Source organism: Homo sapiens, chromosome 2 (genome assembly GCF_000001405.40).
Source record: "Homo sapiens chromosome 2, GRCh38.p14 Primary Assembly".
NCBI lineage: Eukaryota > Metazoa > Chordata > Mammalia > Primates > Hominidae > Homo > Homo sapiens.
Window position 1 is genome coordinate 38654340 of NC_000002.12, and position 140260 is coordinate 38794599.

The 140260-nt window shown below is 45.0% G+C and overlaps 3 protein-coding genes, 1 long non-coding RNA gene and 2 pseudogenes across 13 annotated transcripts, besides 14 other annotated features; 4 read left to right on the forward strand and 2 right to left on the reverse strand.

The window, feature by feature from the left end:
• Positions 1 to 477: part of a transcriptional cis regulatory region, noted in NCBI's record as "candidate enhancer chr2.1528 targeted for multiplex CRISPR interference", that runs on past the window's edge. NCBI's record gives its function as "positively regulates GALM gene expression with high confidence in K562 cells {active_cell/tissue: K562}" and the evidence as "EXISTENCE:mutant phenotype evidence [ECO:0000015][PMID:30612741]".
• Positions 11527 to 12039: an enhancer, noted in NCBI's record as "H3K27ac-H3K4me1 hESC enhancer chr2:38893008-38893520 (GRCh37/hg19 assembly coordinates)". NCBI's record gives its function as "activates a minimal SCP1, AML or CMV promoter by ChIP-STARR-seq in naive H9 embryonic stem cells {active_cell/tissue: H9 hESC(naive)}" and the evidence as "EXISTENCE:reporter gene assay evidence [ECO:0000049][PMID:30033119]".
• GALM (galactose mutarotase) lies at positions 11775 to 80426 on the forward strand. Of its 3 annotated transcripts, NM_138801.3 has the most exons (7): positions 11775 to 12012; positions 21573 to 21727; positions 26941 to 27147; positions 35474 to 35555; positions 75217 to 75358; positions 77396 to 77570; positions 79149 to 80426. In NM_138801.3, exons 1-7 carry the CDS (start codon positions 11823 to 11825, stop codon positions 79224 to 79226), a joined length of 1029 nt encoding a protein of 342 aa, NP_620156.1. In that variant the 5' UTR covers positions 11775 to 11822; the 3' UTR covers positions 79227 to 80426. The 3 variants fall into 3 exon arrangements, with proteins under 3 accessions (NP_620156.1, XP_047299375.1, XP_011530842.1); XM_047443419.1 differs by lacking the exons at positions 77396 to 77570; positions 79149 to 80426 and adding an exon at positions 44027 to 44097 and having other exon boundaries at positions 75217 to 75299; XM_011532540.3 differs by lacking the exons at positions 75217 to 75358; positions 77396 to 77570; positions 79149 to 80426 and adding exons at positions 44027 to 44097; positions 45198 to 47966.
• Positions 12040 to 12552: an enhancer, noted in NCBI's record as "H3K27ac-H3K4me1 hESC enhancer chr2:38893521-38894033 (GRCh37/hg19 assembly coordinates)". NCBI's record gives its function as "activates a minimal SCP1, AML or CMV promoter by ChIP-STARR-seq in naive H9 embryonic stem cells {active_cell/tissue: H9 hESC(naive)}" and the evidence as "EXISTENCE:reporter gene assay evidence [ECO:0000049][PMID:30033119]".
• LOC124905993 (uncharacterized) lies at positions 29544 to 79211 on the reverse strand. Of its 2 annotated transcripts, none has more exons than XR_007086292.1 (3): positions 79127 to 79211; positions 42898 to 43031; positions 29544 to 31335 (listed from the first exon to the last, which is right to left on the reverse strand). It is a non-coding gene; the product is annotated as an uncharacterized LOC124905993 (long non-coding RNA). The 2 variants fall into 2 exon arrangements; XR_007086291.1 differs by lacking the exon at positions 29544 to 31335 and adding an exon at positions 40614 to 40753.
• Positions 38388 to 38682: a silencer, noted in NCBI's record as "tiled region #4561; K562 Repressive DNase matched - State 5:Enh". NCBI's record gives its function as "represses a minimal TATA promoter and a strong SV40 promoter by Sharpr-MPRA in K562 cells {active_cell/tissue: K562}" and the evidence as "EXISTENCE:reporter gene assay evidence [ECO:0000049][PMID:27701403]".
• Positions 55475 to 55675: a silencer, noted in NCBI's record as "peak3666 fragment used in MPRA reporter construct". NCBI's record gives its function as "represses an SCP1 promoter by STARR-seq MPRAs in K562 erythroleukemia cells {active_cell/tissue: K562}" and the evidence as "EXISTENCE:reporter gene assay evidence [ECO:0000049][PMID:32103011]".
• Positions 67885 to 67944: a silencer, noted in NCBI's record as "silent region_11379". NCBI's record gives its function as "represses an Ori minimal core promoter by ATAC-STARR-seq in GM12878 lymphoblastoid cells {active_cell/tissue: GM12878}" and the evidence as "EXISTENCE:reporter gene assay evidence [ECO:0000049][PMID:35858748]".
• Positions 68735 to 68784: an enhancer, noted in NCBI's record as "active region_15609". NCBI's record gives its function as "activates an Ori minimal core promoter by ATAC-STARR-seq in GM12878 lymphoblastoid cells {active_cell/tissue: GM12878}" and the evidence as "EXISTENCE:reporter gene assay evidence [ECO:0000049][PMID:35858748]".
• Positions 86499 to 86671: a silencer, noted in NCBI's record as "fragment chr2:38967980-38968152 (GRCh37/hg19 assembly coordinates)". NCBI's record gives its function as "represses an EF-1alpha promoter that drives an FKBP-Casp9 reporter gene in an ReSE screen in HepG2 liver carcinoma cells {active_cell/tissue: HepG2}" and the evidence as "EXISTENCE:reporter gene assay evidence [ECO:0000049][PMID:32094911]".
• SRSF7 (serine and arginine rich splicing factor 7) lies at positions 89260 to 97155 on the reverse strand. Of its 7 annotated transcripts, none has more exons than NM_001363802.1 (8): positions 96890 to 97155; positions 95675 to 95855; positions 95190 to 95366; positions 94240 to 94314; positions 93717 to 93818; positions 92355 to 92408; positions 91805 to 91840; positions 89260 to 90848 (listed from the first exon to the last, which is right to left on the reverse strand). In NM_001363802.1, the coding sequence occupies exons 1-8, from the start codon at positions 96915 to 96917 to the stop codon at positions 90794 to 90796; spliced, it is 708 nt and encodes a 235-aa protein (NP_001350731.1). In that variant the 5' UTR covers positions 96918 to 97155; the 3' UTR covers positions 89260 to 90793. The 7 variants fall into 7 exon arrangements, 5 of the variants coding, with proteins under 5 accessions (NP_001350731.1, NP_001026854.1, XP_005264542.1 ...); NM_001031684.3 differs by having other exon boundaries at positions 93708 to 93818; positions 96890 to 97022; XM_005264485.3 differs by lacking the exon at positions 91805 to 91840.
• Positions 96107 to 96296: a silencer, noted in NCBI's record as "silent region_11380". NCBI's record gives its function as "represses an Ori minimal core promoter by ATAC-STARR-seq in GM12878 lymphoblastoid cells {active_cell/tissue: GM12878}" and the evidence as "EXISTENCE:reporter gene assay evidence [ECO:0000049][PMID:35858748]".
• Positions 96507 to 96606: a silencer, noted in NCBI's record as "silent region_11381". NCBI's record gives its function as "represses an Ori minimal core promoter by ATAC-STARR-seq in GM12878 lymphoblastoid cells {active_cell/tissue: GM12878}" and the evidence as "EXISTENCE:reporter gene assay evidence [ECO:0000049][PMID:35858748]".
• Positions 97467 to 97526: an enhancer, noted in NCBI's record as "active region_15610". NCBI's record gives its function as "activates an Ori minimal core promoter by ATAC-STARR-seq in GM12878 lymphoblastoid cells {active_cell/tissue: GM12878}" and the evidence as "EXISTENCE:reporter gene assay evidence [ECO:0000049][PMID:35858748]".
• Positions 100870 to 101621: an enhancer, noted in NCBI's record as "NANOG-H3K27ac hESC enhancer chr2:38982351-38983102 (GRCh37/hg19 assembly coordinates)". NCBI's record gives its function as "activates a minimal SCP1, AML or CMV promoter by ChIP-STARR-seq in naive H9 embryonic stem cells {active_cell/tissue: H9 hESC(naive)}" and the evidence as "EXISTENCE:reporter gene assay evidence [ECO:0000049][PMID:30033119]".
• On the forward strand, positions 109246 to 110861 carry TTC39DP (tetratricopeptide repeat domain 39D, pseudogene; annotated as a pseudogene).
• Positions 114927 to 116078, forward strand: NPLP1 (NPL pseudogene 1; annotated as a pseudogene).
• Positions 123871 to 130663, forward strand: GEMIN6 (gem nuclear organelle associated protein 6). Its single transcript, NM_024775.10, has 3 exons — positions 123871 to 123942; positions 124633 to 124779; positions 127178 to 130663. The coding sequence occupies exons 2-3, from the start codon at positions 124652 to 124654 to the stop codon at positions 127551 to 127553; spliced, it is 504 nt and encodes a 167-aa protein (NP_079051.9). The 5' UTR covers positions 123871 to 123942; positions 124633 to 124651; the 3' UTR covers positions 127554 to 130663.
• Positions 134740 to 135240: an enhancer, noted in NCBI's record as "H3K27ac hESC enhancer chr2:39016221-39016721 (GRCh37/hg19 assembly coordinates)". NCBI's record gives its function as "activates a minimal SCP1, AML or CMV promoter by ChIP-STARR-seq in naive H9 embryonic stem cells {active_cell/tissue: H9 hESC(naive)}" and the evidence as "EXISTENCE:reporter gene assay evidence [ECO:0000049][PMID:30033119]".
• Positions 137535 to 137735: a silencer, noted in NCBI's record as "peak3667 fragment used in MPRA reporter construct". NCBI's record gives its function as "represses an SCP1 promoter by STARR-seq MPRAs in K562 erythroleukemia cells {active_cell/tissue: K562}" and the evidence as "EXISTENCE:reporter gene assay evidence [ECO:0000049][PMID:32103011]".

Here is a 140260-nt window from a genome sequence, read left to right on the forward strand (position 1 = left end):
CTTACATTTCTCTGTTCAAGCCTGCCCAAGGCAGGGCTGGATTAGCCTGCGGGCCTCTGACCTTCTGACTACAGTCCACACTGCACCCAGTGGGCTGTTCCAACAGACCACGGAGCACAGGGCCTCTGCTCTAGAACAGGGCGGAACACACTTGCTGGCCATCTAATGGACTCACCGCCAGCCCTGACTGTGGAGGGACCCTGTCTTGTAAGCCTGGCCATATGGGGTCTGCCTGGCCACATGAGGTCTGCCAGAGCCGTCCTATCTGGCTAGATTCTTTGCTCTAGTTCCTCTCGGCTTTTTATCAGTAGTTCAGCTTTTCCTAGGGCCGCACAGTTGCTGAAATAAACTTACTCAGCCATTTCCACTTGCACGTGCCCCAGGAGCCCAGGAAAAGGCTCTGCTGAAAAGACTTCCCTCTTGCCCCGAGGTCACAGCCATACTTCTGTCCCAGTGTGTGGTTAAACGCCATCTCCCCTCCTTGCCTTTCCCTCTCTCTCTCTCCTTCTGGAGAAGCCACACAGTTTCATCAATCAATGCCACCTATCTTAGTCCGTTTGTACTGCTGTAACAAAACTACCTGAGACTGGATAATTTATCAACAGCAGAAATTGATTTCTCACAGTCCTGGACGCTGGGAAGTCGAAGATGAAGGTGCCGGAGGGCTTGGTGCCTGGTTAGGGCCAGGTCTCTCCTTCTAAGATGGTGCCTTGAAGGCTGTGTCCTCACGTAGTGGGAGGGAAGGAAGGGCAAAAGCATCTAAGCTGGTTCTCTCCAGCCTCTTATAAGCCACTAATCCATTCATGAGGGCAGAACCTTCATGACGTCATCACTTCCCAAAAGACCTCACTTCTTAATACTACCACAATGGGGATTAAGTTTCAACATGAATTTTAGAGGGGATACATTCAAACCACAGCACCACTCGTCTTGGTGTACCTACTGGCATACTTGAAACCATTCAAAAGGGCTTCATTCTCAGTTTGTTTTTGTTTTGTTTTTTTCAAAAATGTGGCATTTCTTGACAGGAACTGCCTCTGCTACGACCCCATTCAGAACAAAGTTAATCTGGTCAATGAGTGTCTCCCCCACCTGTAAGGAAGAATTTGCTAAGAGATGGCACAAAATCAAGGGACATGACTGAGGCTCAAAGAGCTGTAGAACTCCAAGTGGAATTTGCTGGCCAAGCTTCTACTTTGAGCAGAGGCTGAAGTCATCCATAGAGAGGCTTTCCTGGAACTACAGGGATACACTGCAGAGCTCTCCCATTAATTAGTGGAAACTCCTACCAGCTGCAAAGCCATCCCTGGGGACCTCATCTGGCTATGACTCGGGATAGTGCCCCAGGTAGCTCCCAGTCATTGGTCCAAGGAAATTCCTTACTGTAACTACACTGGGTCAGTGTTGACTCCTGGAAACCTCTCCTTCCAACTGTCAGTCTCCTGTGACTTGGAGTTCTCCATGTCTTTCATGGGAGCCAGCTCTGCAAGGGTTGGGGGAAACCCTGCATGGCTTGAGCGCTTCTGTTGACAACCCATTGCCATCAAAATGGTTCTTACTCTGTACCACCGCCCTCTGGGCATAATGAACATCTCTGTCTAGAGCTCTTTCGGACCTTCCCACTGCGATCCTCAGGGTCCCTAACTCCACACTCATAAGTGCACCATCGTCTGGAATAAAATTTCTGTGTTCTCCTAGATCCCAGGAAATCATCTGACTCCTCTGTTTTCTCACCTTGGGTCATGCCTGAAGTGTATCTGACACCCCCGGTGTGTACTCATAAACACCTAGCGACCAGTACACACCCAAGACACAGGCTCAGATTCTCAATGTATATGAAGGATGGGAGGAAAGAGGATGCACTGCCAACCCTCCAAGGTCCTAGGAAAGTATATATTTAAATACCATCAACTATTAATAAAGAATGCGGCAGAGTTCTAGTTATTCCCCCAATGTCTTCTCCTTTTTGCTACATTAACAGAATGCCTAGATTAATGATTATACATTTCCAAACCTACCCTGCAGTTTGATATGATTATTTGAATATAAGTTCTGGCCAATGGAATGTGAGGGGAAGTGATGTATGGAACTTTCAGGATATGTCCTTAAAGAAAGGGGCTGGCCAGGCGCGGTGGCTCACACTTGTAATCCCAGCACTTTGGGAGGCCAAGATGGGAGGATCACTTGCAGTCAGGAGTTTGAGACCAGCCTGACCAACATGGTGAAACCTCGTCTCTTCTAAAAATACAAAAATTTGCCAGGCATGGTGGCACATGCCTGTAATCCCAGCTACTCAGGAGGCTGAGGCAGGAGAATCACTTGAATCTGGGAGGCAGAGGTTGCAGTGAGCTGAGATGGCACCAATGCACTTCAGCCTGGGCAACAAGAGCGTGGCTCTGTATAAAAAAACAACAACAACAACAAAAAAAAAAAACAAAGAGGGGCCATGCCACTTCTCCAATATGCCCTCCCCTGTCCCCTTTCTTATCCTGCTGTGGACATGGTGGCATCCTTGGCCAAGTGGACTTCAAGCCATACCCCACACCCTAGGGATGGTGAGACAACTAGTTAGAAGAGGACTAGGTCCCAGATTACCATAGTGAGCACAGCTACCATACTAATCAGCCAGGGCCCTGATCATCACTGAACATCCTTTTTGGATATGCCAAAGAGGCAAAAAGAAATGGCCTGACCGCTCTTTAGTTGGCCATTTCCCAGGGTTACGTTTCCATGAGTAGCCTTGAGGGATGAGGTAACATCTCCCAGACAGAAAGCAGGCTTGCTTGCCACTCTGTAAAAATGGTAGATTTCAGCTGCAACGTGAGTCCACTATGTGTACAGTGTTCACCTGGTTCCCTCTGTGTTGTCTTCTTGGGTCTTGGAGGACATGGGGAACTAGCCCCAAAATGATGAGTATGCTACTTGTTGTGCAGTGAGTAATAAAATCCTTTGTCTCACCCTGCCCGGCCTGTTTTGCAATTTTTAATATTATATAAATGATAAATATGTATCCTTTTGTCACTGCTTTTTTTGCCCCCCCTCCCCCACTTAACATTGTAGTTATGAAGTTCATGTCTGAGGCTCTGTGGAGTCCTAGCACAATCATTTTCCTGTTTTCTCATCTGCCATTGCATGGATATACCACAATTTGCTTATCTGCTCTTCAACTGAAGAACCTGAAGTTGTTTCCACATTTTTATTCTTATACATAATATGGCTATAAATATTCTTACACGCATACGCAAGAGATCATCCAGAGTATATTATAGGGAATGAAAATGCTGGGTATTCATGGGGTGTTGCTGGTTTATGTGCAATTTGACTTTATTATATATCAACAATTTGTCCTCCAGAGTGGTTTTACCAACTAAGACATCCACCAGCTGTGTATAAGAGATGCTTCACATTCTCTCCAGCATTCAATCATTCATTCAACACATATTTACTAGTGATCTACTAGTTTGTTCTACTTATGGGTATGCAGTAGTGATAGTTCCCACTCTCTTGGAGCTTCCATTCTCTTGGCATGAGATATCCAATAACAAATAAGCAAATTAATACATAATACATCTGGAGGTGATAAGTCCCTTTTTTTTTTTTTTTTTTTTTTGAGACAAAGTCTCACTCTGTTGCCCAGGCTGGAGTACAGTGGCGTGATCTTGGCTCACTGCAACCTCTGCCTCCCGGGTTCAAGTGATTCTCCCGAGTAGCTGGGATTACAGGCGTGTACCGCCATGCCTAATTTTTTTTTTTTTTTTTTTTTGAGATGGAGTCTCTCTCTGTCGCCAGGCTGGAGTGCAGTGGCACGATCCCAGCTCACTGTAACCTCTGACTCCCCGGTTCTTCTCCTGCCTCAGCCTCCCGAGTAGCTAGGATTACAGGCATGCACCACCACGTCCAGCTAATTTTTGTATTTTTAGTAGAGCCGGGGTTTCACCATGTTGGTCAGGATGGTCTCAATCTCCTGACCTCAGGTGATCTGCCTGCTTGGTCTCCCAAAGTGCTGGGATTACAGGCGTGAGCCACAGCTCCCTAATTTTTGTGTTTTTAGTAGAGACAGGGTTTCACCATGTTGGCCAGGCTGGTCTTGAACTCCTGACAAATGATCCACATTCTTCAGCCTCCCAAAGTACTGGGATTACAGGCGTGAGCCACCGCGCCCAGCTGAGTGCTTTGTTTCTAGGCTCTATGGCTACAAAGGAGTAGCCTTTCTTCCTGGGGCCTTTACAGTAAGTGAATGCAACGCCCTCATGAGCCCAACATGACCTAATTTAAGAAAACAACATTTTAAAACTTGTAATTACTATAAAATTAGAAGATGAACATTTTACATTCCGTAATGTGTTAAAATAGACAGTATTTTGGAATGCATGTTCTCAGATGACCTATATAATACCAGGCAGCATATGAGGAAGTGGTGAAGTATTCCCATCTTTGCAGTCATGCTGCCCAGAATCAAATCTTGGTTTCCTGACTTACCAACCTTGTGACCTTGAACTCTGTAAATTTAACCTCTCTAAGTCTCAGTTTCCATATCAGATAATAGTGCCTGAGTCATACGGGTGTTTATCATGGTGCACAATAAGTTTTTAGCATGGTGTCCAGTACATTTTACTACCAGTCAATTAATAATAATTGAATAGGCCAACCATGTGACATTATTCCTCTTTTACAGATGAGGAAACTGAGGTTCTCAGTAGCTGAACAAATTGTCCAGCCAGGAAGTACTGGTACCTCTTTAACCCAGGTCTTCTGATACCAGAGCCAGTTCTCTACTACAACATTGCTTGTATATATGAATGTATCAGGATTCACCCAATAATTATTTGTTGAACATCTACTATGTGATAGTTACTTGGTGCTTGGTGCTAGGAAATTCTAAAATAATCCTAACAGGGCTAGTCATCTTTGAGCAACCCTGAAATTACACATATCCTGAGACAGGTTTCATCCAGCATTGGCTGTTAATGAAGTGTGAAGCTTTTATTTTCACTTTTATGGGGGACGGAGATGAGGATTGTATCACATTTGACTGTAAGCTCCTTGAAGACAAAGACCAACTTTTACTTATCAGTGTACAACCACTACTTAGCACAGTGTCTAGCACATACTCATTGAGTATTTGATGAATGAGCAACACGCCATACAGTCAAATTTAATCCATTTTCCTAAATAACTTCTCACATGCAGCAAACCATGCAGTCAAATTTAATCCATCTTCCTAAATAACTTCTCACATGCCCCCCATAATGCCTTCCCCAGCAGTTGCTCCAAAATCATTGATGCAATTGAGTAGAATTAAACTATGAAGGCTTGGTGCAGTGGCTCACAGCTGTAATCCCAGCACTTTGGGAGGCCAAGGCAGGCGGATCACTTGAGGTCAGGAGTTTGAGACCAGCCTGGCCAACATGGCAAAACCTGTCTCTACTAAAAATACAAAAATTAGCCGTGCGTGGTGACGTACACCTGTAGTCCCAGCTACTTGGGAGACCGAGGCAGGAGAATAGCGTGAACCTGGGAGGCAGAGGTTACAGTGAGCCCAGACTGTGCCACTGCACTCCAGCCTGGGTGACAGAGGAAGACTCTGTCTCAAAAAAAATAAAATAAAATAAATTGAACTGTGAATAATTCTACCTCTTGTAAACTTGATGAGATTCTCTCAGATTCCTAGCTTCCAGTACAGGTAGTTTTTGTTGTTGTTGTTGCTGTTGTTTTTGAGACAGGGTCTCACTGTGTCACCCAGACTGGAGTGCAATGGTGCAAATTTGACTCACCAAAACCTCCGCCTTCCAGGCTCAAGTGATTCTCCTGCCTCAGCCTCCCAAGTAGCTGGGATTACAGGCATGCGCCACCATGCTCGGCTCATTTTTGAATTTTTAGTAGAGATGGGGTTTCACCATGTTGGCCAGGCTGGTCTCAAACTCCTGACCTCAAATCATTCACCCGCCTCAGCCCTCCAAAGTGCTGGGATTGCAGGCGTGAGCCACCAAGTCCAGCATGTACAGGTAGTTTTTATCTGAAATCAAGTATAGTGAGTTTGATTTGCAAAAATATATAAGTTGGGCTGGATGTGGTGGCTTGTGCCTGTAATCTCAGCATTTTGGGAGGCTGAATCAGGAGGAAGGCTTGAGGTCAGGAGATTTTAACTAGCCTGGGCAACATAGCAAGACCCCATCTCTTAAAAAATTTTAAAAATGAGCCAGGTGTGGTGGCACATACCCATGGTCCCAGCTACTTGGGAGGCTGAGGCAGGAGGATTACTTGAGCCCAGGAGGTTGAGGATGCAGTGAGCCATGTTTGTGCCACTGAACACCAGCCTGGCTTACGGAGAAAGACCCTGTCTCAAAAAATAAAGTAATTAAAATAAATTAAAAATGGGGCCAGGCGCGGGGGCTCACGTCTGTAATCCCAGCACTTTGGGAGGCCGAGGCAGGCGGATCAAGAGGTCAGGAGTTCGAGACCAACCTGGCCAACACGGTGCAACTCGTCTCTACTAAAAATATAAAAAATCAGCCAGGAGTGGTGGCACGTGCCTGTAATCCCAGCTACTCGGGAGGCTGAGGCAGGAGAATCACTTGAACCCAGGAGGCGGAGGTTGCAGTAAGTGGAGATCGCACCATCGCACTCCAGTCTGGGTGACAGATCAAGACTCCGTCTCCAAAAAATAATTAATTAATTAAAAATATGTAAGTCTGGCCAAGCACGGTGGCTCATGCCTGTAATTCCAGCACTTTGGGAGGCCAAGGTGGGTGGATCACCTCAGGTCAGGAGTACGAGACCGGCCTGGCCAACATGGTGAAACCCCATCTCTACTAAAAATACAAAAATTAGCTGGGCATGGTGGCACATGCCTGTAGTCCCAGCTACTTGAGTGGCTGAGGCAGGAGAATCACTTGAACCTGGGAGGTGGAGGTTGCAGTGAACCAAGATCATGCCACTGCACTCCAGCCAGGGCACAGAGTGAGACTCTCAAAAAAATATATATCTATATATACGTAAGTCAAACTATTGAGTCAGGAAGCCGATAGTTGAGTAAGCAACAATAACAAAAATATACTCATGGAAACATAAGGAATGATTTGAGACAGTGGCTACTGAGTGCCCATTAAGAAGAACTGACAATAAACAATGTTGGAGTTCAGAGAACTGACAAAGAGAACAGGAGTGTGGTAATGGACCAACGTGACTGGAGAGAATCTTTTCCAGGTCTTTTTATAGACAAACTGTGACTCAGTTTTGTTATTATAACTCAGAGAATTTTCTCTGCATAGCAGCTTGTCAATAGCTTAAAACTTTGTGTTGTTTTTATTTTTATTTTATTTTTTGAAACAGGGTCTTGCTCTGTCACCTCAGCTGGAGTGCAGTGGTGTGATCATGGCTCACTACAACTTCAACCTCCCAGGCTCAAGCAGTTCTCCAGCCTCAGCCTCCCAAGTAGTTGGGACCAGAGAAGCCCACTACTAAACCCAGCTAATTTTTTTTTGAGACGGAGTTTCATTCTTGTTGCCCAGGCTGGAGTACAATGGCGCGATCTCCACTCACTGCAACCTCCGCCTCCTAGGTTCAAGCGATTCTCCTGCCTCAGCCTCCCGAGTAGCTGGGATTACAGGTGACTGCCACCATGCCCGGCTAATTTTTGTATTTTTAGTAGAGACAGGGTTTTACCATGTTGGTCAGGCTGGTCTCGAACTCCTGACTTCACGATCCGCCCGCATCAGCCTCCCAAAGTGCTGGGCTTACAGGCATGAGCCACCGTGCCCAGCCTAATTTTTTTTACTTTTAGCAGAGATGAGGTCTCGCTATGTTGCCCAGGCTGGTCTCAAACTCCTGGGCTCAAGTGATCCTCCTGCCTTGGCCTCCCAAAGTGCTGGGATTACAGGCATGAGCCACTGCGTCCGGCCTAGAGTGATTTTATGAAAGCAGGGTCTGACCCCTCCCAGGAACAACACACCTTGCCATTTCTATGTTGAATGAGGAGGTGGTGGCAGCCTCCAAGAGCTCAGATTTCCTCACGCCTGGCTTCCCAAGCACTCAGTTTTGGGGACTTACCTCTATCTGATAAGAGACAGACCTTGGCTGGGCACAATGGCTCACGCCTGTAATCCCAACACTTTGGGAGGCCGAGGTGGGTGGATTACCTGAGGTCAGGAGTTCGAGACCAGCCTGACCAATATGGTGAAACCCTGTCTCTACTAAAAATACAAAAATTAGCAGGGCATGGTGGCATGCACCTGTTAGTCCCAGCTACCCAGGAGGCTGAGACAAGAGAATTGCTTGAACCCGGGAGGCGGAGGTTGCAGTGGGCCGAGATCACGCCACTGCACTCCAGCCTGGGCAACAGAGTGAGACTCCCTCTCAAAAAACAAACAAACAAAAAACACACAAAAAAACCAGACCTTATTCTTCACCTGGCCACCCTGACACCTCCCCTTCTAGTTAGAGGAAATGCTATCTACTTCAAGTAATTCTCCTTTTTTTTTTTTGAGACAGAGTCTCTCTCTGTTGCCCAGGCTGGAATGCAGTGGTGTGATCTTGGCTCACTGGAAGCTCCGCCTCCCAGGTTCACACCATTCTCCTGCCTCAGCCTCCCGAGTAGCTGGGACTACAGGTGCCCGCCACCATGCCCAGCTAATTTTTTGTATTTTTAGTAGAGACGGGGTTTCACCATGTTAGCCAAGATGGTCTCAATCTTCTGACCTTGTGATCCGCCTGCCTCGGCCTCCCAAAGTGCTGGGATTACAGGCATGAGCCACCGCGCCTGGCCAGTAATTTTCCTTTTACATAAATGCCATAATCCCTTTTCCCTTTACCTTATAATCTCATCCTCAGGCCCTTACCCCAAAATAAAAATAAATACCTCCTGAAATTTGACAGTGCTTCATTTTCTAGATTACTACCTTGCATCTGACTTCCCTGCAGATGGAGAATTGCCCCTAGATTTAGGGGTTTTGTTTGTTTGTTTTTAAGTGCACAGATATTCCTTTAGAGTTTCACTGTGGGATAAAAATAGGATATTAGGGTGAGAAAAATCAAGGTTTGTGCCTGACAGTTGATTCAAGCACAAGGTAATGCTATTTGCGACAATATGTTAGTTAAACCCTTCAAAGGAAAATGAAATCAAGAAGTGTACTCCTTACATTTTTTTTTTTGAGACAGAGTCTCACTCTGTCACCCAGGCTGGAGGCAGTGGTGCAACGTCAGCTCACTGCAACTTCCGCCTCCCTGGTTCAAGCAACTCTCCTGTCTCAGCCTCCAGAGTAGCTGGGACTACAGGCACATACCACCATGCCTGGCTAGTTTTTTTTTATTTTTATTTTTAGTAGAGATGGCGTTTCACCATATTGATCAAGCTGGTCTCGAACTCCTGACCTCAGGTGATCCACCCGCTTCTGCCTCCCAAAGTGCTGGGATTACAGGCATGAGCCACCGCGCCCAGGCCTCTTTACATTTTAGGGAGACATCATGGTACATTCATTTTCTACCAAATGGAGTAAAAAGAGCTTCCGTAGAGACATTTAGCATTGGGCAGGCAAATACATTTATTTCCTTCTGTAACAGCATGTGCTTGGCAGAACACTGAGAACTGGAGGTTGAGAAAAAAAAAAGTGGTCTTCCTGCTCACTTTTCTAAGACATCCTTGCTAACACAGCATTGCCAAAGGGCTTGCGTGTGAATCACCACAAAGTTAAGTGGCTGATGAAACTGAGAGTTTATGAGAATTTCTGATGAAGCAGCACATAGGAGTGCCTGTCGGTTATTGTATGAGTGTGATGCAGTCTATAATTTGACTTGTTTGGGTCTTTTTATTATTATACGTTGAGCTTCACTGAAGCCTGTTGCAAGCTTTTTTATTTTTCCTTTGCTATCAGAATTCTTCTGCTTCATGATGGAGAATTGAGGCTTTATGGCAAGAATGCTAAATATACCTTAAATTACAGACAGAAGAAGCTGAGAGATAGTTATTATGTTTTATTAGCATCTGATTCCAGGCACATAATCCCAATTCTCATAATTTCCTAATCAAAGATGCATTTCATTTCTGCACTCACCCCAGTCTAGTTGGATACCCTCTGAAGTACCCAGGAACCAAGCCAAGAGCAGTATCAAGAAAAGATAGATGATTATGCAGATGGCTTGAGTAAAACTTGTCTTTAGGCTCCCAGCATCCTCCCACTTCCTAGGCTCAGTACTCCTCTAAAGTTGCCAGACTTAGCAAGGAAGTACATAGGTGCCTGTATGTTATCTCATTAAGGCCCTTAATAGCTTTATCTTAATCCTTCTGCCATCAGAGCCTATTTTTTTGGGGAAAAAAATTCAGATTACTCATCAAGCCTTAGAGCAATATTTCTCTAAATCTGGTCCCAGATAATCTGCAGAAGAATAACTTGGGAACATGAAAAATGCAGATTCCTGAGTTTCACCCTAGACTTCCAGAATTAGAAATTCCAGAGGTGGGGACTGGGAATATGCATTTTAAATGTCCTCAGCAAATTCTGAGACACAATCAAGCAAGACAATTATTTAATAACCTTAGTGTCTTTCCTCTCCAACTGTACATACCTGAAGACTCCATCCTACTTGTAGAAAAGGAGATAACAAAGGTTCAGTACCTGGCATTTACAAGGACCTCAATCAATACTTGTTCCCTGAATCCCTTCTTAAAGGAACTGTGGACTTCAGGAGCCAGAAGACACCAGAGGTCCCTTTCCAGTCCCTTGAAGTAAAATAAGTCTGAGGCTGTCTCTAATCACCTCCGCACACCGAGGGCCTAATCCATCTACCTGACCCTGTCTGGTCCAAGCTCCTCGAGGCTGGCACAGCTTTGGCCGTCAGGAGAGCCTTCTGGGCAGTGGCTCTAACAGAACCATGTCCAGGACTTCATCCGTGGGACAAAAAGAGTGAATCTTCAGTAAGTCTGTGTGCAGAGAAGCCTGAGATGATTTACCTCATTTCTAAGCTACTACTGTACTTTGTTGTTGTTGTTGTTGTTGTTTTGAGACGGAGTCTCGCTCTGTCACTCAGGCTGGAGTGCAGTGGCGTGATCTCGGCTCACTGCAAGCTCCGCCTCACGGGTTCACGCCATTCTCCTGCCTCAGCCTCCCGAGTAGCTGGGACTACAGGCCCCCACCACCACTCCCAGCTAATTTTTTTTTTTTTTTTTTTTTTTTTTTTTTTTTGTATTTTTAGTAGAGGCGGGGTTTCACCGTGTTAGCCAGGAAGGTCTCAATCTCCTGACCTCGTGATCCGCCTGCCTCGGTCTCCCAAAGTGCTGGGATTACAGGCGTGAGCCACCGAGCCGGCCAACTACTGCTGTACTTCTTACCCCCTGTATCAAAGAGTTAAAATCTAATTTTTTCCCAAGATCGGTCTCACTGTAAGTCTGCTATCTGTATTTTCCCATTCTTCGTCTGATAGCCACCGACATTAATGACCAGCTCATTACATGTTGAGGTGTGGGGAGATGGGGGTAGAACCCCGTCAACCCAGGATTCGAGTTTAGAAAGACTACAAGCCCCAAAATGCAATTTCACCTCCCAAAAACTACCATTCCCAACATGCAATGCAACCAGGACGAGCCAAGGAAAAAAAGTACAAGTGTGGCTGCAAAGTTTGCCCCTCTTGTTACCCTCAGGCAAATGATTGATTTAGAAAGGCCCCAGGGGCTATTTTTTGCAGGAACGGTCACTCCCTAAATCCAGGCAGGGAAAGGGAGGAGTCTGAGCCGAGTCACGCCCCTTCTCCTGTAAACTTGGGTCGCCTCTAGCTTAGCGAGCGCTGGAGTTTGAAGAGCGGGCAGTGGCTGCACACGCCAAACTTTCCCTATGGCTTCGGTGACCAGGGCCGTGTTTGGAGAGCTGCCCTCGGGAGGAGGGACAGTGGAGAAGTTCCAGCTGCAGTCAGACCTCTTGAGAGTGGACATCATCTCCTGGGGCTGCACGATCACAGCCCTAGAGGTCAAAGACAGGCAGGGGAGAGCCTCGGACGTGGTGCTTGGCTTCGCCGAGTTGGAAGGTGGGTTGAACTGTGCCCTGGGCTGCGAGCAGGCCCCAGGCCCACGCTACATACCTCCCGGATCTAGCGGGCCACTTGCAATGCGAGGGACCAAGGGGGAAAGTCGCCTAGCTTGGGACCGTCTGACTTGCAAGCGCATGCATCATAGAGGGCCGTGTGGCCATCCAGCATTTGGGAAAAACTGTAATAAATAAACTATGGCAGTTGGCCTCTGGTTATCCGTTCAGGCTTTGCCCCAGTTAACGTAAAAGGTCAGCTGATGGTATGATACACTTCAGCGATCCTGGAGCGATCTTTGAACTGCCTAATCTTTGAACTGCCTGATACCTGGAGAAGGCTGGAGAGGAAAGAGCAGGCAAGAGGGGGTGTGGCTCCCACTTCTTCCCTTCTGAAGAAGGAAATTCAAATACTTGCCTCTTCTACTTCCTTCTTCCTTGATCAGATTCTCTTTGAGGCCTGGTTGTCTCAGAAATGCTCCACTAAGCTCAGTGGTTGCCTAGTACACCAGCTACCCAATAACCATTTAGGAACAAAATAGAGAAGACCAACTCAGTGTCTTCTCAGAGATCAGGTCTCCTACCAACTAGGATGGACTTTTATCCCAGAATCCATGGGCAATTAGGATCAGGCATTAATTAATACATTTGACAACTCTATTAATCCGATGACCTCATTAAACAGGACAGACAAGGTCCCCACTCTTGCGGTTTGGCTGGGGAGATAGACTTTAACTCAGTAATTGCATAAATAAAGAATGACAATTGCAGCTTGATTGCAGCAAAGGAAAATGTACATCATGCTCTCTTAGCACCATGGTGTAACTAGACAGAAAATGAGGTGTGAAATAAAGCTGGCAAAGGGAAACTGAGAGTTAATACTCTCTGCTCAGTGGTTGGGGCGTAGACAAATTCTGCTGGAGAGGAGGTTTGAGGTTTTCCTTTTGGTGTGTCATTCTGTCTGTTTGGTTCTTCCGATACGTAAGATATGTAACTTGGCTCATGGTTACATGTTGGCCAGACCAGCCTGGCCAGCATGGTGAAACCCTGTCTCTACTAAAAATACAAAAAAATTAGCTGAGCATGGTGGCACGTGCCTGTAATCCCAGCTAGTCAGGAGGCTGAGGCAGGAGAATAGCTTGAACCCAGGAGGCGGAGGTTGCAGTGAGCCAAGATTGCGCCACTGCACTCCAGCGTGGGTGGCAGAGCGAAACTCTATCTTAAAAAACAGAGAGCAAATTTCAATTCCTCAGGGAAAAAAACAAAACTCAGCTTTCTGTTGAACACCACCATGCCCGGCTAATTTTTTTGTGTTTTTGGTAGAGATGGGGTTTCACCATGTTGGCCAGGCTGCTGGCGGGCACCTGTAATCCCAGCTACTTGGGAGGCTGAGGCAGGAGAATCACTTGAATCTGGGAGGCGGAAGTTGCAGTGAGCCGAGATTGCGCCACTGCACTCCAGCCTGGGCGACAGAGTGAGACCCCATCTCAAAAAAATAAAAATATACTCTAACCTTTCCCTCTGCCTTTCTGTGTAACAGCTGACCATAAAGAAATTAAGACCCTCATTCCAGAGGGGTCCTGCCCCATACCCGGAGGAAGAAATGCTGCATGGGGAGGCCAAGAAAAATCTGAACACAGGCCTTGCCGAGTTTCCCCACTCACTCTATTAGCAACAGATCTTACCCTTTTGGTCCAATCATATTTCTACATGGCTGTCCATGTTCCATTGGACCTAAGCATAGAAATGGATTGTTTTCCTTGTATCTGTCGGTCTTCATTCTGAAAGCTCCCGTGTCACATAAAACTATAATCAAATAAATTTGTTTGGCTTTTTTATGTATTTTTTATTTTTTAGAGGTGGAGTCTCGCTCTGTCACCCAGGCTAGAGTGGAGTAGTGCAATTATAGCTGACTTGCAGCCTCGAACTACTGGCCTCAAGCAATCCTCCCACTTCAGCCTCCCAAAGTGCTGGGATTACAGACATGAGCCACTGTGCCCAGCTGTTTTGCTTTTCTCTTGTTACCCTGTGTTTGTTGTAGAGGTGTGGGCTGTGACTCTTACAGGGGAGATATACAACACTCTGTTACTATTTTGATGGTGCTCTGATACTACATTTCTAGTGCATTAAAACCTATGTTAACAATAAACTGGTAACAGTGGTTGTTAAGAAAGGATCCTGGGTGCCCAGGGTGCAGAGGATGGGAAGGAGACTTAATTTTCACTGCATATTCTTTTAAACCATCAGAGTATGTAAGTATATATAAACAAACAGAGGTAAATAATTTAAAGTAATAAGACTTGACAGAGGCCGGCATGGTGGCTCACACCTGTAATCCTAGGAGTCCAAAGTGGGAGGATCGCTTGAGGCCAGGAGTTTGAGACCAGCCTGAGCAACATAGTGAGACCCTGTCTCTAAAATAAATAAAAATAAATAAATAAATAAATAAATTTAAATTTAAAAAAAATTTTTTTAAATACTTGACAGAATAAGGGGTTATCTTGACATTACCATATCCCAAAAATGGTTTTGAGCCATGCGGAAGATCTGAGCGTGGATAATTCCATGAGACATGGTCCTTTTGTAACTGCAGAGTTAGATATGAACAATCTTCAATTTCCCAGACAGGTTATATAAACTGTTTGGATGACAGCCATAACCAGAGGTCAGAATGGTTCAGTTTCTCCCTGGGAAAATGGGATTTTTTTCTTTCATAGAATTCTAAAGAAGAAAATTATATAAATTTTTAGTTACAGTAAGAGAGGAGACCACCCCTCATATTGCCTTATGCCCAATTTCTGCCTCCAAAGAAAGAAGTAAAAACTAAAAGGCAGAAACGAAATCCACAGGCAGACAGCCCGGCACTACGCCATGGGCCTGGTAGTTAAAGATCGACCCCTGACCTAACCAGTTATGTTATCTATAGATTCCAGACATTTTATAGAAAAGCAGTGTGAAAATCCCTGTCCTGTTGTGTTCTGTTCTGATTACCGGTGCATGCAGCCCCCAGTCAGGTACCCCTGGCTTGCTCAATCGATCACGACCCTCTCACGCAGACCCCCTTAGAGTCGTAAGCCCTTAAAAGGGACGGGAATTGCTCACGCGGTGAGCTCGGCTTTTGAGACGCAAGTCTGCCTTCTTCAATCCGGTGTCTAAGGAGTTTTGTCTGCGGCTCGTCCTGCTACAACAGCCTAGAAAAATCAGTAATGCCTCCTATGAGTTTTTCAACCTTTTTTTGTATTTAAAAATGTTTTTTGCCGGGCACGGTGGCTCACGCCTGTAATCCCAGCACTCTGGGTGGGTGGATCACAAGGTCAAGAGACAGTGACCATCCTGGCCGACATGGTGAAACCCATCTCTACTAAAAATACAAAAATTAGCTGGGCATGGTGGCGCATGCCTGTAATCCCAGCTATTCAGGAGGCTGAGGCAGGAGAATCACTTAAACCTGGGTGGTGGAGGTTGCAGTGAGCCGAGATTGTGCTACTGCACTCCAGCCTGGTGACAAAGCAAGACTTCATCTCAAAAGAAGAAAAAAAAAGTTTTTCTTTTTTTTTTTTTTTTTAGTGCAGTGGCGCTATCTCGGCTCACTGCAGCCTCCACCTCCTGGGTTCAAGCGATTCTCATGCCTTAACCTCCCAAGTAGCTGGAATTACAGGTGGGCACCACCACACCCGGCTAATTTTTGTATTTTTAGTAGAGACGGGGTTTCACCATATTGGTCAGGGCTGGTCTCAAACTCCTGACCTCAAGTGATCCACCTACCTCAGCCTCCTAAAGTGCTGGGATTACAGGTGTGAGCCACCACGCCCAGCCTAAAAATATTTTTCATCGGCATGTCCCACCTACAGTCATTATGATTTCTTTCAAAGCCTGTGCTGAAAATATTTGCTTATAAGCCACAGGTATAAACAACCTACCCATACAATCATTGAAACGCCTTCCTTTTCATGTTTCCCCCAGTTGCCACCAAAGACCTGGCTATTAACTGCCATGAGAGGCATTAAGGAAAAAATAGAAAAAGTAAATTTAGTGCCTTTAGAAAACCTGGGTTCAGAAGCAGGGATGAGGAAAAAAAAGGATCAGGTTAGAGGCTGCAGTTTATTGTCGCTCACGCCCAGGAGCACCCTGGTGGGAGCATTGAAAATTCCTGGTTTAAAGTTCTGCTTCCTTCCTTAAAGCTGTGCGACCCCGGGCAATTTACTTAAACTCTCCAGACCTATTTTCTCACGTGAAACAAATGGATTGTGATGATTTAATGAGCCATGGGCTGTGATATGTGTCTAACCATATCTGACCACATATTTGATACGTCTCTGATCAGAGGGAGCAACTAATCATTTTTATCCCCTTTCTTTCCTTTGCCCCCAAATACCATCTCTGACTCTACTAGAACTTTTTATTTCACTTAATTAACACTGCAAAAAATGGCATGGAGATTCAACTAGGACAGCAAGCAGCCACTAAAAAGTATATAAATTATCTGAGATTACTAAAGTGCTTATTAATTAAATTGTTTTCTTCATATAACCAAAGGATAAGTCATTCTGTGAATGGGGGTTTTGATTGAGAGTGGTGAGTAATTTTATTTCAGACTTTAGTGCACTCTGGCTAATTTTGGGCTGTCCAAATTGGGTGTCACAGTGTGGTCCTTGGGTTGTTAGAGGAGTGGAAAGGGCCATATCCCATGATTAAGCATTTATTAATTTATTCTCGCCAGTGCCTTGCCCAGGAAAGGGGGAAGCGTTTCCTCTACTCTAAGCTCAGCAATTGACTTGGTTAAATCAATATTCATGGCTTGACCTAGGAACTTTGAACATTTTCATGAAAAATAGTATTTTCTGCATTTCAAAACAAATTTTTAGCCATGCCTTATTCGGGATTTGGGGATTGTCACTTTTGTAATTCCGATTTGATGTGAAAGCTTAGTAACTATTAGTCCACTGCTATAGAAGAACTGCCTGAGACTGGGTAATTTATAAAGAAAATAGGTTTAGTTGACTCACAGTTCCTCATGGATGGGGAGGCCTCAGGAAACTTACAATCATGGCAGGAGGCGAGGAGGAAGCTAGACAGATCTTACACGGCAGTAGGAGAGAGACAGAAAGGAGGGGAAATTGCCACTTTTAAATCATCAGCTCTCGTGAGAACTCACTGACTATCACAAGAACAGCATGGGGGAACCGCCCCCCTGATCCAATTACCTCCACCAGGTGGGATTACAATTCGAGATGAGATTTGGGTGGGAGCACAAAGCCAAAGCGTATCAGTAACATTTGAAGGTAGTATAAAATTTATTTGTTCTAAAGGGTTTTTCAGAGACAGGATTTCTGCTGTGCTTAAATTCTTAAAAACTATTCCTCCAGGGGCACAGTGGCTCTCACCTGTAATCCCAGCACTTTGAGAAGCCTAGGTGGGAGGATCACTTGAGCTCAGGAGTTCAAGACCAGCCTGGGCAACACAGGGACACTCTGTCTCTAGAAAAAATACAAAAAGTATCCAGGTGTGGTGGCGCATGCCTGTAGTCCCAGCTATTTGGGAGGCTGAGGTGGGGACCTGAGCCTGGAGGTCAAGGCTGCAATGAGCCGTGATGGCACCACTGCACTCCAGCCTAGGTGACAGAGAAAGACCCTGTCTCAAAAAAACAAAAACAAAAACAAAAAAAACCCTGATAATTATGGGGAAAAAAAAAAACAACAAAAAAACCCTATTCCTCCAAACCAAGGAACTGGCCTGGCAAGTGCTTCTTATCTTCATGACGTGATTGGTTTTGGGTAGTGGTCACTTGTAAGGGAATTCTTGCAAGCCCATGTGGTAGGAGCCCTGCTGTTGGCTTTGTGGTTGTCTCCAACACCCAGTGTGCCTCTGGCAGAGAGCGGGAGCTCAGTGTTCACTTGTTGAATGAATCAAAGTAGGACTCAAAAATCTCTACAGTCAAACATCTTGTTTTTTAGAAAAAAAATTCTGCTTTTCTATAATTTTTGAGCTTCTGAAAAGCGGATGAAACAAAACCAAGGAAAGATTGTTTGGCTCTTTGGGACTCCTTTTGGTTAACCAGTGTATGGGCTTTTAAAGCTATTTTCAGAAAGAGAAGAAGGTGGGGAGAGGTGGGAATAGGAGAGAGAGAGATCAGCCTGGCCTGTGCCTAGGGATGGAGGTAAGGTTAATAACCAGAAAGCCTGCGCTTTTCACATAATTTGATACTGAAGAACATGGACTCATGAGCTAGACTGTCTGGATTCAAGTCTTGGTTCTGCCACTACTTAGCTGTGTGTTTTGGGGCAAGTTATTTAACTTTTCTGTCCTCAGTTTCCACATCTGTAAATTGGGATAGTAATAGTGTCTACATCATAGAAACGTTCTGAGTATGAAATGAAGTAAATGTAGAGCACTTAGAAAGTGGCTGGGACACACTTTGGGAGGCCAAGGCAGGTGGATCACCTGAGGTCAGGAGTTTGAGACCAGCCTGGCCAACATGGTGAAAACCCATCTCTATTAAAAAAAAAAAAAAATTTAGCTGGGCTTGGTGGCGGGCACCTGTAATCCCAGCTACTTGGAAGGCTGAGGCAGGAGAACTGCTTGAATCCAGGAGGCGGACGTTGCAGTGAGCCAAGACCGCACACTGCACTCCAGCCCAGGCTATAAGAGCAAAACTCCGTCTCAAAAAAAACACAACACTCAGTAAGTGTTAGCTATTATGATAGTCAATGGGCAACACTCTGATGCACCTGCAGATTAGCAAAGAAGCAAACCAGGAAAGGCCTGGAAGAGAAGGATTAATGTTTAATTTGTACCCAACCAGTTGGGTAATGGAAACCTGTGACCTGTAACTGGCCTAATCAGCTCAGGGTCTGTATCCTGAGAGCCTCTCCATCCCTTGAAAAAATAGTTCATATGCTTGAATTGCATTCTCTGCTGATCTGAAGTAGACATGACAGATACAGAGTACCACGGGAAAAGGGAATGGAATTCAGAGGACATCTAAGTGAAAACTAGAGTGGAAAGTAATCTTGGTAATAATACAGAAAACAATCTCCAGACCTTAATCTTTTCCATCGTAAAGTAAGCACAGAGGAATTTAAAGAGAAGAAAAGTACCATAATATGCCCACGCCCAAAGTTGTAAGTATGAGGACGCTACTTTGCTTTTTACAGCCCCTCCCCTAAAAAGGCCCCAAACAGTTTATGCTGATTATTATACCATGTAGCCATCAAAAGTAATATGGGGCCGGGGCGGGTGGATTACAAGGTCAGGAGATCGAGACCATCCTGGCTAACACGGTGAAACCCCGTCTCTACTAAAAATACAAAAAATAAGCCGGGCATGGTGGCGGGTGCCTGTAGTCCCAGCTACTCGGGAGGCTGAGGCAGGAGAATGGCGTGAACCTGGGAGGCGGAGCTTACAGTGAGTTGAGATCGTGCCACTGTACTCCAGCCTGGGCGACAGAGCGAGACTCCGTCTCAAAAAAAAAAAAAAAGGGAACTCAAAAAAAAATAAAAAGGAATATGGTAGATATGTCATGACATGGAGCAATCTGAAGATATTTGATAAATGAAAAGTTGCAGAACAATGTACGATTATAGTGTGATACTCTATGTAGTATGATTCTCTTTATATGGAATATGTGTGTTTGTGTATTTATATATTTGCTAATATGTAGTTAATTCAAATTTTTAAATGAAGTGTACGTGCCAGACTGTTAATAGTGGTTACCATTGGAAAGGAGGGGAGTGGAGAGGTGAAGGAAGGCTTTTGTGTTTTAGTCCTTGTTTAGGTTGCTAGACTTCACAAATAAAAGTACAGGATGCCTGGTTAAATGTGGATTTCAAATAAACAGCTTATACTTTTTTTTTTTTTTTTTTTGAGACAGTCTCGCTCTGTCGCCAGGCTGGAGTGCAATGGCATGATCTTGGCTCACTGCAACCTCTGCCTCCTGGGTTCAAGCGATTCTCCTGCCTCAGCCTCCCAAGTAGCTGGGACTACAGGCACAGGCCACGACACCCAGCTAATTTTTGTATTTTTAGTGGAGACGGGGTTTCACCGTGTTGGCCAGGATGGTCTCAATCTCTTGACCTCGTGATCCACCCTTCTCAGCCTGCCAAAGTGCTGGGATTACAGGCGTGAGCCACCGCGCCTGGACACAACTTTTAAAGTATAAGTATGTCCCATGTATAATAATAACATGAACAAACTTATACTAAGCAATTATTTGTTGTTTATTTGAAACTCACATTTAACCAAGCATTCTATATTTCCTCTGGCAAACCTACTCTATATCCTTGTGTATTACCTAACTCTCTCTAAAGGATATTTTAATGTACTAATTATGTGATTTAAAAAAATAAGAAGAGAAAGAATAAGATCGCTTCCCCTCAAGACCACACGAAAGTATAACTTTGGCCTAGAGAAAAGGAGATTACAAAGCAGTGTTATACAGTCCCCCTTCAACCATAGTTTTGCTTCCTGCAGTTTCAGTTACTCAGAGTCAACTTTGGATTGAAAATAGGTGCATACAGTACAATAAGATGTTTTGAAAGAGAGAAAAGCCTGGGCACAGTAACTCATGGCTGTAATCCCAGCACTTTGGGAGGCCGAGTTGGGCAGATCACCTGAGGTCAGGAGTTCGAGACCAGCCTGGCCAACATGGTGAAACCCCGTCTCTACTAAAAATACAAAAATTAGCTTGGTGTGGTGGTGCATGCCTCTACTCCCAGCTACTCAGGAGGCTGAGGCAAGAAAACCACTTGAACCTGGGGGATGGAGTTTGCAGTTAGCCGAGATGGGGCCACTGCACTCCAGCCTGGGCAACAGAGTGAGACTCTGTCTTAACAACCACCACCACAACAAATAGTTTTATAAAAAGAAAGAAAAAAGCACACAGATGCATATACTAAAAGATGGAAGAGTGTGTGCACATAAGAATATTAGCAGTGGCTCTCTCGAGTGATGAGATGAAGGATAATTTCAGTTTTTTCTTTGTGCTGTATAAAATTCTTTACAATTTTGTATAATGAATATTAATTACTTTTGGAAAAGGAAAGGATCGTATGTAATGAAAGCCATTTTCTGTGATTCAGTGAGGACTTTGACATGCCCAAGATGTTACCATGTGCAGCATTCGTCTGAAGAAGGTGAGGGACAGTGGCATGCAACACACCTTTGGATTGAGGGTTTTTTTGTTTTTTTTTTTTTTTTTTGTGTGTGTGTGTGTGTGTGTGTGTGTGTGTGTGTGTGTGTGTGTGATGGAGTCTCGCTCTGTCGCCCAGGCTGGAATGCAGTGGCGCGGTCTCGGCTCACTGCAAGCTCCACCTCCCAGGTTCATGCCATTCTCCTGCCTCAGCCTCCCGAGTAGCTGGGACTACAGGCGCCGGCCACCACGCCCAGCTAATTTTTTTGTATTTTTAGTAGAGACAGGGTTTCACCGTGTTAGCCAGGATGGTCTCGATCTCCTGACCTTGTGATCCGCCTGCCTCGGCCTCCCATAGTGCTGGGATTACAGGTGTGAGCCACCGTGCCCAGCCTGAATTGAAGTTTTAAAAGTGCTGTCATCCCTTGTCCTTGCAGGATACCTCCAAAAGCAGCCATACTTTGGAGCAGTTATTGGGAGGGTGGCCAACCGAATCGCCAAAGGAACCTTCAAGGTGGATGGGAAGGAGTATCACCTGGCCATTAACAAGGAACCCAACAGTCTGCATGGAGGAGTCAGAGGGTTTGATAAAGTAAGTACGGCACATGTGACTGAGTTCCCTTTAGGCTCACTTTACGCATACCTTCTGCTTGCCAGGCACAGTCATAGGCCCTAGAGCACATGAGTGGTGAGATGCAGGAAAGAGGCCCCTTCCATGGTTCAGGGCAGCAGGTGCAATGGGCATGTGCTAGGACCCATCCTTCTCTAGTTCATCTGTTGGAACAGACAGGGGAGCCCCAAGAGAAAGGATGTCAACCTTTGACTTAGGAAAAATGAGAAACAACTTTCTCACAGTGTTGAGATCAGGGAGTCGGGTTGAAGAGATGTGGATTGATAACAGTATCTTCCACTTATTGGACAAGACATTGACATATATTATCTCTTACTCTTACTAAAACTCTGTGTTATCACTAAATGGGAAAACCGAGGCACTGAAAGGCCACATGGCCAGGCACAGTGGCTCACGCCTGTAATCCCAGCACTCTGGGAGGCCGAGGTGGGCAGGTCACCTGAGGTCAGGAGTTTAAGACCAGCCTGGCCAACATGGTAAAACCCCGTCTCTACGAAAAATACAAAACTTAGCTGGGTGTGGTGGCGGCCACCTGTAATCCCAGCTACTCTGGAGGCTGAGGCAAGAGAATCGCTTGAATGTGGGAGGTGGAAGTTACAGTGAGCTGAGATCACGCCACTGCACTCCAGCCTGGGCAACAGAGCCAGAGTCCGTCTCAAAAAAATAAAAAATAAATAATAAATAAAGGGCCACATGACTCCTAAGTGGGACAACCAGGGCTGCCTGGCCCAAAACACTCATTCTTACACCATAGCTGCTGGTGTCCACCCAGGCTGCATGGGTGCCCCCGTCCAACATGCTTCCCTGTACCTGTCATTAAGCCCCCCGCCCCATGCAGCATGGCGCTGCACCAAGGCCTGCCCTTCCACTGAAGTGCCTCATGCCTCAAAATCATATCAGATTCTCCCCAGTTCCTCCTCTCCACATGAAAACGACCATTCTTTAAGCAGATCCCTAGAAAACAAGGTCAGGAAAGCAAATTGATCGAACAGCTTCTCCCTGGGGTGGGAGTGCTTGGCCTCCTGCTTCCTAGCCCCATGGGAGTCTATGGGTTAACCCCAGTGATTGCTCTCTTACTAGTCTAATTTCAGGCTGTGCAGGAGTAAATTTCAGTAGTTAACTTTCTTTTAAATTATACCACCCAGGTTATTTGCTAGAGAAGAGCCAGAGAAGAGCCAGAGAAGACAGGAACATGTATGGCCACTAATGGCCACAGTTTCTTCTCTTCTGCCTCTAACCACCACTTGTCCTGCAGAAGGAGGCTTCCCCGCCTCCATGAGCTTCCTGCTGGTGGCCTGGAACTAGACTGACTGCCCCATGGGTTTCCCTTTCCTCAGTGATGGGATTCTTCATGCCAGGGAGGCAGAGGGCAGCATGTGCTCTGCCAGTATTAGGGCAGAGTCTCTAGAACATGCCAGGATCATGAGCAAACCCCAACCAGAGAAAGTAAGGCCCAGCCTGGCTTCAGACAGGGATCTTCAGAGGAGCCTTAGGACAGCACCTCGTTCTAGCTTGCCCCTGCTCCCCCTGTTCACTGTGGCATTTTCCGTGGTGTTGCTTAACTTATATTCCCTTCAAGAACACAGCAAAATCGTGAGTGTACCTAGCCTTCAGTGCAGTGTGCCCTTGAGCCCCTTCTGTGAAGCAGGGGGCACAGTAGGCCAAGGACTCCTGAGGCTCACAGTATAAAGAGGGAGATGGACTCTTACATGATAACTGTTAAAGGCGAATGGCCACAAGCACCATAACAAGCCAGAGAAGACAGGAACATGTGTGAACAAATGAAATAGCAGCCTAGGAGATAGGATTGGAACTGGCCTTGAAGAGCCAATAGCATTTCATTCAATACATGGATATGGGAGAGAATGACTGCACAGTGGCCCTGAGAGGGGTGGGGAAAGACTTTGAACTCTTTTTTTTTTTTTTTTGAGGCAGAGTTTTGCTTTCATTTTCCAGGCTGGAGTGCAATGGCGCCATCTCAGCTCACCACAACCTCCACCTCCTGGGTTCAAGCAATTCTCCTGCCTCAGCCTCCCAAGTAGCTGGGATTACAGGCATTCGCCACCATGCCTGGCTAATTTTGTATTTTTAGTAGAGACAGGGTTTGTTGGTCAGGCTGGTCTCAAACTCCCGACCTCAGGTGATTCACCCACCTCGGCCTCCCAAAGTGCTGGGATTACAGGCATGATCCATCGCACCCGGCCACCAACACATTTTTTTTTAAGATGACAGTTGAATAGGATTTGAAATGGTATAAGAAGATCTAGAGCTGCAGAGTTTCTGGAAATTTGGAAACTACAGGCTCAGGGAAATCCTTCCATAAATAGGAATTATGCTTAACCAATCATATTGGTTTACACAAAAATCTTTCCATTGTGTCCTTTCTCTACAAAAGAAAAACTAGGTAGCAAGTTAAGATTTCATTTCAATTATTTAATTCCTGAAATGTTCCATTTGGGATATTCTATTTCTTTTTTAATTACACATATAACAGGCTTCATATTTTGAGTGTCTTGAAAGTTCAACCTTTCTGGGAGCTAACTAGGGTGTAAAATGAATTTTTCACTAAGCTCAGTGAAAGTATTTCACATACCAGCTGCCTTCACTGTAGGTGAAGGCAGAGACCTCCGTTCCTGCTGGGTTCTCCTTCCTGGCAAATGCCACGTCTGTGAGAGCAAAGTGGACAGATCCTGGGCTCAGAGACCACTCCTGTGGCCCACAGAGGCTATTATCTTTCAAGTCCATAGAGTTTGGCCTCAACTCTTCTGTTGAAAAGGAAGATTCAGACAAAAACTTCACTGAGACTAAGATGTGGAATAGAGGAGACAGCCAGTCCTGAGTTTGAACCCCAGCTCTGTCACAAATAACATGTATAACTTTATTTATTTATTTATTTTTTGACACGGAGTCTCACTCTGTTGCCCAGGCTGGAGTGCAGTGGCGCAATCTTGGCTCACTACAACCTCCACTTCCCAGGTTCAAGTGGTTCTCCTGCCTCAACCTCCCGAGTAGCTGGGATTACAGGCATGAGCCACCATACGTGGCTAATTTTTGTATTTTTAGTAGAGACGAAGTTTCACCATGTTGGCCAGGCTTGTCTCGAACTCTTGACCTCAAGTGATCTGCCCGCCTTGGCCTCCCAAAGTGCTGTGATTACAAGTGTGAGCCACTGCACCCGGCCACATGTGTGACTTTAAACAAGATTTTTTTTTCCTTCTAAACAATGGACAGGTAGTATGAAACTCCCCACCGCCCCCGACACACACTAGGAATGTAGAAGGTAGATGTGGGTATAAGTTAACTCCACTGAACTCAATTTGCTCATCTGTAAAATGGAGGTAAATAATATTTGTTGAAGCCACATGAAATTGCCAGTGTTCAACTGTTTTGACCTACAATGATGGTCATTTCATTTGGGCAACCAAATCTTTACCTTGCAAGATGATTTATGTAAAGCACCAGGTCATTGACTATTGAGCACTCAACAAGTTGGAGGTCTCATGCCTGCAACAGGCCCCTTCTTTAGTGATCCCAGAGCTCTCTAAAGGCACTGGGAATCTCTGGCCAACTCATCCCCTGATAGTATAGAGTAAGGGAACAGTCTCAGGATCCAGTCCAATGCCACACACTAGCTGTGTGGCCTGGGGCAAGCGGTTTATCCTCACTGAGCCTCCATTCTTTCATTATTCAATGAGGATGATGTTACCTACTTTAAGTCTGCTTTGAGACAGATAGACAGTGTCTGTGAAGTTTGTAGCAAAGAGTCTTGACTCATAATGGGCACCCGATAAGTGTTCGTTTTCCCTTCCCTATAAGTGTAATCTTGGAGCCTCTAGGACAAAGTTGAGAACAGCCACTATGTTAATCCAAGATTCCAATTCCTATTTCCAAAAGCAAAATGCCTTTTATTTATTTATTTACTTTTTTGAGACAATGTCTTACTCTGTCACCCAGATTGGAGTGCAATGGTGTGTGCGATCTCGGCTCACTGCAGCCTCAACCTCCTGGGCTCAAGCGATCCTCCCTTCTCAGCCTCCCGAGTAGCTAGGACTACAGGTATGCACCACCATACCTCGCTAATTTTTTTAAACTTTTTCATAGAGATGACATCTCACTATGTTGCCCAGGCTGGTCTTGAATTCCTGAGCTCAAGCGATCCTCCTGCCTCAGCCTCCCAAAGTGTTGGGATTACAGGCATGAGCTATTGCACCTGACCACAAAAAAAAACTTTAAAAATAAACTCTTCTTCATACTTTTTTTTGCCAGTCTTAGAATCATATTTTCTGGAACAAGAAGAAACTTCGAGATAATTTCTTCAACCCCTTTATTTTATGAAAGAGATTAATGCCTAGAGTCACACAATGAGCTAGGGACAAATGAGGCCCCTCAAATCAGGACTCTTGACTTGTAGGCTACAACTCTTCTTAATGGCACAAATGCCTTATTTGTTTTGAACTCTGCCTAGGGAACACAGAGAGCCTTGTAGGGATTTTAATAAATATTTGTATATATACCCCTAGGAGACAGGGGCTGATTTATTAAAGTTTTTTTTAATACTCTCAGCAGATATTGCTATATGGCGTTTAGCAGAGTGGGGCTACAAGATTAAAAAAAAAAATCAAAGAAAAATCATCAAAGAAGAGGAGAGGAAAATATTGTAGACACACATCGTACAAAGTTAGAGAAAAGAGAATGGGGAGTGTGAGAAGGTAGAGAAAAACAAACATTTGTAATAATTAAAATCCAGGGACCAGGTGCGGTGGCTCATGCCTGTAATCTCAGCACCTTGGGAGGCCGAGGCAGGTGGATCACTTGAGGTCAGGAGTTCGAGACCAGCCTGGTCATCATGGCAAAACCCCGTCTCTACGAAAAATGCAAAAATTAGCCAGGTACAGTGGCTCATGCCTGTAATCATACTCGGGAGGCTGAGGCTTGAGAATTGCTTGAACCTGGGAGGTGGAGGTTGCAGAGCCAAGACTGTATCACTGCACTGCAGCCTGGACAACATAGTGAGACCCTGTCTCAAAAAAAAAAAAAATCCAGGCTATCATTAAAAAGTCTTAATTGATTGTATAACCATTTTCCTTGTGAAATCAGTTGTCTTTAAATATTGAAATATGGCATTTAGCTTGAGGATGGAGCAACTACACAACTTTGAAAACACTTTTTTCCAGGTGCTCTGGACCCCTCGGGTGCTGTCAAATGGCGTCCAGTTCTCGCGCATCAGTCCAGATGGTGAAGAAGGCTACCCCGGAGAGTTAAAAGTCTGGGTGACATACACCCTGGATGGCGGAGAGCTCATAGTCAACTACAGAGCACAAGCCAGTCAGGCCACACCAGTCAACCTGACCAACCATTCTTACTTCAACCTGGCAGGCCAGGTAAGTGAACTTGTTTCTTCTTTCCTGCTTCGTGCTTTGTGGAATGTCCTGGGCTGTGGCTAGAGAGATCAGAGTAGTGTGGAATTGCTGTGGCAGTGAGGTCACCCTCATGATGATGAAAAGGGCCCAGCAGAGGGCTTATAGTAGGTGCTCAATAATTGAAAATTATAGAGAAAGACAGAATGATTACATTGTACTGCCAAGAGAAGTACCTGTTTCCCGTTTGCTTCAGACAAGTAACTAGCTGTTTCAAGAACTCCCTCTCAGAATCTAATTGTAACATGTGCTTATATTTGCTTCCCTTATTCCACGTCTACTCCCTGCAAATTTGTTCCAATTAAGGTGCCTTCCACCCTTGGAGCTTTGGAAATGGGCATGGTCCAGCTCCTTTAGATATGCTGCCAATATGTGTGTGCTTCCCCTGTGAGCCTGCCAGCTCCTCCCAGGGGTTTGGGTGGGCCAGTCCTGCCCTGCGCAGTACCGTGGAAAGAGCACTGGACTTGGATTTAGAAGACCTGGTTTTTTTAGCTTAATAAAGGCATATTCTCAATTTCATAGTAATAACACTACCTACTATTTGTCAGCTGCTGTTAGAAGCCCTTTATGAAGTTGTTGGTTAAGACACTAAAATCAACCCAGCAGAGGGATAAACCCCAGTGGGGGACCACTTGAACTGCCCACATAAGAGTGGTGTAGAGCTGCTGACAACCCCCCTTAAGTGATCCCTTCTGAACTACCTCATTCCCTCCTAAAGGTAACAGTTTAGCTCATTGAGGAGGATATCATATCAGACAGAATAAAAAGCTTAGCTAAACTCTGTAGATTATATCTATTACTTCCTCTTTATCTGAAGAACTCATCATTGTCTACTATACTTGACTCACTTTGGCCTGATTTTCTACCGCAAGATGGTGTTCACAGTCAGCTAGTAATATCTCACCTTTTTATACTGTTTCAGGAGTTTGCTGATGATCTGCTGGATTCTGTTTTCTAGAATTTTCCCAAATTGCAGAGTTAATTGGTTCTTGTAAAATTTCCAAAGTTCTCCCTTTAAAAAAGTTGACCCTTCACTTGCGGGTTCCTTATCCTCAGGAACTTTCACCATCCTTCTTGAAATCTTAAAAACAAGGCCAGGTGCTGTGGCTCATGCCTGTAATCCCGGCACTTTGGGAGGCCGAGATGAGTGAATCACCTGAGGTTAGGAGTTTGAGACCAGCCTGACCAACATAGTGAAACCCCGTCTCTACTAAAAATACAACATAAGCTGGGCATGGTAGCGTGGGCCTGTAATCCCAGCTATTCGGGAGGCTGAGACAGGAGAATCACTTGAACCTGGAAGGCGGAGGTTGCAGTGAGCTGAGACTGCGCCATTGCACTCCAGCCTGAGCAACAAGAGTGAAACTCCGTCTTTAAAAAAAAAAAAAAAATCTTAAAAACGAAACAAAAGACAAAAACAAAACAAAAACCCTCAGACCTAAGAGGATCTACTTCTTAAAATAAGTTCAGAAACAAACGACAGAAATAGAAGAAAGTATTGTTTTATGTAGGTAAAAAACTCGGTGATAATTCTGTTTTTTACATTTTTTGCATACTTAGGACATCCTATTTAATAATAGGGAGGGGAGATCTAAAGGAATAGATTAGAAATAAAAAGAGAAATTATGCATGCAGTATTCCATCTGCCAGTGTGTTCCAATGAAGGAGACAATATGGGAATGTTAGGTTTACTAAGGCTTTTTACGACTCTTCCAATCCTGCAGGGACTTGGAGTGACGGGTATTTCTGAATCTCTTTTCAGAGGCTGAATAGTTTCCTAGATCATAGACCCCACCCAAAAGCGCGGTCAATGAACTTCCTTCCGTATACCACAGATTGAATATCCCTTATCCAAAATACTTGAGGCCAGAAATGTTTTGGATTTTGGAGATTTTCAGATTTTGGAATATTTGCGTTATATATACTTATTTGTTCAGCATTCCTAATCTGAAAACTCGAAATCTGGAATGCTCCAGTGACTACTTCTGAGCGTCATGTTGGCACTCAAAAAGCTCAGATTTTGGAGCATTTCAGATTTTAGATTGTCCTCTTTTTTTTTTTGAGGTGGAGTTTCACTCTTGTTGCCCAGGCTGGAATGCAGTGGCACGATCTCGGCTCACTGCAACCTCCACCTTCTGGGTTCAAGCAATTCTCCTGCCTCAGCTTCCCTAGTAGCTGGGATTACAGGCGCCCACGACCACGCCCAGCTAATTTTTGTATTTTTGGTAGAGATGGGGTTTCACCATGTTGCCCAAGCTGGTCTCGAACTCCTGACCTCGGGTGATCCACCCGCTTCAGCCTCCCAAAGTGCTAGGATTACAGGCGTGAGCCACCGCACCTGGCCCCAGATTTTAGATTTTCAGATTAGGGATTTTCAACCTCTATCTTAGTAAGCGTAGCTTGAATCCACAGCCACTAACTTCAGGTTTGAAGGTGGATGGGGGCACCAGCCTTCCAAGGCACTCCGGTAGGAGTGGATGATCACCAAGCCAGACCTGGAGTCAAGGGCCTCTGCATCTTCAGAATATCTCTTGCCATACCTTGAGAAGCATTATCATATATCTCAAACCCTCCCCAGGCACATAGCTCAAAACCTGATATTTAAATTAGTCAGCTCATCTTATATATTTTTGTTTGTTTTTTAAATTTAATAAGTGGTATTTTTGTTCTATTTGGGCCCAAGTATTGCTCATCACTTCTAAGTTTGAGGGTTGGAGACCTGGGGAGGAGGGGAGAACTGGCTTTGTCAAAGAATATAAAAGGTATGTAGGTTGCAGGTCGTTTTTTGTTTTATTTTATTTTTCTGTTCCTTCCTGTGCCTAACACAAAACTGGGATAACTTTTTTTTTATTGAAACTTTACCTAAAGACCTGGGTGTGGTGGCTCATGCCTGTAATCCCAGCACTTTGGAAGGCCAAGGTGGGAGCATCACTGGAGCCCAGGAGTTCAAGACCAGACCGGGCAACATAGAGAGATCCCCCATCTCTAAAAACAAACAAACAGGCTGGGTGCGGCAGCTCACGCCTGTAATCCCAGCACTTGGGAGGCCAAGGTGGGCAGATCACTTGAGGTCAGGAGTTCAAGACCAACCTGCCCAACATGGTAAAAACCCGTCTCCACTAAAAATACAAAAAATTAGCTGGGCGTTGTGGTAGATGCCTGCAATCCCAGCTAATCAGGAGGCCGAGGCATGAGAATTGCTTGAACCCAGGAGACGGAGGTTGCAGTGAGCCAAGATTGCGCCACTGGACTCCATCTTGGATGACACAGTGAGACTGTGTTTTTATAAACAATAAAAACAAACAAACAAAAAAACAACAGAAACTTTACCGAAAGAGTTATGAAAGCAGGTCTGGGGGAATTCGAGATGAAAAGCAATAGCATGTGGTACATGACAGGTAGACATGTCATTAAGGACCCAGGTTCTTCCAGTTTTCCATCTGCTTCCTCAGTATTTTGGCTTTTGTCTTCAGGCTTGTCCCCTCATGGCCACAGCTCCAGGAATCACCTCCTCATATAGTCACATCCAGAGACAAAAAGACCCATTCCATTTTTCATATCTCTAATGTCCTCTTTTTAAGAAAAAGCAATGCTTTTCCTAGAAGCCCTCCAGCCAACTTTCTCTGATTTCTCATTGGCCAGAAGTGTGGCCTATGCTCTGCCTAACCCAATCGCCAGCAAGGGAATTAGGCCATGATGATTGGCTTAGACCAGTCAAAATTTGCCCTCTGGAAATGGAGCGGGGGTGGGTCCTCTTCCCTGAATATCTGGTCTAGCATAGGATAAATCAACAAGCCTAGTTTCTGCCTGGGGGCACAGAGTTGCTGGTAAAAGAGTTGCCATGGCTTGTGGGTAGTAACCCACAGTGTCTGTACCCTCCTGCTAGAGGTGATGAGAGCTGAGTTAAGGCTGTGGTAGTGATATTGCACAATGTCTTTAAAGTCCCCTGCAAATCATAATGGGCTCTATAAATGGTTAATGTTACAAACAGGTAGCAGCCAAGCAAAGTTAACCAAAACAAACACTGAACCCAGAGATGGGCCTCAAGGTCTGTTTGTGAATCAGCATTTCTTGCCAAGTTTTCATCAGCCTTGAAAGGAAATGATTCCAACAGTAATATTCCACCAGAGTAGATCATTGCGTTTTTCCAGCCTAGAAGAGTCATAAAAAGAAGCATGCATTTTTATTTTTATTTTTTATTTTTTATTTTTTTGAGACGGAGTCTCACTCTGTCTCCCAGGCTGGAGTGCAGTGGCGCAATCTCGGCTCACGGCAATCTCCGCCTCCCAAGTTCCAGGGATTCTCCCGCCTCAGCCTCTGGAGTAGCTGGGATTACAGGCACGTGCCCCTGGCTAATTTTTTGTATTTTTAGTAGAGATGGGGTTTCACCATGTTGGCCAGGCTGGTCTTGAACTCCTGACCTGAAGTGATCCGCCCATCTCGGCCTCCCAAACTTCTGGGATTACAGGCCTGAGCCACCATGCCTGGCCACAAAGCATGCATCTCTTTAACGAAGGAATGTTACTACTGCTTGGTGACCCAGTGACCCTTAAGAGGGTGGGTGCCTGATGAATGTTCTTTTCCTTCTCCTCCTAGGCTTCTTCCTAAATCTCAGGCTCATCAGTTTATTTGGAGTGTGATTTTCATGTTGATTCATTTCTCTAGTGCTTAAAAAAAAAAAACCACAGAAAGTGGAAATTTCTTTCTTTCTTTCTTTCTTTCTTTCTTTCTTTCTTTCTTTCTTTCTTTCTTTCTTATTTTGAGATGGAGTCTCGCTCTGTCTCCCAGGCTGGAGTGCAGTGGCGCGATCTTGGCTCACTGCAACCTCCGCCTCCCGGGTTCACGACATTCTCCTGCCTCAGCCTCCCGAGTAGCTGGGACTACAGGCGCCCACCACCATGCCCAGCTACTTTTTTGTATTTTTAGTAGAGATGGGGTTTCACCGTGTTAGCCAGGATGGTCTGATCTCCTGACCTCGTGATCCACCCACCTTGGCCTCCCAAAGTGCTGGGATTACAAGCATGAGCCACCGTGCCTGGCCAGAAAGTGGAAATTTCTAAGCAGCTTTATTTATAATAGTAAAACACTGGAAGCAACCCAGAAGTCTATCAACAGGAGAATGGATAAACAAATTGTGATACAGTCATACAACGGAATACTACTCAACAATACAAAGGAATATAACATGGATGATCCCAGTAGCATTATGTTGTGTGGAAATAACAAGGCACCAAAGAATATGTACTGCATACTTCTGTTTCTAAGGAGGCAGGCACCTAGGAAACAGAGTGAAGACCTGAATTAATGCTAGGCCAGGAGTCTGGAGAATGGCTTTGCCTCCTGCAGGTGTCCTCATTGGATGACATTACATAGCTTGTGTTCCTCCAGGCTTATTTGTGCACAGGAAGTATGGAGGTGCTTTGGTCCACCTGGGTTCTCTTTTTCTAACACTATTCAGCTCTGTATGTGGGCTGCAGCTCCCAGTTTAGCGCCACCAAGGCCTGGAACCCAACCTTCACACCCCTTGTCTCGACTGACCCAAAGCCCTCTGTGTTGAGCTGAGTAGTGAACAAATAGGGCCAAGGAAATACAGTAGTCCCAAATTCTCTTCCCTCAGCTCCTCTCCCACAGTCCCAGGGGCATCTCCAGGTGCTGGCACCACCCTGAGGCATGCGAGGATGGCAGGAGAGAGAGCCGCACAGAAGAGACATCCTCTCTAGGCTAGACCTGCTCTAGGCAGGGGTACAGACCCTCTCCCATCTTGGACCTGCTGCCCCAGCTCACAGCAGAGTGAGCTGTAGAAAGTGCAGAGGAGAGGCCTTTGCCCTGGCTTTGTCCCCCACCCACTCATACCCCTGCCCAGCACACACCCACTGGGAGAAAACAAGAGCATCATAGTTCTTCTGGACAGGCATGGTGGCTCAAGTCTGTAATCCCAGCACTTTGGGAGGCCAAGGCAGGCAGATTACTTGAGGTCTGGAGTTCGAGACCAGCCTGGCCAACATGGTGAAACCCCATCTCTACTAAAAATACAAAAATTAGCCTAGCATGGTGGTGGGCACCTGTAATCCCAGCTACTTAAGGAGGCTAAGGCAGGAGAATTGCTTGAACCCTGGAAGTGGAGGTTGCAGTGACCCAAGATTGCGCCACTGCACTCCAGCCTGGGCGACACAGTAAGACTCTGCCTCCGAAAAAAAAAAAAAGAGAATCGTAGTTTTTCAGAAAAAGAGCCTACTAGTGGTGTAATTAAACCAGTTTCTGTCGTGTTTAGACATGCATTCTCATGGTCTCTAAAATCTTGACCTTTCTTTTCAGAATTACTCAGTTGGATTGTGTGGGCCAGTCTTTCAGACCATAGAATCTGTTTCCAGCTAACCTGTCCTAACCCTGTCTCAAAAAAACCAGTCGGCCGGGCACAGTGCCTCACACCTGTAATCCCAGCACTTTGGGAGGCTGAGGTGGGTGGATCACCTGAGGTCAGGAGTTTAAGACTAGCCTGACCAACATGGTGAAACCCCATCTCTACTAAAAATACAAAAATTAGCCAAGTGTGGTGGCACACGCTTGTAATCCCAGCTGCTCGGGAGGCTGAAGCAGGAGAATTGCTTGAACCTGGGAGGCAGAGACTGCAGTGAGCCAAGATTACACTACTTCACTCCGGCCTGGGCGACAGAGTGAGACTCCGTCTCAAAAAAAAAAAAAATGTGTACTGGGTGCGGTGACTCACACCTGTAATCCCAGCACTTTGGGAGGCCGAGGTGAGCAGATCACCTGAGGTCGCGAGTTCGAGACCAGCCTGACCAACATGGAGAAACCCCGTCTCTACTAAAAATACAAAATTAGCCAGACGTGGTGGTGCATGCCTGTAATCCCAGCTACTAGGGAGGCCGAGGCAGGAGAATCACTTGAACCCGAGAGGCGGAGGTTGCAGTGAGCCGAGATCGCGCCATTGCATTCCGGCCTTGGCAACAAGAGCGAAACTCGGTCTCAGAAAAAAAAAAAAAGTCAAATGTCAAATATCCCCTGAGAGACAAAATTATCCCCAATTGAGAACCACTAGTTTAGCTCATCTTTGAGCATTCACTGAGCAAAAGCCCTCACTTGGTTTCCCTTCCACATCTTCTGGTGTGAAGCTTTAAAATATGTTGCTATTGATAATATAAAATAATATTTGTACTAGAAACATGCATGTATAAAGTTATTTGCCGATTTGCAAACAACACAATGCACCTTTCCTACACTGTTATTCACAAGGACCCTGGAAAAGGTAGAGGCATCATTAGCCCAAATTTATTTTATTTTATTTATTTTGAGATGGAGTTTTGCTCTTGATGCCCAGGCTGGAGTGCAATGGCACGCGCGATCTTGGCTCACCGCAACCTCCACCTCCCGGGTTCAAGCAATTCTCCTGCCTCAGCCTCCTGAGTAGCTGAGATTACAGGCATGTGCCACCACACCTGGCTAATTTTGTATTTTTAGTAGAGACGGGGCTTCTTCTTTTTGGTCAGGCTGGTCTCGAACTCCTGACCTCAGGTGATCCGCCTGCCTCGGCCTCCCAAAATGCTGGGATTACAGGCATGAGCCACCGCGCCCGGCCTCATTAGCCCAATTTTAAACCAAAGGAAATGAGAGTCTATGAGGTTAAATGAATTCCCTGGGACCACTCAGGAAGAGCTGGAACTACACCCCAGGCCTTCTGACACTGACCAGTACACCAGCCTTTGACTCCCCTGCAAAGGCCAGGCTGCATCTTCATGGAGGAGGTGGGCAAATTCTCAAAAGCAGGGACTGCGGTTCTGACACCTGGGCTTCTGTCATGGAGCAGAGAGTGGGGCCTCTGTGTGGAAACTGGGCTAGAGGGGGGTGCCAGGTGCACCCCCAGGAGTGAGCCTGGAGCAGTACCCTGACCTCTCAGGATGTGTGTGTTCCTGGTTACCAGTCATTGCTCTTCTGTTTGCCTGGCAAGTGAGAAGAATAGAAGAAACACCTCCACTAATAAGCCAAGGTCCAAAAGGCTTTCAAACCACTGTGGTCTCTGACTTTTCACCTTCATATTCTATTTAGAAAAGAAAATGCATGCACACTTGAAAGTTTCTTCCAAATTTATCTGTTGCTATTTTGAGGCCTTATCTACCTCCACTTAGTTGATTATATTTAATCATGACCATCAGCCAAACAAGATTTTAAAAGTTTTTGTCAATGCCTGAAAACATTTTTGCAAGATAAGTTAAAAAACAAATATATGAAATAAGACTAAGCAGAAAACCTTTCCCCTACCTTTTCCTCCCAGGCTTCCCCAAATATAAATGACCATGAAGTCACCATAGAAGCGGATACTTATTTGCCTGTGGATGAAACCCTGATTCCTACAGGTTGGTGAATTTAACCTTTTTGTGTTATGTGGGATCATGGATTGGCTCTCGAGGCCAAGAAAGGACATTAGTGGAGAAAGCGGTGAAATCTTAATAAAGTCTACAGTTTAGTTAATAGAATTATTCTAGTGGTAATTTCTTAGTTTTGATATGTGTACTGTGTTTATGTAAAATGTTAGCATGAGGGAAAGCTGGGACAGAGATGCAGTATTTTTACCACTTTTCTGTAAGTCTAAAATTATTTCAAAATTTCAAAAATTTTTAAAAAATGGTGAGTAAGATAATACTTTACTGGGGCTGGGCGCGGTGGCTCACGCCTGTAATCCCAGCACTTTGAGAGGCCAAGGCGGTTGGATCACTTGAGGCCAGGAGTTTGAGATCAGCCTGAGCAACATGGTGAGACCCCGTCTTATTTTTTTTTAAGATTAAAAAAAAATTTTTTTAATGCAAAAGAAACTAAAGTTAAAAAAAATTTTAAATAACTTTACTGGATACTCATCTTACACTAGGTAACAGCTTTTGTTTTAGCTGGCTTTTTTGGGAGGGGGGCGGTGCGGGAGGGGATAGGGTCTCATTCTGTTGCCCAGGCTGGAGTACAGTGGCACAATCTCAGCTCACTGCTGCCTAGACCTCCTCCCCAGGCTCAGATGATTCTCCCATCTCCACTTCCTGAGTAGCTGGGACCACAGGCACACACCACCACGCCTGTTGTATTTTTAGTAGAGACAGTGTTTTACCACGTTGCCCAGGCTGGTCTCAAACTCCTGGACTCAAGCAATCTGCCCGCCTCAGCCTCTCAGAGGGCTGGGATTACAGGTGTAAGCCACTGCGCCCGGCCACTTTGGCCTCTTTAATGGGTTGAGTTTATGGCTGCTAGTTCAAACTTTTTATGAGGAAGAAAGGTAAGCATGTGAGCCTGCATACCCAACAGCAACTTCAGGTAACAGCAGGCATTAGGAACTCCCATAAATATAGTGACTACAAAACTAATTGGAATAATAATGAAAAATTGAGCTCAATGGGGTCAAATTTTTGGCATCACAGTTTTTGAATATTTTCCTGGCTCCAGGGCTGAGTTTAAAGGCTTTTCTGTTTGTCTTGGTAGCATGTGTCATCTTGTGATATTTACATGACTCAATAGAAGGGCATGAGTAAGCTGGCCCATCTGGTCCTAGAGGCAGAATTACTGCAGTAGAACTATATGTTGTGAACTGCAAGGAAAAAATAGTGGTGGCTGCTGTTTTGTGACTGATAAGGAAGAAAGTGAATCAATTAGCTTATAAGTGGAGGTTATGAAATAAGTGCATATTTATTTGTGTATATTTATAAAATCTTCTCATGCTATCCGGTTGAGTTGATCAGATGAAAATCACAACAGGGCATAATTTGTGCATTTAAAGGCCTGTAAAGGCCAAGTTATTTTACTTGATTGTAAAAAATCATTGTGGCAAAGCACAGTAGGCTTAACATGCACTCTAATGGACTGCATAAAACTTGCGTTCGCTGGGTATGGTGGCTCACACCTGTAATCCCAGCACTTTGGGAGGCTGAGGCAGAGGAGGATCACTTGAGCCCAGGAGTTCGAGACCAGACTGTGCAACACAGTGAGATCCCATCTCAACAAAAAATTGAAAAAAAAAATAGCCAGGTGTGGTAACACGCACCTGGGGTCCCAGCTACTCAAGAGGCTGAAGCAGGAGGATCTCTCGAGCCCAGGAGTTGGAGGCTGCAGTGAGCCGTGATCTCTGCTGCACTCTACCCTGGGCAACAGAGCAAGACCCTATCTCAAAAAAAAACCTAATTGGGAATATATGTGTTATATTTCAGTAGTTTTTTTTTTTTTTTAAAAAAGACCAAACTACCATTTATAATCACCATCTTTTCATGAAAGAATATTTTAGTACCATAAAAGTGTAAACAAATTTAATCTCAGAATAAGGAACAACTCTTTATGTTGAATTTATGTAGCTTTTTAAAAAATAATATGGTACCACTTGGAGCCAATACTATAAAAAAAATAAATAGCAGATTATCCAAACGTATCTCAGTTTTCTGGGGACCAGTGAAAATGTTATCACTAACTCATAATTCAGAACTAGTAATTGATCTGTAAGGCCACTTCTCTCTCTTGCATTCTCCAATTCTACGAGGCTCCTAGCATGACATTTTACTGCTATTTCCACAACTCTTCAAATCCTTTAGAGCTCTATCATTGAAGTAAATAAGTTGCTGCAACTTCAGAGCTCATGAAAAATTTGTAATTCTCTCCTACCTATCCATACTTGAGTCAGACCTACATGTTATACCTGTTTGCCGAGTGACACTTAAGCAGAAATTGTAGTATTGTTTTCTCTTTTCTCAGAAGTCCTTAAGAAACAAGCTAATTGTCTGATTCCTTTGAAACTTCCTCCAAAAATGGGTGGTAGTAACTGCTACCCTGCACTTTAGGAATGTAAGAATTCACATGTCTGGCCCACTTTCCACTGAGAACAAATCTCTAGGAGCCCAGATTTTCTCTCTTTTTTTCTTTCTGTTTTGTAGAGACAGGGTCTCCCTATGTTGCCTAGGCTGGTCTTGAATCCCTAGGCTCAAGCAATCCTCCCACCTGGGCCTCCCAAAGTGCTGGGATTACAGGTGTGAGCCACCATGCTGGTCCTCATCTGACTCTTAACACTGATCAAAAGCCCATGAGCTTAATTTTGAAAGAAATCCAAAAGGCTTGCCCATCATTTGATCACTCAGAAGTGCTGCTGGGCTCTCTAGGAGTTGGCAGTCTATGGGAAGGGTCAGCCAGAATTGTGTCCATTAATCTGGAAAATATCAGGATAGACATAACTAGGAGACTTGGCACAGAGGGCAGGCACTGCTGAGGGGGCTTCCAGATAGAGGAAATGAGAGTTAAATAAAACCTGGAAGGGAAAGTGGAAGTTTGCCAGGGAGTGAGGAGGAGAAAGGTGTTCCAGATAAAGATGAACAAGCGTGGGCGGTGCAAGAAATAGCAGGACTAGCCCAGGGAAGTGCTGTGCTTTTGAAGCAAAGCATTTGGGGCATAATTTTAGTGGCAGAGAGTGGATGGGCCTGGAGAGGTTGATTGGGGCCATGTCAGATCTGTACCAGGCTCTGTGGAACTGCAATCCCTAGGGTGGCCCTGGGTGGCCCCAGGCTGGCCTGGAGCTCAAGGCCGATCCACATAGCTGACTCACAGGTGTGCCTGAGTCCAGTCTCAAACTTCAGCGTGTTCTGCCAGAGCTGGACTGAACCACAAGGCCACTTTCCTGAGACGTGCTACAAGAACCTGTTAGACCAGGTCGGGTGCAGTGGCTAATGCCTGTAATCCCAGCAATTTGGGAGGCCGAGGTGGGCAAATTACTTGAGATCAGGAGTTCGAGACCAGCCTGGCTAACATGGTGAAACCCTGTCTCTACTAAAAATTCAAAAATTAGCTGGGTGTGATGGTAGGCGCCTGTAATCCCAGTTACTTGGGAGGCTGAGGCAGGAGAATCGCTTGAACCCAGAAGGCAGAGGTTGCAGTGAGCCCAGATCACGCCACTTTACTCCAGCCTGGGAAACAGAGCGAGACTCTGCTTCCAAAAAAAAAAAAAAAAGAGAGAGAGAAAATAACCTGTTAGACCAGCCATACTCCATTAAGACTTCTCAAAATAAATATGCACTATCTACCGACTGTGGTTTTGTTGAATTGAGAAAAAGAAGATACTGATTATCTGTGAGATAAGGTGAAGCTTTATGATAATAATAGCTAGTATTTCAGGGAGGACTTTATAAATAATTCATACCACAAGCCTGTAAGGTAGGTTCTGTTCATTTTTCTTATTTAACAGATGTGAAAACTATAGAACAAGGAGTTAAAGTACCTTACAGAGGATGACCCAGTTAACAAGTTGGGGAAAGCCGGGATTCACACCAAGGTAGTCTGGTATTAGAACTCAGGCTCTTAAGTAGACCTGCACTCTACAGATCTTACAATGTGGTTAGATGTCAAGAAGGTTTGGTGCCAGGCACAGTGGCTCACACCTTTAATCCCAGCACTTTGGGAGACCAAAGATTGGTTGAGCCCAGGAGTTCAAGAGCAGCCTGGGCAACATAGGGAGACCCTGTTAATACAAAACATTTTTTTGAATTAGCCAGGAGTGTTGGTGCATGCCTGTGGTCCCAGCTATTTGGGAGGCTGAGGTAAGACAATTGCTTGAGCCCAGGAGGTCAAGGCTGCAGTGAGCTGTGATTGTGCCACTGCACTTCAATGTGGGTGAAGAGCAAGACCCTGTCTCAAAAAAAAAGAAGAAGATTTGGGAGGTAGGGGAGAGGCAGAAAGGAGTGAGGAAAGAAAGAAAAGAAAAGTAAATTAATTTCTTTACTATATAAATACCCAAGTGCAACATATAGTCAATAAATGAGAAGTAAGCCAAAACAAAGAACAGACTTTTGCCAGCTGTCAATCCTCAGCTCTTTTGCCACCTTTTGTACAGGGAGCCTCCCCAGTCCTCTCACTGTCTCCTCCTTGTTCCTTCCTCCCTTCAATTTATTTCTACTTTTCTGCAAAGAAAACAGGAAACCAAGTTTGTTTAAATTAAATATAAGAAAGGGAGAGAGAGAAAGAGGAAGGAAGGAAAGGAAAAAGGGAAGGAGGGAGAGGTTTTCTTGAAATTAAAGAGCATGAATTTAAGTGTCTGGCCTTGTCAGTCTGACAAGAAAGGGAAAGTCAGGCTGGGCGCAGTGGCTCAAGCCTGTAATCCCAGCACTCTGGGAGGCCGAGGCGGATGGATCACGAGGTCAGGAGATCGAGACCATCATGGCTAACATGGTAAAACCCCGTCTCTACTAAAAATACAAAAAAATTAGCCAGGCGTGGTGGCAGGCGCCTATAGTCCCAGCTACTCGGCAGGCTGAGGCAGGAGAATGGCGTGAACCCGGGAGGTGGAGGTTGCAGTGAGCCAAGATCGGGCCACTACACTCCAGCCTGGGCAACAGAGCAAGACTCCGTCTCAAAAAAAAAAAAAAAACAAAAAAAGAAAGGGAAAGTCAAGGGAAAGTCACCTCAGGTGTCATTGTTCTGTTGCAGCATATGGTGTTCCTGACAGATCCCTTGTCTTTCTGGTTCTTGGTTTTCTCATATGCAGAATCTTGTTATGAACAAGTTGTGTTGAAAGTTCACATTCTTTAAGTATGTATGTTGGTCATCTCTGTTGAAAATGATAGAAAAATCACCTTCGGTAGAAAATTTACAAACAGGCCGGGTGCAGTGTCTCATGCTTGTAATCCCAGCACTTCAGGAGGTGGAGGCGGTTGGATTTTTGAGCCCAAGACTTTGAGACCAGCCTTGGCAACACAGTGAAACCCCATCTCTACCAAAAATACAAAAATTAGCCAATCTCACAGCCCAGTCTCAAAATAAATAAATTAAATAAATAAATAAATAAAGTTTCAAAAAAAGAAAGCAAACTTACAGACACAGTTAAAGAAAAGCTGTACCATTTACAGGGTGGCGTTCAGCTATCTGGAGCAGTCCCTTATGGTGGGTACTTCATTTATCCTGGGGAGATGCTGGATAATGAGTTCGTTTTAGACCCTTTGCTCTACCTGGCTTTTCCTGGGGTGGCTGCTTGGTTGTGCTGAAACCCTCAGAAATCAACAGTAGAAAACTTCTCTAAAACAGCTTTGGCCTTTTTGCATATGAATGACTTTTACTGCGTAAATCAGTTATTTTGCTTACCATCCTAGTCCTCTGCTTTCCACCCCAAATCCTTGTTTATGTGTGTGTGGTTTTGTTTGTTTGCTTGTTTGTTTGCTTGTTTGTTTTTTGAGACGGAGTCTCACTCTGTTGCCCAGGCTGGAGTGCAGTGGCTCGATCTCAGCTCTCTGCAGCAACCTCCACCTCCCGGGTTCAAGTGCTTCTCCTGCCTCTGCCTCCTGAGTAGCTGGGACTACAGGCGCGCATGCCACCATACCCGGATAATTTTTGTATTTTTAGTAGAAATGGGGTTTCACCATGTTGACCAGGCTGATCTTGAACTCCTGACCTCAAGTGATCCACCCGCCTTAGCCTCCCGAAGTGCTGGGATTACAGGTGTGAGCCACCACACCCCGCCTGCGTGTTTGTTTTTTAAATCTCTCTTCTTAGGGTCATGAGATTTCTCATTAATTTCACTTAGAGCTCCTGGAGAGAAAAGCCTCTATTATTGTCACTATAACAGTAAAAAAAGTGTAGAGATTTTTTTTTTTCTTTTGAGACAGAGTTTCGCTCTTGTTGCCCAGGCTGGAGTGCAATGGCGTGATCTCAGCTCACTGCAACCTCCACCTCCCGGGTTCAAGCGATTCTCCTGCCTTGGCCTCCCAAGTAGCTGGGATTACAGGCATGTGCCACCACACCTGGCTAATTTTGTATTTTTAGTAGAGATGGGGTTTCACCATGTTGGTCAGGCTGGTCTTGAACTCCTGACCTCAGGTGATCCACCTGCCTTAGCCTCCCAAAGTGCTGGGATCACAGGCATGAGCCACTGTGTCCAGCTTTTCTTTTTCTTTTCTTTTTTTTTTTTTTTTTGAGACAGGGTCTCTTTCTGTTGCCCAAGCTGAAACAGTGACACAATCATAGCTCACTGTAACATCAAACTTCTGGGGCTCAAGCAATCCTCCTGGCTCCGCCTTCCAAATAGCTAGGATTACAGGTGCACATCACCATACCCAGGTAATTTTTTCTTTTTTTACACGAAAATGTCTCAACATGGATTTTTTTTTCTTTTTTGGCAGAGATGATGTCTCACTATGTTGCCCAGGCTGGTCTCAAACTCCCTGCCTCAAGCCATCCTTCCACTTTAGCATCCCAAAGTGCTAGGATTACAGGCGTGAGCCACCGCACCTACCCCCAAGAAAGCTTTTTTTTTTTTTTTTTTTTTTTTTTGAGACAGAGTCTTGCTCTGTCAACCAGGCTGGAGTGCAGTGGCGCGATCTCAGCTCACTGTAACCTCTGCCTCCCATGTTCAAGCAATCCTCCCGCCTCAGCCTCCCGAGTAACTAGAATTACAGGCACATGCCACCACGCCCGGCTAATTTTTGTATTTTTAGTAGAGAGGGGGTTTCACCATGTTGGCCAGGATGGTCTCGAACTCCTGACCTCAAGTGATCCACCTGCTGTGGCCTCCCAAAGTGCTGGGATTATGGGCATGAGCCACTGCACCCGGCCCCCAAGAACTCTTCAAATGCACCTAGTGTCACAAGAAAAGATAGTTAAACTGTGTCTGAAAAAGTGGCTTATGTGGGGAAATTTGTGATGGATTTAGGGAAACTTAGGGTAAATTTTAAACATAAGGCCTTTTGTCAGATCACCTACATTCCTCGGATTGTGCGTGGGTTTGTCGCAGGTGCTTGATGTGACAAATTACACAGCTTCTATTGCTTCATTTGATCAGCCGCCTGTTGACTTTCAGCCAAGTCCTGCAGGGTTGCTTCTCAGATTGTATCTTTCTGCAAGACAAAGATGTTTTCATAGTCTCTCTTTAACTTCTCCCTTTTGTGGCTATTAATTTATACTTATATGTTTTTCAACTCCTTATTTTTGTTTTCTCTTTATAAAAGTTTTAACGTGTGCTATTCTTGAGGGAAATACTGATGCATATCTAAACTTTAGGGGTGTTTTTCACCCTGGCTACAGACACTCGGTAAATAATTTTTCAGGTGATGGGAAAACACATCATCATGAGAATGTAGCAACTTTTATTTTGCAGTAACTGTTAAAATTGTGGCCACAGTGCTCAGTAAAAGGGGACCTTCCCCCTGTAGGTGTTTGGGGAGGAGTGACGTCCTGTCCTCCATTTTGTTAGTAACCCACTTATGGATGGGGCATTATCACCTAGAAAGAAAAGAGATACCATGGTATGCAGTTACAGGGAGCCAGAGCAAGAGCAAGACAAAGAAATTCCCTTACGTCTTCAATGCAGAGCCGGCATTTAGACCTCTACCCCAGGCAGGACCCACAAATCTTTGGCAGCCATGAGCACCTGTTTTGCTCCTGCCTTCTTCCTGTTGGCAATTTTGGGTTTTGGGGTTTTTTTTTTTTAGACAGAGTCTCACTCCATCACCAGGCTGGAAGTACAGTGGTGCAGTCTCGGCCCACTGCAGCCTCCGCCTTCCGGGTTCAAATGATCCTCTTGCTTCAGCCTCCCAATTAGCTGGGACTACAGGTGCGCACCACCACGGCCAGCTAATTTTTGTATTTTTAGTAGAGATGGGGTTTCACCATATTGCCCAGGCTGGTCTCAAACTCCTGACCTCAAGTGATCTGCTCACCTCAGCCTTTCAAAGTGCTGGGATTATATATATATTTTAAATAAATGAATAGAATTCATCACCTAACTTCTAAAGCTACCTCTGTAGATGAAATTCCGGCACTTAGGAGTCAGCAGTGGTGTATTGAGTGCATAGCCCTTGCTCACAGGTGCTTCTTTCCTGTCCCATGGCAGGTGGCACCAACAGAAGGTTTCTGCAAGGCTGAGAGCTCCTTTTACCCATGGACCAGGAGCAAAGTTTGCAGGTACACTGTCAGGCTGTGTTTGGATGTTAGCAGTTAATTTAGCTCTGCGTCTTCAGAGCAATTATTCTTAGCTACTTAAAAAAAAAAAAAGGAAAAAAATGACACCCATAAAGCATTTGCTGCTCCATAGGATGGGAGCACACTCTGTTGTTGGGCATATGAGTCCCTCTGGCATGTGTTTTCTATGTTTATTGTTGTCAGGGCTGTCCCTGTAATTTCCCAGAAGTAGAACTCCCTGAAGCTGTTTCCCAGAAAGGACAGGGGTGTAGATAATGGATGTCCAGAGACAGAGAACACTGCAGTGCCAGATCCCTGTGCTGCTTTGTCAGACATTTGTTTATATATTGTTTGTTTTTGAGATGGGGTCTCACTATGTTGCCCAGGCTGATCTTGAACTCCTGAGCTCTCAAGTGATCCTCCCACCTCGGCCTCCTAAAGTGCTGGGATTACAGGCATGAGCCACTGTGTCCAGCTGTTATTATTATTATTATTTTGAGACAGAGTTTTGCTCTTGTTGCCTAGGCTGGCGTGCAATGGCACATCCTCGGCTCACTGCAACCTCCGCCTCCTGGGTTCAAGCAATTCTCCTGCCTCAGCCTCCCGAGTAGCTGGGATTACAAACGCCCACCACCATGCCCAGCTAATTTTTGTATTTTTAGTAGAGACGGGGTTTCACCATGTTGGCCAGGCTGGTTTCGAACTCCTAACTTTAGGTGATCTGCCCACCTCGGCCTCTCAAAGTGCTGGGGTTACAGGCATGAGCCACCGTACCTGGCCCCAGCTGTTATTATTTTTAATTGATACCTAATACTTGATATCTAATACATATTTTATTGATACCTAATACATATTTACAGGGTACACTGGGATATTTTGATACATGTTTACAATGTATAAGGATCAAATCAGGGTAATTAGCATATCCATCACCTCAAACATTTATCATTTTTTTGTGTTGGGACATTCAAAATCTGCTGTTCTAGCTATTTGAAAATATACAATAAGTTGTTGTTAATTATAGTCACCCTATAGTGCTTTAGAGCACTAGCACTTATTCCCCCTATCTAGCTGTACTTTTATTAACATTAAACAACCTTTAGGCTGTGTGCGGTGGCTCATGCCTGTAAACCCAGCACTTTGGGAGGCCGAGGTGGACTGATCACCTGAGGTCAGGAGTTCAAGACCAGCCTGGACAACATAGCAAGAACCATCTTAAAAAAGAAAAGAGAAGAATATTTAAAATTTTCTTCACTGATCATTCAGGAGCATATTGTTTAATTTCTGTGTATTTGTACAATTTCAAAAGTTCACCTCGCTGTTGAGTTCTAGTTTTATTCCACTGTGGTCAGGAAAGATACTCGATATAATTTCAATTATTTTAAATTTGTTGAGACTTGTTTTGTGGGCTAACATATGGTCTATTCTGGAAAATGTTTCTTGTGCTGATGAAATAATGTGTTTTCTGAATCTGTTGGATGAAATGTTCTGTAAATGTCTCTTTGTTAGTCTAAAATGCAGGGTTTTTTGTTTTTTTGAGAGAGTCTCACTCTGTTGCCCAGGCTGGGAGTGCAGTAGCATGATCTTGACTCACTGCAACCTCCACTTCCCAGGTTCAAGCAATTCTCGTGCCTCAGCCTGCCAAGTAGCTGGGATTACAGGTGCCCGCCACCACACCCAGCTAATTTTTGTATTTTTAGTAGAGACAGGGTTTTACCATGTTGACCAGGCTGGTTTTAAACTCCTGGCCTCAAGTGATCCGCCCACCTCAGCCTCCCAACGTACTAGGATAACAGATGTGAACCACCGCGCTCAGCCTAAAGTGCAGTTTAAATCTAGTGTTTTGTTGTTGATTTTCTGTCTAGATGATCTGTTCAGTGCAGAGAATGGGGTGTTGAATTCCCCAGCTATTGTATTGGTGTCTATGTCTCCCTTTAGATCTAATAATATTTGCTTTATATTATGTATCTGGGCGCTCCAGTGTTGGGTGCATATATATTTAGAATTGTTACCTCCTCTTACTGAATTGATCCCTTTATCATTATATAATAACCTTTTTCTTTTTTTTAATCGTTTTTTACTTGACGTCTGTTTCATCTGATACAAGTACAGCTACCCTGCTTGCTTTTGGTTTCTGTTTGCATGGAATATCTTTTTCCACCCTTTCAGTCTATGTGTGTCGTTACAGATGAAGTGAGTTTCTTGTAGGCAACCGTAGTTGGGCCATGTTTTTTAATCCATTCAGCCAGTCTATATATTTTAAGGGGGGAAGTTTAATAAGTTTACATTCAAGATTATTATTGATAGGTGAGGACTTCTGTCATTTTGTTAATTATTTTCTGTTTTTTTAAATATATCCTTTGTTCCTTTCTTCCCCTCTTATTGTTCATCCTTGTGATTGGTGGTTTTCTGTAGTGGTAAAATTTGATTCTTTTCTCTTTCTCCTTTGTGTATGTGCTCTACCAGTGAGTTTTCTACTTTTTTGTGTTTTCTTGATAGTAATTATCATTTCACTTCCAGATGTGGGACTCCCTTGAGCATTTCTTATAAGGCTGGTCTAGTGGTGATGAATTCTGTCAGTTTTTATTTGTCTGAGACATGTCAGGCATTTAGCTTCAGGACCTGATTCTAGTTCCCTGCCCTGTGGCAACAAGTAGAAACAGATCCCTGGTACCCTGCTTAAGTATTACACCAGCTAGATGTGAGCAGATGAGAAAATCAAATCCTTCTATTTTGCCAGGGATTAATTCATTCTCAGGATTGTAAATATTACATTTCACCTTTCACCTCACAGAACTGTAGAATTAGGAGGTGAGCTGGGCAGCCTGCCCAGCAAGACATTATGATGTATACAATACAGTGCACTACTAAGGATGTGTCTTTAAAGGCATTTACAGCACACAGTTTTTTTTTTCCTTATAATTTTGCTGCTCTTTATTTGTAGTAGTAGATAAGGAATTAAGAAAGCAAAAATGAGTGCTTTGACTAGGTCTTTTGCCTTTGAAAGTAGCATTAGTAAAATCCCCTCTTCTTTTTTATTCTTATAAAATTTACCCAATTCACTCTGTCCCCCAGCCCATCTGTGTTCACTTGCTGTTCTTGCTGCTCTCAGTTTTTAAAAGCTTATTCTAAAATTACATCAAAGCAACCCCATTTTGACAAAATTAGAATTCTGGTAGGAAACGCTTGCCATGAGGCTGTGGAGAGAGGCCCAGCAAGACTTTTGTATTTTATTTCAACCTCTGTCGGTTAAACCTACAATTCGGCAGATGATATAATTACCTCCCTGGGGCAGGTCTCTATCTCTGCCTTGGAGAAATAGCAAAGTCCAAAGTAGTCTCCTCATTCAAAGATGTTGCAAACGAAGGCTGTTTTGATCTTTATGTATTAGCATTTGGGTGTTAATCTTTCTGGAGCTCCTGACAGAAAATTCCTTTAAATTTATTATATAATTCTAAAATATTGGACATATTTGTTTCAAGCATCTGTCAGTATCCTTACTCTTTCCATTTCACTCCCCACTGCCTTAATTAGTCATCAGGTCCTACTGATTTTTAACTCCTAAGCATTTCTCAAATCTGTCTCCTCAGTATGTATTGTTGGTTATATAACTCCATCTCCATTTTCACTGTGCTGCTTTAGACTATCTTTTCTTGTCTAGATTAGTGCCTGGCTTATATTATGGGCTTCATAAAGTGGGATCAATGAATGAATGATTCATAATCTGGACAACTGCACTCTAACACCTAACTGGAAAAAAAAAAATCTTAAGATCTATCTTCCATGTAAAAGCATCTATCTAAAATGCAAATCTTACTTTGATAATCTCCAGGTTAATAAACCTCTTAGACGGCTCTCAGGCCTCCCCAAAACCATCTCTCATTTCACTGATCAAAAAAATAAAAATTTAAAAATTTTAAAACTTAAAAAAAAAATTGAACATTTCACTGGTCAAAAAACAAAAACAAAAATGATCTCCGAGCATGCCTCCCTCACACCCCACCCTGCTGTGCATCCCTTTCCCACCCCCAGCCTACAGAGACCACCCAATAACCTCTTCTTTGCTACATGACCCTTACCCTCCTTCTTCAAGAGTCATACTTTCTCCTTAGAAACTTTTCCCCCCACTTTCTGGAAACTGTAGATTCTTTCTTGCTTATGGTTTTTGTAATGACATCAGCCATTTAGAATTCATGATGTGGCCAGTCTCTGCTATCTGCCTCTCCACAGAGCTTGCTCAGATAATCCATCAGGATTTAGTCACAGATCCAAAGTAGGGAGCTAGAAGGGAGCTTCAGGCTTGGTCTCTTCGGGTTGAAGCTAGAAAACTAATCTATACTGAACACAAAAATGAAGCTGAGTAATAGCCAACCTATACATCCTAGGAATTAACTATTGCTTATTTTGCCCCCAGCCAGTCTCTCCACACTCCTCTCTCCTTTACATTTGTTTTAAACACTATATATATATATACACTTTATTTATATATATATACTTTTTATATATATATATATATAATATGTGTAATTTTTTTTTTAATTAGCTGGGCATGGTGGGGTGTGCCTGTGATCCTAGCTACTCAGGAGGCTGGGAGGCTGAGGTGGGATGATATGTGGGATTTTATATATATATATATATATATATATATATATATATATATTTTTTTTTTTTTTTTTTTTTTTTTTTTTTTTGAGACAGAGTTTTGCTCTTGTTGCCCAGGCTGGATTGCAATGGTGCGATCTCAGCTCACCGCAACCTCTGCCTCCCAGGTTCAAGCGATTCTCCTGCCTCAGCCTCCCAAGTAGGTGGGATTACAGGTATGCACCACCATGCCTGGCTAATTTTGTATTTTTAGTAGAGACAGGTTTCTTCATGTTGGTCAGGCTGGTCTCTAATTCCCGACCTCAGGTGATCCACCCACCTTGGCCTCTCAAAATGCTGGGATTACAAGCGTGAGCCACCGCACCCAGCCTTAAACACGGTATATTAGCCCAACACTGTGTGAGAACTGGGATTCAGAAAACCAAGATATAGGTCTCCGTTCTGCCATCCACTAGCTATGCTATGAGTCAGCCATGAAAATTCTCTGGGCCTCATTGACTGAATCTGTAAAATCTGACTTGATGAGGATTATATTCATTGAACTCTGAGGTCCTGTCCATTTCTTACACCCTGATTCAAAGACCGCACAGAATCTCTAACCCAGATATTCTTAACTAGGGTTCTTGTATGTCTGGGAAGATGATGAAAGAACTTCAAGGGGATCATGAGCTCTTTAAATTCTATATAAAATCCAAGGCTGGGCGTGGTGGCTCACGCTTGTAATCCCAGCACTTTGGGAGGCTGAGGTGGGCAGATTGCCTGAGATCAGGAGTTCGAGACCAGCCTGGGCAACATGTTGAAACCCCCTCTCTGTGAAAATACAAAAACAATCAGCTGGGTGTGGTGGCATGTGCCTATAGTCCCGGCTACTCAGGAGGCTGAGGCACAAGAATTGCTTTGAACCCAGGAGGCAGAGGTTGCAGTAAGCCAAGATCGTGCCACTGTGCTCCAACCTGGGAGACAGGGAGAAACGCTGTCTCAAAAAATAAATGAATAAATAAATAAATAAATAAAATAAAATAAAATAAAATAAATTCTATGTAAAATCCTTTGTGAACTTGCTGCATCACCTTGGCCCACAAAGGGGGTTTTCTTATCTTTTTTCCTCTTTCAAAGTAATGATAGTCTATGGTTGCCCTACTATGTATTCTCTTTTTATTATTTTATTATTTTTTTTTTTAGAGACAGGGTCTCACTCTGTTATCCAGGCTGGAGTGCAGTGGTGCAATTATAGCTCACTGCAGCCTTGGCCTCCTGGGCTCACGCGGTCATCCCACCTCAGCCTCCTGCATAGCTAGGATCACAGGCATGCCCCCATCATGCTCAGCTAATTTAAAAAATATTTTTTTTGAGGCTGGGCACAGTGGTTCATGCCTTTAATCCCAGAACTTTGAGAGGCTAAGGCGGGAGGATTGATTGGGTCCAGGAGTTCAAGAACCTGAGAAATACAGAGAGACCCCATTTTTACTACAAAAAAATAGAATCAAAAAATTAGCCAGGCCCAGTGGCATTCACCTGTAGTCCCAGCTACTTATGAGGCTGAGGCAGAGGATTGCTTGAACCCAGGGGTTCAAGGCAAATTGAGCTATGATTGGGCACTGCACTTAGCTTTGGTGACACGGCAAGACTCTGTCTCCATTAAAAAAAAAAAAAGTAAGGCTACAGATAAGAAAGTACTTGGACAACAGTAAAAAAGTTAAACTCATGACATTGGACCCTATGAAATGTGTTTACCCTAGAGCTGTTTATTGTATGATAGGTCCCTGCTAGATAGTATTCAAGGTTTAATGCAAAAACTCCAAGGACCTCTCTTGGTAGCAGTGGTATTCTTTAAGACGGCACATTACTGAATCCTTCCTGTAAAATGGTCACAAGATCATTTTTATGAGCCTCTAGAATAACTCCTGAAGCTACTCATGCTCCCTACTGGAAAACACATTACTGTTACAAGATTGGCAAACATGAACCAGCATGGTAGAAATCTGGCAGGAAGAAAGCTCAAAATTTAGCACTTGGCCAGGCGATGTGTAATTCCTGTGAAAATTGCAGGCTAACAGTCAGTGAATTTGTCAGAAGGGGAATTATTTGCTAGAGCTCTGACCACCACCCTTGGAGAGTTGATGGTTCACATCTACCCTTCCTCCAGCCCAGGTCTGGACAAGGGCTGCCTCTAGTTCATTCCTGGTGCATAGCCATCCTTAGTGGTCACTACATTCTGAAGGGGCTTAGTGGGACTGTGGGCCTTGGGCAACGGACCTGATGTTAACTCAAGTAAGTTCCCAGAGCAGATTTGTATTCAGTTCAGCTAACATTTATAGAGCACCTACTGATTGCTACATGCTGCCTGAGAGATAAAGAGGATGGAACACTGTCTCTGCCCTTGAGAAGCTCAGAGGGATGGGGAGAACCTAATGTGGTCAGAGCAGTTGTAGAGATAATGCCTGTGGGACTGAAGGAGTGTAGAAGCCAGGGTAGAAAGAGGATTCTCAAGATTGTCCTGAGCTGTGAGAAGCCTCTCAGTGTCTGTGAGGATCTAGCCACAAGGAGAGTGAGAGTACCAAAGCACAGAATGCAGGAGTGGTGATGACTGTTAAGCCAATAAGCCAAAGAGACAGTTGGGCAGAGCAAGGGCTAGGGTGCAAAATTTAAGGCAGCATCCACTCCCAGGGTCGTGCATGTGCAGGGTCAGCACCTGAGAGTGTGTGTCTTCTTAAATTTTGCACCCTAGGCACCTCATTTGCCCAGCCCTACAGTTGGGTACAGTCATGATTGTCTTTCTGGGCCATGCCGATGAGCTGGGATTTTTTTTATTTTTTATTTTTGACGGAGTCTTGTGCTGTCGCCCAGGCTGGAGTGCAGTGGCGCAACCTCCCCCTCCGGGTTCAGTGGTCCAACTTCCCGCTCTGGGTTCAAGCTATTCTCCCACCTCAGCCTCCCGAGTAGCAGGGATTACAGGCGTGCACCACCACATCAGGCTGATTTTTTTTTGAGACAAAGTCTCACTCTGTTGCCCAAGCTGGAGTGCAGTGACACGATTTTGGCTCACTGCAACCTCCGCCTCCCAGGTTCAAGCGATTCTCCTGCTTTACCTCCCAAGTAGCTGGGATTACACGTGCCCGCCACCCTGCCCAGCTAATTTTTGTATTTTTAGGAGAGACGAGGTTTCACGATGTTGGCCAGGCTGGTCTTGAACTCCTGACCTCGTGATCCACCCACCTCTGCCTCCCAAAGTGCTGGGATTACAGGCGTGAGCCACCACACCCAGCTGGAATTTTAACTTTAGATCATGGAGGGCTTTCAAGCATTCTAAGCTGGGAACTGACCTGTCAAGATTGGCATTTTAGAAATCTCACCCCAGGTTGGGCGTGGTGGCTCACACCTGTAATCCCAGCACTTTGGGAGGTCGAGGCAGGTGGATTGCTTGAGCCCAGGAGTTCGAGACCAGCCTGGGCAACATATCGAGACCCCATCTCTACAAAAAAAAAAAAAAAAAAATTAGCCAGGTGCGGTGGCCCACACCTGTAGTCTCAGCTACTCGGGAGGCTGAGGCTCAAGGATTCCTTGAGCCAGGGAGGTGGAGTTTGCAGTGAATTGTGATCCAGCCTGGGTGACAGAGGGAGATTCTGTTTCAGAAACAAAGAAATATCACCCCAGCAACTGTTCTGGTGGGACTTGACTGGAGACAGAGACCAGTTTAGATGCTGTTGTTGGAGCTGGGCACAATGGTGTGTACCTGTAGTCCCAGCTACTCAGGAGGCAGAGGCAGGAGGAACACTTGAATCTAGGAGTTCAAATCCAGTCTCGGCAACATAGTGAGACTCCATCTCTTTAAAAAAAAAAGGGGGGCGGGGGGGTCGCTATTTTAATAGTCCAAGCAAGAGATGAGACCCAAATTAAGGGTCAGGTGGAAGAAGGCAGTTTAATCATATTTAGGAGGTAAAACTCAGGAGGCCTGAATTGAATGCATAGATGAGGAAGCAGGAAGGCTGTGTGATGACCCCGGGACTCTAGAGCAGCTGCTGGGCAGTAGAGATGGGGATGTTCAGTGAGTTGTGAGTAGGGGAGGAGGGGGAGCTGGCATGGGGGGCTGGGAGAACTATGGATTTGATCTTGAAATATTTGAGGTTAGGGTGCCTGTGGGGTGTACATCTCCCCTGTACACCTGACCTTACACTTCCAGCAGCTGGATGCATGAGTGTGACGTTAGAGAAATGACAGCTGGAGGCATACATCAGCGTGTACTTTGTAGATTAAGCCACGTGGATTTACCAGAGAGGAATCATAGACTGAGGAGAGCAGTGGTCTGAGGACCAAACCCTGGGAAACTCTAGGAAACAACCACCAATATTTAAGGTCCAAAAAGGGTCTACCTTAAAGTGCCAAGGGAGATGGCCAGGGGTAGAAGGCAAAGAAGGAGAAGAGGTGTCTAGAAGTCTTGGAGTGACCAACAGTGTCAATACTCCAGGGAGTCAAGTGGCAGGAGACCTGGGAACCTGCATGGCTGTGGTGGTTGTTGTCCTGACCCCGTTTAAGAATGTAACAGAGTGGTCAGGGCAGAAGCCAGACTGTAACCGTTTGAGAAGTGACAAAAAGTGAGGAAAGATTCAGGAATATAGGCCAATAACTGGTTCCCAACTAGGCAGCTTTCTTGAATACAGAACCCTGCCAGGCACAGTGCCTCACGCCTATAATCCCAGTCCTTTGGGTAGCTGAGTCGGAAGGATCACTTGAGGCCAGGAGTTCAGGACACAGCAAGACCCCATCTCTACAAAAAAAATATAAAAATTAGCAGCCGGGTGTGCTGGCTCATGCCTATAATCCCAGCACTCTGGGAGGCCGAGGTGGGTGGATCACTTGAGGTCAGGAGTTCAAGACCAGCCTGGCCAAAATGGTGAAACCCTGTCTCTACTAAAAATAAAAAATTAGCGAGGCGTGGTAGCACACACCTGTAATCCAAGCTGCTCGGTAGGCTAAGGCAGGAGAATCACCTGAAGCTGGGAGACGGAGGTTGCAGTGAGCCGAGGTCATGCCATTGCACTCCAGCATGGGCAACAGAGTGAGAAACTGTATCAAAATTAAAATAAAATAAAATAAAATAAAATAAAATAAAATAAAAAAGCCTGGCATGGTGGCTTGCACCTGTAGTACCAGTTGCTTGGGAGACCGAGGCAAGAGTATCTCTTGAGCCCAGAGAGCTAGGGGCTACAGTGAGCTGTGATCACGCCACTGCACTCCAGCTGGGTGACAGAGCAAGACCCTGTCTCTAAAAAAATAAAAATAATAAAAATAAATAAAAAAGAATCCTGGGCCCCACCTCAGAGATTCTGATTCATTTGCTTTAGCACAGGGCCATGGAATCTGTCCCAGCATCCTAGAAGCTACCTCAGTGAGTTAACAGAAAGGACTGGTATTGAAAGTGCTGTCGCCTGGGCACAGTGGCTCAAGCCTGTAATCCCAGCACTTTGGGAGGCCGAGGCGGGCGGATCATGAGGTCAGGAGAGCGAGACCATCCCAGCTAACATGGTGAAACCCCACCTCTACTAAAAATATGAAAAATTAGCCAGGTATGGTGGCGGGCGCCTGTAGTCCCAGCTACTCAGGAAGAATGGCATGAACCCGGGTAGGCGGAGCTGGCAGTGAGCAAGATCATGCCATTGCACTCCAGCCTGGGTGATAGAGCGAGACTCTGTCTCAAGAAAAAAAAAAAAAAAAAAGAAAGTGCTGTCAACAAGCTGTGACAAAGAGAAGGCTCCTCTGTGAGGCAGGGAAGTGGGGTCAAATAACAGTTTTTTTTGTTTGTTTGTTTGTTTTTTGAAGGAGAGGAGCTGATTTAGGACAAGTAAAATGGTTGTCAGAGAGCAGAGGAATCCAGGGAAGGCTTGAGACCGTGAATCTGTGGTGGCCTCTGCCGGTGCTTCTGTGGGCTTTCTCCAGCTCTCTCGGCAGGGCGGAGTCAGGAGCAGAGAAGGCAAATGGTGGGATGACCTGAAGTTGGGGTTTTATCAGAGAGGAGGAGCAGGAGGACAGGGTGTAAGGCAGATCAAGGAGTGTTACTAAGGGTCTCAGGTCCTAGACAGTGGGCCTAGACAGGTAGGCAGTGAGGGTTGTGGGGGACAGGGAAGACGCGTGGCAAGGGGCCCTGAAAACCAGGGGAATATGGCAACATCAGGGGCCTGGCAGTCCCAGGAGGGGAGCAGGTCTAGCAGGAATGCCCTTGTGCCTGTGCAGGAGAGCAGCAGGACTAGGAGGCTGCAGACAGACAGTGGGTAACTGAAAGGTGAACTTTCTACTAGACAGCAAATCCCTGGATGTCATCCTGATGGATCTAAGATGAAAAATACCCCACCATGAAAATGCCTTACGTGGTCCCAACCATGAAGCGTAAAATTGCCTTTTCACCTGAAAACGACCTGCAGCTTGGTTTAGCATTTTATGCTTCGGATGTCATCTAACATCCAGAAGCAATACCCTCCCCCGTTGCAAGTCAAGGTAAAATCAGAAAATGCTCGGTGGAAAGGAAAAAAAAAAAAAACATAAGACAAAAAGCCAGCAACAGAATAAAGCCGCAAACCCAAAGCACCAGCAGAGGAAAGGGAAAAAAACCTGCAGCATAGACAAGCTTTGATGTTGTGTGATCTGTGAAAAATGTATAGAAATGTTACCTTACCAAAAAATTCCCAAGGTGCTTTACTTGCCAACCACTGGAAGGAAGTAAAAATTCCCACCCAGGGTGTTACTTTTAATTATCATCCTCTTTATGTTGTTTCCTAAAATAACAACAGGCATTCTAGAGATGATTTACGAAGATGGCTTAATGAGGTGTCAGATGAGTACCTGTGCCCATGAGCCCCTTTACCGCAGGCCTCCTTATGCAAATTTGACTGACTCTTCTGAGCCCGACTAGATAAAGAAACAGACATAATTGGAGCAGCTGGGCTGGAAGCACAGCTGGGCTATCCTCATGGAGACCAGACTCTAGCACCACGTGCTCTTCCTGCTGCCCCAGTGTCCCTCCCAACTTTTGCTTTTCAGAGCAGCAGCCCACCTGAACCTGGGGCTTCCTCAGATGATCTCCACATCAGTGCTTGTCAGCATTCATGTGCACACAGATCACCTGTGCAACTTGTGAAAATGCAGATTCAGACTCAGTGGCTGGAGTGGAGCCTCTGGATCTATGTGTCTAACAAGCCCCTGGGTGATGCATGTGGTCATCAGATGGTCCTAGGTCCACACTTGGAGGAGCTATTTAGAGCCTATAAAATAGTTACTCCCCTATCCAGTGTTTGAGTCCCAGACTTCTGCATTCTGCCAGCACTCAGATGCTTCTGGGACAGGATGCTTACTGTGCATCTTGGGTCAACATGTCAAAAAGGCCTTCCTGTATTGAGGTGAGATCTGTCTACCTAGGGCTCACCCTCACCTGGCCTACTTCTGGGCCTTGGATCCTATGTAGCAGGCTTAAGGCATTAGAAAGTGGCTGGCATGTCCCCCAAGTATTTTATTCAGGCAAAACATGCCAGGTCCTCTGGCTATTATTTAAAAAATTTGTTGTAGAGGCAGGGTCTCACTATGTTGCCCAGGCTGGTCTCAAACTCCTGGGCTTAAGTGATCCTCCTGCCTCAGGCTCCCAAAGCGCTGAGATTACAGGCATGAGCCACCATGCCTGGTCTTGGCTATTTTTCTTATGCTATGGTTTGGTCATACTGGTCATTTCCTTCTTTTTTTTTTTTTTTTTTAGACGGAGTTTCACTCTTATTGCCCAGGCTGGAGTGCAATGGTGCGATCTTGGCTCACTGCAACCTCCGCCTCCTGGGTTCAAGCGATTCTCCTGCCTCAGCCTCCCGAGTAGCTGGGATTACAGGTGCCTGCCACCACACCCAGCAAATTTTTGTATTTTTAGTAGAGACGGGGATTCACCATCTTGACCAGGCTGGTCTTGAACTTCTGACTTTAGGCGATCCACCCACCTCAGCCTCCCAAAGTGCTGGGATTACAGGCGTAAGCTACTGCACCAGCCCCTGGTCATTTCCTTCTGATCCTGCTCTATGTGTCTTTAGGCCTCTCCTCTTGTGATACCCATGCTGCAAAAAGTAGCTTGGGACTGTCACCACCTCATTACAGATAGCCTTTTTTTTTTTTTTTGAGACGGAGTCTCGCTCTGTTGCCCAGGCTGGCATGCAATGGCGCGATCTCAGCTCACTGCAACCTCCGCCTCCCAGGTTCAAGCGATTCTCCTGCCTCAGCCTCCTGAGTAGCTGGGATTACAGGCGCGCACCACCACACCTGGCTAATTTTTGTATTTTTTAGTAGAGACAGGGTTTCACGACGTTGGTCACGCTGGTCTCGAACTCCCAACCTCAGGTGATCCGCCCACCTCGGCTTCCCAAATTGCCTGGATTACAGGCATGAGCCACCACACCTGGCCTTACAGATAGCCTTTATGTGACTCGTGTTGAACTTGCTGTCAGCCATCATCCTTAAATTCATTTTCACCCATGCTGTGGATCAGCCACATTTCTTCCTAGTCAGTTATTATCATAATAATTATACTTAATACTTATGAGAGTTAGTATAGCAAGGTGGTTAAGAACATAGTCTCTGGAATGAGACTGCCTAGTGAGAAGCACTATGATTAGCACTGTGTGTTATCTGTCACCATCACCATCATCATCATCCATCACCATCACTATCAACACCATCATCATTAACATCACCATCACTATCACCACCATTATCACCATCACTGTCACCACCATCACCATCACCATCACCATCATCATCATCACTATCACCACCATCATCACCATCATCACCACCACCATCATCATCATCATCAACATCATCACTATCTTAAGTAAGTGCTTTGCCTACATTTACTGATTTAATTCTCATAACAACTCCATGTTGTAGGGGCTGTTGTTATCCCAGTTTTACAAGTGAGGAAGTGGGGCCTCACAAGATTATGTTTTGTGCCCAGGGTAACAGTGACAAGAAGCTAAATCTGAGCAGTGTCCTTTGGTTGGTTTTGTTTCATTGTTGACTAAAGTCCAAGACCATATCTGTTCCTGCTATTCATAAATTTCTTCTTTTAGTCAGCATTTTACCCTTACTTTACACTATCTTTTGGATTCCTGGTTCTGTCATCCCAAGTGTATCTGCCTCCTAGCTTCATGCTGTCTGTTATATTGTGAGAAAAATATGTATCTTCACCTAGTCATACACAAGGTCAGAGGCCATGTGGCAATTCCCTACAGATTGTGCTCACTGAAGCCCTGATGGTGCATATCTCCTGAAGCTCCCTGAGCCTGTAGTCTTGTAACCCACTCAGAGAAGCCTAGAGAGTGGTCAGGCATGATTTGTATTTGAACATATTTGTATTTGGTTCCTGGGAAACATGTTTCCTCTTCGCTTTCAGGTCTCCATTCCAGAATCCTTTCCAAGATGGACAGCACCCTCCAAATTTATAGTTGCTGAAATCAGTCCTCTGGGCAGGGCCAGATGCAAGGAACAAATAGAAAGCAGGGTCTGCAGAACACACATCCCAGAGGCGATAATGACCAGTTAATCCCCGCAGATAGTTAGATCTAGGAGACTGTCCCTGGGCTTCAGGGCTCCCTGCTTCTGACTCCAGCAGTGCAAATGAAAGCCTCTATGTTCCCACTAAACCATAGGTGACTGAGCAGCCATGGTGTTGCCTGCGTTTCTATAAAGGAGGAGCGCAGGACAGCAATCTCATCAGAGCGGAGGCTGGGGCTGGCCTCGAATTTAGGTTGTATGTTTATTTGGGGCGATGTGCAAGCAGGGGGTGCCCTGATAGAGATTACAGGGGCTAAATCCCCCACATAAAACCATTTTGTGCCACTGCTCCTGGGCCAAGTGACCAGAAAGGCTGGACTGATTTCTCCCCTCTCTCCTTTCCTGGTTCTGTTCTCTGACCCTGGGTGATTAATGTAACCTAGCTGTGTTCAATTACCCACCCTTTTCACGATGCTGGGATGTCTGCCACCTGTCCCTAGTGCCCTTCTTGGCTTCCTGTGAGTCGTGACTGTGGGAGCCTTGCGACTTTTGGAGGAGAGCAGGAGGCCCTGGGTCTGCCATCAGCATGGGCTCCCTAATCACACCATTGTCACCGGAGCCTACCCAAGCTGCTGGGAAGTAGCAAAATAAGCATGCAGGGAACATTCTTCCACCCCAATATGTTCCCCTCATGAAATCATCAAGCAAACCCTGAATGCCTTCTCTTGGTGTGGTCAGGCAGAAGGGTTGTCTCTCTCATACTAGAGCAGTCAGTGGCCATTGGCTGACTGATCCTAACGGCAGATCTAGAAAGATTTGGAGAAGGCTGTCTTGGTTCTCTTAGAACAGCATGTGGCCCTAGCAGTCCTCCTGTTCTTGGACAGTGGTGCCCCCCTCATGCCATGAAAACTGATGGGGCAGGCAGGGGAGCTCCAGCCAGAAACGGGAAGTGTCTCAAACCTTAGTGAAGTGATCTTGAATCGCTGATTTACAGGGCTGATTTTGACACATTATTCTCAGGAAAACAGTGGTTTAGGGCATGGTCTCAAGCTCTGTCTAGGTTGAAATCTTGTCAGGTGTGCTGGCTCACATTTGTAATCCCAGCACTTTGGGAGGCCAAGACAGAAGGATTGCTTGAGCTCATGAGTTTGAGACCAGTCTGAGCAACATAGAGATACCCCATCCCTACAAAAAAATTAAAAAATTAGGTGGGCATGGTGGCACACACCTGTAGTCCCAGCTACTGAGGAGGCTGAGGCAGGAGGATCACTTGGTTCCAGGAGGTCGAGGTTGTGATGAGCTGTGATCGTGCCACAGCACTCTAGCCTGGGCAACAGAGCAAGACCCTGCTTCAAAAAAAAAAAAAAAAATTTACCAGCTGTGTGATCTAGGACAATTTATTTGAGTTCTATAGGCCTCATCCAATGATAATAATTGGACTTACCTTATTGGTTGTGACAACTAAATAAAAAAAAAATACATATAAAGTGCTTAGAACAGTTCCTGGCATTTAGTAAGAGCTTTGTAAGTATTAACTATTATTAGTACCATCATCATCTTTATTGCCACTATTTACTGAGTGTCTAATATGTACCAGACATGTCTAAACACATATAGTACATGCATTATTAGCTCATTTAACTACTTTGGGGTTTTTTTTGCGGGGGGGTTGTTGTTTTTTGAGATGGAGTCTTGCTCTGTTGCCCAGGCGGGAGTGCAGTGGTGTGATCTCGGCTCACTGCAACCTCTGCCTCCCAGGCTCAAGCAATTTTCCTGCTTCAGCCTCCCGATTAGCTGGGACTACAGGCGTGCACCACCACACTCGGCTAATTTTTGTATTTTTAGTAGAGACAGGGTTTCACCATGTTGGTCAGGCTGGTCTTGAACTCCTGACCTCAAGTGATCCGCCCACCTCAGCCTGCAAAAGTACTGGGATTACAGGTGAGCCACTGCGCCCGGCTGAACTACACTTTGAAACAGGGTGTAACCCACTTGGCTCTCAAGCAGAGCCAAGTGTAGAGAAAAAGGCAATATAATAATTATCTGCTTTCTAGTCCTTCCTTTTAGCCACTGGAGAAAATAGTAACCACTTTCTGTGTTAAACAAACAAAAAGAAGAAAAACAGCAAAACTGAAACAAACTAACAAATCCCCTCAATATTTGATTTCCAATTTGTGAACCACTCCAATACAGATAATTCTGAGAAGCATGTAACAACCAGTAAGAAAACCTAGTATGTTTGCTTTAAAGTCATAGACTAGTTTTCAATGGATAGTCAACTAGCATTGGAAATAAAAGAGTAAGATCAATGTTGTAGGTTCATTTGGTCTATAGTATAGTTTACCTGTGATGTTTCTTTGTTGATTTTCTGTCTAAATAATCTGTCCAATGCTGAGAAAGGGGTTCTCAACTATGATTGTACTGGGGCCTATAGTTGGATTTTTTTCCTTTAGCTCTAATAATATTTGCTTTATATATCTGAGTTCTTCAGGGTTGGGTGAATACATATTTACAATTGTCATAGCCTTTTGCTGACTTGATCCTTTTTATCATTATGTAATGAACTTTTTTGTCGCTTTAAACATTTTTTGTTTTAAAGTCTATGCTGTGTGATGCAAGCAATAGCTACTCCTGCTCACTTTTGGTTTCCATTTCTGTGGAATATCTTTTTTCATCCCTTCACTTTCAGTCTATGTGTCTTTATAGGTGAAGTGAGTTTTTGAAGGCAGCATATACTTGGGTCTTGCTTTTAAAATTCTTTAAGCAAGTCTGTATATTTCAGTGCTTCAGTTGAGGAAGCTAAAAATGGGAGAGTTCAGTAACCTGCACAAAGTTAAACTGGTAAGTAATTGGTGAAGTCAAAATCTAGAATCAAGGCGTTTTTGTTGTTTATTTTTTGTTTTGGAGACAGGGCCTTGCTGTGTTGCCCAGGCTGAAGTGCAGTGGTGCAATCACAGCTCACTTTAGCTTCATCCTCCTGGGCTCAAGTGATCCTCCCACCTCAACCTCCTGAGTAGCTGGGACCACAGGTATGCACCACCACACCTGGCTAATTTTTGTATTTTTTGTAGAGACAGGGTTTTGTTGTCCTGGCTGGTCTTGAACTCCTGGGTTCAAGTGATCTGCCCACCTTGGCCTCCCAAAGTGCTGGGATTATAGGCGTGAGCCACCGTGTCCGGCCTGCAATCGAGTTTTCCTAACTCCAGAGTTACGCTGTTATTTCCCTCTGCTACTGTCCATAGTAACAGCCATATTACTGAGTACTTACCACTTGCTGAGTAGGGTGCTGGGCACTTTACATGCCTTATTTCATTTAGTGTTCGCAATAATGCTATGAGGTAGAGTCTCGTTATCCCCATTTTACAGATGAGGTAACCAAGCTTCAGAGAAGCTAAGCAGCCTCCACAAATTTATACAGCAAAGAAAGCCAGCCTTTAAATCCAGGCCTGCCTGACTCTAAAATCTGTTCTATTGAGTTTAACTGCCAAACAGGTGAGCAGGATGCTCCTAGGAGGGTGGTAACAGTGATTGGTAATCCATGACTTCTGGGATCCACTGAAACCCAGGGATATGCAGTTTGCCTAATCAGCCCTATTTTCTGAGCTATCATTAGGGACAATTTTCACTTTCTCTGATGCTTCATTTCCCTGCAGCTTCTGAAAGCTGTTGATTTGCTCAGATTAAGACCAGCTTCTGCGCCTTTCGCGTGTCAGATTGTTGTGTACGTGTTCAAGAGTATGGAGGAATCATAAACAGTCCAGAAGGAGGCCCTGGTGTACTACACAAAGTTTTTGCCACATTGCTATGGGAGGAATCTGTGTTGCTTGAGCAAACACTTGAGGTTATGTGACTGTGAGATTCCAAATGTGCATTTCAACATCAGGTCATGACGGTGCAACTTGTTTTGTGATGAATGGCACTATAAGTAGAACATATTCTATAGACCAAGGATTCTTAGCCAGGGATGCATGGCGGGGCTTCAGAGGCTCTGGGAACATTCTGTATGTGTGTGTGCATTTTACTGGAGAGAGATCTCATAACTTTTATAATATTCTCAAAGGAGTTCATGACTCAAAAAAATCATTTAAAAACCATTGTTCTCAATTTAAAAATCACTAGAAGAGGAAGCTTCAGAAAACAGAATAAGCCAGGCACAGTGGTGTGTGCTTGTAGTCCCAGCTACTCAAGAGGCTGAGGTGGGAGGATGGCTTGAGCCCAGGAGTTTGAGGCTGCAGTGAGCTGTGATTGCACCTGTGAATAGCCACTGCACTGCAGCCTAGGCAACATAAGAGACCCTGACTCTAAAAAACAAACAAACAAACAAAAAACAGAAACCTTAAGTACTCTAATGAAAATGACAGTGTGCTCTGGAGGCAGAAATGCACCTTCCTTTTTGCATGAAAGATTTACGCTATGGGGCCGGGCACAGTGGCTCATGCCTGTAATCCCAGCACTTTGGGAGGCCGAGGCAGGCGGATCACCTGAGGTCAGGAGTTCAAGACCAGCCTGACCAACATGGCAAAACCTCGTCTCTACTAAAAATACAAAATTAGCTAGGCGTGGGAGCACATGCCTGTAGTCCCAGCTACTCGGTAGGCCGAGGCAGGAGAATCGTTTGAACCTGGGAGGCCGAGGTTGCAGTGAGCCAAGATCACGCCATTGCACCCCAGCCTGGGCAACAAGAGCGAAACTCCATCTCAAGAAAAAAAAAAAAAGTTTATGCTGTGATTAATACCTGGTCTCTGTATTAAGGGAGTGTGTGTGTGTGTGTGTGTGTGTGTGTGTGTGTGTGTGTATAAAAGAGAGTGAGAGAGTACACACACTATGTGCCAGGTAAGTGCTAATATTAGTTCCATTTTTCTTTTTGAGACAGAGTCTCACTCTATCGCCCAGGCTGGAGTGCAGTGGCACCATCTCGGCTCACTGCAACCTCCGCCTCCTGGATTCAAGCAATTCTCTTGCTTGAGCCTCCCAAGTAGCTGGGTTACAGGTGCACACCACCATGCCTGGCTAATTTTTTGTATTTTTAGCAGAAACAGGGTTTTGCCGTGTTGGCCAGGCTGGTCTCGAACTCCCGGCCTCAAGTGATCCCCGCTGCCTCAGCCTCCCAAAGTGCTGGAATTATAGGTGGAAGCCACCATCCCTGGCCTTAGCTCCATTTTATAAATGGGGAAATTGAATCTTACAGAGGCATAGAAATACCCAAGATCAGTGAGTAAGTCCATGTGAGCCCTAAGACAGCTTGCATAGATTTGTAAAGCAAAATACGGAACAAATTATATAAAACCATTTTCTTTTTTTTTGAGACAGTCTCGCTCAGTAGCCCAGGCTGGAGTGCAGTGGCACAATCACAGCTCACTGCAGCCTTAACCTCCTGGGCTTAAACGATCTTCCCACCTCAGCCTCCCAAGTAGTTAGGACTACAGGCACGCACCACCATGCTTGGCTAATATTTTCTGTTTTTTGCAGAGACGGGGATCCTGCTATGTTGCCCAGGCTGGTCTCGAACTCCTGGGCTCAAGAGATCCTCCCATCTCGGCCTCCCAGAGTGCTGAGATTACAGGTGTGAGCCACTGCCCCCAGCCAGAAGACAGTTTCCAAATAACATGCTTAATATTTGTACAAGTATTTCTTTTTTTCTTTTCTTTTTTTTTTTTTTTCTTTTTGAGATGGAATCTCCCTCTCTCGCCCAGGCTGGAGGGCAGTGGCGCAATCTCGGCCCACTGCAACCTCTGCTTCCCAGGTTCAAGTGATTCTCCTGCCTCAGCCTCCCAAGTAGCTGGGATTACAAGTGCCACCACCTCGCCCAGCTAATTTTTGTATTTTCAGTAGAGACGGGGTTTCGCTATGTTAGCCAGCCTGGTCTCGAACTCCTGACCTCAGGTGATCTGCCCACTTCAGCCTCCCAAAGTGCTGGAATTACAAGCGTGAGCCACTGCTCCCGGCCCAAGTATTTCTTTTTTAGGGGAGAAAAAATTATTGGAGAAAATTTCTTTCCTACTCATTTCCCAAATTTTTCTAGGAAGTCTATGTCAGATTTCCTTTCTTTTTTCTTTTCTCCCTTAAAATAATTTTTAATTGTTATTATAAACAGGATGGACCTGTGCTGAGGAGTGTAGCAGGACTGTGGTTTTATTCCTGCACTGTCTACTGGGTTGTGTGAAGATGGGCTAGAAAGAGGATCTGTTGGGAAGGAAGAGTCTAAAAATGAATGAACGTCAAGAGTCAACGACTCTTACAGCATCATTACCGTCTGTTCCTCTTCTCAGAGAGTCAGGCATGAGGGCCACCAGGCAGGGGAAAAAATGACTTCAGATCATGAGAAATTAAAAGCTTTTAATTAAAATTCATCCGGGTGAGAGAGTGTTCATGGCCAAATATTACAAAAAAAGCTATTTTCCTGTAATCAGTGCTTGGTCAGAAGTTCATAGACCCAGTTCACTTTCTACCCCATTTCTTCAGTCTTCCCCCTCAAAATTAAGTTAGCGCTAGGAGCCTGTAGAATGTGTGTGGCATAAATGTGTCTTGCCTGTGCTACAGCTGCACTTTCACTGGTGGCTGGAGCCAGTCCTGTGCATGTTCTCTCCTGCACCTCGTCAGTTAGCCAATCCCAATTTACCCTCCAAGATTAGGATCCTGGCTGGGCGCGGTGGCTCATGCCTGTAATCTCAACACTTTGGGAACCCGAGGTGGGTGGATCACGAGGTCAGGAGTTCAAGACCAGCTTGGCCAAGATGGTGAAACCCTGTCTCTACTAAAAATACAAAAATTAGCCAGGCGTGGTGGCAGGTGCCTGTAATCCCAGCTACTCGGGAGGCTGAGGCAAATAATTGCTTGAACCTGGGAGGTGGAGGTTGCAGTGGGCCGAGATCACGCCACTGCACTGCAGCCTAGGCAACAAAATGAGACTTTGTCTCAAAAAAAAAAAAAATTAGGATCCTGGCTGGGTGCAGTGACTCACACCTATAATCCCAGCACTTTGGGAGGCTGAAGTGGGCGGATCACTTGAGGTCAGGAGTTTAAGACCAACCTGGCCAACATGGTGAAATCCTGTCTCTACTGAAAATACAAAAATTAGCCAGGTGTGGTGGCGGGCACCTATAATCTCAGCTACTTGGGAGCTGAGGCAGGAGAATCGCTTCAACCCCGAAGGTGGAGGTTGCCGTGAGCCGAGATCACGCCATTGCACTCCAGCCTGGTCGACAAGAACGAAATTCTGTCTCAAAAAAAAAAAAAAAAAGATTAGGATCTGTCACACCTCAGAGAACCTTTAGTGACCCCCGAGGCTGAGTTTGATGCTGCTCCCTGCTCCCCTAGAGCCTTAGGAATTTCACTTTCCTTGCATGTCTCACACTCTCCTGTAAATGTTTATTGTTTTGGCCAGGCGCGTTGGCTCACACCAACACTTTGGGAGGCTGACCGGGTGGATTGCTTGAGCCTAGGAGTTTGAGACCAGCCTGGGCAAGATGGTGAAACCCCGTCTCTACTAAAAAAAATAATAATAATAATAATTAGCCAGGCGCAATGGCACACACTTGTAGTCCTAGCTACTCGGGAGGCTGTAGTGGGAGGATCACCTGAGCCCAGGGAGGTCAAGCCTTCATTGAGCTGTGATCATGCCACCGCACTCCGCCTAGGTGACAGAGTGAGACCTTGTCTCTAAATAAATAAACAAATTTTTATTGTTTTAATCTGTCTCTTCCACCAGATTCTAGGCTTTCTGAGGTCAGTTTAATGCCTGGCACATAGAAAATGCTCAAAAATTGGTAAACTAACAAATTTGTGTTTGTTTTTTCCCCATCCAAAAGTAATTGCAAGGATTAATGTTCTTAAGGTATAATCACGTGAAGGCACTTCTATGTTAAAAAAAAAAAAAAAAAAAAAAAAAGGCTGTGGGTGGGGGCAAGGAGGAGCCAGGGAGGAAAATTAGTCTCCTGTCAGAATTTGTGAAGTCAGTGCTAGGAGGTGAAAACATCACCTCTTAGATGCTAGCAGTATACTAGCAATCTATTGCTATACAACAAATTACTCCAGCACTTCGTTTATTATCTCTAATTGTTTCTATTGGCGGGGAATTTAGACAGGGCACATCTTGTCTCTGCACATGATGTCTAGGGCCTCAGCTTAAAAGATTAGAACAGGGCTGGAATCATCAGAAGGCTTGTTCACTCACATGTCTGGCAGTTGATGTTGGCTGTTGGCTGGAGGCCTTGCTGGGGCTGTCAGCCAGAACAGCCCACACACAGCCTCTCCACGTGACTTGAGCTTCCTTACAGTATGGTGGCAGGGCTCCAAGGGCAAATGTCTTGAGAGAGAGAGAGAGGGCGAGGCTGGAGCCTTTTACATAACCTGGCTGCAGAAATCACACAGCATTACTTGGCCACATTCTTTTGGTTAAGGTGGTTAAAAAGGTCCATCCAAGTTCAAAAGAGGAAACACAGACTCCACGGCTCAGTGAAGAAGTATCAACATCACATTGTAAGGAGAGCATGTGGATGGGATCTAGACTACTGTGGCCATCTTTGAAGAATGCAATCTGCCACAAGCAGTCATGGGGAAAAGGCCAAATTCCTCATAATAGAATGTGGGTGTGAATCTCTTATGTAAGACAAGAGATATGAATCAAGGCAGATGGATTTTGTGAAGGCAGTGAGTTTTTCCTTCACTTTCAGAGTGCAGGTAATTATAACTCTGTCAAGAATGCAAATAGAAAGAGGAAGGTTTAATATTTTGTGACAGAGATCTGGAATGTTATAAAGTCCTATTTCCAGTGATCAGATCTACTTCATCTTCTTGCAAAAATGAGGCAGTTGTAGTGGCTAGAGTAACACCCTCATGAACTCTCTTTGTTAAGTCATCCCCCGTCCCAGTCACTTCCACCTCTTCCTGGCTTACTGTCACTCTAACATCACTCTTGTCATAATCCTTGATTATTTTCTTATCCATGTTGGTGATACCCTGACCACTCTGCTTCTTTTTTGAGACGAGCTCTCACTCTGTCACCCAGGCTGGAGTGCAGTGGCATGATCATGGCTCCCTGCAGCCTTGACCTCCCAGGCTCAAGTGATCTTCCCACCTCAGCCTCCCTAGTAGCTGGGATCACAGGTGTGCACCATACCACACCTGGCTAATTTTTTAATTTTTTGTAGAGACGGGATCTCACCAGGTTGCCCAGGTTGGTCTTGAACTCCTGGGCTCAAGGGATCTGCCCTCCTTGGCCTCCCAAAGTGCTGGGATTACAGGCGTGAGCCACCGCGCCTGGTCCACTCAGCTTGAGATCCACTCATCCAATGATCTTGTCCTTCACCCTTCTCAGCTGCTCACTTCTTTGACTTTGTCATGACCTGTCTTTGCAACCTTCCATGATCGCTATTCTAGATGTCTTTCAGCTCCAATAATTCTTCAGCACCACAAGAACATACAGTTCTTTGGTATAACTACTACCTTTTCACTGTCCCTCCCCAACTATGCCTTCCCTTCCCCCCCCCACCCCCCCCCCCCACCTAGAACAGAAGCGCATCATGCGGGCCGGGTGAGGCGGCTCATGCCTGTAATCCCAGCACTTTGGGAGGCGGAGGCAGCTGGATCACTTGAGGTCAGGAGTTCGAGACCAGCCTGGCCAACATGGTGAAACCCTGTCTCTACTAAGAAGTCCGTCATGAGAATCACCCCTTTGCACACACTCAACTCTCTTGCCCCCTCCCTCCTTCTTGTGTGCTCCTAATAAACCCAACCCTGATTAACCCCACCCCCTACACCCTCCACAGCTGTCATCATGCAGTTTCTGGTCTCTGTATTTATGAAAACAACCTCTAGTGGGCCCTTGATGCTGTCTGCAGTCAGACATTCTCTGAAATAGGGCATGGGCTGCTCCTCTGGCCCAGAGCTGTAACCCTAGATTGTTGGGTCAGAGCCCCTCATCTGCCAGGCACTGCTGCCCAGACCTTAATACACACCCATCTGGCCTCCAGGAGAATAAGAAATCCTCTTCAGAAACTGCTTCTCCCTGCCGACACCCCTGGCTTTCTGGTGGCTTCAGAACTAAAGTTGGAGGATGTGACATTCTGTCTGAGGGTACCCCTTCCATTTCCGCTTCTTTTTCCTGAACACTCAGCATTGCTGAGAGCTATTTTGACAGCTCCTTCTATTCTTAGCACCAAAGCACAAAGTCATATATGCAGATAAACCAAGGCTAGAAAAACTGCATGTTCATTTTCTAAATTCTTAGTGAGAAAAATCAAGAGCAACTGTCGGGGTTGGGGGCGTAAGGGGCTGTGACCAAGTCGGACACTCCAGAGGGAGGTGGAAAGTGCCTGAGTGGAGATTCTGACACTATGCAGATGTGTCACCTCGGGCAAGTCCCTTCAGTTGCCGGGGGCTCAAACTCACCATCTGCAAAGTAAGGGGACGGGATGAGGGAATTCCTAAGCCCCTTTCTAGATCTTTCATTCTTCGTCACCAGATGCTACAATATACACAGTTGCCTCTGGGTTTTTTTCTGCCTCTCCTGCCTTCATTCATCAGTTTTTCAATCAACGAAAGGCTCTGCTTCATGCCCAGAGGGTACAGAGATAAATAGGGCACAATTCTTGCCCTTTAGGACCTCACTTTCCTTATAGACACATCACTTGATATATGTGAAAGTTGGTTATACAAACTGGGTCATTGTCATACCCAACTAACTCAGAGTTGAGAGGCCGGGGGAAAAGAGCAGTTAGGGTACATAGCACCTGCTCCAAGAATTGATTTTTCTGCAAAGCTGAAACAGCCTGCTATAACCCTGAGACCAGTTTCACCCTAGTAATCGCTAAAATGACCTGCTGTGACTCTAACACTAGTTTCACCTGCTGCTGTCACTCACGAGTCAGAGCCTGCCAGCTCCCAGAAGTTTCTTTAGTGCCAATGAGCGTTCTTTCAGAACAGTATGTAACATTTCTCTTTCTAATAAAACTCCCGGCCAGGTGCAGCAACTCACGCCTGTAATCGTAGCACTTTGGGAAGCTGAGGCAGGAGGATCACTTGAAGCCAGGAGTTCAAGACCACCCTGGGCAACATAGTGAGACCTCATCTCTACAAAAAAATTTAAAAATTATAGCTGGTGTGGTGATGTACTGCAGTAGTCACAGCTACTCGGGAGGCTGAGGCAGGAGAATCCCTTGAGCCCAGGAGTTTGAGGCTGCAGTAAGCTATGATCAAACCACTGCACTCCAGCCTGGGTGAGAGAGCAAGACACTGACTCAAAAAAACAAACAAAAAAAAAAGCAAAAACAAAAAATATGTATATCTAATAAAACTCCCAACCTTCTCTTTGTTTTCCAGACATGCTGAGGACCACCTAGGCTGTGTGTGCACTCTGAATTGCAATTCTGTGATTCTCTCTTTTTTTGAGACTCAGTCTCACTATGTTGCCCAGGCTGGAGTGCAGTGGCACAATCTCAGCTCACTGCAAGCTCCACCTCCTGGTTCAAGCAATTCTTCTGCCTCAGCCTCCAGAGTAGCTGGGACTACAGGCACACACCACCATGCCCAGCTAATTTTTGTATTTTTAGTAAAGACAGGGTTTCACCATGTTGGCCAGACTGGTCTTGAACTCCTGGCCTCAAGTGATCTGTCCATCTCGGCCTCCCAAAGTGCTGGGATTACAGACATGAGCCACCATGCCTGGCCAATTCTGTGATTCTCAAATAAAACATTGAGAGATTCATCTCTATATTTTATTTGACTTTGACAAATCCTGTAATTATGTCATAATATGATGAACGTTTTGAGAAAAGTCTATTCTAAGTATAATGAGAACAAAGAAAAAAAAGATTGGTCCTGGCTATAGAGGTTAGAATATTTCACAAGAAGAAATTATGTTAGAGAATATTCTTGAACGATCAATTGGACTTTGCCAGACTGTGGTGGGCATAGGGGACCCAGAAGGAACATTCATTCTAGTTATGAGAAAGGGCCCAGAGACATGGCGAATCTGGGGGACAAATTCCACATTTTCCATATACTTGATCATTAAGCACATGACCAAGTGTGTCAGTGCATGAGGATGGACAAGATAGATTGGAGCCTTCACTGTTTTTTTCTTCTCATTTACCAAAAATTTCATCATTTTAGAATTGTCCCAGTTTTCTAATTTTAAGTCAGGGCTTCTTTGTCATGCTTAAAGTCTTACCCTCTGTGCCCTCTGCTCTGTGTTCTATATGGTAGCCTGAAATTTGGCCCTGTTATATATATTTATTTATGCCAGACTCCTGAAGGTGTTCAAGCATACCATTTATCAAATATTTCCATGTAATGTGGCAGCTAATAACAGCTTCGTTTTACAGAGGGAAGAGCTGAAGCAAACACTGATTTGTAGATTGCTTGGTAACAGGAAAGAGACCTGATGTATGCCCTCTGTCTTTCCTTCACAAAAATTTTGTAGCTTTCTTTGTTTCTTCAAGCCTTCTACCTGTAGTTATACTTTAAGGGAGATAATTATAAGCAATTTTGATTGACCTGAGTCGATCACACTAGGACTGTCATAAGGGTTAGATTTTGAGTTGACTGTGGCTTTAAGGAAGAATTAAATATTGTAACACCATTTAAAGTTATAGAAGAAAGCATAAGTTACCACTCAGAATATAGGTTGGTAAGACTAAAATCTTCCTGAGCCCATGAGAATACCTGCTTTTTTTTCCAAGTCTAATTGTTTCATGAAGAATTGCTGAGCATGGTGGCTCATGCTTGTAAACCCAGTACTTTGGGAGGCTGAGGCAGGAGGATTGCTTGAGCCCAGGAGTTTGAAACCAGCCTGCGCAACAAAGTGAGACCCCCATCTCTTCAAATAATTTAAAAATTAGCCAGGGGTGCTGGTACATGCCTGGGGTCCCAGCTACTCAGGAAGCTGAGACAGGAGGATTACCTGAGCCTGGCAGGTCGAGGCTGCATTGAGCTGTGATCATGCCACTGCACTACAGCCTGGGTAACAGAACGAGACCCTCGCTCTTAAACACACACATACACACACACACACACGTATATATATAATTGGGCATACACCTGTAGTCCTAGCTACTCAGGAGGCTGAGGCAGGAGGATCACTTGAGCATAGCAGGACCCTGTCTTTAAAAAAGAAAAAGAAGAATTATTGTTGCCTTTTTCTTTTCATTTCTTTTCTTTTTTTTGTTTTGTTTTGTTTTGTTTTTTTGAGACAGAGTCTCACTCTGTCTGGAGTGCAGTGGTGAAATCTTGGCTCACCACAACCTCCATCTCCCGGGTTCAAGCGATTCTTGTGCCTCAGTCTACTGAGTAGCTGATATTACAGGTATGCGCCACCACGCCTGGCTAATTTTTGTATTTTTAGTAGAGACGGGGTTTCGCCATGTTGCCCAGGCTGGTCTCAAACTCCTGACCTCAAGTGATCCGCCCACCTCAGCCTCCCAAACCTCTGGGATTACAGGCATGAGCCACCATGCAAGTCTGGGAGGTAGTATATCATGTAAACATTGCAGGACAAAAGCATACCCAAGTGGGTCACACTGCTATCTAGGATTTGGCCTTTGGCTTTCAAGATCCAAAAAGTTCAACTATGAATTCTGCCAGAACTGATCAGGGTTTAGAGGATGTAAAGCAACCTCTTTCTATTGTGTCTCTAGCACCATCTACTGGGAAACAAAAGTGCCTTTATTTTTTTTTTTTTATTTTTTTTTTTTTTGAGACGGAGTCTCGCTCTGTCGCCCAGGCTGGAGTGCAGTGGCGGGATCTCGGCTCACTGCAAGCTCCGCCTCCCGGGTTCACGCCATTCTCCTGCCTCAGCCTCCCAAGTAGCTGGGACTACAGGCGCCCGCCACTACGCCCGGCTAATTTTTTGTATTTTTAGTAGAGACGGGTTTTCACCGTTTTAGCCGGGATGGTCTCGATCTCCTGACCTCGTGATCCGCCCGCCTCGGCCTGCCAACGTGCTGGGATTACAGGCATGAGCCACCCCGCCTGGCCAAGTCTCTCACATTTAATCCCAACACAATGCTGTATACAAACCAAGTGACTCAGAATAAGAATGCAAAAGTAAACCAGACAAATGCAAGCCGAAGTAGTCTCGGCCGGGCTCAGTGGCTCCTGCCTATAATCCCAGCACTTTGGGAGGCCGAGATGGGCAGATCACCTGAGACCAGCTTGGCCAAAACGGTGAAAGCCCATCTCTACTAAAAATACAACAATTAGCTGGGTGTGGTGGCAGGCACCTGTAATCCCAGCTACTTGGGAGGCTGAGGCAGAAGAATCGCTTGAACCTGGGAGGCCAAGGTTGTGGTGAGCCGAGATCACGCCACTGCACTCCAGCCTGGGCAACAAGAGCAAAACTCTGTCTTAAAAAAAAATTGGTTGCATGTGCAAATATTCCCTATTTAAAAATTTGGCCAGATCACACCTGTAATCCCAGCACTTTGGGAGGCCAAGGTGGGTGGGTCACTTGAGGTCAGAAGTTTGAGACCAGCCTGGCCAACATGTTGAAACCCCGTCTCTACAAAAAATACAAAAATTGGCTGGGCATGGTGGTGTGCCCCTGTAATCCCATCTGTTTGGGAGGCTGAGGCGGGAGAATCACTTGAACCCAGGAGGCAGAGATTGCAGTGAGCCAAGGTTGAGCCACTGCACTCCAGCTTGGGCGACAGAGTGAGACTCCGTCTCAAGAAAAAAAAAAAAAAAAAGAGCAAGGAATCCTTTGTGCACTTCCCAGATTCTCTCGGTTAAACAGTGGACACCCACACACCAGGATGGTATCGCCTGGACCTCAGTGTCTCACTTGAGTGCTTCGTACCTAGGCATCCTGAGGCTGTATGTGAACTCAGAACTCCAGTCTTCAGGCACTAGGAAGACTACATTTCTGAACAGCAGTTCTGAGTTTAAGAAAAGAAATGGGGCCGGGTGCAGTGGTTCACGCCTGTAATCCCAGCCCTTTGGGAGGCCAAGGCAGGTGGTTCACGAGGTCAGGAGTTCGAGACCACTCTGGCCAATATGGTGAAACCCCGTCTCTACTAAAAATACAAAAATTAGCTGGGCATGATGGTGCGTGCCTGTAGTCCCAGCTCCTCGGGAGGCTGAGGCAGGAGAATCACTTGAACCAGGAGGCAGAGGTTGCAGTGAGCCTAGACTGGCCATTGCACTCCAGCCCAGGCAACAGAGGGAGACTACGTCTCAAAAAAAAAAAAAAAAGAAAAAGGAAAAATAAATGAAATGTCCTCTTTTACTCAGATAGATTTGTGTGTTCTCTCAGCATTTAGGAACCCACAAAAGCAGAACCAAATGTTTTAAATGACTGGCAATTGGTTCTTCTTTTACTTTTTAAATTATTTTAATGGTAAGGTACAAGTTCCTGCTTTTTCTTAGCCTCCTAAGATTTCAGCCCTACTTTGCATGCTACTTCTCTCCCCTGATTACAGTGGAAGCCAAGTTCCTAAAATTGCCATTTGACCACATGAAAGGGAAAAATAATTATCACCCTAAAAGAGTATGTTAACCTCCTAACATTTGCATTTACCTTTAAAATATATGAGACAGCTCTGGGACTATAAGAAAACTTTTTAGGCCAGGAGTGGTGGCTCACACCTGTAATCCCAGCACTTTGGGAGGCCAAGGCAGGTGGACCACCTGAGGTCAGGAGTTGGAGACTAGCCTGGCCAACATGGTGAAACCCCATCTCTACTAAAAATACAAAAATTAGCTGGGCGTGGTGGTGTGTGCCTGTAATCCCAGCTACTTGGGAGGCTGAGGTGGGAGAATCACTTGAACCTGGGAGGCAGAGGTGGCAGTGAGCTGAGATTGTGCCATTGCACTCCAGCCTGGGCGACGAGCAAAACTCTGTCTCAAAAAAAAAAAACTTTTTTTTTGGCTGGGTGCAGTGGCTCACGCCTATAATACTAGCACTTTGGGAGGCCGAGGTGGGCAGATCACCTGTCAGGAGTTCACGACCAGCCTGGCCAACATGGTGAAACCCCGTCTCTACTAAAAATACAAAAGCATGGTGGTGTGCACCTGTAATCCCAGCTACTCATGAGGCTGAGACAGAAGAATCACTTGAACCCAGGAGGCGGAGGTTGCACTGAGCTGAGATCGCGCCACTGCGCTCCAGCCTGGGTGACAGAGCAAGACTCCATCTCAAAAAACAAAACAAAACAAAACAAAACAAAAACTCAACCGTAACATTGTTTAAGCCTCTGAAACAGAGCCCTTTTCTTTTCCTCTTCAAGAAAAAATGGCTGGAGTGATTTGGCCTGCTACAGAGGAAACTGGTATTCTCTGTACTTGGTACAAGGTTCTAGCACCTGGCTGTTACTACTCCTGGGTGGGCCATAATTTTAAGAGGAAGTGGACCTCTGCCATCATCTTATCCTGGGGTTTTCCACCTGCGCTGCTCAGAACCTGTACTTGATTCAGCTAGAACAACTCTGGCTTTTATGTATATGTTACTATATATTTATGAGTATATATTTTCCATTGTCCCTTGGAATCCATGGAGGATTGGTTCCAGGACCCCCTACTGATACTTAAATCATTAGATACTCTAGTTCCTTCTATAAAATGGTGCAGTATTTGCATATAACCTGAGCCCATACTCCCATATACTCTATTTATTTGAGGGTTTTTTTTTTCTCTTCCCCACCCTCTCCATATTTGTTTTTTAAGACAGTCTCATTCTGTTACCTATGCTGGAGTGCAGTGGTGCAATCATGGTTCACTGTAGCCTCGACCTCCTGGGCTCAAGCAATCCTCCTGCCTCAGCCTCCTGAGTAGCTGAGACCACAGGGACACATCACTATGCCTGGCTAATTTTTTACATTTATTTATTTATTTATTTTATTATTTTGGTAGAGATGGGGTCTCTGCATGTTTCCCAGGATCTGGGCTCCCATCTCCTTAACAAATTAAAATGAAGGCGGAGAGAGTAGAACCAGTGAGCCTTTGTGGAGGCTCTATATAAAGATGAGACTTGGGCATTTATCACCTTTGTTTTCTGTCTCTTCCCATCAGGAGAAGTTGCCCCAGTGCAAGGCACTGCATTCGACCTGAGAAAGCCAGTGGAGCTTGGAAAACACCTGCAGGACTTCCATCTCAATGGTTTTGACCACAATTTCTGTCTGAAGGGATCTAAAGAAAAGCATTTTTGTGCAAGGTCAGGTACTTTTCACTTCCTGAGTCTGTAAGGAAGAAATGACACCAAGTCCTATTTTCCTTTGGAGCTTTTCCTCTGGCCATATCAATAGCATTTACTATGCTACAAGTGACCCAATACCACATCCCATATTTTCTCAAAGCTCCCATGGCACAGGTGAGCTCTGTAGAATTTATCCCAGTCCCCCACCTGCCATTACCCCTATTCCCCCTGCTTGGCACCCGCTCTCTCCCTCTCTGCCTGTTCTTTAAGGCCCATTTTCTGTTAGAAGCCTTAACTCTTCCTAGTGAAGTCACCTCGGCTGTCACTGAACTTCCAGAGCCTTTGTGCTTTCTCGATCTGTGACTTATGCCTGCCTACTCCATGGCCAGTTGGAGGCTAGGCATCTCCTGCAGCACTCACCGCCTCCAGCCTTGACCGATAGACACTTGTGTGCACGCTCTCGCCTTCTCACCAAATCCCAGTTCCTCATGCCATTTCATCTTTGTGAAGCCCTACCTCTACCCCAACACCTAATATCATCCTTGGCACTAGCAAATAATGAATAAATGTTTGCAGAATTAACAGTTTTGTGTGTGTGCGTGTGTGTGACGGAGTCTTGCTCTGTCGCCCAGACTGGAATGCAGTGGTGCGATCTAGGTTTACTGCAACCTCCGCCTCCCGGGTTCAAGTGATTCTCCTGCCTCAGCCTCCTGAGTAGCTGGGATAACAGGCACGTGCCACTATGCCCAGCTAATTTTTGTATTTTTAGTAGAGATGGGGTTTCACAATGTTGGTCAGGCTGGTCTTGAACTCCTGACCTTGTAATCCACCCACCTCGGCCTCCCAAAGTGCTGGGATTACAGGTGTAAGCCACTGCACCCGGTCAACAGTTTTTAAATAAAGCAGAAAAAATGACTCAAACCAAATAGTGACAGAAAGAAGATCAAAGACCTTCTCCGGGCTGGGCGTGGTGGCTCATGCCTGTAATCCCAGCACTTTAGGTGGCTGAGGTGGGCAGATCACTTGAGGTCAGGAGTTTGAGACCAGCCTCGCCAACATGGTGAAACGCCGTCTCTACTAAAAATATAAAAATTAGCCAGGCATGGTGGTGGGCACCTATAATCTCAGCTACTCAGGAGGCTGAGGCAGGAGAATCACTTGAACCCAGGGGGTGGAAGTTGTAGTGAGCCGAGATCACGCCACTGCACTCCAGGCTAGGCAACAGAGCAAAACTCCATCTCAAAAAAAAAAAAAGAATCTCAGGCCAGGTGCAGTGGCTCTCATGCCTGTAATCCCAGCACTTTTGGAGGCTGAGGTGGTCAGATCACCTGAGGTCAGTAGTTCAAGACCAGTTGGGCCAACATGATGAAACCCCGACAATACTAAAAGTACAAAAAATTAGCCGGATGTGGTGGCAGGTACCTGTAATCCCAGCTACTCTAGAGGCTGAGGCAGGAGAATTGCTTTAACCAAGGGGGCGGAGGTTGCAGTGAGCCAAGATCGCACCACTGCACTCCTCCCTGGGTGACAGAGCCAGACTCCATCTCAAAACAAACAAACAAACAAAAATTAGCTGGACATGGTAGTGCGCACCTGCAGTCCCAGCTACTGGGGAGCTGAAGTGGGAGAATTGCTTGAGCCCGGGAGGCTGAGGTTGCAGTGAGCCGAGGTCGCGCCACTGCACTCCAGCCTGGGCAATAGAGAAAGACTCTATTTCAAAAAAAAAAAAAAAAAAAAAAAGAATCTCAGCCTCTCCAGGACCTTCCTCTCTCCAACCTGGCTGCTGCCTTCCTCCCTACTCCCCAGCTGGCAGGAGTGAGTCTGTTTTGTGATGCCCCAAAGAAGCTACTGAGGATCCTGAAAGCCACCTGCTCATGCCTTGCCTTTGAGACTGGAAGAATTTTCCATCATGCTCTTCCTACCTTCATCTCCTCCTTATATCTTGTCCCTGCTCTGTGGCTGGGTCTGATTCCTGTCTCAAAGCCGCTTCCCAGCTTCTACTCCTCCCCACCTGCTTTTCTGCCCTGGACTCATGTTGTTTGTATTTCTTACCAGGGTGCATCATGCTGCAAGCGGGCGGGTACTAGAAGTATACACCACCCAGCCCGGGGTCCAGTTTTACACGGGCAACTTCCTGGATGGCACATTAAAGGGCAAGAATGGAGCTGTCTATCCCAAGCACTCCGGTTTCTGCCTGGAGACTCAGAACTGGCCTGATGCAGTCAATCAGGTAATGCCACAGGCTGGCTTTTCAGAGTAGAGTTGTGTCCAAGGTCACACTGTACGACAGAGTTCACTACACTCGAATCAGCTTGTATGATTCAAAAGTTCATGCTTTGTTTGTTTGGTTTGTTTTTTGAGACAGAGTCTCACTCTTGTCGCCTAGGCTGTAGTGCAGTGGCACGATCTCAGCTCACTGCAACCTCCGCCTCCTGGGCACGATCTCAGCTCACTGCAACCTCCGCCTCCTGGGTCCAAGCGATTCTCCTGCCCCAGCCTTCCAAGTAGCTAGGATTACAGGCGCCTACCACCATGCCTGCTTAATTTTTGTATTTTTAGTAGAGACAGGGTTCCACCATGTTGGCCAGGCTGGTCTCAAAACCCCTGACCTCAGGTGATCCACCTGCCTTGGCCTCCCAAAGTGCTAGGATTATAGGCGTGAGCCACTGTGCCCGGCTCAAAAGTTCATGCTTATTCTCTTCTGCAAGTCACAGAAAACCCATAGCCAAGCTACTAACATGGGATTTACATGGTTTTAAGAAAGCTGAAATTTTGTACCTTCAAAGCCTTTATCCAGTTTGTTTCTCCTTAACAATACCTTCTCGTTTTCTGCAGCCACACTTAAGGAGAGCTTCCATATCGTCTCCTCCTATGTGCTCCCTCATAACTTTCTTTTCTGGTTGTTACCCAGAGCAGTACTCCTGAAAGTGCCAGCCCACAATAAGAAGCTTGCACCTTGGGCTGGGCAAGGTGGCTCATGCCTGTAATCCCAGCACTTTGGGAGGCTGAGGCGGGAGGATTGCTTGAGCCTGAGATTGAGGCTAACCTGGGCAACACAGGGAGACCCCATCTTTACAGATTATTAGAAAAATTAGCCAGGTGTGGTAGTGCACACCTGTGGCCCCAGCTACTTGGGAGGCTGAGGTGGGAGGATCCCTGAGCCTGGGAGGTCAAGGCTGCAGTGAGCCATGATCACACCACTGCACTCCAGCCTGTGCAACAGAATGAGACCCTGTCTTTAAAAAAAAAAAAAAAAAAGGGCCAGGTGCGGTGGCTCACACCTGTAATCCCAGCACTTTGAGAGTCTGAGGCAGGTGTATCACTTGAGGTCAGGAGTTCGAGACCAGCCCGGTCAACATGACAAAACCCTGTCTCTAGTAAAAATAAAAAAATTATCTGGGCATGGTGGCAGGTGCCTGTGATCCCAGCTACTCTGGAGGCTGAGGCAGGAGAATCGCTTGAACCCAGGAAGCGGGGTTTGCAGTGAGCTGAGATCGCCCCACTGCACTCCAGCCTGGGCAACAGAGCAAGACTCCATCTCAAAAAAAAAAAAAAAAAGCCTACACCTTACACCAGATTATAGATCAACACACTGCTTCCCTTCATCAGGAAAGCCTTCCTTTAACAAAGTGTGCTTTTTTCACTCTGATTAAAGTTCTTTATCTCACTATGAACCAATCATAAACAGTTCCCGCACTGGCAGCCATCCACAGAGCACTGGTCTAGAAGCCCGTCCAGAAGCACACCCAAATGGTTAATGTTGCAGCCTGCGGTGTCAAGCATCACCTGTGTTGTTTCCCCTTCACAGCCCCGCTTCCCTCCTGTGCTGCTGAGGCCTGGTGAGGAGTATGACCACACCACCTGGTTCAAGTTTTCTGTGGCTTAAGGAAGTGTGAAGATATGATCCAGTCCAGGGCTAGGCTCAGCCACCTGTCTCCTGTCCAGAAAAAAGGTGAAGATTAAGAAGCTTTCAGAATGATTCTATGGATTAAAATCATACAAATGGTGGCTGTTCTGAGAATCAGTCTGGGTATTGATTTCCTTTTCCAGTGACTGGCTCCAGGCCATGTCTAATGACCAGCTCGATTCCCTGTGCAGTTCAGAGGGCAAGTGAACCCAACCAACAATGTCGTCATCTAAGCCCTGACCCTAGCCAGGGACTCCCATGCTGCTGTTGGCTCCATCTCTCCACACTGCCTCTTTCTTTTCAACTTTTTGCCCTTCCTTTCTTTAAAGCTATTCTCACATTGCTTTTATTTCCTCCTCCTTCACCTCCAACCACTGTCAGCAGCACTCTGGAGTTTTCAAATGTCACATTAGCCTCACCCTGCATGCTAGGAGATGGACCTGTCTCTATACAGCAGTAGATGATTGATAAGTGAGGAAACTGAGGCTTACAGAGGTTGAAGACCAACAAGCTAATAAATAAAAAGTTGAGGCCGGGCACGGTGGCTCACGCCTGTAATCCCAGCACTTTGGAAGGCCGAGGCAGGCGGATCACGAGGTCAGGAGATCGAGACCATCCTGGCTAACACGGTGAAACCCCGTCTCTACATAAAAAATTAGCTGGGTGTGGTAGCACGCACCTGTAGTCCCAGCTACTTGGGAGGCTGAAGCAGGAGAATCGCTTGAACCTGGGAGGTGGAGGTTGCAGTGAGCCGAGATCATGCCACTGCACTGGGCAACAGAGCAAAACTCGATCTCAAAAAAAAAAAAAAAAAAAAGGAAAAAAAAGCAGCTCTCTCTCTCGGGAGAGGGAGGGGACTTCCGAGAGGAAAAGGCCTGCAAGAGCCTTTGGGTTAACTGAGAAAGCACAGCCCGGCCAACGCTTGGGAAGAAAGACAGGCAAGCACTGGAAACAGGAGCTATTAGGGTGAGGAGAGAGCCTTGCCTTTCACAGCACAGTGAGGATGACATTGCACCAGGGACAGAGATTGTATGTGACAAGGCTGGGGCTCCTTCTTTCCTAGACAATCAAAGTATCAGTGATGGGTTTTGGTTGGTGATTTTGAAAAAAAAAAAAAAAAGTATGTTATACTAGTGTATGCTGTACTGAATTGAAATAAAACCAAAATCTGCATCTTCAGAAGACTTGTTCCTTTACTCAGCTTGAAATCTCTCAGGCGTGGACCTTTGGGAAATGGACCAAGAATATGGGTGTGTTCTGGATTCTACTTTGCCCTCCAGTGGGAGCCCTGGCATTTTCCTACCTAACAGTTAGGAAAGCTATCTCAGTGGAAGTAGCTTTCCACACCTCCTCTTTCTTTGTAACCGATAATAAACCAAAGATCTTGTTTATTTTTTAATTCACTTCAGCATGGATTTTTCTGAGCACCTGCTCTGTACACAGCCCTCTGCTGGGTCTGTGAAGGGATTCAGGTCAGGTGTGATGCTGCCCACAGCAGCCAGTCAGGTGAGGTACATGCTCAGTTGTCTTCTCACTGGTGAGGTTAACTTTGGTGACTTGAGCAAGATGCTGCCTGCAGATCTCTCCACTCTTATTAAAGTTACCAATATATACATTAGCCAAGAGGCCTCAGAGGTGAACTATTAAGCTGACTGCAACCTAGCTACCAATTTGATTATTAAATTGTTCGACGCAGGGTTCTCATACTCTAGGTGCCAGCAATCATTTAGGAAATCCCAGAGAAGAAGAGAATGAACATTTTCTTATTCACAAGTGTAGAGTTGCCAGTTGCCCCTGCTTTCTGTATCCTGACCAAAAGTCACAGAGTGCCTTGACCTTTGTCACCTAGCCAGCTGCAGATTTTTCCTAGCAGGCTTGAACCCAAACCGGGCCTTGAACATTCCCAGGCACTGATAAATCTGTCTAGGTTGTTCCCTAAAACACTAAAAGAAACTGGCACTGGGCCGGGCGCAGTGGCTCACGCCTGTAATCCCAACACTTTGGGAGGCCGAGGCGGGTGGATCACCTGAGATCAGGCATTCAAGACCAGCCTGGCCAACATGGTGAAACCCCGTCTCAACTAAAAAAAAAAAAAAAAATACAAAAAAATTAGCTGGGCATGGTGGCGGGTGCCTGTAATCTCAGTTAGTCGGGAAGCTGAAGCAGGAGAATTGCTTAAGCCCAGGAGGCGGAGGTTGCAGTGAGCCAAAATCATGCCATTGCACTCCAGCCTGGGTCACAGCAAGACTCTCATTGCACTCCAGCCTGGGTGACAGCAAGACTCTGTCTCAAAAAAAAAAAAAAAAAAAAAGAAAAAGAAAAAAGAAACTGGCTCTGGCCCTGAGCCAAATTCCTTTAACTGTCATAGAAACTCCCTCACTGCTGATATACCTGGGCAGAACACCCCTTTTCTCTCTCAACCATTGCTGCAGCACTCTGTAAGGAAGTTCCTCTAATAAATGCTTTGGATTGATCACCCTGGCGCTTAGAGCTTCTTTCTTTGAAATCCCAGCCGGCCCTATCTCGAGATAGTTTGGATCACTCCCTGATGGGGTCTCCCCTGCTGCCACTATGGGGGCGATTCCAGCCCTGGATCCACTGAGACAAAACAAAGAAATGTAACAACTACAAACTAGTTCTTAATGTAATGGCCTCTAGGTTTGAGAATGCCAAATTAATTAATTAATTAGCCAAATACTTTGTTTTCTTCTGTCCAAAAAGATTATTGTTTTTATAAGAAGCCAAGTCTACAGTAGTCCAAGTAAGGATATTCATTGCCTGTAGGGCAGCTGAAATAAGTTACTGGCCTTTAAATTAATGGTGTTTATAAAAGCAAGTAAAAAAGGCGGCCAGGCGCTGTGGCTCACATCTGTAATCCCAGCACTTTGGGAGGCCAAGGTGGGTGGATTGCCTGAGGTCAGGAGTTTGAGACCAGTCTGGCCAACCAGGTGAAACCTGGTTTGAGACCAGTCTGGCCAACCGTCTCTACTAATAATACAAAAAAATTAGCTGGGCGTGGTGGCATGCACCTGTAATCCCAGCTACTCAGGAGGCTGAGAGAGGGAAATTGCTTGAACCAGGGAAGTGGAGGTTGGAGTGAGCCGAGATCTCGCCACTGCACTCCAGCCTGGGCGACAGAGCGAGACTCTGTCTTAAAAAAAAAAAAGGCTACATTTGTCACACCATGCATCTGAGGGAAGCAAAAATTTAGAGAAACTCTTTTTGTGGCAGCAACCAATCTGTCCTTTTTCATGAAACACATAACTTTGCTTGAGAAGCCCTTCCATGTGCTTATAAGACATAGATTGTGACATGTGACAGCATGTCAGCATAATTGGGTGATTTTATGATAAAATCGCTGAAGGCCCCAGCAAGAAGTAAAATTTTAGAAGGTGCTGGACGCGGTGGCTCACGCCTGTAATCCCAGCAGTTTGGGAGGCCAAGGCGGGTGGATCACTAGGTCAGGAGTTCAAGACCAGCCTGGCCAAGATGGTGAAATCCCGTCTCTACTAAAAACACAAAAATTAGCCAGGCATGGTGGCAGGTGCCTGTAATCCCAGCTACTCAGGAGGCTGAGGCAGATAACTGCTTGAACCTGCGAAGCGGAGGTTGCAGTGAGCCTAGATTGCACCACTGCACTCCAGCCTGGGTTACAGAGCAAGACTGTCTCAAAAATAAAAAATTGTACAAGGTGAGATGTCATATTAAAATAATTACACAAACACTGCTGTGAAGACTAAGATGTCATGCTGTGGAGGTGGAACTGGAGAGTTTACGAAAAGTAGAACATGGAAAAAAATGCAGGACTACCAGCACAGGGCAGGAAGGAAGCTCAGCATGTGTCCTGGTCCCCGGCCAGTTCCCATTTTCACTCTTAACCATTTTAAGCAATTGGATCACCAGTTTTCAAGAGGCTGTTTGGACAGGAGTGCAATCCTTTCCCAATCAAGGCATTTCCTGCTTAACTCAGTTACGCAGATCATCATTAAAGTCTCGTGCTTTGGGCAGCACTTCCAGCTACAGTCAGGCAAGGACGTCAGCAAATCCTCTCCTTATTATAGTTCGAGCAATTAAAATGCTGAAAAAATTGGACGAAACATTTTTTTTGTTGTTTATAGAGATGGGGGGTCTTACTATGTTGCCCAGGTTGGTCTTGAATTCCTGCCCTCAAGCAATCCCCCCTCCAGCCTCAGCCTCCTAAGTACCTGCAACTATAAGCACGCACCACTACTCCCAGCTCAAAACAATTTTGGTGTTCTGGAAACAGACATAAAACCTTCCAGTCTGAGATATGTTGTCTGAAAAACTACTGAGCTTTGAGTAGGAATAGTGGGAGTCTGTAGTGTTCTTGCCTGGGGCTGTTCGTATCCCCCTCACTCCTCCAACTCAGTAATTGTGAAGGTTCTGCTGAGGCAAAACAGAACATGAGGACAAGCAAGCAGCTGTGGTTGAAAGAGGGTTTACTCCATTTGGAGGTGTGAGTGGCAGCCATACCCAAACCATCATCAATGGAAGTAACAATCCCAGTGCTGTGCAGGCAGGGAGGGCTTATGGCTCTACTGGCCTGAGGTTGCAGTCGTGGCTGCAAGCAGATTTTTGGCTGATCGGAGGCTGGGTACATGTGCAACAGAGATGAAGGGCTCAACAAAAAGTAAAACTTAAGATAGACTTGAAAGCAGCCTGAATATTAAAATTACTCACCTACCTACACAAAGATCCATCAGCAGAGGACAGAAGTCTGACTGGTTGAGGTGTCAGCACAAACTCTCCAGAAAGTGGCTGCCCCCTAAGCTGTGCAGACACAAGGCAACCCCCTAGAATTTTAAAATAAGCATAAGAAGCTGGGCATAGGGGTTCATGCCTGTAGTCCCAGCTACTCAGGAGGCTGAGACAGGAGGCTTGTTTGAGCCCAGGAGTTCAAGACTATAGTATACTATGATCCCACCTGTGAATAGCCAACTGCACTGCAGCCTGGACAACACAGGGAGACTGTCTTTTAAAAGATAAACACAAGAATGTTGAAAACAAAAACAAAAACAAAAAAACTGGAGATTATAAAAAGGAATCAAGTAGGCTGGGGCCAATGGCTCACGCCTGTAATCCCAGCACTCTGGGAGCCCGAGGCAGGCAGATCACCTGAGGCCAGAAGTTTGAGACCAGCCTGGCCAACATGGCAAAACCCAATCTGTACTAAAAATGCAAAAATTAGCTAGGTGTGGTGGTGCACACCTGTAATCCCAGCCACTTGGGAGGCTGAGCCAGGAGAATTGCTTGAACCTGGGAGGCGGAGGTTGCAGTAAGCTGAGATCATGCCACTGCACTCCATCCTGGGTGACAGAGTGAGACACTACCTCAAAAAAAAAAAAAAGGGAATCAAGTAGAAGTTTGTTGAAAACAGTATAATGATGCATAAGAAGTTAACTAGAGAGGCCAGGCACAATGGCTCACACCTGTAATCCCAGCACTTTGGGAGGCTGAGGTGGGCGGATCACTTGAGGACAGTAATTCAAGACCAGCCTGGTCAACCTGGTGAAACCCCATCTCTACTAATACTACAAAAATTAGCCAGGCATCACCATGTGCCTGTGCCTGTAATACTGGGAGGCTGAGGCACGAGAATCACTTGAACCCGGGAGGCAGAGGTTGCAGTGAGCCAACATCACGCCACTGCACTCCAGCCTGGGCAACACAGTGAAACTGTCTCAAAAAAAAACAAAACAAAACAAAAAAAAAGTTAACTAGAGAGAGTCAGAAGTAGATTTGAGACAGCAGAAGAAAGAGTAAGTGAACTTGAAGGTAGATTAATAGGAATTATTCAACCTGAAAAACAGAAAAGAGATTGAAGAAAACTGAACAGAACCTCAGAGACCTGTGAGAAAACAAGCACATGAGCGTATGAGTAATGGGAGTCCAAAGAGAGGGACAAAAAAAAATAATGGCAAAAAACTTCCAAATTTGATGAAAACCAATTATCTATAAATCTAAGAAGCTCAACAAACTTCAAGAATAGAGATTCCCATCTAGATACACCAAACTGTTGATACATTTAAACTGCTGAATGTCAAAAGCAAACAAAATTTGAAAGCAGCAGGAGAAAAATGACTCCTCGCTACAGGGGACCACCAGCACCAGTACAATTAACAGCTGACTTCTCATCTGGAACAATGGAGCCCAGAATGCCGTGGAATGACATGGTCAAAGTGCTTCAAAACCAGAGATTCAATTATCACCCAGAACTATCCTTCAAAAGCAAAGGTGAAATAAAGACTAGGGAATTCATTGCTAGCAAGCCTGCCTTATGAGAAATACTAGAGGAAGTCCTCCATACTGAAATTACACCAGAATCCATGGAAAGAAATAAAGAAGATCAGAAATAGTAAATATATGGATTAATAAGACATTGTATTTTTTCATTTATTCTCTTAAAAGACATAAGATTAGCCGGGCATGGTGGCTCACGCCTGTAATCCCAGCACTTTGGGAGGCTGAGGCAGGTGGATCACAAGGTCAAAAGATCAAGACCATCCTGGCCAACATGGTGAAACCCTGTCTCTACTAAAATTACAAAAATTAGCTGGGCATGGTGGCACGTGCCTGTAGTCCCAGCTACTCAGGAGGCTGAGGCAGGAGGACTGCTTGAACCCAGGAGGCAGAGGTTGCAGTGAACCAATATCATGCCACTGCACTCCAGCCTGGCAACAGAGTGAGACTCCGTCTCAAAAAAAAAAAAAAAAAAAAGACGTTAAGATTACACAAAGCAATACTTGTAACACAGTAGTATCAAGTTTAGAATACATAAATATAGCATAAAAGAGGGAAGAGTAAAAGGAAACAGCATTGGAGTGTAATTTCTATATTTTACCAGAGTATTAATCAGAACTAGATTGTGGTAAGATTCAACCACTAACTAAAAAATAGTTTTAAAAAATCAAGAGGAATTAAGTAACACACTTAATTTTTTATACTAAAAAAAATATTTAGGCCAGACATGGTGGCTCATGCCTATAATCCCACCACTTTGGGAGGTCGAGGCGGGTGGATCACCTGAGCTCAGGGGTTTGAAACCAGCCTGGCCAACGTGGTGAAACCCCATCTCTACTAAAAATACAAAATTAGCCGGGCGTGGTGGCTCACACCTGTAATCCCAGCACTTTGGGAGGCTGAGGTGGGTGGATCACCTGAGGTCGGGAATTTGAGACCAGCCTGATCAACATGGAGAAACCCCGTCTCTACTAAAAATACAAAATTAGCCAGGGGTGGTGACACATGCCTATAATCCTAACTACTCAAGAGGCTGAGGCAGGAAAATAGCTTGAACCCGGGAGGTGGAAGTTGCGGTGAGCGAAATCGCGCCACTGCACTCCAGGCTGAGCAACAAGAGCAAAACTCTGTCTCAAAAAAAAAAAAAAAAAATTCTGAATAGAATGTTAACTTTTTTTTAAAGATGATTATTTCTTTGAGCACAGCGACCTCTACTGGTACTAATATAAATTAAAATGCAGTTTCTGTTTTTTTCAGTTTCCTTTCCAGCATGGGATCATTTGGAGACAGAGAAACCTAGAGGACAATAGCAGAATCCTTTGATTCACATGTGAGTGCTGCTACTTCCTTATTATAGTAGAATAAACCAGGCCAATCTTCCAATAACTAACACCACTTCCAGAGCAGTGGTTTTCAATTCTGGTTGCGTATTAGAAGAACCAGGGGAGAAGCGAGGCACTGTGGCTCACACCTGTAATCCTAGCACTTACGGAGGCCAAGGCCGGTGGAATGCTTAAGCCCAGGAGTTTGAGACCCACCTAAGCAACATGGTGAAACCCCATCTTTAAGAAAAAAATACAAAAATTAGCTGGGTGTGGTGACATGTGCCTGTAGTCCCAGCTACTCAGGAGGCAGAGGCAGGAGGATCACCTGAGCCCAGGAAGTCAAGGCAGCGATCATGCCACTGCACTCCAGCCTGGGTGACAGATGCTGTCTCAGAAATCACCAGGTGAAATTTTTACATTAATACCCAGGCTTCACCCTCAGTGATTCTTTCATTTGAATGTCTTTAAGCACCCTGGGTGATTTTAGTCTGCAACTAGCAATCAGAACCACTACCCTAGAGTAAAAGCTTTCCCTAGTATGGTCTCATTCATCCATTTTACGGTAAGTCCGTAAATGCGTTTGGCTAGAATTTGCCCCCGAGCTTCACAAAGCACTTCAAGGAAAGAGTCCTGGATAAGTCAGGCTTCCCAGACCAAAAGTCTATCTTGGTAAGGCCCTGGCAACTCTACAAATAATCTTGGTACCCAAGATCTCCAGAGATAAAATTGTTTTGAAAGTTGTAAAGTTGAAGACACATATCTAAACCAGGGGCTGGCAAATATTGTCTGTAAAATGAAAAGGAGAGTAGATTTTACAGGCTTTGTTGGACTTTGTCACAACCACTCAACTCCACTACTGTTAGCACAAAAACAGTGACAGCCCATAAGCAAACAAGTCATAGCTGTTTCCATAAAACTTTATAAACACTACAATTTAAATTTCACACAACTTACATATGTCATAAAATGTTACAATTTTTATTCTTTTTCAACCACTTCAAAATGTAAAACAGCCGGGAATGGTGGCTCATGCCTGGAATCCCAGCACTTTGGGAGGCCAAAATGGGAGGATCACTTAAGCCCAGGAGTCCAAGAACAGCCTGGGCAACAAGGCGAGATCTCTACTAAAAATTAAAAAAAAAAATAGCCGACTGTGGTGGTGCAAGTCTGTAGTCCCAGCAACTCGGGAGACTGAGGTGGCAGAATCACTTGAGCCCAGGAGTTCAGAGGCTGCAGTAAGCTGATTGTACCATGGCACTCCAGCCTGTGTGACAGAGAACCTGCCTCAAAAAAAATATGCTGAGGCCAGGCGCGGTGGCTCACGCCTGTAATCCCAGCACTTTGGGAGGCCGAGGCAGACAGATCACCAAAGGTCAGGGTTCAAGGCCAGCCTGCCCAGCATGGCAAAACCCTGTCTCTACTAAAAGTACAAATTAGCAGGGCGTGGTGGCGGGCACCTGTAATCCAAGCTACTTGGGAGGCTGAGGCAGGAGAATCACTTGAACCCAGGAAGCAGAGGTTGCAGTGAGCCAAGATCACGCCACTGCACTCCAGCCTGGGCAACAGAGCGAGACTCCGTCTTAAAAAAAATCTATGCTGAAACACCATTTTTCAACTTGAGATTGGTAAAAATCAAGTTTGATAGCCCATCAGGTAGGAACTGATACAAAGAAACAGGTACTCCTATACACTGCCATGAAGGCAAACCAACAGTACCCAGCAAAAATTATAATGCACATACCCTTTGACTCAGCAATTTCCGAGGATGATCTAGGTAAGCATGTTCACCTATCAATGATGTACTGTACTGTACATCACCTGTCAATGACGTACAGTACAGTACATTCACTGCAACACTAATTTTTTTTTTTTGAGACAGAGTCTTTCTGTCGCCCAGGCTGGAGTACAGTGGCGCAATCTCAGCTCACTGCAACCTCTATTCAATCAGGTTCAAGTGATTCTCCCGCCTCAGACTCCCAAGTAGCTGGGGGATTACAGGCGCGAGCCACCGCACCAAGCAAAAAAATTTTAAAAATTAAAAATAAAAACTGACTGATTACTCATCAGTGCTAGGCTAGTTTAGAAGGAATGAGTCTGGAGCAGCACTTCCAATCAGTGACAATCAATTTGGCAATCCCAATCACAGAAAACAAGTGGGGGGATGCACCAAAGCTTATTTTGAAATGCATCTATCAGTAACGGGTGCCAAGTTGCACATGACCTAAGAGGTATTGGCCCAAACAGCCCTTTTCCCCACAAGGCTGGAATTTGTTTAAAACCATTTTTGCCCCTACCCCTCCTCCACACCTTTTTATCCTTTCTATACTCATTTCTAGGACGCTACTAGCTGCCCATCCTAAAGCTACAGGATTAATGCCTCCTACTTTTGGCTGAGAGCTCCCACTTCCAAAAATTAAGTATCAGGATTATTTGTTCAATCTCTGCAGATTTATTGTTGAGTAAACTTATCTTTAAATAATACAGAACAATTAAAGCTAACCAAGTGCAACAGATAAATAAGCCTGCCAGTTATACACATAACTTTATACCAACCATAATTCAGCCAGTCAAAATTCCAAAAACAATCCAAATAACTTCCAACATACTAGCGGTCAAACTACCGAATAAACTTGATGCAGACCAGTATTCCCAAGTTGCAATAGTATCCAATGACTTTGCTGAAATGCATAAAATGGACAAGCCTAGGTATCTGCGCAACCAGCAGGTTTTTTTTTTTTTGTACCAAGGCTAGAGAATGCCTGGTAAAAGCTTGACCAGAAAACTCTCAAAAGTAACTGTTACTGCCCTACTATTCTTAAGATACTTAAAATTTGAATAAAGAACCTACTGGCTATGTAACATTCTAAGGTCTACCAGATGCTACCAAAAAATATTAGCTACATGGAGTGTTGCTAAATATAGCTGAGATTTACAAAACCACTTTAGTCTCATTGACATTTCTGATTGACATCTTTAATTACTTTGCACCAGCCTGGCAAAATAGAAGAATGTTGTGGTTGGGAACTGCAAAACCTAGCTTGAAGATTAACAACAGGTCTTTGCTCAGAATAAGACAATCCATTTGAATAGATGAAGAGTATCTGGGCTGGAAAATTTTGCAAAGCTGGTTTACATGAAGGTGTTTTGTCCCAATTTCAGACAATTCCTCAAACATGCATTTTTTGGTATAAAACTGGTTAACTAATGTAGAAAGCAAAGAAACAAGACCATTGAGAGTAGAACTCCCCATATCTTGGGGAGTCCTAATTAACACTATGCCACCTAGTAGCCTGAAAGCTGCAATTAGTATAAAGATCATCCAGAAATGTTTCTATTTCTCATACATTTAATCAGTTTCGTTTAGTTCCTGTCATGCTCATTTAGACACATCAGTGGTCCTACTTGCTTCACCACTGATCATACAATACCTACTAACACCAACTTCAAACGGATTAGCTAACTTAAGGATCTGTCATGATGCATTCAGGCTGTATCATAAGGGACTCAGGTCATCTTACCCAGAGCTACAAGGGTAAGATGGAATTTTCAAAGTCCCTTAAGATCCTGGCCAAGTTTTATGCATAGAATAGTGATGTTCAAGACTTAACCAACACCTTTCAATTCTGAATGTAGGTATGTATGAATAAGGTTAACAATTATAATGTCTGACTCTCAAATATATCAAATTAAGAAGTGTTAATATTGAACACAAATCAAAAATCTAGTTAGAAACATTTTATTTAAATGTGCCAAATAAAAACCCACATTTTCAGACCATATGATGTTAATACATTCAACAAAATTTATATTATCTTACTGCTGTGAATTTACATAGTAATCCAGATCCATTTTGATTAGATGGTTGAATTATCTTTCCTAGGTTACACTTTACAGACATCACAAATCCCTTATAATAATGTAAACAAAATAACTTTTCCCTAAAGGGTGAACTTGAGAGCTTCAGTCCATTCTTTCAGGACTTGCACTTCTGCGAGGACTTCCTGATGGGGAACGACTAAAAAGAAAAACATTAGGTTTGGATCCAATTAGTGTCAATTGAAACTCTCATGTACATGTACTAACTTTCAATAACTTCAAAGGTGGCCTAAGGTACTAATTTCCTATAGCAAAGACCTAAAAATGACATGAAACTTACATATATTCATCTTTTGTCCCTGGCTTAAGATTAGGCTACCCTGGCCAGGCACGGTGGCTCACGCCTGTAACCCCAGCACTTTGGGAGAGGCCGAGGCAGGTGATCACCTAAGATCAGGAGTTTAAGACCAACCTCGCCAACATGGTGAAACTCCGTCTCTACTAGAAATACAAAAAATTAGCCAGGCTTGGCGGTGGGTGCCTGTAATCCCAACTGCTCAAGAGGCTGAGACAGGATAATTGCTTGAACCCGGGAATCGGAGGCTGCAGTGAGCCAAGATTGAGCCACTGCACTCCAAGCCTGGGGACAGAGCGAAAACTCCATCCCAGAAAAAAAAAAAAATTAGGCTATCCTCCTTGTCAAAATTGCAAGGTCAACCTGCAGTTAAATATGACAACTATTTGAAGTCTTCTGGTCATTAAGAAGCACTAGATAAATATGACAACTATTTGAAGTTTTCTGGTCATAAAGAAGCACTAGGCAGGTAACTATTTCCAAGACTTTTCTCCACACTTTGTATCTATTGTACATGTGGGGAAAAGGCATCTATCTTACCAAAATTTCTACCAAGTACTCACAGGACCAATCACATCTTAATAATCACCCTAACATTTTATGACTAAGTATTTCCAGCAAAAGTATAAACTAATGTTACTGAATCAAAAAAAAAAAGTATTTCAGAAACTTAGCATAGTATTTTAATCTATATAGCACCAATTCTCCAAAGAGCTCAAAGACTGCAAAGCAGTAAGCAAACAAATTCTGCAGAGGCCACACTTGACAGGCAAGATTTGGCAACAAAACATTTAGCTTACCTTCTTTTTGGAGATGGAGATCTGGACTTTGATCGGCTGTCAAAACATGAGAAATTCTATTAAAGAAAGAGTACTAACCAATCCCTTTCTTGTAGTCACCAATACCGTAAAACCCCCAAATGTCCTAAGCTTAAAATGTCAGACTGCACTTAAACTGAAAAACATCCTACCAGTTGTTGCTAACAAAAGCCAATCTTTCAACAACTGTTTTTCAAAAAATGACTCAATTACTACATCATGATTAATCTTTTACATTCTGCTTTAAGCACATCGATTTCAGGATGCTTCTCCATGCACCTATCAGTTCTAACAAGGGCCTCTTTAATATAATCCCCCAAGTCATAAGCTTCTTTCTCACTATAGTTTTACATTCCCTTGTTCAGGGAAAGTCAGCCAGTAATAAATAGGACATACACAAATAAGGTACTGTGTTCCCACTAAAACCTAAGTTTAGAGTTAACACTTAAAATTTCAACAATTAAAAACACTTTGAACTCTTTGGATATTGGTGCCATATAACTAGAAAAGCATAATCAAATTTTTACCCTACCTGCTTCTTGGTCGTGAAATAGACCTGGATCTTGATCTTGACCTCGACGGGGATCTTAATAAAAAAAGTGAAAAACACAATTATATCAATCAGTCCAAAGGAATTTCCTTAACTACTCAACACTGTATTAGGTTGGTCAGGCATAAAGAAGCTAAAACTAAACAAGATGCAACACTTGCCTTATTCTGTCTAACACACTGTCAAACAAAGTGTTACCAGACATAAGGAACCCCCATTTCAATTACTTGTTTCTATCACTCAATTGGTTAGTTTCTGTACAGGTATAACATTCTCAAACACTGTGTAATATCCAAGGGAAATACATGGTTTTCATTTGATGAGACTGGTATGAAGGAAGCAAAACTAACCTCACTTAAGGCACAGATCCCTCAGCTGGGCACTGTGGTACACAATGGCAGTCCCAGCTACTCAGGAGGCTAAGGCAGGATGAAAATAACCAGACCCCTGAACTGAGACTAATTCAGGTGATAAGGCCAGACGAAAAGAAAGCCGCCCCCCATTTGTAAGGCTTTATTCCTGGATCAAGTTATGTTTGAGAGCCATCAATCTGTCAGACAAACCAAATCAGACTGACATATCTATCTTTTAAATTTATCTAAAGAGATGGTTCATAGCTTTCTCAAATAGACCACAAGATTCAGAATTCCTGCATTTAAAGGTTTTGTGCTATTAAACAGCAATTTAACTCCCAGTAGCATTCCGTACCACGGTTTTATCGTTGGTACAGATAACAATATTGTTAATTACATGTTGCAATACTTATTTTACAATTTTTTCCATTCTATCTCCTTTTAAGGCCTTCTACAAATAGTAAAGCTCTGGTTCTTTAGTTTTTTCAGGTCTGAAACGGTCTAAAAAAAAAAATCCACATTCATTTCTGTGTACACACTACTGCCCTAGTCAACTTTCCAGTGTCTCAAATCAACCCCATCATTCCAAAAATGAGAAATGTTTCTACTTGCTTCTGATCTCTTTTCCTGGTGCTAATAGGCCTTTTTGTCGGGAAAATCAATTACCATCTTTCAGAGCTAGTATCATCCAATCTGAAGCCAGAAAAGTTTATAGCAACATGCCTACCCAGAGTGTTGAGTAGAACTGTATTGCTTGGGACCCTTGTCTACCACACGGCCTAACAAGCCTTAAAATCTCTAGTAGCCCTTTTCTTCATCTGTAAAACTAGGTTAATATTTATGTTACAAGTTACACATAAATTCCAAACTTTTACATCTCAAATATTCCCTGAAGCAATCCATTTGAATTATGTCCTTAAGACACTCTACTGATAAGATGTGAACAATCCAAACACAAGTAAGGAAAAAAAGTGTTACATACTGGAAATACCTCGATCCTTTTATAGAACCAGACCTAGATCTTCTGAGTGAAGCTGATCTTGATCTACGAAGAGAGATAGATCTTGATCGTCGAGGAGATGCTGACCTTGACCTAAAATAAAGAACTTTAAGTCCATCTCCACAGTTTTTTTTTTTTTTGGCCTGTTAAGACTTCAACTGGGGAACGGTGCAGTGGCTCATGCCCATAATCCCAGCACTGCGGGAGGATCGTTTGAGCCCAGGAGCTTGAGACCAGCCTGGGAAACAGTGCAAGACCATTTCTACAAAAATAAAAATTAGCTGGGTATGGTGGCAGTGCCTACAGTCCCAGCTACTCGGGAGGCTGAGGTAGGAGAACTGCTTAAACCCAAGAGATCATCAAGGCAGCAGTGAGTCGTGGTTATGCCCCTGTACTCCAGCCCGGGTGACAGAGCAAGACCCTGTCTCCAAAAAAAATAATGAGCTTTTTCTGTGTTGGACTACCAGTGAATTTAATAATAATACAGAAAGACTTCAGTTAAACAAGATCTCACCTTCGTCCCCTGCTCCTGCTGCGTGAGCGAGAGTATCGCCTTCCTCTGGATCGAGAATGTGATCTAGACCGTGACCTATTTTTCAAGTTAGAGAAAAAACAAAATGTCAGACAATAACTCGTTTTTAAGAGTTTGTGTGCCTCTGCTGAAATCAAATCTCAAAACTATTTAAATTTAGTGTCTCATTTGGAAATAAACTCTGGGCCTATTAGTTGTTGAGTATTTTTTTTTTTACTACCTAAAAAAAGATTTGTTAAAAGCTGAATTACAACTTAGCATTACATAATATAAAACACTGTAATGTGTATTTAAAATAAACCTTGCAAGTTTGCAGGTCGACCCTCTTTGGCCCATGGTCTAGTAGATCTAGACGATCTAGAAGTATCTATAGCCGATCGCTGCATCTAGATGTTTTCTTCAATCTAACGACGATCAAACTGACAGCCAAATGAGCCAGGTGAGGCTTGATTGACGCAAGAAGATTTTTCTAGTTGGGAATGTGGTCAATCTGGTGTTCCTCTTTCTAAACCGGAGGGGGGCCCCAATTGTAAGCCAAATTTACTGTTACGGCGATCACCGTCTCAAATTTTCTGCCCTTTAAAGAATAAGGTGAAGCTAGGTGTAGATGACTCGAGGGGATCTGGCCTCTTATGCTGATCACCTCAAGGTCTAGGAGGATCTTAATTGTCGGATTTGCAAGGCGCCTCAGCATGATATCATAAGGCTCGTGACATTCTGAATCAAGGCGACTGACTCAAACGAAGAAACCTGAAAGGTTTTGACCAGGTTGATTATTAATATAGTAACATTTTTTTAATTAAACAAAAATTGTAAAATACACCTGTACAATTAACATTCAAGTTTATAGAAAAACACTAGTTTCTGCCTTGCTAATAAAAGAATTACTTGATTAACTAGAATACCAACCATTCCTTTATTAAAATAAATACCTGCTTCTTCTTCGCCGGCTGTAACGATGACAATCATAAGCATAATGTCCCTTTTCGCCACACTCATAGCATCTATCATTTGGATCAAAGGGACGTCGGGCAGGTGGTCTATCAAAACGTGATCTCCGAGGCATGCCTGTCGATAGTTCAACCCTCACTCGGGAGCCACAAATCACCCTAATAAAAGCAAATTAACAAAATTCTAAAGTTAAAAATATATTCAGGACTTATAGATTTAAAAAGAACTCTTTCCAACCACTCACTCTTTCCAACCACTCCTTCCCCCCCAACAAACTTTGGCGGTCTTTACCAAGCCCTAACTCCATCTCCGCTATCTTCTTTAACCTTCGTGTGCCTTTAGCATTTAACACTATGACCAGCTATTTAAGGTCTCTTCCAGACTTCAGAATCCAAATTTAGCACTAAGTTCATTATCTAGCCACAGTATATTTTAATGAACAGAAGATTCATAACATCTTACTTACTTTCCATCCAGTCCTCGTACTGCATCTTCTGCATCTCTAGGATCTTCGAATTCCACAAAGGCAAATCCTGGAGGATTTCTCGCAATCCATACAGTTCTTAAAGGACCATAATAACTGAAAGCCCTTTCTAACTCTCCTTTGCCAGCGCCAGTTCCCAGGTTACCAACATACACCTTGGTTTCTGTTTAAAAACGCAAATAGAAGAATGCACGTTACGCAAAATCTGGCCCAAGTTTCAATTACTTATTTGCCTTAAAACGGGCCATCCTCAAGATTGGGTAAAGCACATTTAATGCCCTCTATCCAAGACAAAACTTAGTCGTAAAACTGGTGAAAGTCCGCAAATCCCTGAGAAACTAGACTTTTGACAAAATTCTTAACGTTCTAAATAATGCGGGGTGACCCTCCCGAACACAAGCAGAAACGCGTGGTAGGATACACCGAGGCGTGGGGCGGAACCTGGCCCGGCCCCACCCATGAGTCCCGGCAGCCCCGGGCGCACCGGGAGCGCGCGGGCCCGCAGCGGCAGCGGCGTCGGCGGCGGGAGGGCCTCGGTAGGGGCCGGGCCAGGAGAGCAGGGCTGCGCCGGCTCTCGTCCTCCGCGGCAAACGTCCCAGGCACAGGCTCGCCCAAGACTCCAGCTCCCCGCCCCAGAGCCATAAACCGCGCTGGAAATAACTAAAAAAAACCCAGCCGCCAGTCGCAGATTACGTCCCCATTCCCATTCCGCAATTTAACCGATTGTTTGACGAGAACATGCAGCTCACAGCTGCCAATTTCGTTCTATCTCAAACACAACCACGATCTTACAGCTGCGGCCAGATCTGTCCGCTGAAGTGGCGGGAAAGCGCTGAGGAAATGCGCCACCACGGTCCTCAATGTGCGCAAAATGGCAGCCGCCGCCGAGGGCGGGGGGGGAGGGGGGCCGGCGGGCAGCTCCGAGAAAGGCAACGCGAAAACCGTCATCTCAACCCTGCTTTAGGCTGGATTGGGCCACAAAAATGCCCAAGAGTACGGAACTCGGCAGAGATGTACACCCGCCATCCCGTCTCCCTTCAGCACCCCGCCTCCGCTGCCTCCGGCTTCGTCTGGCGTGCTCCTAAGCCGCCATTACGCACGCGGAATAACCGTCTCCCAACCTCCGCGACAACCCTACGGCCTCGCAGTGCTCACTACACCCACACCAACGTCCCTCACCGGACTCCAGCTTCTTACCTCCTCCGTACCGCCCGTAACGCGACATGATGACAGACCCGCGTGCTCGGCTCTTTAGCAAGCAGCGCCCAGGGCTCGAGTGACGCAAAAGCTGACACACACCTTCACCCGCCAAGAGTCCCGGCGGCACTACGAGGAAGAGCCCGGGTTCGCGTTTATATATGCGGCCGCTGCGCTTTGCGCATGCGTCATCTCGTTGTTCTGCGCGGCACAAAGGAGCTGGGCGGAAACAGCCAAGAAACGACGCGGAAGGAACTGAAGAGACTAACACGCGGGTCATGGGCGGAGGGATACGTTTCTATGGGAACGCCACGATCTCTCCAGTAAACCTGAGGCCTTCCCCATGCTGTCCCGCCCCCTCCTCTCCCCGTTTTCTACACCCTCCTTGTCTTCTTTCCCGTCTCCCTACCCTCTGCCTCCTTTCGTTTTTCCCCAGGCTAGGGACCCTCAGCCTTAACAATCTTAGTACGGATGCATTAGACCGGCCTATGAAAGGCTGTACAATTTAACCGCTGATGTTGCAGCCGTCGCGCCCTTCTGCTGGGGGACCTGGCCTAGTCAGCTACTCTGATCTTTGGGGCTCATCAGAGGTAATCGAAGGTTTGGCCATGGTGAAAAGTCCATGAACCCCGCCATTCTGAGTAGTGGTTTTTACACCATAGACCTTGACGCACCCTGGGACTGGTGGTAAAGCCTCCTGTCCTACACGCCCCCTCCAACTTCTTTTGAACCAGTCACCAGTTTGCACCACCACGGTCTGAGTTCTTGGAGTCTGAAAGACAAAGGAATAGAGCTGTGGGGTCCCGCTCCCCCCTCCCCCCTTTATATTGAAATTGTGACAAAACCCTGAATGTTTAAAGCATTTTGGCCAGTGACAATTTGGAAATTATTTGCATCTGAAGCTCAAAGTAACTGATTTGCTTTTCCTAATGCTTTCTGCTTTGTAACACGTGTGATCCACCAATACTCCGATCCTGAGGACTGGGACTCCTAAGTCATCTTTGTGTATCTCCACTCAGTGGAAATAGCAGCCTTGCTGCTCAGCCACTCAACAGTACCAAATAAATGCAAAACTTCTTTACATTAGAATTGCTCTAGACACCAACTACAAATAGAGAAAAAGTTCTTTTTTGCTAGAAACATAGACATTACATCGTAAATTCTTGGAATACACAAAAGTTGGAAATGTACATAAAAAAAGACATTTAGGTATTTGCATTTTTATCTTTTTCGTCTTTTGCAACTTCATTTGGTGAGTATAGGTGTGGAATGGAGAGTACAGGGAAAGCAGGCCTAGTTGGTGAATAAAGCATGGATTCTTTCCAGGTCATGCTATGATTTTATGCATATTTTTTACGTTGATTAAGTTATGGAGAGAATTAATCTCTCTCAGGAAGATCTCTAAGAAGAAAATAGAAGCTCTGTAGAGTATATGTGTTCTCCCTTAGTCTTGGTGATTTTTTTCTTAACAAGGTTCTTCTCAAAAGAAACAATAATTATAAAGATCTATAGGTTCTTCTCAAAAGAATTAAACAATAATTATAAAGACTATATAGGGGCCAGGCGCAGTGGCTCACGCCTGTAATGCCAGCACTTTGGGAGGCCGAGGCGGGCGGATTGCCTGAGCTCAGGAGTTTGAGACCAGCCTGGGCAACACAGTAAAACCCTGTCCCTACTAAAATACAAAAAATTAGCCTGGCGTGGTGGCGTGTGCCTGTAGTCCCAGCTACTCCGGAGGCTGAGGCAGGAGAACTGCTTGAACCCAGGAGGCGGAGGTTGCAGTGAGCTGAGATCGTGCCACTGCACTCCAGCCTGGGCGACAGAGCAAGACTCCATCTCAAAAAAAAAGATTATATGGTATCTGAAAGATAAAATATAAATTCTGTAAAGCCTCACTAAGTTGACTTTCTTCTGTTAAGAAGCTATGAAAATTACTGTTGAGGCCGCGCGCAGTGGCTCATGCCTGTAATCCCAGCACTTTGGGAGGCTGAAGCTGGCGGATCACCTGAGGTCAGGAGTTCGAGACCAGCCTGACCAACATGGAGGAACCCCGTCTCTACTAAAAATACAAAATTAGCTGGGCGTGGTGGCGCATGCCTGTAATCCCAGCTACTCGGGAGGCTGAGGCAGGAGAATCGCTTGAACCTGAGAGGTGGAGGTTGTGGTGAGCTGAGATCTTGCCATTGCACTACAGCCTGAGCAACAAGAGCAAAACTCCTAGGCCGGGCGCTGTGACTCACATCTGTAATCCCAGCACTCTGGGAGGCCGAGGCGGGCGGATCACCTAAGGTCAGAAGTTCAAGACCAGCCTGGCCATGGTGAAACCCCCGTCTCTACTAAAAATACAAAAAATTAGCCAGGCGTGGTGGTGCGCACCTGTAATCCCAGCTACTTGGGAGGCTGAGGCAGGAGAATTGCTTGAACCCGGGAGGTGGAGGTTGCAGGGAGCCGAGATTGCGCCATTGCACTCCAGCCTGGGCAACAAGAGTGAAACTCCATCTCCAAAACAAAAGAGCAAAACTCCGACTCAAAAAAAAAGAAAATTACTGTTGAGCCAAGCATAGATAACTGCTTGAAAGACAGTGCATGTTATACTGTATAATTCCTAATAAACCTCAATAAACTTTTTTTTTTCCAATAAACTTTTTTTGACTCTGAATACAAAGTCTAAGTCAGGTTTTGTGGCTCATGCCGGTAATCTCTGCACTTTGGGAGGTTGAGGTGGGAGGATATCTTGAGGCCAGGACTTTGAGACCAGCCTGGGCAACAGAACCAGACCCCCATCTCTACCAACAAAACAAAACAAAGTCTATAGTTGTACTAAAGAAATTTCTAAGCAAGTAATAGTAAACAGAAGCAGTTTTAAAATTTATAACCAATTGCTTTCAAATCCTGATTCACAGACATGCTTGTCTTGCAGACAGGTGTTCAATAAGCTAATTACATACTGTTTATTCCTATGAAAGCAGGGCCAGTACAAGGCCAGGCTTTGTTAATCTGGTTACCATGAAAAAATAATAGTACTGTATACTATTTCCATAGACTATTCTACTTTCTACTGAACACTCTTTCTCTAAGAACAGGCAACCAATTCTTTTCACTAAATGTCAGTCCAAATCAGGGAGATTTTACTGTGCAGAGAACTTTTATTCCTGCTGATTCTTGTTGAAATCACATTCACCCACATAAGTTTCTGCCTCTAGAAATCTGTTAAATTTAGATTACATTCTCAGATTGTTTGAATATGAAAACTACTTTCTTCAAATATTGTAATATTTCCTAATATGAAATATTAGTTATTAACATGTTACTATTGTTAAATTTTAAAAATATTATTAGTTTAGGAAAGGGGAGTAATTCATAAGCCTTTTACAGCAGTTTTCAAAATGTATCTGCATTTTCTACATTTGGTATTTCCAGATAAATATTAAAGAAAAAGTTCCCTTTTTAATCGTACTTCTCTCACCATTTCAGTTTCACTTTTAAGTCATTATCACCATTTGAGCTTGGATGTGAAAACGTTAAAACAAGAAAGGAAAAAAAATTTAAATGTTTTGCACATTAGTCTATTTTGTTTGTTTTTTTGTTTTTAAGGCAGGGCAAGAAGTGGGCAGACCTCAGACTCCGCCTCCTGGACCCCAACTTCCCCCTCTGCCACACCAATATTCTATTTTTAATATAAATAAGTAGTCTATGCTAAAAAATACTAGTCTTTTTTTTTTTTTAATTTTATTTTTTGAGACAGAGTCTTGCTCTGTCGCCCAGGCTGGAGTGCAGTGGCACGATCTTGGCTCACTACAACCTCTGCCTCCCAGGTTCAAGTGATTCTTGTGCCCCAGCCTCCAAAGTATTATAGGCATGAGCCACCATGCCCAGCTAATCTTTGTAATATTAGTAGAGACGGGGTCTCGCCATCTTGGCCAGGCCGGTCTCGAACTCCCGACCTAAAGTGATCCACCCAACTTGGCATCCCAAAGTGCTGGGATTACAGGTGTGAGCCACCATGCCTGGCCTATAGTCTATTCTTTTTTTTTTTTTTTTTTAATTGATCATTCTTGGGTGTTTCTCACAGAGGGGCATTTGGCAGGGTCATAGGACAATAGTGGAGGGAAGGTCAGCAGATAAACAAGTGAACAAAGGTCTCTGGTTTTCCTAGGCAGAGGACCCTGCGGCCCTCCGCAGTGTTTGTGTCCCTGGGTACTTGAGATTAGGGAGTGGTGATGACTCTTAACGAGCATGCTGCCTTCAAGCATCTGTTTAACAAAGCACATCTTGCACCGCCCTTAATCCATTTAACCCTGAGTGGACACAGCACATGTTTCAGAGAGCACAGGGTTGGGGGTAAGGTCATAGATCAACAGGATCCCAAGGCAGAAGAATTTTTCTTAGTACAGAACAAAATGAAAAGTCTCCCATGTCTACTTCTTTCTACACAGACACAGCAACCATCCGATTTCTCAATCTTTTCCCTACCTTTCCCCCTTTTCTATTCCACAAAACCGCCATTGTCATCATGGCCCGTTCTCAATGAGCTGTTGGGTACACCTCCCAGACGGGGTGGTGGCCGGGCAGAGGGGCTCCTCACTTCCCAGTAGGGGCGGCCAGGCAGAGGCGCCCCTCACCTCCCGGACGGGGCGGCTGGCCGGGCGGGGGGCTGACCCCCCCCACCTCCCTCCTGGACGGGGCGGCTGGCCGGGCGGGGGCTGACCCCCTACCTCCCTCCCGGATGGGGCGGCTGGCCTGGCGGGGGCTGACCCCCACCTCCTTCCCGGACGGGGTGGCTGCCGGGCGGAGACGCTCCTCACTTCCCAGACGGGGCGGCTGCCGGGCGGAGGGGCTCCTCACTTCTCAGACGGGGCGGCCGGGCAGCGACGCTCCTCACCTCCCAGAAGGGGCAGCGGGACAGAGGCGCTCCCCACATCTCAGACGATGGGCGGCCGGGCAGAGACGCTCCTCACTTCCTAGATGGGATGGCGGCCGGGCAGAGACGCTCCTCACTTTCCAGACTGGGCAGCCAGGCAGAGGGGCTCCTCACATCCCAGACGATGGGCACCCAGGCAGAAACGCTCCTCACTTCCCAGACGGGGTGGCGGCCGGGCAGAGGCTGCAATCTCGGCACTTTGGGAGGCCAAGGCAGGCGGCTGGGAGGTGGAGGTTGTAGCGAGCCGAGATCACTCCTGGGCACCATTGAGCACTGAGTGAACGAGACTCCGTCTGCAATCCCAGCACCTCAGGAGGCCGAGGCTGGCGGATCATTCGCGGTTAGGAGCTGGAGACCAGCCGGGCCAACACAGTGAAACCCCGTCTCCACCAAAAAAATACGAAAACCAGTCAGGCGTGGCGGCGCACGCCTGCAGTCGCAGGCACTGGGCAGGCTGAGGCAGGAGAATCAGGCAGGGAGGTTGCAGTGAGCCGAGATGGCAGCAGTACAGTCCAGCTTCGGCTCGGCATTAGAGGGAGACCGTGGAAAGAGAGGGAGAGGGAGACCGTGGGGAGAGGAAGAGGGAGAGGGGGAGGGGGAGGGGGGGAGGGAGAGGGAGAGGGAGAGCCAAATACTAGTCTTTAATATATATTTATGTATGTGCTGTGTATGTGTGTACTGTAGGTCAAGCCAAACGGCTATGTTCAGTTTTTCTTTTTCAACATTTCATGATTTTCTGTTTCCTCTAGAATGCTGTTAGGACATTCTGGGAAGGAAGAGGCATGTTCATAATTCTTTCATACTGTATTAAGAAATTAATTTCTCATTAGCCAAGTACAGGAGAACCATCAGTACTAAAAGATGAGAGGCTAGAGACAGCAATAGTTAAAGAACTGCAGTGCTTTGACCAACTTCAAGAGTGAAACTAGGAAAAGGAATAACGTGATGTAGGAATGCCCCACTGATACAAATATTACCTAAATGGATGGTTTAGGTGTGTAAAACAATCTAGGTAATGGTGAGGTTTTCTGAGGAATGTTACATTGTATTATGAAACGGCCGGATAAGGTGGCTCATGCCTGTAATCCCAACACTCATAAGGCAGAGGTGGGTGGATCGCTTGAGCTCAGGAGTTTGAGACCAGCCTGGGCAACATGGCAAGACCCTGTCTGTATTATTTTTTAAAAATAATTTTATTATTTATTATTATTATTTATTTATTTATTTATTTTTGAGACAGAGTTTCGCTCTTGTTGCCCAGGCTGGAGTGCAATTGCGCGATCGCGGCTTATTGCAACCTCCGCCTCCTGGGTTCAAGCAATTCTCCTGCCTCAGCCTCCTGAGTAGCTGGGATTACAGGCATGTGCCACCACACCCAGCTAATTTTGTATTTTTAGTAGAGACGGGGTTTTTCCATGTTGGTCAGGCTGGTCTGGAACTCCCGATCTCAGATGATCCGCCTGACTTGGCCTCCCAAAGTGCTGGGATTACAGGTGTGAGACACCGTGCCTGGCCCAGGGGCTGTTTTTCTAATGAAGGAATAAAGGTATTTATGCATAAAAATACAATGGACTGAGCCTAGTGGCTGATACCTGCAATCCCAGCACTTGGGAGGCCAAAGCAGGAGGATTGCTTGAGCCCAGTTCAAGAGCAGCCTGGGTAATATGATAAGACCCCCATCTCCACAAAACAATTAAAAAACAAAGCCAAAAACAACAGTAAACAACCTTCCATGGTACCTAATTGGACAGAATAATTCTAGGAAACAGTGGGGTGGGTTTTTGTTTGTTTGCATTTGTTTTTAAGACAGGGTCTCTCTCCCTGATCCAGGCTGGAGTACGATCTCAACTTATGCAGCCCGGAACTCGCAGGCGCAAGGGATCCTCCCACCTCAGCTTCTGACTAACTGGACCTACAGGCATGCAACAGCACTCCTGGCTCTTTATTTTTCTGTAGAGATGGTGGGGGTCAGGGAGATGGGGAAGGGAATCTCACTGTGCTGCCCAGGCTGGTCTGGAACTCCTAGGCCCAGGCCCACTTTGGATTCCCAAAGTGTTGGGATTACACGAGTGAGCCACTGCGCCTGGCCTCTTTCTTTTTTTGTTTTCTTTTTTTTTTTTTTTTTTGAGATGGAGTCTTGCTCTGTTGCCCAGGCTGGAGTGCAATGGCATGCAACCTCCGCCACTCTGGTTCAAGCTATGCTTCTGCCTCGGCCTCCTGAGTAGCTGGGATTACAGGCCCATGCCACCACGCCTGGCTAATTTTTTGTATTTTTAGTAGAGACAGGTTTCACCATGTTGGTCAGGCTGGTCTTAAACTCCTGCCCTCCTAATCTGCCCTCCTCAGCATCCCAAAGTGCTGGGATTACAGGCGTGAGCCACCGCGCCCGGCCCCATGAATCTTTTTTAAAAAATCACATTCAAGACTGGGTGCGGTGGCTCACACCTGTAATCCCAGCACTTTGGGAAGCAGAGGCAGGCAGATCATCTGAGGTCAGGAGGTTGAGACCAGTCTGGCCAACATGGTGAAACCCCGTCTCTACTAAAAATACAAAAATTAACCAGGCATGGTGGCATGCGGCTGTAACCCCGACTACTTGAGTGACTAAGGCAGGAGAATGGCTTAAGCCTGGGGAGGCAGAGATTACAGTGAGCTATCATGACATTGCACTCCATTCTGGGAGAGATAGCAAGACCCTGTCTCAAAAAAAAAAAATTAAAAATCACATTCAGTTTTATACCTTCCCAGTCACTATTTGTGACTGTCTGTTTTCTTTAAAAGTCCTGTAGTATTGACATTTTATTTTTTGATAGATTTGCAAACTCAAACTATTTCACTTCTATAATTACATGAGCCAATTCCTTACACTAAATCTTGATAGATAGATAGATGATATAGATATAGATATCCTACTGGTTTTGTTTCCCTGGAGAACCCCAACTAATACAATGCATTGTGCCATAAACAATTTTCTAAGTCATTAAATATTCTTCTACAACGTTTTGTTTGCATAGTATTCCATTAATTAGGAATCCTCTCGTAAGAAGTTTAGATTGCTTTCATGTTTTATGTTATAGGTAATGCTGAAGTGAAAAACAACAAATCTGCAATGGTTTTGGTTCTCAGTACCTTCCTTAATACTGGATGTTAATTTTTTAATCTGCCAAATTTGATTTTAAAAATGGATTTTTGGGCCAGGCATGGTGGCTCATGCCTGTAATCCCAGCACTTTGGGAGGCTGAGGCAGGCGGATCACGAGGTCAGGAGATCGAGACCATCCTGGCTAACGTGGTGAAACCCTGTCTCTACTAAAAATACAAAAATTAGCCGGGCGTAGTGGAGGGCGCCTGTAGTCCCAGCTACTCAGGAGGCTGAGGCAGGAGAATGGCGTGAACCCAGGAGGCAGAACTTGTAGTGAGCTGAGATTGTGCCACTGCACTCCAATCTGGGCGACAGAGCAAGACTCTGTCTAAAAAAAAAAAGGATCTTTTTGGCCAGGCTCAGTGGCTCACGCCTGTAATCCCAGCACTTTGGGAGGCCAAGGTGGGCAGATCACAAGGTCAGGAGTTCGAGACCAGCTTGGCAAACATGGTGAAATCCCGTCTCCACTGAAAACACAAATATTAGCCAGGCATGCTGGCACGCACCTGTAATCCCAGCTGCTCAGGAGGCTGAGACAGGAGAATCACTTAAACCCGGAAGGCAGAGTTTGCAGTGAGCAAAGATCATGCCACTGCACTCCAGCCTGGATGACAGAGAGAGACTCCTGAGACAACAACAAAAAAAAGAATCTTATATTTTTTAATTTGTATTTTGTTGATTTACAGTGAGGCTGAACATTATGCTTATTGGCAATTTGTTTATGTCCTTTGCTGATTTTTTTCTGCTGGGGTGTATGTTCTAGCTTACTGATTCATAGGAACTCTTTCTACTTCAAGGACATCAGTCCTTTGTATTCACTGGTATATTTTTCTGACTTTTGTAGTATTAACAGTTAAATGATTACTTTATCTTAAGTTTGTTATAGTATATGTACATTGAAAATAATCATAACGATCTGGTAAATGTTAATTTAGGTTGTTTTTTTTTTTTGAGACAGAGTATCACTCTGTTGCTCAGACTGGAGTGTGAATGGCGCGATCTCAGCTCACTGCAACCTCTGCTTCCCGGGTTCAAGCGATTCTTGTGCCTCAGTTTCCCAAGTAGCTGGGACTACAGGCGTGTACCACCACATTCCTTACCTCAACTCCTGATCTCAGGTGATCCACCCGCCTCGGCCTCCCAGAATGCTAGGATTACAGGCGTGAGCCACTGGTCCCGGCGAGCCACGTGCCCGGCCTATGTTCTTGTTCTTGTTCTTTTTCTTTTCTTTGTCTCACTCTATCACCCACACAGGTCACTGTGGGCTTGACCTCCCCAGACTCAGGTGATCCTCCCACCTTAGCCTCTAGAGTAACTGGGACACGGGCATGCCCCACCACATCCGGCTAATTTTTGTATTTTTTTGTAGAGACAGGGTTTCGCCATGTTGCCCAAGCTGGTCTTGAATTCCTGGGATCAGATGATCCTCCTACCTCGGCACGCCTCTACCTCTGCCTCTCAAAATGCTGGGATTACAGGCGTGACCCACTACTCCCAGCATAATTTAGTTTAATTAAGTGCCAGTCGTAATCAGTGGTGAAGACAGATACAAGAAACATAATCAGAAGACAAACGTTTAAAAATACAGTCTGGGTGCAGTGCCTCATGCCTGTAATCCCAGCACTTTGGGAGGCCTAGGTCGGAGGATTGCTTGAGCCCAGGCTTGAACTCAAGCTTGAACTCACTTGAGTTTGAGACTAGGCCAGACATCATAGAAATACTTCATCTCTATATATAAAAGAAAAGAAAAATAAAAATGTCACATTACAAAAATAGGACTGGGCGCAGTGTCTCATACCTATAATGCCAGTACTTTGGGAAGTGGAGGCAGGTGGATCACCTGAGGTCAGGAGTTTGAGACCAGCCTGGCCGATATGGTGAAACCCTGTCTCTACTAAAAACACAAAAATTTGGCGAGGGGTGGTGGCTCTCTCCTGTAATCCCAGCACTTTGGGAGGCCAAGGAGGGTGGATCACTTGAGGTCAGGAGTTTGAGACTAGCCTAGCCAACATGGTGAAACCCTGCCTCTACTAATAATACAAAAATTAGCCAGGTAGGGTGGCATGAACCTGTAATCCCAGCTACTCGGGAGGCTGAGGCAGGAGAATCGTTTGAACATGGGAGGCAGAGGTTGCAGTGAGCTGAGATCGTGTCACTGCACTCCAGCCTGGGTGATAGAGTGAGACTCCATTTCAAAAAAATAAAGGAGAAAAAAAATTTCCCTTCTAATTGGCTACATGGCTTTTCCACTCAGAACTGAACCTGTCAGATAAATGTATAATTAACCTAGCTTTTATTTATTTATTTCATTTTTATTTCTTTTGAGACGGAGTTTTGCTCTTGTAGCAAGTTAATTGGCTGTGCCTGGCCTGATAAATGCTTGTTTTTACACTGAAGATTCAGTTATGTTTCAGGTTTTTAGCAACAGTAATCACTAACCTTTTAAAAGCTAGGTTAAGGCCAGGTGCCGTGGCTCATGCCTGTAATCCCAGCTTGCTATTTGTAATTGGCCTTCCATTGTACCCACTCCCTCCCCAGTTTCCAGGTATTAAATGACTCCTAGTAGAAAAAAAAGATTTCCTACCAAATACTATATTAATGCTGTGATAACAACTATTAACATTGGAATTTCTTTTTTCTTTTTTTTTTTTTGTGACGGAGTCTTGCTCTTGTTGCCCACACTGGAGTGCAATGGCATAATCTCGGCTCACTGCAACCTCCGCCTCCCGAGTTCAAGAGACTCTTCTTCCTCAGCCTCCCGAGTAGCTGGGATTACAGGCACCCGCCACCATGCCTGGTTAATTTTTGTATTTTTAGTAGAGACAAGGTTTTGCCATGTTGGCCAGGCTGATCTCAAACTCCTGACTTCGTGATCTGCCCATCTCGGCTTCCCCAGAGTGCTGGGATTAGAGGCGTGAGCCACTGCACCAAGTCTGAATTTCTTTTTTCTAACAGGAACAATGCTAGGAAATCTTTCTAGGTTTACACAACTCTCTCCATGTCCAAAGTTCTATATAACTGACCATAACGTTTCATTTCATTAAAAGTTAGTTTTAGGCCAGGCCCAGTGGCTCATGACTGTAATCCCAACACTTTGGGAGGCAGATGCATGTGGATCACTTGAGCCCAGGAATTCGAGACTAGCCTGGGCAACATGGCAAAACTTCATCTCTACAAAAAATCCAAAAAAAAAAAAAAAAAAAGGTAGCTGGGTGTGGTGGTGCATGCCTATAGTCCCAGCTATTTGAGAGGATGAGGTGGGAGGATCTCCTGAATTTGTGAGGCAGACGTTGTAGTGAGCTGAGATCGCACCACTGCACTTCATCCTAGGCAACAGGGCAAGACTGTGTCTCAAAAAAGAAAAGAAAAATAGAGAGCTACATAAATACATTCCCTTTTCTGGCCAGATTCTTGTCCCCCAAGGCCTTCCCATAGAGAAATTTTACGGCTATCACAGTACAGTTCTACAACACAAATATAGAAAACTTGATCTTATGAAATTGATATGTTGGAGGAATGGTTACAAAAGAATTCTTTTGCTTACAAAGGATTTACTTTGCAGTTTTTTATTTATTTATTTATTTTTTTGAGACGAAATCTCACTCTTGTCCCCCAGGCTGGAGTGCAATGGCACGATCTCGGCTCACTGCAACCTCCACCTCCCAGGTTCAAGTGATTCTCCTGCCTCAGCCTCCTGAGTAGCTGGGATTACAGGTGCCCGCCACCGCGCCCGGCTAATTTTTTTTTGTATTTTTAGTAGAGACGGGGTTTCACCATGTTGGCCAGGCTGGTCTTGAACTCCTGACCTCAGGTGATCCGCCCGCTTTGGCCTCCCAAAGTGCTGGGATTACAGGCGTGAGCCACCGTGCTCGGCCTATAGTGTTTTTAAAAAAGCATTTTTTCCTCATCTATAGTTAAATTTAGAAATTTTTTAAAAAGCATGTTTTGTTTAGTACATTCCAGATGATTTGAACTTTTCAGAAATGCATCTTCTGGGTAACTACAATTTTTTTTGTTCCCCAATTGTCTGACATAGATGATAATATCCTAATGCTGCACCTTACAGCTGGTTGTTTGCCTCTATTTTAACAGCAACACCTCAGACTGAGCTTTGTGTGGAGGAAGTGACCTCAATCAGGAGATGAGGAGCTACCCTCATTACAACCACGTCACTCCACTTCCACTTCAGATATTTCTCATCTGTAAGTGGGGAAACAAATATGTCACTCTAAATAAAATAAAAAGTAATCAGGAGGACGAGTTTGAAGATGCCTGTGAAAGTATCCCTATGGCAACAACAATGAATCTACCATCTTCCTTGGAAGAATGTACCATTGGATTGTATTTATTTCTAAATAACAGATTCTCAGATGCAATAAATCTCATTCATCCATGGTCTAAAAACAGCATGTACCATTCCCTAATGTATGGTATCCTTATGGTTGTCAAGGCCGTCCTGACTTTTGAGCCACAGGATTTACAGATTGGAATGATGGCTGCAAAGGACGCTTTGAAAACCTGTGGTAATTTCTGAAAAAAAACTAAAATGACATTGTCTCATCTAGTAAGTAGACAGGGAATAACAGCTATCACAGAAGAGGAATTGCACACAGAAGTCTGTTATGCTGAGTGTTTGATCTTGAAATCCTTTACGTCATGTATACAGGATGAAAGCATGCTTGCTTTTCTTAAAAGAGAGATCGGTGTTGGGTTAAGTTACCAAATATACAAAGACTGTCAACAAGTATTAACACAGATACCTGACAACCAAAGCAAAGCCCACAAACACCTGGTTGGAGGTATAAAATTTGGACTTGGAGCATTCAATCTGATGTTATCACTTATGCCACCAAGGATACTTAAACTACTCAATATTTTTGGATATTCTGGTGATAGAGAAGTGGGCTTGGCTTTGCTTCATGAGAGTGCATCTGAAACCCATATAAATAATATCTTAAGTCTTTTGACTCTACTCTTTTATTACAATTATATCTATGTAGCTTTTGGTGTTGAAAAGGTTTACAATTCTGCTACAGAGGATCTCTTCCTAGTCTACCTCAAGAAATTTCCGAACTGTGTCATATTTAAATTTTTCCATGCACGTTCTAGTATGTTGAAAGGAGATTTTGAAAATGCACAGCTAAAATTACAGGAGTGCATTTTTACTCAGAGTGAATGGAAGCAGGTTCATCACCTCTGTTACTGGGAATTCATGTGGTGCCACATTTTACTGCAGGATTGGAGGCAGGCTTACCACTATGCCAATCTACTGTCTCAACACAGCAGATGGTCCAAGGCAATATACATGTACAGTAAAGCCATCATCCTGGCTTTGCTTCCTTCCGATTTTGTGAAATCAGCAAGTGAGAATATGAACTCTCTCTTCTTAAAAGTGGAAAGCCTGAAAAGTAATTTTTAGGCAGTTCTGTGCCAATAGAGAAGTTTGTTGCAGAGAAGGGTCAGCGCTATGGTACTACAATCGGCTGGTTTACAGCCCAGCCCCTTCTGGAGTTCATTTATGCCTGGAGTGGTTTCCGAGTCATGAGCAAAAAGAATGAGCTTATTTCAAGCTGGCTATCAATAATTGACAAAGGAGAAGATCTTTTACAAGAAAATCCACATAAAGAGTATGGCACAGATGACATAAGTTTATTAAATTTACTGAAAGGCCTATGCCTGAAACACTTAGGCAAATATTCAAAGGCTGAGTATTACTTTAATCGTGTCATTCAAAAGGAGAAATTATTAAAATATGACCACTATTTGGTGCCATATACTTACTATGAACTGGGAATCTTGCACTATCTAAAAGGAGACTATGCCAGAGCAACAAAAAACCTAGACAATGTAAGAAATTACAAAGACTATTCCATGGAAGCCCGATTACACTTTAGGACCCACATAGCACTTGAACAAATAGCCAAAGAAAAAATGACTTAAACACAAAGTGTGGTTTTGTTTAGTGTAAGTGAAATATCTACAGTGAGCAAGTCATTAACAGGTAGTAGAAAAATCATATCTTTGTGGGAAAAAATCCAAGAGGCGGCTGCCAAGAATCTGATCAGTAACGAGAAAGGAATGGGCCATGACTTTTCCCTCTTTCTTTCTCACACTTATAAAATGCGATGTCTTAGAGGCAAATGAGGTGAAGCACATTCTTGAAAAAGAAAAGGCAAATGAAGTACATTTAAAAAAATTCTCTCCTATGTTATAAATTTGTCAATTATGTTAGAGAACATTTTCAAAACCTCAAAAACATTTTTAACATCTCACTAGATAATGTATACAACTCACTATGCTAGGGATCCCAGTGCCCTATACATATTTTTATTTAATTGTTTTTCTCTCGGCATTAGTGCCGTCTTCTTGGAAACCTCTATGCCATGAGAACCAAGTGGAGGAAGACGTGAATGCACAGGCTGAAGTGCAAAGGAAGAAAGATGAGGCAGACGTCCAAGTCAACCAGTAGCTTGTGTACCCAGAAACATGGAATGCCAGAGGCTGGAGATGCTGGTACAAGTTGTTGGACTGCATGCTGCTGTCTAAGTGGATCTAGAGCTTCCATCACCATCTGATCACGGAAAGCACCTCTGAGACCCACCTTGCTTGTAACCAAAACAGCCCATGATGGTTCTTTGCCCTGGACCTGTTACATTCTGGACTATTTCTGTGTTCACTTGTGGCTGAGCATAAAAAACAAGCATGCAATAAATCACCTCTTCCGCTGTCTTAGCGAAGAATTAAAAAATTAAAAAAAAAGACAAATTTCCAAACAATGATGCACTGAATGGCACAGACTCTGAATGATTTTCCCTTATACACAATCATTTTTATTGGCTTTTTATACCAGAGGGTCTTGTCCGCCCTGTGTGATCAGTAGTATTTCTTACCCTTTTTTAGTAAGAAGCAGAATGTGAGTTTATAATTTGCCACAGGATAGAGAAGAAAGCCCTCTCCTTATTTTACACACACATAAATTCTTTGAAGATAACTGGGAGAGGCCAAGAGGATAGATGCACTGGCTGTCAGAGGAAGAGTTTTGTTACCATGTAACCCTCCCTTTAGTTGTCCTCCCTATGGTGTAATTCTTAATAAGACCAGCTCTTCAATATAATTAAACCGATTGCATCCATCCATTGTGAGTGGGTCAATCTGAGAGTAAATAGTAGCTGTAGGGATGGGGCTTGGTATTATTTTACTTGCCTTAGGGATTGAAAAATGACCTAATTTCCTGGTCATTAAGTCTGGCTAAGTGTGTCTTCCTGGTAGTCACCCTTTGAAACAGAAGTTGCGCCGGGCATGGTGGCTCACGCCTGTAATCCCAGCACTTTGGGAGGCCGAGGCGGGGGGATCACGAGGTCAGGAGATTGAGACCATCCTGGCAAACACGGTGAAACCGTCCCTACTAAAAAATACAAAAAAATTAGCCGGGCATGGTGGCGGGCACCTGTAGCCCCAGCTACTTGGGAGGCTGAGACAGGAGAATGGTGTGAACCCGGGAGGCAGAGCTTGCAGTGAGTGGAGATCACGCCACTGCCCTCCAGCCTGGGCGACAGAGCGAGACTCTGTCTCAAAAAAAAAAAAAAAAAAAAAAAAAAAAAAAAACAGAAGTTGCTAGAATATCGTAGCTTACTAAAAACACATCAATGAAACATGCTACCTTAATACTTTGGGTATCCAAACAACCAACTAAAACAAGATGAGGAACTGGTATTTCAAGATTTAGCAGTGTTTACTTTTAAAAACATTTTCCTCGTAAATTAAAAATAGACTTTGAAGTGAATAATTGTGCTTGAGTTATTCTTTGTTATTTAATTAGTATGGTTATAGTGGTTAAGAGGGCAGGTTCTGGCCTGATTACCTGAATTTGTATCCTAGTTCTGCCACTAACTAGCTGTGTGTGGCCTTGGGCCTCTGTATCTCAGATTCCTTGGCTATAGAATAGGGATAATAATAGTATCTGTCTTGTGGTTTTGCTATGTTAAGATCGAGCTAATAAACATTTATTATTATCATTACTACTACTACTACTACTACTACTACATTGTTCTGCAGTGGAGGGAACTTTCTTTGAAAAAGCATAGGTCCTGTTGTTACTTGCTTTGGCAATCTGAAATTTGACCTGTTAATTTACTTTTTCTGTTCTGTTTATTTTGGTTACTTATGAAACAAGAAACTCTCTGCCTAAATAATGTTTTTGTGTTTTGTAAAGTATTTCAACTTCTTCCAATGAAGAGCACATTTATTAATTGGTTAAAGAAATATGTATTGAATGCCCACTGTATGCAGGTACTGAACAGTGCTGAGGATATGAAGTATGGTTTCTCTCCTGACGGCCTTATTAGGGAGATAAGTTAGAAAAGGGTTTTGTTTGGCCAGGCACGGTGGCTCACGCCTGTAATCCCAGCACTTTGGGAGGCCAAGGTGGGTGGATCACTTGAGGTCAAGAGTTTGAGACCAGCCTGGCCAACATGGCGAAACTCCATCTCTACTAAAAATACAAAAATTAGCCGGGCATGGTGGTGCTCGCCTGTAATCCCAGTTACTGGGGACACAGAGGCATGAGAATCACTTGAACCAGCAAAGCGGAGGTTGCAGTGAGCCAAGATTGCACCACTGCACTCCAGCCTGGGCGACAGAGTGAGACCCTGTCTCAAAGAAAAGCAAAGAAAAGGGTTTCGTTTGGGTGGAAACGCTCAAAACACAGGGATTAGACAGGCATTAATTTGTCCCAAACAAAAGAAATCTGAAGGTAGGTAGTTCAGGTGTGATAGTTCATGGCTTTTCTGATTTTTCTTTTATCTTTCTACTTAGCATGTAAGTCTTCTCATGAATGTCTCCTCATGATGGAAAGAGGCTGCCTCACCTCCAGGCCTTATGTCCAAGCCAGGCAGGCTGAAGGAAGAATGGTAAAGAGACAAAAAGATCTTTCTCCTTCCTAGGAGGTATTGCCTTTTTTATTCCAGAAGGGATGGCCTTCTTAGAGACTTCCATGTGTATCTCATTGGCTAGAGGTATTCATATGGCCAGTCCTACCTGCAAGCGAAACTGAAGATTTTCAGCTTTGAAGCCTCATAAGAAGGCTGTGGGAAATGGTTAAGTGAACCAAGCTACATTCAGCAGCTGCCAAAACATATCTGTCAATAATAATAAGCTACCAAGTGGTATCAAGGGACACAGTTAAAAAGGGTAGTAGGTCGGGCGCAGTGGCTTACATCTGTAATCCCAGCACTTTGGGAGGCCTAGGCAGCTGGATCACTTGAGGTCAGGACTTCGAGAAGAGCTTGGCCAACATGGCAAAACTCCGTCTCTACTAAAAATACAAAAAATTAGCCGGCTGTGGTGCCGGGCGCCTGTGATCCCAGCTACTTGGGAGGCTGAGGCAGGAGAATCGCTTGAACCTGGGAGGCGAAGTTTGCAATAAGCTGAGATGGCGCCACTGCATTCCAGCCTGGCAACAAAGCAAGACTCCGTCTCAAAAAATGAAAAACACAATAAAATTAAAAGGGTAGTAGGCGGAGTTTCCAGATAGCTGAACACACAGAGATTCCTGGAGGGTGGTGCACCCAGGGAAGGCACAGACACTCCACGTCCCATCCCCCATATGCATTTTTTTCTTTTTTTTTTTTTGAGACAGAGTTTCACTCTTATTGCCTAGGCTGGAGTACAATGGCATGATCTTGGTTCACTGCAACCTCCACCTCTCAGGTTCAAGTCATTCTCTTGCTTTAATCTCTCAAGTAGTTGGGACTACAGGCGCACACCACCGCGCCCGGCTCATTTTTGTATTTTCTGTATAGATGGGGTTTCACCATGTTGGCCAGGCTAGTCTTGAACCCCTGACCTCAGGTGATCCACCCACCTTGGCCTCCCAAATTGCTGGGATTACAGGTGTCAGCCACTGGGCCTGGCCCCCCATATACATTTCTTCATATGTATCCTTTATAATATTGTTTATAATAAACTGGTAAATGTTGGATCAGGTAGTGATTCATATAGGAGTACTGAGCTTGAAAGAATCATGAGAACTGGCCCAACATGCCAAAGAAATAGAAGCCAATAGCATTGCTGTCCCTGCCCCTTTCTTTTCAAACCATGAAACAAAGATGCTCTGATTAATTTTCTAATAGAGGCAGCTGCTGCTACCCCTGCATTTTATTACTATCACATTCCTGCCTTGACAGGGGTGAAGATTTGTGCTGAGAAGCTGTTTGATGAGATTCAGCATAAGAGCCCCACTTACTTTTTTTTTCTTTTCTTTTTTTTTTTTTTTTTGTGGAGACAGAGTCTGGCTCTCGCCCAGGCTGGAGTGCAGTGGCACCATCATGGCTCACTGTGACCTCTGCCTCCTGGGCTCAAGCAATCTTCCCACCTCAGCCTCAAGAGTAGCTGGGACTACAGGCATGTGCCTCCACACCCAGACAAAATTTTGTATTTTTTGAGGGGATGGGGTTTCACCATGTTGCCCAGGCTGGTCTTGAACTCCTGAGCTCAAGTGATCTGCCTGCCTTGGCCCCCAAATTGCTGGGATTACAGGTGTGAGCCAGTGTGGCCGGCCAAGAGCCCCACTTTCTAAAGGCTGAAATTCAGTGACACAGATCTTAGACTTCAGGCAATGTGTTGATCAGAATCGCCAGCAATAGTTGACCTTCCTTTTGAGGGTGGATGAGCAACTGTTGAGTGCTCTGGTGATGGGAGCAACTGGAGCAGTGGGCAGATTTATATCGACAGATTTATAAACTTTTTAGTCAAACTAGGTTTTCTAGTGTCACAGATCAAAGCCATCATGACTCTGGTCCCTGCAGTGGAAGTGGGCCCACCCCATCTTCCGCTGCAGAAAGGCTCTAGGGAGTTTACTGATAGTGCTGAAGCCAAACTAAAAAGCTTGGATTTTTTTCTTTCACTGGCTTAAAAGATGGAAACTTGGAAGCCTATAGCCAGTGCCTGTCTATCCAATCAGGCTGTGTGCATTAAGACATAGTCTGCCCTAAATAGTGCATTCTTTTCTCAGGGACTTTTTAGAAAAACTTGAACTGAACTCTCTCCTAGCAAATGAAATCTCACTTCAATCAACAGATATTTAAGTACTTACTATGAGCCTTAAAAAGGTTTATTTTAGGCCGGGCATGGTGGCTCATGCCTGTAATCCTAACACTTTGGGAGGCTGCTTTTGGGAGCTGGAATTAATCAATTACAGTTATCTTGATTTCTAGTTCTTAATCTGATTTTAAAGTTTTCTACTGGACGTAGTGGTGCACGCCTGTGGTCCCAGCTACTTGAGTGGCTGAGGTGGGAAGAACAGTTGAGCCCAGGAGCTTGAGGCTGCAAGTGAGCTATGATTATACCATTGCACTCCAGCCTGGGTGACAGTGTGAGACCCAGTCTCTCAAAAAAGAAAGTTTTCTAATTTTAAACCACTATAATGTACAATACTTTTTTTGGTGGTGGTGGTGGGGGAATGTAATTTCATTTTAATAAATATCCATTTGGTATCTAGGTAACACTGAGCTACAGCATTTAGACAGGTACTTTAAAACCAAATTATAACATGACTGAACTATATACAACTATGAATGCACCAGCTCATTTGGCTGTTCAGTCTAACTCTAGAGCACATGCTTTCAGATTAATTGCAATATCACTGTTTTCTCCCAATACACTGTTACAGGACCAATAGGTTTGTATGCCCACTGCACAGTAACAGATCCATTACACTGAGACATCAGGGATGTGGCAGAGAGTTTAATGATGGCAGGGTGCCAACTGAGGAGATGAGGAGACGGGAGGAGATTTTCAAACCCATCTATCCAAGGAGTTCTGAGCTTGGGTTTTTTTTTTTTTTTTTTTTTTGAGACGGAGTCTCGCTCTGTCGCCCAGGCTGGAGTGCAGTGGTGCGATCTCGGCTCACTGCAAGCTCCGCCTCCCGGGTTCACTCCATTCTCCTGCCTCAGCCTCCCGAGTAGCTGGGACTACAGGCGCCCGCCACCATGCCCGGCTAATTTTTTGTATTTTTAGTAAAGACGGGGTTTCACCGCGTTAGCTAGGATGATCTCGATCTCCTGACCTCGTGATCCGCCCGCCTCGGCCTCCCAAAGTGCTGGGATTACAGGCGTGAGCCACCACGCCCGGCCTTGTTTTTTTTTTTTTTTTTTTTGAAACTGAGTTTTGCTTTTGTTGCCCAGGCTGGAGTGCAATGGCACGATCTCGGCTCACTGCAACCTCTGCCTCCCAGGTTCAAGAGATTCTCCTGCCTCTGCCTCCCGAGTAGCTGGAATTACAGGCGTCCCACACTACGCCTGGCTAATTTTTTGTATTTTTAGTAGAGACGGGGTTTTGCCATGCTGGCCAGGCTGATCTCGAACTCCTGACCTCAAGTGATCCACCTGTCTCAGCCTCCCAGAGTGCTGGGATTACAGGCGTGAGCCACCATGCCCAGCCTTGGGTTTGGGTTTTAAAGGCTATCATGTAGGGCAAGGGGCCAGAAATTTGGGGTTATCAACTGGTCGGGGCAAAGGGGATGAAATCATCAGGATGTGGAAACTGCATTCTTTGGTGAATCAGCTTTTTGTGAGGTCCCTCAGACCAGCTGGCATCAGCGAGGTCCTGCAGATCAGCTGGCATAGGAGTTTTACCAGTATGTGGGATCTAAAGGCATGTCTCAAAGGGAAACCCTTTAGTAATGTTCAAGTTATCTCTAGAGCAGTTAAGGGGAACTAAAATCTTCTAACGGGGTCTACATGATCCTAGGATAATAGGCACCAAACAACTATGAGGAAACAGGTCAGGGAGCAAGCTGACCTCAGGATTAATGCTGAATGTGCTGCAAACTTGGTTTAGTTTTGTTTCTTCCCCTCATTTCTTCCCCGATTAATCTTATAAAGTTTATAGGGGCGGTTTCAACATTAGAGTTAGATGAGGACTTGCTTTAGTTCTATAACTAAAAGGTCTTTTCTCACAACAAAGCAAAGACCTTCTGCAAAGATGAATTTAAGTTTCCACTTCCTGCAATGTAGGAAACTTCTCAAAGCTCAAAGTTTCAAATTCCAAAGGGCTCTTGAGGGCCTTTTCCTCTTGGAAATCCTCTCTCTCTCATTAGAAAGAGAGCTGTTTTCTTTTTCTTTTTTTTTTTTTTTTGAGATGGAGTCTCGCTCTGTTGCCAGGCTGGAGTGCAGTGGCCCGATCTTGGCTCACTGCAACCTCCGCCTCCCGGGTTCAAGCAATTCTCCTGCCTCAGTCTCCCGAGTACCTGGGATTACAGGTGCCCACCACCATGCCCCAACTCTTGACCTTAGATGATCCACCTGCCTCGGCCTCTCAAAGTGCTGGGATTACAGTCTGGGCCACCGCGCCCGGCCCTTAATCTCTTTTCTAACAAAATTTGGTGTATGCTGTGTTTTTTCTTTTAGACAGGGTCTTGACAAAGTGTTGGGATCACGGGTGTGAGCCACTGCACCCAGTGAAGTGCTCACGTCCATTCAGTTTAATTTTTAGCGCCAGTTTATTAGAGCTTGGAGAAGGTACCTCACTGTCACTTTCCTGTACATAAACACAGATATAGTGCTATTGAAGCACTTTTTCCTTCTTTCTCTTTTTTTCTTAACATTTCCATTGAACAGATGATTTTTTTTTCTTTTTTTTTGAGATGGAGTCTCGCTCTGTCACCCAGGCTGGAGTGCAGTGGCGTGATCTTGGCTCCTTGCACCCTACCCCTCCTGGGTTCAAGTGATTCTCCTGCCTCAGCCACCCAAGTAGCTGGGACCACAGATGCGCACCATCACACCTGGCTCATTTTTGTATTTTTAGTAGAAATGGGGTTTCGCCATGTTGGCCAGGCTGGTCTTGAACTCCTGATCTCAAGCAATCCTCCCGCCTCAGTCTCTCAAAGTGCTGGGATTACAGGAGTGAGCCACCACACCCAACCAAAGCATTTTCATGCTTGGAAAACAATCTTACCTCCAATTTACTGCTAGGGAAACCAATCCTCCCTCTCTGAGGCTGTAAAACCTTCCCTCTGGGCAGGGCAGATTACAACAATCAATTTGGAGACACCCTCTCTAAAATTGGATCTTTCCTTCCTTCCTTCCTTCCTTCCTTCCTTCCTTCCTTCCTTCCTTCCTTCCTGCCTCCCTCCCTCCCTCCCTCCCTCCCTCCCTTCGTTCTTTCTTTTTTTTCAATGTCTTGCCCTGTCGCCCAGGCTGGAGTGCAGTGGTGCAGTCTCAGCTTACTGCAACCTCTGCCTCCCAGGTTCAAGCGATTCTTGGTTCCTTGGCCTCCTGAGCAGCTGGGACTACAGGTGCGCACCACCACATCCGGCTAATTTTTTGTATTTTTAGTAGAGATGGGGTTCCACCATGTTGGCCAGGCTGGTCTCCAACTCCTGACCTCAAGCGATCCACTGGCCTCGGCCTCCCAAAGTGCTGGGATTGTAGTCATAAGCCACCTCTCCCAGCCTAAAATTGGATTTTCTTCTTTCTTTCTCTTTCTTTCTTTCTCTTTCTTTCTTTCTTTCTTTCTTTCTTTCTTTCTTTCTTTCTTTCTTTCTTTCTCTCTTTCTTTCTTTTTCTTTCTTTTTTTTTTTTTTTGAGATGGAATCTTTCTCTGTCGCCCAGACTGGAGTACAGTAGTGCGATCTCAGCTCACTGCAACCTCCACCACCCGGGTTCAAGTGATTCTCCTGCATCAGCCTCCTGAGTAGCTGGGATTACAGGCTCAAGTCACCATGCCTGGCTAATTTTTGTATTTTTAGTAGAGATGGGGTTTCATCATATTGATCAGGCTGGTCTTGAACTCCTGACCTTGTAATCCTCCCACCTTGGCCTCCCAAAGTCTTGGGATTACAGGCGTGAGCCACCATGCCCGGCCTGGATTTTCTATTAGAGAGATGGTTGTTCTGGAGTCTTTTTCGTAATACTATTGGTCTAAGCAGGAAAGTATATTTTACATAATGTCTCATGGTGTAGCTGCTCTATACTTCACTATTTTCCCCATATCCAATTTCTCAGCATCCTTTCTAATATGCTAATTTAATCATATCATCATCCCATAAATCAAAATTTCCCCATTCTCTGTAGCTTATTTACTGATTCTAATCCTTTCTAATATACTAATTGAATCATGCCACTCCATATATCAAAATTTCTCCATTGTCTATAGCCTATTTACTCATTCACCAAATGAGTGAATGTTTGAAAGTAATTAGAATAGTGCCTGGCACAAGTTCTAACAAACAGAAGTTTGTTAAAGAAGTGGCTGGGTACTGTGTCTCACCCCTGTAATCCTAGTAGTTTGAGAGGCCAAGGCTGGCAGATTGTTTGAGCCCAGGAGTTCAAGACCAGTGTAGCAACACAGTGAGACCCTGTCTCTACAAAAAATTACCCAGGCATGGTGGAGCATTCCTGTAGTCCCAACTACTTGGGAGGCCAAGGCACGAGGATTGCTTGATCCTGGGAGATCAAGGCTGCAATGAGCCGAGTGGCGCCACTACACTCCAGCCTGCATGACAGAGTAAGACTGTGTAAAATAATAACAATAATAAATAAATAAAATAAAATAAGTCATTTTGGATTTGGCAGAGAAAGGTATGTGTGTGTTTGTGGGTTTGAGGGTGAGGCAGGCAAACCTTTGGAAGGAGATAGAGGAGAAGTAGAAAAGAAGACAATGTGAGGAGAGGGACACCAACTGGAGTGGGAGAGGCTCTAGGGGGACCAAGGGTAAGGGCTGACCTAGGAAAGGAGGTGGCACCATTTGAACTCAGTGACAACCAGCTACAGGAGAGGGCCATTCTGAGAACTTGTATTAGGAAGTGGGCTGGGCAACAGTCTCTTAGAAGTCAGTGATTTGCATCAGCAGTTCCCGAGAATTTTACTTAGGAGGCTAAAGGGGCAAAAAGGTAGGGAAATTGCCCCAGTCTCATCACCTTAAAAAGGGTAACTGGCCAGGCAGGGTGACTCATGCCTGTAATCCCAGCAGCTTGCGAGGCCGAGGCAGGAGGATCGCTTGAGCTCGCTTGAGCTCAGGAGTTAAGAGACCATCCTCGGCAACATGGCAAGAACTTGTCTCTACCAAAAATTAAAACAAACAAACAAACAAACAGAAAAACATTAGCAGGGAGGGCATGGTGGCACATGCCTGTAGTCCCTGTTACTCTGGAAGCTGGGACAGGAGGATCGCTTGAACCCAGGAAATCCAGTCTGCAGTGAATCATGATCCTTGCACTGCACTTCACCCTGGAAGAAAGAATGAGACCCTGTCTCAAAACCAAAACCAAAAACAAAACAAAAAAAGGATGGGGAGTAACTGAAGTTTACCTTGACACTAGTTTCTACTTGTAGAATACACACACACACACACGCACAAAGGCCAAAGTCTTTCGTTCTGGAGTATGGAGTATAGATTATAGCTTAAAATGAAAATGTACAGTTTGTTGGCGGGGCACGGTGGCTCACGCCTGTAGTCCCAGCATTTTGGGATGCCGAGGCAGGCAGATCACAAGGTCAAGAGATCGAGACCATCCCGGCCAACATGGTGAAACCCCTTCTGTACTAAAAAAATACAAAAATTAGCTGGGCATGGTGACAGGCGCCTGTAGTCCCAGCTAGTCAGGACGCTGAGGCAGGAGAATCACTTGAACCCAGGAGGCGGAAGTTGCAGTGAGCTGAGATCGTGCCATTGCACTCCAGCCTGGTGATAGAGCGAGACGGAGTCTCGCTAAAAAAAAAAAGAAAAGAAAATGAACAGTTTGTGACATGTTGGTTGTAACTCTTTTGGACTGAATTTTTACGAGTTCAAGTGTTTTCCTTCACACTGTGATAACAATTGGCACTTATATGAGCTCTTAGTAGATTTACAGAGGGCTTTAACCAGCAAAATCTAAGAATCCACTAAAACTACATTAATATAATCAGCCAATCATGCAACGAATAAAGGCTATGGGAAAGATTCAAATGATGACAATAAGAAAATATACTTTGAAGATTATATGGAACCTAAATCTCAAGGAGTAAGGAAAAAGCTGATACATTTTTGATGTTTTCTACACCTTTGTTTAATAGTGTTTTCATTTGGTTTTTGTAAATCTCCCTTGGTTTTTACATTTCCAGGAATTCAGCGTTTACCACCTTGTACCGTTTTTCAGTCCTAAAAAAGATTCTGGATCATGCCAGAAGCCAGTTAAGTGCGTGACCAGAAATCCGTAGCAGAAGCAAGTCTTTTGCACTTTTCCACTGGAGGGGTTTATAGAGAGTGATCTGCTAGACAAAATTCAACCCGGTTTGGTTCATTTCTTTCCAGCTTCTGCACCTTTCTCAAGATTGTACTGAGGGCACATCCCAAAGGAGCAGGCATTTTAATTGCCTATACAAGCCAAGCAAACAAGAAATACCTTGGCCGTGTCAGAGGCGTTGGAACCAGAGTGACTCCGTTTTGAGTGAGGGCTAGGAAAATGAGGCTGGGACTTGCTGGTCTGCATTCTCAGAAAGTTAGGCATTCCCAGCCTCTAGATGTTTACGGTTAAGGGAAGACATTAATAACGTTTACCGCCGGGCGCGGTGGCTCACACCTGTAATCCCAGCATTTTGGGAAGCCGAGGCGGGCGGATCACTTGAGGTCAGGAGTTTGAGACCAGTCTGGCCAACATTGCAAAAACCCGTCTCTACTAAAAATACAAAAATTAGCCAGATGTGGTGGTGCATGCCTGTAATCCTAGCCACTAGGGAGGCTGAGGCACGAGAATCGCTTGAAGCCGGCAGGTGGAGGTTCCAGTGAGCCTCGATCGCACCTTTGCACTCCACCTGGGTGACAGTGTGAGACTCTGTCTCAAAAAAAAAAAAAAAAAAAAAAAAGTTTACTAAACAGACCCAGACTTGGGAGTGTCCAGATATCGCAATACCTGGAGAACAAAGGCATTCCTAATTTTGCTTTAAAGATAATAGTATTGATGCTTGAAAAATATAGTAATTAAGAAAATTAATCCTTTATCATAAACCCTTGTAGCAGAGCGCATCTCCTCATACATAGGACTATTGTATCTAGGGTGGACACTTTCCTCTTACTTTCGGGAACATCCTACTCTGTCTATGGAGCAGCTGTTCTTTCACCACTTTACTTTCTTACTAAACTTGCTTTTGCTTTGCACTGCGGACTCGCTCTGAATTCTTTCTTGCGCGAGATCCAACAACTCTCTCCTGGGGTCTGGATCAGGACCCCTTTCCTGTAGCAACCCTATCGCTCTTCTCCACGGCACGTTCACCTCACATTCCTAGAGCTTTAGGATTTACTCTGAGGGTTCATGTGCTTTGATTCTAAGGCGAAAGTGCATTTCCAAGTCTACTATCATTGAGGACCTGGCACGAGCTTTTTCCTCTTTATTTATTTTTATTTTTAATTTTTTTGAGACGGAGTTTCGCTCTTGTTGCCTAGGCTGGAGTGCAATGGTGCGATCTCAGCACACTGCAACCTCCGCCTCCCGGGTTCAAGCGATTCTCCTGTCTCAGCCTCCTGAGTAGCTGGGATTACAGGCGCCCGCCACTAGGCCCGGCTAATTTTTGGTATTTTTAGTAGAGACGGGGTTTCACCATGTTGGCCAGGCTGGTCTCGAACTCCTGACCGGTTTCGAACTCCTGATCCACCCGCCTCGGTATCCCAAAGTGCTGGGATTACAGGCGTGAGCCACCGCGCCCGGCCGCTTTTTCCTCTTTAAAGAAAAAAAGATTATTTGAACTGTCCGTCGTGGCAATGGAGAGGGATAGCCTTAGAGGACATGGCGGTTCATTATTATTATTATTATTACAGAACAATCTTAGACTCTGTCCGCACCCTGCACTCTAGGTCCCGCGACTCTCAGACCTCCAAGTAGGACTACAAAACAGAGGTTTCTGGGGGAAGGAAGTGACGATCGGCGCAAAGCATGCTGGTCTCAGGCGGTCTCCGCTCAACGATCCTTCCTCAAAGCATGGTTGCTGAGTACCCAGAGTTGCGAGGAGTTTTTTAACTGGTATTTTTCTCGTTTGTCAGGGTTAAACGTTAAGTACCATTTGGTTTTTAGTACAGTGTTAGGTATCGTGTGGCTGCAGGACAGGACCAGAAATCTAAGCTCTAGAGCTGTAGCCGCTGGCCCTTCGTTTGTGCATCCTTCAAACAAATTTTAAGGGGCAGTTGTCATAAATCGGGGGAGCCTCTCGATGGCGGGATCCAGCGGAGACACAGAGCCAGAGAGCGCGTGGGTGGATATCAGGAGAGTTTTCTGGTTCAGTTGAGGAGTGGGGTGAACTCCTTTGATCGATGGAAGGAAAAGCAGAGTTGAAGGGTTTGAGCATCATCTGCAGGCCAGAGTGAAAGCGATTTGGAATGTGGTTGTGGATCGGAATAGACCTGTGCCAGATGAATTTCCTCAGACTGCACCCGCGGCAAATCGGTGACCCCTCTGCTTTAGGCCGAATTGTACATATTAACTATTTTCCTTTTCCTGATAAAAATTCTCAAGCAGCCTTTACACGTGTTCTTTTCCCCAACTATAGTATCAGTTCCTATCAGTACATGCATTAATACTTAATTGTATTAAGTTACTTATTACGAACTTGAGGCAAATCACAGATGTTCTCTGTCTCTAGGATAGGATGGAGATTAGGGATAAGACATTTGCTTACGTGGAACATATATTAACCAGCACTGGTGGTTGTTTCAGATTTAGCCAGGTGGCAATCATGAGTGAATGGATGAAGAAAGGCCCCTTAGAATGGCAAGATTACATTTACAAAGAGGTCCGAGTGACAGCCAGTGAGAAGAATGAGTATAAAGGATGGGTTTTAACTACAGACCCAGTCTCTGCCAAGTGAGTATGCATCCTACTTGCCTGAAATCTTGACACCCCTTTGTGCTGCCTGTATGTTATAGACAAACTAAGAAAGCAGATAAATGAAAAGCTAATTATTAATATTTTCATATAAGAATTTTTTGTTTGTTTGAGACAGGGTTCTACTGTCACCCAGGCTGGAATGCAGTGGCGAGATCTCGGCTCTTTGTAACCTCCACCTCGCAGGTTCAAGCGATTCTCCTGCCTTAGCCTCCCGAGTAGCTGGGACTACAGGCATTTGCCACCACGTCTGGCTAATTTTTGTATTTTTTGTGGAGACGGGGCTTCGCCATGTTGCCCAGGTTGGTCTCAAACTCCTGATCTCCAAGGATCTGCCCACCTTAGCGTCACAGAGTGCTGGCATTACAGGCTGAGTCACTGTACCCGGCCTACATATGAGAACTTAACTGCCTTTGAATCTAAATGCTGTTCTGACTATGGATTACCTTATCAGACCAGGCAACTTCATAGAAATTGGGCATAGAAATTATTCTTACTATATATATATATATATATATATATATATTTTTTTTTTTTTTTTTTTTTTTTTTTCGGGGGTGGGATGAAGTCTCACTCTGTTGCCCAGGCTGGAGTGGTGCAGTTACAATCTTGGCTCACTGCAACTTCTGCCTCCCAGGTTCAAGTGATTCTCATGCCTCAGCCTCCCCAGTAGCTGGGGTTACACACATGTGCCAACATGCCCCACTAATTTTTTGTATTTTTAGTAGAGACGGGGTTTCGCTATGTTGGCCAGGCTGGTCTCAAACTCCTGACCTCAGGTGATCTGCCCACCTTGGCCTCCCAAAGTGCTAGGATCATAGGCTTGAGCCACCGTCCCCAGCCTATAATTTTGTTTATAAATACTTCACTATATCTCTTAAAAGAAAAGGACTTTAAGGCCGGGCATGGTGGCTCACGCCTGTAATCCCAGCACTTTGGGAGGCCGAGGCGGGTGGATCACGAGGTCAGGAGATCGAGACCATCCTGGCTAACATGGTGAAACCCCGTCTCTACTGAAAATACAAAAAAAATTAGCCGGGCGTGGTAGCAGGCACCTGTAGTCCCAGCTACTCAGGAGGCTGGGGCAGGAGAATGGCGTGAAGCTGGGAGGCAGAGCTTGCCGTGAGCTGAGATCGCGCCACTGCACTCTAGCCTGGATGACAGAGCAAGACTCCGTCTCAAAAAAAAAAAAAGAAAAAGATAAGGACTTTAAATAAATGTAACCACAAAAACTTTTTTTTTTGAGATGGAGTCTCGCTGTGTTGCCCAGGCTGGAGTGCAGTGGCGTGATCTCAGTTCACTGCAACCTCCACCTTCCCAGTTCAAGTGATTCTCCTGCCTCAGGCTCCTAAGTAGCTGGGATTACAGGCGTGTATTTTTAGTAGAGATGGGGTTTCACCATGTTAGCCAGGACGGTCTCCATTTCCTGACCTTGCAATCCACCCACCTGACCTCCCAAAGTGTTGGGGTTATAGGCGTGAGCCACCTCACCTGACCTTTTTTTTTTGAGATGGAGCCTTGCTCTGTTGCCCAGGCTGGAGTTCAATGGCTCGATCTCGGCTCACTGCAACCTCTGCCTCCCGGATTCAAGTGATTCTCCTGCCTCAGCCTCCTAAGTAGCTGGGATTATAGACATGTGCTACCACACCCGGCTAATTTTTATATTTTTAGTAGAGATGGGGTTTCACCATGTTGGCCAGGCTGGCCTTGAACTCCTTACCTCAAGTGATTTGCCCGCCTTGTCCTCCCAAAGTGCTGGGATTACAGGCGTGAGCCACCATGCCCGGCCTAGTTATTGTTTTTTTAACTCTAAAAGTTAAGTCTACCCTGCCTTCTTCTTTTTTTTTTTTTTTCCACGACAGAGTCTTGCTCAGGCTGGAGTGCAGTGGCATGATCTCGGCTCACTGCAACCTCTGCCTCCCAGGTTCAAGCAATTCTCTGCCTCTGCCTCCCAAGTAGCTGGGATTACAGGTGACTGCCACCACACCCAGCTAATATTTGTATTTTTAGTAGGGATTGGGTTTCACCATCTTGGCCAGAGGTTGGTCTTGAACTCCTGACCTCGTGATCCACCCGCCTCGGCCTCCCAAAGTGCTGGGATTACAGGCGTGAGCCACCGCGCCTGGCTACCCTGCCTTCTTTTCTAATACACATTTAAGGCATTCATAACTTGTTTAATCCTTTAACTGTATCCCACAATGATTGGCTGTAGGCTGGGCAAAAAGTTTACCTATTTAGGATCCTTAGTGAATGTTTGTTGAATAAATGGAAGCATTCATTGGTGACAGGATTAATTTCAAACAGAGTAGAGTGTCATCTATTATTTTAGTGACCTACTTGGGTTGATGATGCCTCTAAACTTACTTTTCCTCCAAAGTATTGTCCTTGTGAACTTCCTTGAAGATGGCAGCATGTCTGTGACCGGAATTATGGGACATGCTGTGCAGACTGTTGAAACTATGAATGAAGGGGACCATAGAGTGAGGGAGAAGCTGATGCATTTGTTCACGTCTGGAGACTGCAAAGCATACAGCCCAGAGGATCTGGAAGAGAGAAAGAACAGCCTAAAGAAATGGCTTGAGAAGAACCACATCCCCATCACTGAACAGGGAGACGCTCCAAGGACTCTCTGTGTGGCTGGGGTCCTGACTATAGACCCACCATATGGTCCAGAAAATTGCAGCAGCTCTAATGAGATTATTCTGTCGCGTGTTCAGGATCTTATTGAAGGACATCTTACAGCTTCCCAATGAGAGGCCAGGAAGTGTGAACATACTGATAGAAAAAGACTATATTTTATCCCTCATAAAATGTTTTAAATGTAAATGTACATGACTGTGTGTGTGTATGTGTGTGTGTGTATAATTCTTTGTTGTTTTGGTAAAATCAGAGGAGTGGGTTATAAGTGCTAATTTCCTTGGGAAATTAATGAACTAGGGCAAGTATAGCATCCCATGCATAAAATTAGCACAGGGACATCAGAATTGTATGGGTCTTCTTTTTTCTTTTTTTCTTTTTTTTTTGAGATGGAGTCTCGCTCTGTTGCCAGGTTTGAGTGCAGTGGCGCAATCTCAGCTCAGTGCAACCTCCGCCTCCCAGGTTCAACCGATTCCCCTGCCTCAGCCTCTCGAGTAGCTGGGACTACAGGTGCACGCCACCACTCCCAGCTAATTTTTTGTATTTTAGTAGAGATGGGGTTTCACCTGTATGGGTCTTTTCTTGTGATGGGGTTACACCCCCATTTTTGTTAGGCAAGAAAAGCATTTGGAAAAAAATGTAACATGTTAGATTCAATATAAAATATTATGGTAAGATCATGGTCTTGTTAAGTCTCTTCACTAACTGTATGTGTCTGTTTTTAAAAGATGTGTCTTGGTGGGGCGCGGTGGCTCACGCCTGTAATCCCAGCACTTTGGGAGGCCGAGGCAGGTGGATCATGAGGTCAGGAGATCGAGACCATCCTGGCTAACACGGTGAAACCCCTTCTCTACTAAAAATACAAAAAAAATTAGCCGGGCGTGGTGGCAGGTGCCTGTAGTCCCAGCTACTCAGGAGGCTGAGGCAGGAGAATGGCATGAACCCGGGAGGCAGAGCTTGCAGTGAGCCGAGATCGCGCCACTGCACTCTAGCCTGGGTGACAGAGCGAGACTCCGTCTCAAAAAAAAAAAAAAAAATTATTGGAACACAGCATTACCTATTGAATTACAGTTTTCTGGTTTTTTTGTGGAGTTTTTGTTTTGGTTTTTGAGATGGAGTTTCACTCTTGTTCCCCAGGCTGGAGTGTAATAGTGCAATCTCGGCTTACCACAACCTCTGCCTCCCAGGTTCAAGCAATTCTCCTGCCTCAGCCTCCTGAGTAGCTGGTATTACAGGCATGCACCATCACGCCCCACTAATTTTGTATTTTTTTAGTAGAGACGGGGTTTTTCCATGTTGGTCAGGCTGGTCTCAAACTCCCGACCTCAGGTGATCCGCCCGCCTCGGCCTCCCAAAGTTCTGGGATTACAGGTGTGAGCCACCGTGCCCGGCTGTTTTTTGTGGGTTTTTTGTTTGTTTGTTTGTTTTTGAGACAGAGTCTTGCTCTGTCACTCAGGCTGGAGTGCAGTGGCACAATCTCGGCTCACTGCAACCTCTGCCTCCTGAGTTCAAGCCATTCTCCTGCCTCAGCCCCCTCAGTAGCTGGGATTACCAGGCACATAGCACCATGCCCAGCTAATGTTTGTATTTTTAGTAGAGACAGGGTTTCACCATGTTGACCAGGCTGGTCTTGAACTCCTGACCTCATGATCTGCCTGCCGTGGCCTCCCAAAGTGCTGGGATTATAGGCATGAGAGCCTCCGTGCCTGGCTTTTTTTTTTTTTTTTTTTTTTTAAAAGAGGGTCTTGATATGTTGCCCAGGCTTGTCTTCAACTCCTGGGTTCAAGTGATCCTTCCACCTTGGCCTCCCAAAGTGCTGGGAATATAGGTGTGAGCTGCCATGTCCAGCTGTAAGAAATATTTTAAAATATTTAAGCTTCAGGGCCTTTGAATACAGGCCCTGATAACATAGCTATTTTCCTGCATAGTTGTCTAATAACAAGATGGTATAGCCCAGTGCTTCTTGCACTTTAGCAAGCATCAGAATCAGCAAATATTTAGGTTTCAGGGCCTTTGAATACAGTCTGATAACACAGCTATTTTCCTGCATAGTTGTCTAATAACAAGATGGTATAGTCCAGTGCTTCCTGCATGTTGGCAAGCATCAGAATCAGCTGCAGGGCTTTTCAAAACAGATTGCTGGACCCTCCTCCCAACAGATTCTGATTCAGTAGTTCTAGTTGGGACCCAGGAATTTGCATTTCCAACAGACTCCCAGATAATGATGTTACCGTTCCCAGACCACACTTGCAGAAGCAGTTCAGAAACTTCAGGGGAACAGAAAGTTCCTCCCTCACGGCTTCAAAGTTCCATGATCCTGAAAGCAAAATTTAGCACACATCACCTTTCTCCTAGTGGCTAAGACTCTCCTGTTCAAACCCTGGATGTCTTCAGAAAGCAAATAGAAGGGGAATATGAACAGACTGAAGTCAGCAAGGAAATGACTGACAAGATGAGGGAGGCCTTTGAAAAGGAAGAAGCCAGCTGGGCGCGGTGGCTCACGCCTGTAATCCCAGCACTTTGGGAGGCCTAGGCGGGCCGATCACTTGAGGCCAGGATTTGTGACCAACCTGGGCAACATGGTGAAACCCTGTCTCTACTAAAAAAAAAAAAAATAGCTGGGTGTGGTGGTGAGCGCCTATAATCTCAGCTACTCAGGAGGCTGAGGCACTCGCTTGAATCTGGGAGGTGGAGGTTGCAGTGAGCCGAGATTGTACGCATTCCAGCTTGGGCAGCAGAACGAGACTCTGTCTCAAAAAAAAAAAAAAAGCCACGTAGGAAATTATCCACAGCATCAATTGGACTTGATCTTGGCTCAGGGACCAGGCCCGGTGCCTTGATATTGGTAGATTTATTTGCCATCAGACTAATGAGCTGGGGACATTGACTGTTTCCTGGCAACTGAGTCCTCTGATTGTGTAAACAATTTGCCTGCAAACAAAACCTGAGTGCTTGAAAGGGTAAGTGATCCTGATCTGCCATAGAAACCTTCATGCTTAGGGAGTTTCCCTAGCTAATTCCTCAGCTAAGATTCTCCCCAGGAGTTTCACTCACCTGTTTCCAGTGCCTCCTTTGGGCTGTCAGCATCTGTGATTCCACATTCCCCAGAGGGAGATTCCTCCCCAAAGCTGGTTGTATTTACTGCCAGTCCTGGGCTGTAGCCAGGGCAGTCTTTGAACACATTATCAAGAATACTTTTTAAAATAAAAGTCTGTTTCGACTTCCACTGTGTATTTTTTGTCTCCTTGGAAGCAAAGTTTCCACTGTTTGCACTGATTTCTCACCATCCCCTTTTCATCTGATTTCCTAAGTCCACTTTTTTCTTCTAAAGATACTGAAGTTGATTTTTCCATGCACTTAGTTTTTTTTAAGTGACATTTAAAACATTCAATCAATTGTTTTAATTTGCTGAGAATTGATGAAAATTTCACAATCCTTTTTTTTTTTTTTTATAAGAGTCAAGGTCTTGCTCTGTCACCCAGGCTGGAGTGCAGTGGCGCGATTATAATTCACTGCAGCCTCAAACTCCTGGCCTCAAGCAATACTCCCACCTAAGCCTCCTGAGTAACTAGGACTACAGGCACACACCACCCATGCAGCTAATTTTTTTTTTTGAGACGGAGTCTTGCTCTGTTTCCCAGGGTGGAGTGCAGTGGCACGATCTCAGCTCACTGCAATCTCTGCCTCCCAGGTTCAAGTGATTCTCCTGCATCAGCCTCCTGAGTACCTGGGAGTATAGGCGTGGACCACTACGCCCAGCTAATTTTTTGTATTTTTAGTAGAGACGGAGTTCCACCAAGTTGGCCAGGGTGGTCTAAAACTCCTGATCGACCCACCTCGGCCTCCCAAAGTTCTGGGGTTACAGGCATGAGCCACCACACCCGGCTCTCATTAAGTGTTTTTTCAAGCAAAAATAAAATTATTCCAGTACCTATACATGTTTTTCGCTTTTGCATATTAATATCCTTTAAAGATTTTTAGGTAATTGTAATCAATGTGTATGCTTTTTTCTTTGTTTCTGTAGTCTTTATTTATTTATTTTTGAGATGGAGTTTTGCTCTTGTTGCCCAGGCTGGAGTGTAATGGTGCGATCTCGGCTCACCACAACCTCTGCCTCCCGGGTTCAGGCGATTCTCCTGCCTCAGGCTCCCAAGTAGCTGGGATTACAGGAATGCGCCACCATGCCCAGCTAATTTTTGTATTTTTATAGTAGAGACGGGGTTTCTCCATGTTGGTCAGGCTGGTCTCAAACTCTTGACCTCCGGTGATCCGACTGCCTCGGCCTGCCAAAGTGCTGGGATTACAGGCATGAGCCACTGCACCCAGCCCATATTTTTTAAATAAAATTGTGATTACTTAGACTTTGCTGAGTTTTTTATTTTTAATTAATTTTTGATAAGAGTCTGGCTCTGTCACAGGGGTTGGAGTTTAATGGCAAAATCATAGGTCACTGCCACCGTGACTGCCTAGGTTCAAGCAATCCCGCCTTCAGGTGCAGGCCACCAAATGGGCTTTTTTTTTTTTTTTTTGGCAAAGAGAAGGTCTGGTTGTGCTGCCCTGCCTGGTTTTGAACTGGGCTCAAATGATCCTCCCTCCTCAGCCTCCCAAAGTGCTGGGATTATAGGCTTGAGGCACTAACCACACCCGGCCTTTGTTTTTGATGACAGCCATTCTAGTTAAGTTGTGAAGCAGTATCTACTTGTGGTTTCGTTTTGCATTTCCCTCGTGACTAAGGATATTGAGCATCTTTTCATGTGCATATTAAACCATTTGTTTATCTTCTTTGTTGAAACGTTTATTGAGATATTTTGCCTTTTTTTTTTTTTTTTTTTGCAACTTCTTCCAGGAAGGCACTAATTTTTAAAATAGGGTATTTACTGGCCGGGCGCAGTGGCTCACACCTGTAATCCCAGCACTTTGGATAGGCCGAGGTGGGCGGATCACGAGGTCAAGAGATTGGGATCATCCTGGCCAATATGGTGAAACCTTGTCTCTACTAAAAACACAAAAATTAGCTGGGAATAGTGATGTGCGCCTGTAGTCCCAGCTACTCGGGAGGCTGAGGCAAGAGAATCGCCTGAACCTGGGAGGCGGAGGTTGCAGTGAGCCAAGATCACGCCTCTCAAAAAAGAAGATAAGTGATTTGCAAATATTTTCTCCCAGCCTCTCTCATTTGTATGTTCTTAATGGTGCTTGTTTTTTGTTTGTTTGTTTGTTTGTTTGTTTTTGGAGACAGGGTCTCACCCAGTCACCTAGGTTGGAGTGGAGTGGCACCATCTCAGCTCACTGCAACCTCTACCTCCTGGGCTCCCACCTCTGCCTCCAGAGTAGCTGGGACTACGGGCGCCACCATGCCTGGCTAATTTTTACATTTTTCTTTTTTTAGAGACAGGGTCTCCCTATGTTGCCAGGGCTGGTATGGAACACCTGGGCTCAAGCAGTCCTCCCACCACAGTCTCTCTAGTAGCTGGAACCACAGGCACACCCACCATGCCCAGTTAATTTAAAAAGTTTTTTTTTTTTTTTGGTAGAGGAAGGGTCTTACTATGTTTCCCAGGATGGTCTGGAACTTCTGAGCTCGGCCTCTCAAAGTGCTGGGATTACAGGCATGAGCCACAGAGCCCTGCCTGAGAAAGTCTTAAAAAGCACAATTAAGAGACTTGGTTGAATCCCTTAGCTCCCTTTTAATTTCAACAGACATCCATACTCTTCAGACCCTTCTGGAGGCTAAATTATGGTCCAGATTGAATTATTCAAATAACTTGAACCTGGGAGGTGGAGGTTGCAGTGAGCCAGGATCACACCACTGCGCTCCGGCTTGGGCGACAGAGTGAAACTCTGTCTCAAAAAAAAAAAAAAAGTATTCAAATAAACTTTATTTCTCTGTTCTCATGTATCCCTATTTATCTTTGTATTCTGAGTTCCTAACAGGGTGACTGACACATAGCACTTCTTTAAAATATGTTAAATTGAAATTTTAAGGCCAGGTGCAGTGTCTCACACCTAGAATCCCAGCACTTAGGGAGGCCGAGGCGGGTCGATCAATTCAGGTCAGCAGTTCCGGCCAACGTGGTGAAACCCCATCTCTACAAAAAAATACAAAAATTAGCTGGGCGTGGTGGCTCACGCGTGTAATCCCAGCTACTCGGGAGGCTGAGGCATGAGAATCACATGAACCTGGGAGGCGGAGGTTGCAATGAGCTGAGATTGTGCCACTGCACTCCAGCCTGGGCAACAGAGCAAGACACTGTGTAGAAAGAAAGAGAGAGAGGGAAGGAGGGAGCGAAATAAATTATAAGCATAAACATGGAGGGCATTTTTGCAACCCCAATATGGGTTTCAAACTAGCCAAGTGGCAAACATTAGTTATAAACTGGACAATTGGATTTTTTTTTTTTTTTTTAGATGGAGTTTCACTCTTGTTGCCCAGGCTGGAGTGCAATGGCGTGATTTCAGCTCACCGCAACCTCCGCCTCCCAGGTTCAAGCGATTCTCCTGTCCCAGCCTCCCGAATAGCTGGGATTACAGGTATGCACCACCACGCCCAGCTAATTTTGTATTTTTAGTAGAGATGGGGTTTCTCCATGTTGGTCAGGCTGGTCTCAAACTCCTCACCTCAGGTGATCAGCCTGCCTCGGCCTCCAAAAGTGCTGGGATTATAGGCGTGAAGCCACCGTGCCCGGTGGCTTTCTTGTTAACTAATCAGATTTCATGCTTCAGTTAATTCAGTCTTAGTCATGCTTATTGTAAAAAAGGATGGTATAAATATTTATGAGCTAGAAGTAATAGCAAGAGCTGGAGTTTGAATGGGAAGGTGCACAGGTGAATTTCAGAGACAGAAGGGCAGCATTAACAGAAACGTTTCTAATTACTAATTGTTTTGCTCTTGGTCTATAATCAGTGGATGAGTTTCTTTACCACATGGGATAGTCCCTTGGTGCCCATCCTATAGCATGGCTCCTGATTTGTAAAGACATCTGTCTTCTAAGGAGCATAGCATGTCTTTGCTGTTCTGTCTGGTAATCCTACTAATAATCAAGTCCTCAAACAAACGGATTTTTCCAGTTCACGCTATAGGAGAAGGGTTACTGAGCCTAGGAACTAAAGTTTTTAATCAGGCTTCACTTTAAACATCCTACAGTCAGCCAGGTGCGGTGGCTCATGCCTGTAATCCCAGCACTTTGGGAGACCAAGGCGGGTGGATCACCTGAGATCAGGAATTCGAGACCAGCGTGATCAGCATGGTGAAACCCCGTCTCTACTAAAAATTAGCCAGGTGGTAATTAGCGTGGTGGTGAGTGCCTGTAATCCCAGCTACTCGGGAGGCTGAGGCAGGAAAATTGCTTGAACCCAGGAGGCGGAAGTGAGCTGAGATCATGCCATTGCACTCCATCCTCGGCGACACGGTGACACTCCTTTTCAAAGAAAACAAAAAACAACAAAAAACAAAAAAAATTCTACATTCATAACCCTCTAGAGTCATATACTTTAAAACAAAACAGGCTGGGCGCAGTGGATCAAGCCTGTAATCCCAGCACCTTGGGAGGCTGAGGCGGGTGGATCACGAGTTCAGGAGATGGAGACCATCCTGGCTAACATGGTGAAACCCCGTCTCTACTAAAAATACAAAAAAATTAGGTGGGCGTGGTGGTGGGCGCCTGTAGTCCCAGCTACTTGGGAGGCTGAGGCGGGAGAATGGCGTGAACCCGGGAGGCGGAGCTTGCAGTGAGCAGAGATCACGCCACTGCACTCCAGCCTGGGCGACAGAGCAAGACTCTGCCTCAAAAAAAAAAAACAAAACAAAATAACAAAACAGGCCGGGCGCGGTGGCTCACGCCTGTAATCCCAGCACTTTGGGAGGCCGAGGCGGGCGGATCACGAGGTCAGTAAATCGAGCCCATCCTGGCCAACATGGTGAAACGCCGTCTCTACTAAAAATACAAAAAAAAAATAGCTAGGTGTGGTGGCGGGCGCCTGTAGTCCCAAATACTCGGGAGGCTGTGGTAGGAGAATGGTGTGAACCCGGGAGACGTAGCTTGTCGTGAGCCGAGATTGTGCCACCGCACTGCAGCCTGGGCGACAGAGCGAGACTCCGACTCAAAAAAAAAAAAAAAAAGCATATTGGCCAAAGTCGACTAGGTTGGACTTTGTTCAAAGATAAAGTAACAGGGTGTGTGTGTGTGTGTGTGCATGGGTGTGTTTTAAACATTTTAATGTGGGCCTAAGTGTGACAACTTGAATTTTGTAGTGCAGAGGTTTAGCAGTAGTAGCATTCACATACAAGTCATGTCTTCACATTTTCAAAATAAGTGATTCTGGCCAGGCGCGGTGGCTCATGCCTGTAATCCCAGCACTTTGGGAGGCCGAGGCAGGCAGATAACCTGAGGTCAGGAGTTTGAGACCAGCCTGGCCAACATGGTGAAACCCCATCTCTACTAAAAATATAAAAATTAGCCGGGCATGCTGGCAGGTGCCTGTAGTCCCAGCTACTCGGGAGGCTGAGGCAGAAGAATTGCTTAAACCCAGGAGGCAGAGGTTGGAGTGAGCTGAGATTGCTCCATTGCACTCCAGCCTGGGTGACAAGAGTGAGACTCCATCTCAAAAACAAAAACAAAAGAAAAGTGGTTTTTTTGGTAAAAAGCCAAAACAAAATTTAATGGTAGAACATGTTTTTAAAGTAAATGTATCCCTATTCATCTGTGCCAGGCTTTTCTCATTTGTACATATAATTTCTTCAAATTCTTAAGTACTTAGAATTCTTGATAAGAACAAAATGTACACACAAGCTCTTATTCACACAGTACATATTTATTAGAGTTGATTTGGCAGAGATTTTCACTATATTTTTATTTTATTTTTTTTTGAGACAGTCTTGCTCTGTTGCCCAGGCTGGAGTACAGTGGCATGATCTCTGCTCACTGCAACGTCTGCCTCCTGGGTTCAGGCGATTCTCCTGCCTCAGCCTCCTGAGTAGCTGGGATTACAGGCGTGTGCCACCATATCTGGCTAATTTTTTTTGTATTTTTAGTAGAGACAGAGTTTCACCATGTTGGCCAGGCTGGTCTCGAACTCCTGACCTCAGGTGATGCACCGGCCTCGGCCTCCTAAACTGCTGGGATTACAGGCATGAGCCACTGCGCCCAGCCGAGATTTTCACTTTCTGTAGTTCAAAATATATTTTCATTTTCAGAGATGTCTATGGGCATAATTTACACCTAATAGCTATTAGGCTTTGTTAGTGATTACTTATCTCATTTTGTTTAAAGCAGGGTTTTCTTCACCTTGGCTGTATTGGCATTTTGGACCGAGTGATTTTTTCTTTGGGTATCCTGTGCCTTGTGGGATATTCAGCAGTATCCCTGGCCTCTAAGCACTAGATGCCAGTAGCACCTCCCACCCCACAAGCTGTGAAAACCAACAATGTCTTTGGACATCGCCAAATGTTTCCTGCCCCCTCAAAACTGCCCCCATTTGAGAACCATTTGTTTAAAACAAATAAAAACTACATTGAGCTGGGTACAGAGACTCAAGCCTATAATCCCAGTACTTTGGGAGGCAGAGGTGGGTGGATTGCTTGAGCCCATGAGTTGGAGACCAGCCTAGGCAACAGCAAAACCCCGTCTCTACTAAAAGTACAAAAAAAAAAAAAAAATTAGCCCAGCATCGTGGCGCATGCCTGTAATCCCACCTACTCAGGAGGCTGAGGTGGGAGGATCACTTGAGCCCGAGAGGCAGAGATTGCACTACTGCACTCCAGCCTGGCCTACAGAGCAAGACCCTGTCTCAAAAAACAGAAAAATAAAAGAACCCCTACATTGTCTCCCGGGTGAGGAAACTTCTTTAAACTCTTTGTACAGGATAGGGCCCCGTATTTGTTAATCTCTATGGACAAATAAAGTCTTATTTGAAAGGTTAACAGGCATTGTTGTTAAAATACATTTCAAACTCAAGGATGGACAAGCCTGGGCAACATGGTGAAACCCCAACTCTACAAAAAGTACAAAAAATTAGTTGGGCATGGTGGCACATGTCTGTAGTCCCAGCTGCTCCAGAGGCTGAGGCAGGAGGATCCCCTGGGCCCAGGGAGGTTGAGGCTGCAGTGAGTGGTGATCGTACCACTGCACTCCAGTGGCATTGGTGTGAGACCTTGTCTCAAAAAAAAAAAAAAAAAAAGAGGAACCAAAGGATGGAATGAAGCAACACTTCCTCAAAGTGGAATCTCAGGACATAAATGGACCTTCTTGGCTGCTATTCTGTCTTTTATTATTATTTTCTTTTTGTCCACCTGAACATTCATGTCTTTTATGAGGAATAAAATGTTCATGTTTTTTCTAAGGAAGAAAACCAGACATGGATAATCTCTATAGTATAAATTCATTCAACATAGAAGAAAAATAACTCCTTCAGGCCATTTTCAGTAAAACCTAGGATGGAGAAGGTAGCAGTAACTGCATTTTCTGAATAAAGGAATAATTAATGACACCTCACTGAAATGCTCTTGCTGAGAATGTTTATTAAATAATAATAATATATTATTATGATGATGATTATTATTTGAGACAGAGTCTTGCTCTGTTGTCCAGGCTGGAGTGCAGTGGCACAATCTCGGCTCACTGCAACCCCTGCCTCCGGGTTCAAGTGATTCTCCTGCCTCAGCCTCCTGAGTAACTGGGACAACAGGTGCATACCACCACGCCCGGCTAATTTTTAAAATATTTTTAGTAGAGACAGGGTTTCACCATATTGGCTACACTGTGCCTAGCCTCCTGACCTCGTGATCCACCCGCCTCAGCCTCCCAAAATGTTGGGATAGCAAGCGTGAGCCACCGCACCTGACACAATTATGTATTATTATACCTGACTTCTCAATATTGTGTTTGTAGCATATCAGGGATCATTTTAAACACTGATTTTCATTGCTAGTAGTTATGAGATTGGGCTGAATTTCTAAGACCACCCCTTAGAAGTTGGTTTTCCAAACAAATGCCTCATAATGGTTTTTGTTGCCATTTCTCTCCTAAAAAATTCAAAGAGGTGAAAAAATCTAGGTGACTAGATTCTAAGCCATCCCTTATCATAGCTGTCTCAACTGGAGCCCTGTGTCCTGGCTTATTTAGTCAATTAGCCAGGCATGAACTGACTCAGGAGCAGCTCTGGGGCTAGCCTAGATGGGGCAAAGAGGCTGAACTATCTGGGGGAACAGGTTGTTGATGTTTTGGTTGCTGCCCTGTATCTTTTCTGTTTGTTTGGTTGTTTGGGACAGGATCTTGCTCTGTCACCCAGGCTAGAGTGCTGTGGCACAATCACGGCTCACTGCAGCCTCAACCTCCTAGGCTCCGGGTGATCCCCCTGCCTCAGCCTCCCCAAGTAGCTGGGACTACAGGCACACACCACCATGCCTGGCTAATTTTTTTTGTATTTTTTGTAGAGACAGGGCCTCCCTATGTCATCCAGGCTGGTCTCGAACTTCTGGGCTCAAGCAATCCTCCCTCTTCAGCCTCCCCAAATGCTGGGATTACAGGCTTGAGCCACCATGCCTGGCTGTCCTGCATTTTTATGAAACAACACCATGGCCAACATGTTGAAACCCTGTCTCTACTAAAGATACAAAAATTAGCCAGGCATGGTGGCGCACGCCTGTAATCCCAGCTACTCAGGAGGCTGAGGCAGGAGAATCACTTGAACCTGGGAGGTGGGGGTTGCAGTGAGCCAAGATGGTGTCATTGCACTCCAGCCTGGGCGACAGGGCGAGATTCCATCTCAAATAAAATATTTGTTTTAATTCTATTGGAATGTAGCAAGGGAACAATATTAATAAAATACTTGCTGTGAAATGAATCTGCTCTTCTATTTTGTACTATGACTAATTGGGAAGATCTTAGGAAATGAGACGAGCTAAGCATTCTGATCGAAGGGGTCAAAGGCCGACAAAGCATGAGCTTTGTCTTCTTCCTCCTTGAGTTCCATATCAGATTATTAACAACTCAAACTCCCTGGCAAGTAATGAACTTTGATCTTTATCCTCCTATTTAATATTATCTGAGCAGCTTAATTTAGATAAAACTAAGCCTAGCATGTGGATCTGTAGGCATATGGTAATGTTAGTTCCTTTTCCTTTCTGGGCAATGGTTTGAACATGGTCCTAAGAGGTTAACATAAAATAAGATTTTGTGGGCTGGGCACAGTGCCTCATGCCTGTAATCCCAGCACTTTGGGAGGCCAAAGCGGGCAGATCACCTGAGGACAGGAGTTCAAGATCAGCCTGGCCAACATGGTGAAACCCAGTCTCTACTAAAAATACAAAAATTAGCCGGGCATGATTGTATGCGCCTGTAATCCCAGCTACTCAGGAGGCTGAGGCAGGAGAATCAATTGAACCCGGGAGGTGGAGGTTGCAGTGAGCCAAGACTGCGCCACTGCACTCCACCCTGGGTGACACAGCGAGACTCCATCTCAGGAAAAAAAAAAAAGATCTTGTGAAAGCAATCTGTAAAATTAAAATACAGCAAATGTAAGGCATTAAGACTGAGGATGTGATTTTTCAGGTGCAGCCCGGGCTGGCTCTGTGGGGACTCCAGTCTGTGTTGTGTTTTCTTGATTGCAAGGCCCATAGCGGGTGAACTTGGGGCATCACACTATTGAGGTTGTCTCGTGGATGTCACTCAGTTGCCACATAAATAATGAATTCCTGGAGGCAGCAGAATATGCTCATACTGTATTATGCTTGAACAAGCCTAGGCAGAGGTTGGCTTTTTCCTCCTAAATCACATGGGAATTAAGCATAATTCCTCTGGCTTATTTTCCCCCACATGCAGGGGTAAAG

What these genes read in the sequence shown, in the direction of transcription:
- GALM (NM_138801.3), top strand. Translation starts at nt 11,823, where the DNA reads ATGGCTTCGGTGACCAGGGCCGTGTTTGGAGAGCTGCCCTCGGGAGGA. An exon ending in TGGCTTCGCCGAGTTGGAAG is followed by an intron (nt 12,013 to 21,572) that starts GTGGGTTGAACT and finishes TTGTCCTTGCAG; the next exon opens with GATACCTCCAAAAGCAGCCA. An exon ending in GAAAAGCATTTTTGTGCAAG is followed by an intron (nt 75,359 to 77,395) that starts GTCAGGTACTTT and finishes ATTTCTTACCAG; the next exon opens with GGTGCATCATGCTGCAAGCG.
- SRSF7 (NM_001031684.3), bottom strand. Translation starts at nt 96,917, where the DNA reads ATGTCGCGTTACGGGCGGTACGGAGGAG. An exon ending in TTACGGGCGGTACGGAGGAG is followed by an intron (nt 95,856 to 96,889) that starts GTAAGAAGCTGG and finishes GTTTTTAAACAG; the next exon opens with AAACCAAGGTGTATGTTGGT. An exon ending in TCTCCATCTCCAAAAAGAAG is followed by an intron (nt 90,849 to 91,804) that starts GTAAGCTAAATG and finishes TTTTCTTTTTAG; the next exon opens with TCGTTCCCCATCAGGAAGTC.
- GEMIN6 (NM_024775.10), top strand. Translation starts at nt 124,652, where the DNA reads ATGAGTGAATGGATGAAGAAAGGCCCCTTAGAATGGCAAGATTACATT. An exon ending in ACAGACCCAGTCTCTGCCAA is followed by an intron (nt 124,780 to 127,177) that starts GTGAGTATGCAT and finishes TTTCCTCCAAAG; the next exon opens with TATTGTCCTTGTGAACTTCC.